This window comes from Pyrus communis, chromosome 11, assembly GCF_963583255.1.
Source record: "Pyrus communis chromosome 11, drPyrComm1.1, whole genome shotgun sequence".
Classification (NCBI taxonomy): domain Eukaryota; kingdom Viridiplantae; phylum Streptophyta; class Magnoliopsida; order Rosales; family Rosaceae; genus Pyrus; species Pyrus communis.
The window spans coordinates 21383591-21491551 of record NC_084813.1 but is presented as its reverse complement, the minus strand read 5'-3'; the positions used below and the strand labels follow the sequence as shown (position 1 = coordinate 21491551).

The following is a 107961-nucleotide window of genomic DNA, read 5'->3' as shown; positions in this document are numbered from 1 at the left end:
CAAGAAGGCCATTGTGGCGGGGGATTGTGAAGAGATTCTCAACTAGTACTCTACACCATGGAGCATAGTAGGACTGTAGTTAGTTTGGTTTCATCTTTTGATATCTCCAGCAATTTCAACTGGTTGATTCCTACCCATCATTAGCTCATGACTCAGTGTATGCACTAGTCATTACCTATTAATTAGCTAATTGGGGTAAGTTGTTAGCTCAATTTATAGAAAAATTATCCGCTGCATATTTGATGAGCATAGAAATATTGATAAATCAATTTGACTATAACAACGCTGATACTAAATCAGATCAAATCGAGTTGGATTAAAATAAAATACATAAACAAGTTAAATAAAGGTATGATATGATGCCATCATCATCATCTTTAGCAAAAGGTAGAGGAAATATTTCAGTGTAGTCCCGTTGAAAAAAGTATGATTGAAAACAAGGCCTAGCTCTTTTCACTGTGGCATGCGATTCGGTTTATGATTGGTTTGATATCCCTTGAAGTGACCTGGCCACACACAGTGACATATATGGGCTTGGTCGACCTTCACCTCTCTATGTGTCGGAGTAGAATTCTCTCTTCTTCTATTTTTCACTCTCTTTCTCTTCCCTCTTCTCTTATATGAACGATTATAATTAAGCTACGTTAAGTATTAATTTTTTATAAAAAGAAAAAGATAAAATAAAAAATGTAAGAAAAAAAGATAGAAGATGATGAAAAAAGGAGAAAAAAGAATCATAATCCCTCTACCTCTCCCTCTCTCTCTCTTTGCGTTCAAAAAGTTGTACAGCTCTAGCATAAAATCATTAGGCATTAGAAATATATTAATAAAATGATAAAAGTACACATGAAACACTGCCCTGCACACATTTTATGTAACAACAATGATTAACTATAAGCTTTTCTTTTTTCAAAGTGTATAAATAAATTTAGGTGTAAGACAATGATTAGGTTTAGTTAGAGAGTTCTAAAGAGCCGTTTATCTCATTATGTGTATATCTCTGTTCTCAAATGATCAAAACATGTTATTATGGCTATATCTTTGTCAACAAGTGAGCAAACCATATATACACTGAGAAAAGTAAAGAAACTATTGTTTTATCGAGCTTGTTGTATAGAATTTGGTGCATGGATGTGTGTTATTGGAGGTCTTTTGTCCAAACACCGCAAAATACCAAATGAGGGAGACGAGAAGTTCTTTTGTCTGAATGCCGGACGATACCAAAAGAGAGAGGACGAGGTCAAAAACGAGGTAGGAGTCGTCCTCAAATCGGGAGGGTGGGCAATGAGAGTTTTTTTGAGTCTGAGGCGTAGGAAATTGGTAGTCCGGACGCCGGACACTTGCTATTGGTGCCCATGTTGACTTATTAGATTTAGCTAAGTTGTGCTTTGCAATTTTCACAAGCCATGATATTACATTGGATTCTTCAGCCGAGAGGACCACTTGGACTTCAAGCATTCTACAAAGTAGGCCTACCCAACTTGAAATGAATTATATAGATTATAGACATACATTTGAAATGAATTATATAGATTATAGACATACATACATAGTTGATATAGTATACATGAGTTAGGATTCGGAGATGCATGTTTTGATATATATTTTAACATTTACTTTGTACGGCTCACTTTGTAATGTGTTTAACAATCCGAATTGTCTATATTTTAGTACATTATTCATAGATCATCCTTACAAAAATTAGACAAATCCAAAATCATAAATACATTTATTCGTAGTAAAAAAAACAAACGAATACGGTTCTACAAAGGAACACTAAATTTAATCCAACGATATATGGTTTTCGGATTTGGGTGATTTTTTGTACATGACCTTTAAGGTAAGACATAAAAGGTAGACGGTTTGATCGTCGAAATATTACTGAGTGGGTCCCAAAAAAGTGTATGTCAAAATGTGTTTGAAATATTACTAAGTGAATTCCACCAAAACGTATGTCAAAATATGTGTCGCAAGCATGTATTCTCATACCTAACCTATATATGTATTCTTGTGCCGTAGTCAACTTTCATTCACATTCATGCATTTGGGTCTTTTTCTTAATGTTATGTAACATTTTTTGTCTGGTAACTAGACTTTGATTGGCAAATCCAAAACTTCTTCTCTTTTTGGTCCAAATCTGCCAGCTTATATATACTGACCTCCGGCGGTGCCTACTAACCACCTAACTCCTAGAAAGAGAGCTTTATTTTACTATTTACAAACATGAGATGCAAAAAAACAACAGAATTCTAGGTCATCCATATGGCCAAAACCTAGGTTGGTTACTACCACAAAAAATTCATAAGAATATAATCATATATATATATATATATTCTGTGTTGTGCTTGTATATAACAATTATTCCTTATGGGCAGGGAGTTTTTCGGTGTAATGGTCCTCACCTCTTTGCGAGAAAGGTAAGTGTCTTGCACATGATCATTACCAAAGAGCTAATCTCGTCTAATCTTTTTCTATTTGAGAAAAAAAAAAAAAAATCCTTGTTGTACTGCATTAATCAGTAATTTAGTTAAAAGAGGATTGTAATTGCCATTTAGGTTGATAGACTTACCTTTTTATGTTTGAATCAATATAGCTTAATAACATTGAAACCATGAAATTGATAATGAAGCAAAAATATATTGAAAACTTTCTAGTAGAATGGTTCTTGTCATAGTCTAAAATTCTTAATCGTTGAATCCGTAACGATGATGTCCACGATTGAGAATCTCACAATTAAAAATCCTGGACCATAGTACGAGTCGGTCCATCCAGAAAAATCCTCAAATACGAATTGTTGTACATACATAAGAAAAAAAGAGTGATTCGTTTGGTCTTTAAAATATATGTCTCAGGCATTGTCAGCGTCTCTCTATTGAAGTGGGGCTTTCAGGTATGGTACGGTGTAAAACTGCACAAAACCCAATGTTTTGGTTGATGTCAATGTATCTGACCCATACATACATACATTAGTAAAGATTATTCTACAAAGCTTTCCAAGATTACAGAGGTTGCTAAGACAAAGTGTTACCACTGCTAGTGCAAGTAAAGTAACCGATAATATTGACAGATAACATGCCATTAACTAATTGTCATGTATTACCGATATTGACAAATCCGTAACTAAACCCTAAATTGTCATGTGGCAAAGAAGTTTGTTAAGAAATGAGCCCACAAAACTTTCTAATCCATTTCTGATGGTCATGGTTCGTGAGTCGTGTTTAACACTGCATGAGATGGAGGGCAACTTGGGACGTAAACTCTAAACATAGTACATATATATATATATATATATATATATATATGTACATGCACATATCCGTGTAGATAGTAGACATATATACACAGAGGGTAATGTTATAGGGTTTCTGTTGTTGAATGTCAGTGTCGGAGTACCTAAAGTTAAGAGGTCTGCTGAGGTCTAATACCGTGTCTCCTTCCTCTACTGCCTGCTGCCTGCTACTCGTACCATCTATCCCCGAAAAAGAACCGTACTCTATGACCATATTCATCATGAAGTCAACGTTTAAATGTCCCTTTTATTACAGTAGTAGAAATGAATTAAGCTATTGTATGATGGTTTGAGTTCAAATCTTGTTAGTAGTTAATCTAATATCTAATCTAACAAGCCACTTAGTAATACAGTCTAGTAGTATTCCTTTTCACTTGTAAGTGAGATGTCTTATGTTGGATTTTCGCCAAAGACAAATTTAAACCACATTATTGCTAACTCATTGTGAGGTTAAGCCTACCACCTCCCTTTAGTGTAGATATATCATTTGTTCAAAAAAAAAAAAAAATCTAATCCAACAAAATCTATCGTTTGACTAAAAAAAAAAAAAAACGTCTTTCATTTATTTGATTAATTGTTTAAATATCTTTTATCGACAAAAAAAATCTCTCCCATTAATCAATCCTAATTATGTTTTTTTTTATTTTTTTGACAAAGGTAAAGTCTTTATTATCAACAAACAACTAACATAAGACCATCTTCAACCTTTGAAGTAAAACTTAAAATTTTTAGCTTAGAAATTTTAGGTTTTAACCAAGAAATAGATTTTCTGCTCCAACTCTCATGACCTAAAATTTTAGCCCCATATTATTAAAGAATGAATTTAGGCTAATTTTTTTTTCTAAATTAACTTAAAAAAAATTATGTAGACTATCATAAATTAATTTTATGAATATTTTAATCTAAAATATTTAAATTTCGATAAATATTGAAAAACCATTAAATTTGGATGAATTTTGAGTTAAATAATTTTTTTTTAAATTATTTTAGCCATTGGATTTAAATTTGGGTCGTTAGATTTGATTATATTTGATCTCAACCGTTGGATTCAATAAATATATAAATATTAAAAAATTAAAAAAAGAAAGAAATTTGAACGTGGACCGTTGGATCAACCAACGCCCCATTTAAATGTGGCCATTGGATCACAAAAACCAGCCGTTAGGCTATTATGGCTACTAACACACAGGGGACATGCCCACGTGGAAGGGGTCCTGCTGGTGCTATGGCTAGTGTGTTTGGCGCTTTCGAGAGTGGTTTTTGGGAGTTTAGGCTTCACATCAGGTTTTCCACTTTCACATGTGGGCCCCACCACTAATTTTGGGCTAAATCTTAGCTAGTATTTGAGTTTTTTTTTTTTTTAGGTTCTAACACGTAATCCAATTATAGAACAAGGGTTGGAATGAAAGTGGGGAGTCGAAGGGAAAATTAAGGATTTACTCCAAAGGTTGGAGTTGGTCTAAGGGGTCCAAATTCAAGATACATAGCAGAAGAAATGGACCCAAAAATACACAATGCGGGGGTCCAAACACAAGTTTGAGCCCAAAAACAAAAACTAGCCTTCTGCAAACAGTGTCGCCTATAGGGTGCATCCCTGCATAGCAAAAGAAATGAAATACTATCTCTCACTATTATTGTTTTTCTTAACACGCCCTTTCACATGTGGCGAATTTTCAAGCCTTAACATGTGGGCAACACAACGGGTGGAGCACGTGTGGCTGTTCAGCTTCACACGTGACACGAGACAACCTGCTCTGTGACCATGAAGAAAGTTGAGGTTTTACCATAAAATCAATTAGCAATATAAAGAGTAGCCCAACCTTTATAAACCCTTACAAGGTTTCTCCTTTCACCAATGTGGTACTCTTTTACCTTCACATTGTCTCAGCAATATGTTGTTCAAATTCGCCTTTGGCGAGAATCAAATATAAGATATATTACTAACAAGTGAAAAAGAATACTACTAAAGCATAGTAATAAGTGGCTCATCTCTATTATTGTTTAGTATTAAGTTTAGAATCTTAAGAAGATTTGTAGGTTTTGGTAACCTTTCTAGGTTTCTAAGCTGATAAAGTTTTTAGGTTTTAAGAGCATCTCCAAAGGATATGTCAAATATAGTATGTCAAAATTTTATTTGATGGATGATGTGACAAATTGAATGCAAGTGCTAAATCTTCTTCTTTTCCAACAGATATGTCAAATATTTATTTTATTATTTTATTGGGCCTAGAATTACATTAACTATTAAAAAATAATCAAAATTAGTTTTAGTTTGTATTCTATTGGTTGTTTATGGGACCTATGCATTAAAAAATTAAATTAAATATATCTTATTCCTTCTTTGTTTGCGGTAAAAAAAGGTAGCTAGAAAGCAAGAAGTTAAATGACTCACATGCCACATCATATATGACGTATCCATTGGAGAACACTTGAATATCTTTTAATCCTATTTGGCATATTTGACATCTTATTTGGAGATTGTCTTAAGCCGAATCATTTTTTGGACAGGTACCAGTAGATGAGTATATGGAGGAGGTATGTGAATCATCATCACTCAGCAAGGGTGATTGGTGATGGGATTTGGGTTTATTCTATTCTATGCTAGCTTTATCATATTCGTTACCCTCTCCCTGACCGCCATTTCTGGGCTCTTTACGGCCCTACATGGCGGAGAGAAATTGCCATTCTCATAATCAAATGACTCAAGTGGGTATTTTGTGATTTTTGTGGAGTCTGATTTGAAAAGATCATTGGACACCGATGGGGGTTGCGAAACTAAGCCACCTTATACAAAGTTTGAGTCATAGGATGATGAGGACTTTAAGCGCGGTGTGTCATCCGAGAAATCAATATATCTTGAGATGTTTTGTTGACCTCATTGGGTGTAAAAAACCGATCTGCACCAAGTACAACAATTGTCCTCATTGGAGACGAGAATGTAAATAAAAAAAGGACCGGAGGCTTTTGGCTTGTCTCCATTTGAGCTTTGATACCCATGGCTGGAATCAACGACACAATAAAATAGAAGAAAACGCTCGCTGCATAGGTGCGAGGGAATACAGCAGCGGAAGAGAAGAAGGCGGAGCAATAAAATGAAAGAAAATAAGTCAAACAATTGCGACCTATCTCAAAATACCAAGCAAAGTAAGCTGGTGATGGTTATGAAGCTATATTTTCTCTATGCAAATGCTTTTGCTTAACAAAATACCAAGCAACGACCACATTTGACCATTGTCATCTATCTTTGTCATCCATCTAAGATCACACTTGATTTGGCTTGACGGCGTTAGTTTGCAGGCCTTCCAAATGACAGACTGATAACGGGATATACCTAACGACAGTAAAGTTTTGCCGTCAAGTGTGACTGACAAAACAACCCTAAGAAAATGGCGGGACGCCTTAAAACCAATACCAACTGTTCTTCAAAACTATTCCCAGACGCAAACATTTCCCAAAATTAGTGTCCCTATTCAATCGCTCTCTCTCTCTCTCTCTCTCTCTCTCTCTCTCTCTCTCTCTTCCCATGGGATCGATGTTGCAGATATAATTGACCAAATACACCTTCTTCATTCCCATGGGAAGCTGCTTATGCACACCTGCGAAAGTAGGTGTCCACCACAGACGAAGAGACATCATCAAACCTCTACCTCAAAACAGTGTACATGACTCGTCACCGCGCAAGTCGTCCGTTGCAGCGGTTCCCCATCACCGCAGTATTATATGGGTGCTGGACAAGACTGCCGGTGATGACACCTTCGGCAAGTACCTATTTGGCAAGGAATTAGGGCGAGGGGAGTTTGGAATCACTTACAGATGCGTCCACAGGGAGACGGGGGAGCCTTTTGCGTGCAAGACCATATCGAAGAGCAAGCTGAATACGGAGATAGATGTCGAGGATGTAAGGAGGGAGGCTGAGAATCATGCGTCGTTTGCCTAAGCATCTGACTATTGTCTGCTTCAAGGAGGCTTATGAGGATAGGGAGGCAGTTTATCTTGTCATGGAGCTTTGCGAAGGCGGCGAGCTCTTTGATAGGATTGTGGCCAAAGGGCATTACACGGAGCGCGCTGCAGCCAATGTTACCAGGACAATGCTTGAGGTTTGCCAGGTATAATTTGAGTTCCGTTCGCTCTAAGTTTTTATTTTATATTATAAAACTTATAGTTGTCGGGGTGTTTTATCTAATTGATTGTTATTGATTTTTGCAGGTATGCCACAAGCATGGAGTAAACATGAAACCGGAGAATTTCCTTTTTGCAGATAGTAGTGAAAATGCACAATTGAAGGCAATTGATTTTGGCCTTTCCATATTTTTCGAAACAGGTATCTTCCAAAACATGACCTCTCTTTTATTCGCGTTCTTATGGCTTTTTTTAATTTTGCTCGTTTCGAATCTTGCCAATATTTTGGTAGGTCAGAGATTCACTGAAATTGTTGGAAGTCCATATTACATGGCTCCGGAGGTGCTACGGCGTAATTATGGATCGGAAATTGATGTTTGGAGTGCAGGGGTTATCCTATACATCCTACTTTGTGGAGTGCCTCCATTTTGGGCAGGTAAATTCATTTTAAATTTGTATTGTGGTTGAATTTTTCTCTTCTCAGGAATCTGATTAACTTCAGTGCATATGATATGCAAAAAATGAGTGAAGATAATGTTTTCGAGAATGCTTTCTAATGTTCGGTTTATACCTAGTGCAGAATCTGAGGAAGGAATTGCACAGGCTATTGTTCGGGGTACCATAGATTTCGAGAAGGAGACATGGAAACAGGTTTCAGAGGAAGCAAAAGAACTAGTGAGGTGCATGCTTGATCCAAACCCTCACAACAGGCTCACAGTTGAAGAAGTCCTCGGTATGTATATTTTTGCACATGCTTGAGCAAAAAATGTCGGATACAACGTCTGTCTTTCTTTCACTTAACATGTCCATGTCTTCAAAAGTGCATTTGTTGTTCTGAAGTTGACTACATAAAAATTGTACTAACCATTCCCTATCATTTTACATGAAGATCATCCGTGGATACGAAATACAAATCAAGTTCCTAATGTTCCTCTGGGAGAAAATGTCACATTAAGGATCAAGCAGTTCTCGTTAATGAATAAGTTCAAGAAGAAAGTTCGTAGAGTATGCAACTTCCCGAATCTCTTTTCTTTCACTAATTGTTAAAGGTGGTTCTTTGATTCTTTCACAATCATTGTTAACTGTTGAATAATTCATAACTTCAGGTGGTGGCGGATAACTTGCCAGAGGATCAAATAGATGGAATCAGACAGATATTCGAAATGATGGACATTGACAACAACGGAAACTTGACTTTTGAAGAACTTCGAGATGGTCTTGTGAAGATCGGACACAATGTTGCTGATCCTGATGTGCATATGTTGTTGGATGCTGTGAGTTTATTTTGCTTGACGCCTTTCTGTCTTTCGATTTCTCTTTTCCTTTACCATATCTAATTAACAATCTCTTTGTACATATTCAAAAGGCGGATGCTGATGGAAATGGCACACTGAGCTGCGAGGAGTTCGTTATGGTGTCTGTTCACTTAAAAAAGATAGACAGCGATGAATTTCTCCATCAAGCTTTTGGCTATTTTGACAAGAATAACAGCGGATATATTGAGTTCGAGGAGTTGAGAGAAGCCTTGCTCAATGACACACTTGGTCCGGCTAATGAGCAGGTTATCCAAGACATCATATTCGATGTTAACTTGGACAAGGTAATTAATTTTTAAGAATATCCTTTTCATTTCTTACAAATTTACCAACTTGATTGCTTTCTGATTTATACTATCAGTACCAACTTAAGTTTTCTGCTATCTGATATTACTAACACAAGTTTTCGAATTTAGGATTTAGGATTAGGGTCGTAACAATCTGCGAATACCGTATGATGCTGTCCAGAAAATGAAGATTTAAGTTGGTATCGTAGTAGTGTACTTGCAGATTTATTTAATTATTTTGGTCTGTGTTTTATTAGGATGGGCGAATAAGTTTTGGAGAGTTTAAAGGAATGATGAAAACTGGCATGGACTGGAAAATGGCTTCTCGTCAATATTCGAGGGCATTGCTAAATGTACTTAGCCGTAAGTTGTTGAAAGACGAATCATTACAAGCGAACTATAACGAGGAATAAGAGCTGCTTTTGAATCGTGCATCTTCGTCCTCCCAAAAATTATGACTGAAAAAATTGATTGTCGAATCTTAGTGTCTTGAAAGAGAAATGCAAAGCAGCTCCCTTAAAAGTGAGACTTTTCATGAACTCTCAGCCATCTCAGTTTAACAATATCCATGCCAACATTAATAAACATTATGCAAAAAAACATGAGGTGGAGAGAGTCCATAGAAATGTAAATTAAACTAAAAACCAATCAAGCAACAAACAAAACACAACGATTTCAGAATTCCTCCAATATAGGAGCACCTCTTTAACAACGGAAGCTTTATTGATTACCAAAAAATACAAGAGAACTCACAAACACAAAGTGTTCTCAAGTATACAAACTTATGCCTCTCAAAAACTCTCACACACCAAACTCTATCTCACATCCATCTATTTATACTAATAAATGTCACAGGTTTACACAAAGTCCCTAGAATATAGGAAACCAAATCCTAAACTAACTAGGAAACACAAATCCAAGTATCTTGTGTCCAAGATATCCTAATCCTTTTTAGTTTAGGCATGTTGTTTTAATGCCAAATCCAACAATCTCCACCTTGGCATGAAATCCATAACGAGGCATCCAACAACTTCCGTTGCTCCACCATATCGCAAGATCAAACTTGCTTCAACTACACCAAGTCCAAGCAGTGCTTGAACTTAGCTGCATTAACCACATTTGTCAACATATCAGTTGGATTATCTTCTGTAGCAACCTTATTTAGACGAATCTCACCTTCAACTACCACTTCTCTCACAAAATGATATTATATATCAATGTGCTTAGTCCTAGTATGATGTACCTGATATCTGGCCAAATAAATTACTCTTTTGTTGTCATAATATACATTCAACTTGTGTTGTTCTACACCTAAGTCTCCTAACAACCCAAGAGTCCACATTGCTTCTTTGATAGCTTCAACGATCGCCATGTACTTTTCTTGTGTGGTTGATAGTGCCACCGTTGGTTGTAATATTGATCTCCAGCATATAGGACCCTTTGCCATAGTAAACACATACCCAGTCATCGATCTTCTCTTGTCTAAGTCTCCAACAAAGTCTGAGTCCGCATATCCAACTAGGAACTCATCAATTCCTTCATCACATCTTTCAAAACAAATATCTTTGTCCCTTGTTCCATGTTAATACCTTAGTATCTACTTAGCAACATTTCAATGCTCTCTTCTAGGATTATGCATGGATTTACTAACAATTCCAGCTGCGTGTGCTATATCAAGACGAGTACGCACCATAACATACATTAATCCTCCAACCAAATTAGCATATGGAATACCATCCATCTTCATCTCCATCTTCATCTTTTCTTCATTAGTTTTGGGACATTGTTGACTACTCAACTTGAAGTGAGGACCTAATGGAATTCCTACAGGCTTAATGGCTTTTGTTACTCCAAACTTTTGTAATAACTTCTCAAGATATTGCTTCTGAGACAAACACACCAAACCTTTTTGTCTATCTTTTGTGATCTCCATTCCCAATATTTTCTTGGCCTCACCGAGATCCTTCATTTCAAACTCCCTTCTCATTTGCTCCTTCAACTTTTCTATCTCTGAAATATTGCTTAAGGCTATGAGCATGTCGTCCACATAAATTAACAAGTACACGAACGAACCATCTTTCAACTTTTTGTGATAAACACAGTGATCATAGTGACTTCTTGTATAGTCTTGACCCTTCATAAACTTGTCAAATCTTAAATACCACTACCTGGGCTATTGCTTTAAACCATAAAGAGATTTTCTAAGCTTACAAACCAATCCTTCTTTGCCCTTCACTTGATACCCCTCGGGTTGTCTCATATAAATCTCTTTATCCAAATTACCATGAAGGAATGCAGTCTTCACGTCTAGTTGTACCAATTCAAGGTTGAATTGTGCAACTAGAGCAAGTAGTATTTGAATGGAGGAATGCTTAACCACAGGAGAAAAAATCTCATTGTAATATATTCCCTCCTTCTAAGCATATCCTTTAGCCACTAGCCTAGCTTTAAATCTTACCAAGCTCTTGTCATCCACTCTATCCTTCTTTGCATAAACCCATGTGTAGCCAATTGTTTTCCTTCTTCTAGGCATCTCCACCAATTCCTAAGTCTTATTCTTGTGAAGGGTGAGCATTTCATCGTCCATTGCATCATGCCATTTACTATCTTCTTCACTATTTACTGCTTCTTCAAAATTAGTGGGAATTTCAGCCTTAATTATTGGCAATGCATATACCATGCAACCCATGCAATCTTTATATCTTGCAAGTATGGATATGTCTCTTTTTCCCTTCCTTTTGGCTATGCAATCATCTTATATCTTTAGTTCTTCTAATGGTGTTTTTTCTTTGTGATCACTTTCTTCATGTTCAAGTTGATCACCTTGTCTTTCTTCTTCCACAGCTTCTTTACTTGGCTATGAATTCATAATTACTTGTTCTCCAAGCTCCACCATCTGAACATCTTCCTTCAATTTCATGTGACTTTCATTGAATGTCACATATCTACTTACTATAATCTTGTTCAACTCGGGACACCAAAGTCTAAAGCCTTTCACACCATTATTGAATCCCATAAAGACAGCTTTCTTGGCTTGTGGATCCAATTTATTTTCCTTCACATGAAAGTAGGCATTGCATCCAAATACTCATAGCTTATCGTAGTCCTGAGCAGGTTCTCCAGACCACACTTTAATGGGTGTTCTACCCTCTAATGTTGTTGATGGTAGTCGATTAAGCACATGACATGCATGGCTCAAAGCTTCTGTCCAAAATCTCTTTGGTAGCTTAGCTTGAGATAGCATGCAACGAACTTTCTCGAGCAAGGTCCTATTTAGTCTCTCTGCAATCCCATTCTGCTGTGGAGTATGTCTAACACTAAAATGCCAAGTAATCCTTTCCTTTTTACACACTTTGAAGAAAGGATCAAAGGTATATTCCCCTCCATTGTCACTTCTTAGTATATGAATCTTCTTTCCAATCTTGTTCTCCACCATGTTCTTCCCTTCCAAGTAGATGTCAAGAACCTCGTCCTTTTGTTTCATCATATATATCCATGATCTGCGAGAATAGTCATCAATAAAAGATACAAACCATCTTTTTCCACCTAAAGAAACATTTTTTGCAGGCCCCTAATGACACGCCCAACCTTGATATCCTTCACATACCAAGATAAGCACGTGCTGGCCGACACCCGAAAATGACAAAGCTATATTAGAATGCATGACAACTAGAAAGAAATAACTAACATAAATAAAACTTGTAAATTTAACTATAATGAATATGCAATTGTGGAACGTGTTTAGAGCATACAACTAATTCAATACACTAAAAAGGAATAATATAAAATTGAATCAACAAAAGGATGGGTCTTACACCAAGAGGACTCAAAGATGCTGATGCGGGAGTGCCTCGACGCTGGGATTGTACATCTCGATTCTAAGTCCTGAGGGGGCGCAAAACAAAACAGGAGTGGACCAAGTTGATATATAGTAATACTAAAACCGTTATTCAACAACGCACTAACCCCCAAAGTTTATGAAAACTCAATAGCATAATATGTAATAGGTTTTCTAAAAACCCTAGCATGCCATAAAACCTTTGTAAAACATATATAGTGTGCTCAATAGTGGTATCACAATCGCCTGTATGCACTACATCTCCTAGCCGAAGCCAATATAAGTATCTTCCGCCCATAGGCACTACATCTCCCGACCAAAGCCAATATAAGTATCTTTCACCCATAGACATACATAAGCACAGGAAATCATGAACATGATATTTTCAAAATATATATTTCATCGAAGCTCAATAGCTCAAATATCATATTATAAATCATAAAAGTGTTCTAGCTCAAATCATCATCATAAACCATGTTCATAAGTATATATAATCATAAATATTTCAAAGAATGTAAATCTAATAAAGTATGATATCTCATAAAGCGTAAATCCAATTTACTCATAAACATTTCATCAAACATAGTCATAAAATCATGCTTTCATGTATGCATTTCTAATAATAAAATCATGCATTTTGGAAGGGGTTCGCTCACCTTACTCCGTCATCGAACAGCTGTGCAAATTAAAGAAGACGGAAACGCCACTAACAAACGCACATAACCACATAAAGGGTCAAATTAATAAAACTATAGTAAAATGATTGAATTTGGGAAAACGAAGCATGGATTTGGAATCAGGACGTCGAAATTAGTCTAGGAAGGGTCCGAGCCAAAATCCAAAAAAGTTAACCAAAGGTTAACGGTCAACAGTAAAAAAGTCAATGGTTAATAGATCGTTTAACGGTCAACAGGTCGGCTCAACAGTCAACGAGTTGGATCCGGGTCTGGGCTTTGGGTTTCAAGGTTGGACTTGATTATTGGGTTGGGCCCGACTTTAGTTAGGTTTAGTTTAGTGGGTTAGGTTTCTGGTTGTTGGTCTGGGTAACATATTTGGGCCGGATAGTTGGGTTTTGAGCCCAGGTTACATAGATAGGCCTGGGTTACATGGCCCAAAAGCTTGGGTCAGTTTAGTGGTTTCGAGTCGGGTTTGACCGGTTACAGGCCGAGTTGGCCGGTTTCGACAAAAAGGAAAGCTAGAGTTTTCCAAGCTCCATTCAACCCCAAAACTTAACCAAAACAAGTCATATGATATACCAAATTGAAGCCCAAAGAATAAGGATTCGAATAATACCATTAAGTTCCTTAGTCATGGCTGGAGTTGGCCAAAAAATGGACTATGAGCTTCTGGTTTTCACCGGAAACTGGGGAAATATCCCTGAGTTGGTTTTTCTATGTCAAACGTTGAAATGAGGCCATGAATAACGTGAAAATGGGATTTAAGATGACCTACATCATTTTTTAGGCCCTAACTTGTTTGAAGACTTAAGGGTGCGTCGTGCTCTCAGAGGAGAAGACAATGAACAATGGCATTGCCACTTTTGGGGCGACGGGACTACATGGCCTTGGCCTAAGTTCGGGACGTGGAGGGTTAGACGTGGTGCAGCTCACTAGAAATATGAGTTGGTGGTGGTCTCAGTGTGTGGGTGGTACTCACGGATAGAGAATGAGAGAAGGACAGTGAGAGAGATGAAAGAGAAAGAGAGAGCTAAGCGTTTTGTCACGGGAGAGGGAAGGAAGAAAGAAGAAAGAAGAAAGAAAATGGGTTGAGGGAACAAAATCAAAATGAGTGGGCCCCACAAGGCACGCTAATTAAGACCCAATAAATAAACATTTCAAAATATCTTTCTGCCACAGTGAAATTACCAAAATGCCCTTACATTTCGTAATGTTCAGAACGGGTTGTTACAATCTACCCTCGTTAAGAACATTTCGTCCCCGAAAATTGAAATAACTTACTATACAATAATACTCGAAGATAGGAAGAATATATATATATATATATATATATATATATATATATATATATATATATATATATAAGAAATCAAGTCAGAGTGGTTGCATGAAAGAGAATATGCCACATCGTCACGATCGTGTTGCAATTTCTCTTTCATACCTCCAAGCTCACTTTCTTCCCCCATCAGTATAATAGTAGGAACAAACTTTATAAAGATATAAAGTTGAAAATATATAATAACGTAAGGTCCAAAATATGTACGCATAATAGGATGATGTCAAAATAGATATGTACTAATACAGAAGCCGAAAACTCGTACTGAACTTAAAACTGAAAGTGGAAAAGATTCACCCAAACATTTGTAATGTCAAAATACAAATATATAACTATAATAAGGTAATTTAAAATACTTGTATTGAAAAAAAGTCATAAACGAAAATGGAAGTGGGTCTAGCCCAAGCATTCGTAATGTCATGTACATCGAGGATAAATGTGGGCGTCGCTGGATCGAGGTTTAACAATAACTAATCAGTAACAACTACCGTATGCAGGTCTACCTGTCCACTTACTTAACGAACCCAACGTATAAGTCATCGATATTACAGTTGACCACCCACGATATTGACAACACATTGTTGTCTCGATAAGCAAGTAGTAATTCTCAAATGATCAAAATTACCATCATCTAACTCCAAGGCGACATCATCTGAAGTATACAATTTCCCATATCGAAAATTCAAACATCCACATACCAGTTTGCAAAACTCTATTGTCTAACCAATGTTGCTTGTATGAATCCTCATGCCATGTCTCACAAAGTTCCATACCTAATCCGAAAATAAAAACTATCATCATAAACAATTCCAAAAGAAATCGGTGCAAAATATAATCATGCTGAAACCACAAAACGAATGAAACACAACACGTCTTCCAAGGTCTAGATAACTCGTTTAGACCGTCCAACAGTCTAAAAATGAAATGTGGTATCGAACAACAATTTAATACCTAAGGCCTTCAAGAAAGCTTCACGATACTTAGAAGTGAAATGCACATCACGATGAGGTACAAAAGTGACAACATACAAAAAAATCAAACAATGTGATTCACAAAGCCTAAGCAAGCTGATTCGTTGAGAATTTCTCTCGGCTTCAGCGAAAAGGCTAAAAGAACACTCAATAATTTAAGGGTCAAATCAAGTCCATCAAGTTGAGGGTACAAGATAACTGGATGGAAAACGTAACTTTGATGTAAGAACATGTGTGAGTACAAAACTTGATTTTGTGGTGGCATGTCGAGATGGTTGGGTGCGGACTCGACTCGAGTGCTAGTCTAAAGTAATCAGATAGCCCGGAACTCAAGACTTATTCCCACTCCAAAATTCACATCAACTTGTTACAACGATAATCTCAAAGATATTTAATCACCAGAGGTAATGATTCGCTCAATAAGATATTAAAGGGTGATTGAGTGACTGATGGTTCCGGCTAAAATTTTCAGATCTGAGTGGTTTTCCTAAATAGTCTTTCTGTTTTAGAAATGATACTAAGGAAAAGACACGAAGTGTGGTAGGGTAAGCACAAACCCAAACTTGACTAGAACGCATTCCAATACCAGAAGGTGAAACATGGATTTTGGTCGAAACCGATGTTAATTGAGATGTCAGTCAAACAAGTCTAGAATGAAGAATTCTGCCAAATGGTCAAAAGTATAGTCCTCGCGGATTGGTAGATAATATTCTGAGTGAGTTGATCAATAAATTCTGAAATGTCATCATAGTTTTCACGTGTACAAAGTAGTTTGTACATGAAATCTATAGTGACATTTACCCATTTTCATTCGCATCCTCAGTGGGTCCTCGACAACCCAAGAAGAACAACCATAGGAATTTCTTCCCACCTCCAAAGAGGAATAGAAAGAAATTGAGATAAGCTCGATGGTTTCCATTTTACCTCTTTCACTCATTAGTAAAACATACATTTACTCACATATTCAACGATATCCTATTCACAATACCAGTAATAAAGCGGATGAAAACAATGGTACAATCTAGTACTGCCAGTGTACACGGCATACGTTGAAACATGAGCCTTATCAAGAATTTTCCTTTTTCACAATTTCCTTACCCTTAGGCAAGAACAATTTGTTTCTTAACAACAAAGTTCCAACTCCTCGAACTTTCTTGTCCCGTCTCAATTCATCCAACACTTACTCTTTCAACCACGCACAATATTGATCAACTTCTTGGGCTTCTTACCCGAAATCTACCATTACAGGTTCTACTTAAAAGTGAGCCGACAATACTCACCATGGATCGGAAGCCAAAGCAAGCCAATTCCTCAAAGGGAAAACGAGGGTGGGATATGGATAGCTCGAATGAAGGTAAACTATCCATAAGATTTCTAACTAAACACATCAGTTACGATATTTGCCTGACTAAGATGGTACTCAAAAGTGTAATCAAAATCACCCATAAGTTCCATATACCTTTTTTTGTCTACAATTCAACTATTTCTGTGTGAAAACACACTACAACTTCTTTGGTTAGAAAATGATGTAACATTTCTCGTTGTAGAGAAAACGTCACTAGATTTTTCAGCAAAGGAAATTGTTACCAGCTTTAGTCATAGATAGGATTGTTCACATCTTGCGGTTCCAACCGTTAAGATGGACACGCATTACTCGTTCATGCTTCATCAGCATGCAGCCAAACATCCGATAACATATCACTGTAGGGTTGAAATTCATCGATGTCATCGAAAAGTGTAAGAACAATGATCTAGTGGGACAATACTTCTGTTGTCAGAAACTTTGTTCACCTTCAACAACTCAACAAAATTGATTATTTCAAAGAATCGTTAAGAACTATCGATAGAAAATGACAAGACCAAGGATATTTTGTGGGATTTTCAATTTCCAATCGTTGCAACCCTTTTGGAAATTGATAAGAATAACGTCTGCTATAAAAGAGTCTCCCAAGAAAAGTATTTAATCTAAACGAAGCCAACGCTTGAAGAATTTGGTGTAAAACTGACTGTCGATGTTTAGTGAATTTGACCTTGTTGTTAGAGTAAGTAAGAAGGTCAACGATAAGAAAATCACTGAGAAATCATCTAAGGTTTACACGAATTTCCCTTAGTGGTAACACCAAGTTCGAGAACAATGATTTGGTTCAACCAAACTAGCATTTGCTAAACTTCGTAAACAACTAGGGCTTACTTGCTTTCTCCAACACGAACTTCAAATGTTTCGAGCAATTTCCAAATAGATGTGACTATGCCTGCCATTGCAAGGGAACGTATGTCACAGAGTAACATCCCCATTTTAGATCTCCAAACTCATACCACTAATATTTTTTCCGTTTCCCAACACTCATATGTAGATCCGACTTTGCCCATAATTCCTAAGGAACGCATATTGGAGAGTGGCATCGCCATTTTGGATTTTCAGCTGGTCTTAACCAAACTTCATCTTACTGAGATTTTTTATTTCACATCACGTCAATGTAAAACCAACTCTACCCGCCATTCCTAGGGAACACATGTTGTAGAGTATAGGTCCGATGTTGAAAGTTGTCCATCAATCCATTTCATCACCGATGAGGCACAATCCCGACGCGAATTCTTGTACTTCAAACAAAATGTGAAAATCAGCCAGAAAAGATTTACACAACTGCGCCGAAAGGCATCAAATCCTAAAATCATGACATCCAAATGATGTCAAGGTCGACACACTACCACAGTAATAGAAGGTCCTAAGTTTACTCTGAACAAACCATGCTCTGATACCAAATTGACATGCCCGACCCTGATATACTCCAAATACCAAGGTAGGCACGTGTTGGCCGACACCCGAAGATGATGAAGCCATAATAGAATGCATGAGAACTAGAAAGAAATAACTAACATAAAGAAAACATGTAAATTTAACTATAATGAATATGCAATTGTGGAATGTGTTTAGAGCATACAACTAATCCAAGATACTAAAAAGGAATAATATAAAATTAAATCAACAAAGGGATGGGTCCTACACCGAGATGACTCAAAGATGCCGATGCGGGAGGGCCTTGACACCAGGATTGTACGTCTCGATTCTAAGTCCTGAGGGGTGCAAACCAAAACATGAGTGGACCAAGTTGATATATAGTAATACTAAAACCGTTATTCAACAACGTACCAACCCTCAAAGTTTATGAAAACTCAATAGCATAATATGTAATAAGCTTTCCGAAAACCCTAGCATGCTATAAAACCTTCATAAAACATATATCATATATAGTGTGTTTAATAGTGGTATCATAATCGCCTGTAGGCACTACATCTCCTGGCCGAAGCTAATATATATATCTTTCACCCGTAGGCACTACATCTCCCGGCCAAAGCCAATATATGTATCTTTTGCCCGTAAGCATACATAAGCACAGAAAATCATGAACATAATATTTCCTAAATATATATCTCATCGGAGCTCAATAGCTCAAATATCATATTATAAATCGTATGAGCATTCTAGCTCAAGTCATCATCATAAACCATGTTCATAAGTATATATAATCATAAATATTTCAAAGAACGTAAATCAGATAAAGCATGATATCTCATAAAGTGTAAATTCAATTTACTCATAAATGTTTCATAAAATGTAGTCATAAAATCATGCTTTCATGCATGCATTTCTAATAAAAAAATCATGCATTTTGGAAGGGGTCCACTCACCTTACTATGTCGTCGAAGGGCTTTGCAAATTAAAGAAGACGGAAACGCCACTAACAAACGCACCTAACCACATAAAGTGTCCAATTAATAAAACTATACTAAAACGATTGAATTTGGGAAAATGGAACGCGGATTTGGAATCAGGACGTCGAAATTAGTCTAGAAGGGCTCCGAGCCGAAATCCAAAAAAGTCAACCAAAAGTCAATGATCAATGGTCAATGAGTCAAGGTCAACGGTCAACGGGTTGGGTCAATAGTCAACGGGTCAGATTCGGGTCTAGGCTTTGGGTTTCTGGGTTGGACTGGGTTATTAGGTTGAGCCCGAATTTGGTTAGGTTTAGTTTAGTGGGTTGGGCTTCTGGTTATTAAGTTGGGTAACATATTTGGGCCGGATAACTAAGTGTTGGGCCCATGTTACATAGATGGGCCTAGGTTGCATGGCCCAAAGGCTTGGGCCGGTTTAATGGTTCTAAGTCAGGTTTGACTTGGTTCCAGGCCAAGTTGGCTAGTTTTGACGAAGATGAAAGTCGGAGCTTTCCAAGCTCCGTTCAACCCCAAAACTTAACCAAAACAAGTCATATGATATACCAAATTGAAGCCCAAGGAATAAGGATTCGAATCATACCATTAGGTTCCTTAGTCATGGCCAAAGTTGGCCAGAAAACGGCCTGCAAGCTTTGGATTTTCATCGAAAACTGGGGAAATATCTTCGAGCTGGTTTTTCTGTGTCAAAGGTTGAAATGAGGCCAAAAATAATGTGAAAAGGGGATCTTAGATGACCTACATTGTTTTTTAGGCCTTAATTGTTTGAAAACTTGAGGTGTACCACGATATCAACGGAGAAGACAATGAATAGTAAGAGCTGAGCGTTTAATTACAGGATAGAGATGGAGAGAATGACAGTGAGAGAGCTGAGCATTTAATCACAGGAGAGGGAAGGAAGAGAGAAGAAGGAAAGTAGGCCAGGGGAACAAAATCAAAAGGAGTGGGCCCCACAAGGCACACTAACTAAGACCCAAAAAGTAAACATTTCAAAATATCTTTCGGCCACAGTGAAATTAACAAAATGCCCTTCCGTTTCGTAAAGTTTAGGACGGGTCGTTACACCCAAACATCAAAGTGAACATAGTCTAAAATCCCTTTCGTTTGATTAACAGCTGAGCCAAATTTCACCTTTGTTTATGTACCAAGAATGTAGTGCTCACAGAACTCTATCTTTTCAGTTTTTGCTTTTTTTAAACACCCTTACTTGATCAATCCTTGCAATGTTTTTTCTCCTACATGTCCCAACCTCATGTGCCATAATGCAAACAAGTCACTTTTATCACTTTGCACTTCATTAGATTCCATAACCACTCAATTTTCCAAAGTATTTCCTTGTAACATATAAAGTAAGCCATTCCGAGCCCCTTTCATTATGACAAGTGCTCCTTTAGCAACTTTGAGGACGTTGTTATCGGAGTAAAACTTGTGCCTTATGACTCGAGAATGCCTAGTGAGATCAAATTTTTCTTCAGATTTGGGACGTACCTTACACCATGCAATTCTCGAATCACACCATCATGATGCTGATCCTGATGCTTCCAATTCCTTGAGTTGTACATGGGTTATCATCTTCCATATACACAGCTCCATTCTTAACTTTGAAGCTTGAAAATCAATGCCTTTGAGAAGTCATGTGATGGGTACAACCTGTGTTGAGCACACATTATTTTGTACAATCCACAGTGCTCGATGCAGTTAGGGATAGACAAATTCCTCATCCTTGACTTCAACCATATTTCCTTCTGTGTCGTCATTCTTCTTTTTAGTCTTTTCTTTGATTTTAGGGTAGTCTTTCTCCCAGTGTCCTTTTTCATGACAAAAAGCACACTCATCTTTGTCCAAGAACTTCCTATTCTTTAAGACTCCTCTAGTACGATACTTCTTATTTTTCCTGTACGAACCTTTCTTTTCTGTCAATCTCCCTCTCACCATCAAAGTAAAGTTATTCCTTTCTTGCCTGACAAGGTGTCTCACCTTATGATTCATAAGAGCACTTGAGATTTCATCATACTTAATTGTCTTCCTACCATAAATCCAAGTAGTCACGAAAGGCTCATAGGATTCAGGCAATGAGTTCGTCGCAATCAAGGCCTTGTTTTCATCTTTGATTATCTCTTCAAGATTTGCCAGTTCAGTTAGAAGCTTGTTAAACTCTTCTAGATGGCCAATCATCTTGATTCCACTAGTGCCAGACTTTTCTTCAACATCATCACCACTGGTAGAATCACCAGTCTTCGTCATTGCTTGATAGTCACAACCCACGTAAGAACCTAAGCTCTGATACCACTTGTTGTAAACTAAACCAAAAACCAATCAAGCAATAAACAAAACACAACAATTTCAAAGTTCCTCCAATATAGGAGTACCTTTCTAACAACGAAAGCTTTATTGATTACCAACAAATACAAGAGAACTCACAAACACAAAGTGTTCTCAAGTATACAAACTTATGTCTCTCAAAAACTCTCACACACCAAACTCTATCTCACATCCATCTATTTATACTAATAGATGTCATAGGTTTACACAAAGTCCCTAGAATATAGGAACCCAAATCCTATACTAAAATCAATTCCCAAACCAACTAGGAAACACAAATCCAAATATCTTGTGTCGAAGTTATCCTAATCCTTTTTAGTTTAGGCATGTTGATTTAATGTCAAATCCAACAAGAGAGAGTTCTACTTTTGAGAGTCTGCTTAATATTTCTCATCTTGAAAAACTTGACCATTATTTAACTTGTGTACAGTGAATTTCTTTCGTACATGGGAAGTGAGATAACTTTTGGGAATGTAAGTACTAGTGTTATAATAAGCTTTTGTAGTCTAAACAGTAAACAATGAATTAAATTTTCTTCATTGATCCAAACATATATACTTTCACGGAAGTTGAAATACTCATTGTCTTTGGAAAAAAAAAAAATTGTTTTCTTCTAGTTGTTGATATGATGCTACTAATTATTGAAACGAATTCAACTGGAATGAAAAATGTTTAATCTGTTGATAAATGAATTCCAATTTGTTGATTATTACTTGTCAAATTCTTTACCGTATCTTTTATTTCATTTTTTCGAAAACAATGACAAACACTCCCCTAACGTAAGCAAGGATGGAGCGACAAAAGTTTTGAGGGTTTACATGAATGCTTTGTGTGACTTGACTTCACCTAAAGTGAACAAACTAAGAGCACCAATTATGTTCAAAGAATGATGAGCAAGTCCTTTTAAGTATATATGCGAAGTATATACATACGTTCTGTTAATTTCCGATGTGGGATAACTAGCACCCAAGTTCCCGGTAGTGAAATGCAATGAACTCCAACATTGTAATCATTGTTTGTTTTTGGTATAAATCGAGATTTATATTATTGACACTGTGACATACAGTAAATAAAGATGCTTATCAGTTATCGTGCCATGCATGCAAGCCCTACACCCCCTTTGTCATGATTTACTGGGCAGGTTTCAGAACAAGCTCTTTTTACTTGTGCCGAGCACATTTCTCAAAAGCAACACAAAGGAGATATTTTTATTATATTTTTGCCAGGTCGGCAGAAATTCAAAGGTTGGTGAGTTGGGGGTTTAGACCCTAAAGCAGGTCTCCAAATTAGAAACAATAAATGCAGCAATGCACGGAGCAATTCATGTTAAGACTGTTTCTTTGGGATTTATATTGAAATATTAACCATAAGAGAAATGGTAGGGGATTTTTTTAAAAATAGGATTCTCTATCGATTATCTGTTATGTTATATTTTTAGCATAATGTTGTATAATGTTAGTATAAGAATTGATGTTAAACTATAAAGTGTCAAAGAGTGCATAAAAAATCTCACTTTAAGAGAGTCTCTTTATCATTTCGCTAATCACAATCTCCATATACATATCAAAATATAAAACGTAGAGAATTTACAAGATAATGAATGAATAAAAGTTCTACAAAATAAGGATTATTATTAAGTCAACAAAAGAATCATATTAGATAACAAAAACACAAGTAAAACACAGATTAGCATAGAAAAATACCATCTAAGCTATCACAATATAGACTAGCAGCAAAAACTATACACATAACCATTTAATTAGAAGCACTCTTTAATTACGAAGCGAATTATAATGTACAAATTAGTGGTATACCATAAGCACAACAAAAATAGAGACTGCAAGTTTTGTTTTTTGGTTGTGGATATCAAAATCCTCACTACAAGATACATGACATATGTGAGTCACACCTTGTTATTTTATCTGCTTAAATACAATATTGTGAATTTTGTTTATGAGATAGTCATTTCATATAGTTAGGGTGATCCATTGTCAAAATCTCACCAAACATTTTCATTGCATTTAAGTATGGGGCCATAGCTTATCCTCACCTATGTAAAGGTATAATGTCATAATTCCTCAATAATTAAAAACTATATGAGCTATATTATAATATTGTAGGAGTAGTTTCCATTAGAAATTGTTATTAAAACTTAAAAAAGATCAAATGTTTAACAATTATAAAAAATAGTGCGTCATCATTGATTTTATAATATCAATAACAATGCATTTTTTTTTCTTAAACATCCTTATACAACAACAATAATAAAATTTTATTCTATTAAATATAATAGACTGTATGAATTATAGAACGTTACTGCGTTTGGTTACTGCGTTTGATTTAAAAAGGAATTTGAGATAGTGTTTTATGATAACAAATGTCATTTACCAAGTACAAGGACTTTATTAGAATCCAATATAATGGAGGTGGGGTTTTTACATCTTTGATGTCATTACTTGTAGCTTGTACATTCATCTTCCTATAATCTAATTAACTATAAAACAATTATCAGCTGATTAATTAAACTCTGCTTTTGCCCCCAATTAAAGCAAAGTATTCATGTACTTAATCACCCATGATTCCCCTCCCTCTCTACCCTAATTTTCTCTCAAAGCTGCCCACTTTTTGATCACCACATTACCGAAAGTCTATCACTTGAACCTTCAAATTTCTGTATCGAGCCTTGAGCTCTCTCTCTATGGCCGTTTCTTGTTTCTGAATCTTTTCTGGGTCCCCTCTCCTTCTCTCTCTCTCTCTCTCTCTCTCTCTCTCTCTCTCTCCTCTGCCAAACTTCATAGCTTGAAGCTTCTATGCTTAGAACTTTGGCTTTGTATGCAATTTTGGGTAAGTTAGATCTGGGTTAGTTAGCCGACAGAGACGTTCACCATTCATGAAACTCTGAAACTGAAATCTTTCATTTTGACGTTTCTCCTCAATGCCAACGTATCACTGTAAGCATCTATTTTTATAAAAAGTATACATTTTTCCCCTGCCCTTTTGGCAATCGTAGCTCCTCAATTTCAAAGTTCTGTAATTTATGCAATTTTGATCGAAACCCATGTTTTTTATTGCTGAAAATTGTGAACCCCCGCCTTTGATGTTATTCATTTGCTGATTAAAATGGCGTTTTGGGTTCGGTAACCGAACCTCCTTACTCCTCTTTAGCTCTAGAATCTTCAGGATATATGTGGGTTTTGCTTTGCATTTGATAAACCTTTCTGGGTTTGTGAGCTGATAGAGTTTTAGGGTTCTAAGCCGAAGTTTAGTTAGACAGGAACCGTAAACGAGTATGAGGAAGTATGTGAATCATCACTCAGCAAGGGTGATTGGTGATAGGAATTGGGTTATTCCATTCATTACTAGCTTTATCATATTCATTACCCTCTATTTCTCTGCCATTTCCGGGCTCTTTACCTCCCCACACGATGGAGAGAATTTGTCATTCGACATTATTCCCTTCGCAAAATCAGATGACACAAGTGAGTATTATGTCGAATCTGATTTGAAAACATCATTGGACACCAATGGGAGTTCCAAAATTGGGGCACCTAGATTTGCGTATCTTATATCCGGCACAAGGGGTGATAGTCATAGGATGATGAGGACTTTAAGGGCGGTGTATCATCCAAGAAATCAATATATCCTGCATTTGGATCTTGAGGCTCCGCCTCGTGAAAGGTTGGAATTGGCAAGTTTAGTGCGGGCTGATCTTACTTTTCGCGACGTGGAGAATGTGCGTGTTATGTCTCAATCCAATTTGGTGACTTATAAGGGCCCTACGATGATTGCTTGTACTCTGCAAGCCATTTCCATTCTATTAAAGGAGAGCTCAGAGTGGGACTGGTTTATAAACCTCAGTGCATCAGATTATCCTCTCATGACACAAGATGGTATCAGACTTTTCTCTTTGCTTGTTGTTACTTTTTTTGATCATGATCGATCTTGTAGTATGCTTGCATAAGGTTTCCTGCCTCGATAGTTAGAGATATTTGATACATAATTTGTGCATGTGGTAGCAATTCCATTACTTAAATTGAGTTTCTCTTCTTCTATATGGCCTGTTAAAACGTTGCTGGCCACATTCTTCATTTTAAGAACTTTGTTTTTTGCCTGAATTGTGAAGCATTAGTTGTCGTAGTGTGGATTTGTGTAGCTGCATGTTCTCCATTATGCTACTTCTAATTATGACGGACTTTCTCAGAAAGGGAAAGCGGGGTTCTGTATATGGTGATGGGTTAAAATGAGTTTATTGTTGAGATTGATGGGTTGGGGATTTCAAAAGGCAAACTTTTCAACCCTCGTAGTGTGCTAGCAGAGTTTGTGGCTGCTGATGAATCAATATATTCTGTATCTCTTACTATGTCGCAATTGTTGATAATTATTGTTTGTTAATGAACCCTATGTATACCTAAGTTTTGCCTGCCAATACACAGTGCTCTATCGGTACCCCATGAATTGACATTTTTCTTCGAATACCTGATGAAGTCTGTTTTCATTGACTGTTCCTGCCTATGGTAGTGAAATACTCTTATAAGAGCCTGTGTGCTAGAGTCCTACAAGGCAGTTATCATAATATTTCAAAGATATTAGTTTGGGACATTCAGTTCTGATGCCTATCTATCTACTTTTCATTTACGTGAGTTTTTCTGGTTCTAGGAGTGAAAACTGCTCCGTCCTGTTGATTTACCAGTGCAATCTCGTGAACACTCTTTAATTAAGCTGCACCCAGAACTTTTGTTATTAGCTTTGGACCTGTGTGATACAGTCTAATGTATGTCATGTGACGATTTTCAGTCTATCTTAATTGATCGGTTTCCTAATGGTGCAGATTTGCTTCATGCTTTCTCCAATCTTTCCAGAAATATCAACTTTATTGAACATATGCAGATCACTGGATGGAAACTGTAAGTAAAGTGCATATAGCCTAACAAGAGAGTATTTCATTTTTGGAGTTAACCATTACGTAATCATGGTTATGCTATAATGCCTTATTTTGCAGGAACCAAAGAGCAAAACCAATCATAATTGATCCAGGCCTGTACTTATCAAAAAAATCTGACCTTGCACTAACTACTCAGCGCCGATCCCTTCCTACATCATTCAAGTTGTTTACAGGTATATATGTATACACACACATATAGAGCACCCTTTATATATGCACACGTTATAACTGTCAGCCCATTTTCATTTATATGAAGTTTTTATTGCATTTTTTTGTTGAATAATTATAAAATTACATAGCATAAACATATTTCCAAACTTAATAAGTATTAGAATGGAAATGCTTTTTTTTTCCCGCTCGTTTAATTCTGGCCAAGGGAGTTTTAATCGTCCTACTTGGGGCTAAATGAACACACTGATAAATTGGATTGGACAAGAACCAGGATTGAAGGTGGGTCTAGTCTGATTTGCTGTGAACAGAAATCACATGCCAATCAAATTGTGTATATATGTGTGTGTGTGTGTGTGTGTGTGTGTGTGTCTAATGATCCACCAGAACTATCCGCCTTCCTCAGCCCCGACAAAGGGGGGATATAGAACGAAGATGAAAACTTTACATGTCAAATTCTGTTTCTTCTGCAAGTTGTAATTCACTTGGCTGATTAGAAATAGTCTTTATGACTTCAATTTTCATTTTGAAATTAGCAGTCAATCTGTATTTAAATAAATAGCTTCCCTCGTTTTGCATTTCTCTTTGTGTGCAGGTTCAGCGTGGGTAATGCTAACGCGATCATTTCTTGAGTATTGTATATGGGGATGGGATAACCTCCCACGCACGATCCTTATGTACTACACAAATTTTGTTTCTTCTCCGGAAGGCTATTTTCATACTGTTATTTGCAACAACGAGGAATATCGCCACACTGCAATAAGTCACGATCTCCACTACATTGCTTGGGACAGACCACCTAAGCAGCATCCCATCTCTTTATCAATGAAGGACTTTGACAAAATGGTAAAGAGCAATGCTCCCTTTGCTCGAAAGTTTGCAAAGGATGACCCAGTGTTAGACAAAATTGATAAAGAGCTTCTAGGTCGCACAAGCCGGTTTGCGCCTGGGGGGTGGTGCATAGGCAGCCCTGAAGGCGGGGCTGACCCATGCTCGGTGCGTGGTAATGATTCAGTGTTTAAGCCAGGTCCTGGTTCAGAGAGGTTCCAAGAGCTGCTTCACACACTAATATCCGAAGATTTTCGAAGAAAGCAATGTACATGACAGAGCAGAGGTAAGAGTTGGAACAAAAGTACCCAAATGTACATTACTGTACCATATACTTACAAGGCTGATGTAAAATGACATTGATTTTTTTTTTTTTTTTTTGAGAAATATAAATAGAAGATGCAAGTTCACAATATCCACTTGGCATGATTGTTCTGCAGATGAAATTAGTTTCATGTATTTTTCAATAATCATAACTGGTGAGTGATCAGTGAAGTACCCCTTCTCCGCATCCAACCCTTCTTGTGCCGCAAGCATCTCGATGTGGTTCTGGACCCGGTCCACTCCAACTGGTTTGGGCTCTAAGAGCATGCAAGCTGTCGCTGTTGAGTCCTCACCATGCACAAGGCCTAGTGTTTGCACGGTTGGAAGTCCACCCCCTCGGGCGTTCACCATCCGTGCAACCAGTTGAGTGGCCGCAACATCCGTGGACAATACGGGAATGCTGTACAAGGCAACCCACGGACGTGCCCTGATCATTGAGATTCCCTCTTGCCGGGGATACGTTTGTTGGGCCTTCAGTGGGCTTTTCTTGGAGAACGTCTAGCATGGGCCATCCTGCCCATTGGCTCCCCAAGAAATTGGATTTGTAGTAGCCTAGCTCACGCCCGATTGTGTCTAGTGCCTTGCCTGTAAGGTGTGCTGCAGCATACGAACTGGTTCTGCAGTACATAATTAAAAATGAGTTTCTCTTACAATCTATGCTAAATTAATATAAACTACGGGAAGAGAGATTCAAACTCAACATAAAAGTGGTGTTTGAAACCTTAGGACCAACCTTGGAATATATTGCCAATGTCCACTGCCACTGCCTTAGCAAGCCAAGCAGCTTCATCCAATGATGCCCGAGCAAACAGGTGGAAGACAATGTCGTCGACAACCCCCAACCGAGGGTGAGCCCCGGAGTGCTGCTCAAGGTTGATGGCTCCAAATGCCGCTTCAGCCATTTTCATGACAGTTTGCTGCAAGGGGCTATACATGGCACTTCCTGTGCTATCATGCATAACATATGAAACTATAGTGTACCGGACCCTATTGTATGCTCGGTCCTCAAACTTGTTAATGATGACGGACTTCGGGTAGCCTGGCAGCACTTTCAATGGCGTCGAGAACAGCGAGGTTTCATAATTCAGATATGAAATGCTTGAAGCACAGTAGCATGGACTGGTCTATGGTTTTCTTCTTCTTGTCCTAGTGTCAATAACAACATTCATCTCATTCATGATTTTTACTAAGACAGACCTGTACATCGTGTCCTAGAAGATGAAAATGTACCTAAATCAACATTGTACACTATCTAATTTATCGAAAGAGAAGTTTGAAATCAAATGCAAAGGAACATATATTCTATCATAGTCACGTCTGCATTATGCAGTGAACTTTATGTCAACTAAAATAATGGAACATTATCAAGAAATTAAAATGGTCTTAATCATGCGATTATTTAAAGTTAAACAAACATTAAATAAGAAGACCATCTTTATAAGAATCACATCATACGTCATGAGTTTGCACTAATCAACTGACAAGTGTACGGCTGTTATTGTTTATCAATTATGAATGCAGTTTCATCTGGTTGATCCTTCTCCAGCAGGCATTAGCCAACAGGAAAGCTTTGATTAGCAGCTCATAATTTTCCATTTGCAAGAAATCTTATTTGTCTAACGAACATTACAAATAAAGTAAGCAACCTTAAAATTTAGAACTAGGTTAATTTCAAGGGATAGATGGTTTGGTCCCAACAAATCTACAAATCACACGTATAATTGGCACGAAATCGGAGATAATCTTGCATGCAACTGGAGAAACGTATATATCTTATCTATTTCTCTTGTCATGTAACAATAATCAAGTAATGTAATCACGTAACTTAATAAGAGATACAAGAAGAGGGATACACGAGTGGCGTCGGGGAGAGACTGAAGAATCTCCCCCATGAAATTGAAGTGAATGATTCTACAGCTGAAAAAGAAGAAGTCAGTCTGTTACCTTGCAGCCTTGGCTAAAATCCATTTTCCTTTTTTTCTCCAATGTTTAAACTTTCCAGCTGAAATTATGTTCTGTTTCTGAGACCTGACAGTCTGGGAAGTGCTTTTATATAAAAGCCATGTTCTATGAGTCAGCATTGGTCCGACATCCGTGTAAGCAACCGTCCCTCCATGCTGTATATATAATAAATAAACAACCCACATGGTGAAAGTGATTAAAAGCAGCTTAGCACATAAGCTGCTGTCTTATTCAGTACCTTTTGTATGACTGCAAGTTACTGTAAAAATCCAGAAGCAGATGACTTGGAAAGCAGATGATGGTCTCTTGTCACTCTTGTTGCAGACCAACACCTAAGCAAGCTCTATTTATCTTTACCATAAACGTGCGGCGCAAACTACAAAGCCATGTGTGAAAGAAGAAGCATCCAAAATGTTCTACTTTATTATTTCAGTTTTTTTTTTTAACAAAATAATTATAAAGTAAAAAATTCGAATTTAGATGAAAAGATGGAGCACATGGTTAAGTAATAAAAGTGTGATTTGTTGTATAATCCTTTATATATTTAAAGAGTATTTCGATTTGATTAATATTTCATTCCGATCAAAATCTGTGTTTCTTAAAAAGATTTAATCATTTACCTCTTAATGAAAAATTTAACGAAGAATATACATTCTCGTGATTTGTATCCACTAATTGACTTGTATCCAATAATCAATTAAAACTTGAAAAATTGGATTATAAGATTCTGAAACACAATTTTTGTTTAATTAGATCAATAATTCTAATTGAATGAGTATGAGTAAGGATCCATAGATAAAGAAGGAAAGTTGTTTCTTAATCATAACTAATTCTTTAATTTGGACTTTGTATTATGGAAATTGAAGCAAAATGGCTATTAAACAATGACTTTGGTTTACCAAGGACATCGACAAATTATTTTAGCTCGGTGGAAACAAAATGTTTTTTTAAGGCTATCTCCAACCAAAATGACTAAACATAGCCCGTCCAGAATTAGCCCTGCAAGAAAAAAACTTTTTGAACAAATGATATTAATTATCTACATTAAGGGGGAGGGGAGTAAGTTAAATCTCATAATAGGTTAGCAATAATGTGGTTCAAAATCATCTTTGGCGAGAATCGAAGCTAAGACCTTTTACTTACAAGTGAAGAGAGATAGCAATAGATCGTAGTGTCAAGTCATACTCATATACAATTTTCAACCAAAGAGGCTAAACATAGCCCTCTCAATAATTGATTAGTTTTAAGTTTATACTTTAAATTTATTGGTTAATTTAGTTAAATTATCATTGGATGTTTTCAAATCTAACCATTGAATTTGAATCAATTATTACAACTGAGGAGCTGATTATAAATAATAAAAAAGCTAAGAAGGGGGCTATATTTGACCAGTCTGATGCCCCTTTGGCCAAATAATGGTCTAGTAGACTCTATACAACTATAGTCCAGTTATTGGTTGAAGATGAGTTTTTAGGCAAATCAAGTTATTTTTTGGCTTTTGGACCTTTAACCCTCTCCATTGGAGATGACCTATGGAGTTATACTACAATTAAGCACCAAAAACAACTTCTATACTTGTTCTATAAATATATAAGATTAAAGGCGATTTCAAGTCAACAAGGCTCCTCGCTTTGTGAGGATCGGAAGAGGAATCTTTATCGTACGCAATTTTACCCTTACTTTGCAACAAGGCTGTTTCTACGACTCGAAAAACAAATAATGTTTTAAATAGATTCCAATAATAACAACAAAGATAGGATTTAAATACACACTAAGAACAATGACAAAGTTTCAAGTTAACAGAAGAAAAAGTAAAAAGAAAAAAAGAAAAAGAAAAGGGAAACCAATGTTTGGATATTGAGTTTTTATTTTTATTTTTTATTTTTTATTTTTTATGAACTAGAGATAATATAGTTCAAATTTGTTTTTGACGAGAATCGAACCTAAGACCTGTTACTTCTAGAACATAGTACTAAATGACATACTTAAATATTGAGTTGACAACGATGGATGGAGAAACTTCAACCAACGAGTTATGAAGCGTCGTCACGAGCTGGAAGGCAATCTGACAAAGATATGGGTTCGTTTAGGAGTGTTTTTGTAAGTAAGAATAAAAAAAGCTTAAGCTAAAAGCGCTTTTATTAGAAGTAATATGTATCATCAAAAGTGCTTTTACAATTTAGAAACACATTTTGTTTGTACTCGAATCTGATTTCAAGTGACTTTCAATTAATCTTTCCTGAGAAAAATCAGTAAAGTAGCCTTTCCCAACTCTCATACTCTCTTCCTTTGCAAGCCTCTCAACTTCAAGTTGAACCCTATCTCCTCCAACCTTCTCTCGTTCCAACAAATTGCAAGCTACTTCAATGACGGATTCACCATGCGCAGGTGCCATGGCTTGAACCGAGGCAAGACCAGTCCCTCTGCCGCTCACGTGTTTTGCAATTCTACGAACAGAAGCGATATCAGTAGAGACGACAGGAACATTATAGTTATCAACCCACCGAGTTGCTCCAATCACAATGACACCTTTTCCGTGAGTTACTTGAGGAGGACCCTAGTCCGGCTTCAGCGCCAATTAATTTGATTTCGGTCCCCCAACCCACTGTTCTCCGCTAGAATTCGGCTTGAAATAACCTAACTCTCTCCAGACTGAATCAAGTGTTCTTCCCTCTTCATGGGCAGCTCCATACAGAAAAGTAGGGACTGCAGGCCACATTTAAGATTATTAACAATTGATATAGTACGTGAACTGATCGCATATCGTTCGAATTACTGTTTATAAGAATCATATAATTTGTTTAGGAGCATCAAAACTACGAAAAGAAGAGAACGAAAGCAAACCTTGAAAACTAGAGCCAACATCTTCAACCAAAGAGTTTGCAACCCCAGCAACTTGGTCCAAAGAAGCACCAAGCAGGGGATGAAAGCATATATGATCCACAACTCCGAGCCGGGGATGACTTCCACAATGCGACTCGACATCAAGTGTTTCAAAAGCAGCTTTAACCATGGCAAGCACTGCCATCCTCAAAGGACAACGATCCGCAGACGGCTTTGGAGCCAACTTAGAGACAAGTGTGTAACCAACTCTGTTGTAAGTCTCATCTTCAAACTTATTCACAATCCGTGCTTCCGAGAACAGCTTAGCAGTCCATTCAATCAAGTCCAGCGCTGCCCTGTTTCTGCTCTCGGATATGTAAACCTTGCAGCAACCAAGCATAGCCTTCAACATGTTCCCTCCCTCCTGCTCATCACCGACTGCAAAAAAATCCTACAGATTACAATAATGAAAAACACCACCAGAAAACAATGTGGACATTGTTCTTATCTGATCACAGATTCACAATCTCCTCTAACCTCAGCCACTAGTTCAGCTATCTACTTGTGGCTGATGACAAAACCATCTCAACAAAAACCGAAATTCGCAAAAAACCATGCTCTGCTGGATAAAATTTTCAAACATTTCTTGCACAACAAGTCGATGAAACAACAGAATTCATAACATTGTCATAAACAAAATGCATCCACAAATCGAAAAGCTAAGACCCGTAAATTGTATCTAATTTAGACTAAACTAGTCACAGCAGAACCAAAAACAATTTCAGCAGTACATATCAAGAACACCAACACTCCCCATAAGTACCAAAGCTTCCACCTTTAACCCTAATTCCATCAGAACGACAACAAACCATCTCAAAACGACGTCTCCGTAGCCTCAGAAGCTGATTTTGGGTACCCCTTATACTCCAATTTCACACCCAACGAAGCACAAACCGCCCGGAACTTCAACCTCAGAGCCTCCATCACATCCCCGACGCTCTCGTCCTCGGGTTCCATGATCGGGTACTTCTCAATCAGCTCCTCCATCTGCCTCACGGTCTTCTGGACCCGGTGCGAGAACCGTGTCGGATCGACCCGGATCGCTGAGTTCCATACATCCACGCATCCCTTGTAGAACCCGAGTTCCTCGCCCACCTCGAACCCAGTTTTGATCCCCGTCGGCTTCGCCTCCTCCTTTCCGGCGATCAAGCCTTCTCTGTAGCCTTCGTCGAAGCCTTCCTTTTGATGGTTCGCTTCCAAATTCAAAAAATCTTCGCCGAAGATGTCGTCGTCCGCCATGGAAGGCGATTTCAGAGGAGTAAACAGATAACGGTTTTATACGGTGAAGTAGTTACCTCTGTTGTTTGCGGGACTGTCCGTCGAGACCACAAAGAGCTGTTCGCGAATGACTGGAATTGGCGGTAGTGGGTGCGGGTTGTGAATTTGGATCGGGCTTTGGAAGCTTGTAATTGGGCCTTAACCCAATTTGGTATCCACGGTAATATGGGCTTCCAATTATGTTGTGGCCTTACAAAAATAAAATAATTAAATAAGAAAATAAAATACTTTGGGATTTTTTTGGACACAAATATTTATTTTTATTCTTTCATTCTTGGTTTTTTTTTAAATTTGTTTTACTATTATTAGGGGATAGGAGAGAGTTCAAAATTATTACAATAATTTTAGGAAGGAAGGGAATGCCAAGAATGGCAGCAACGAATACGAGGCCAAGGAAAGAAAGGTAAGGATTGAAAGATGGTGGAGGAAAATATGTTGATGAGAAAGTTGATGACGGCGAAGAAACTAAGACCACAGGAAATGGGAGGGCGGAATGTTTTTGAACCAGGTGAGAGGCAGAAATTTAGGCCATCTCCAAACCGAAAGGGCCCAATATAGCCCCATTCAGAATTATAACTCTACAAAACTTATGTTTAAATTAACAATGTCAAGACATATTTATATACTATCTCTAACTGAAGAGGTTAAACATAAACCCCTTAATAATTTATTAATTTTAAGTTTATACTTTAAATTTATTAAATTACTGTTGAATGTTTTCAAATCCAGCCATTAGATTTAAATCAATTATCAAAACTAAAGATTTAAGCCCTAAAAAAAGAGCTAAGAGGAAGCTACATTTAACCAGTCTGATACCCTTTTGGCCAAAAATAGCCTGGCAAGCTCCATAAAATTATAGCTCAATCATTGATTGGAAGTAAGTCTTTTGACAAATGAAGCTATTTTTTGGTTTTTTTGACCTTTAGCCCATTCCATTAGAGATGACGCCTTAATGCGACTGTGGGTCGGGGGAGTTGGAAACGCAAGAGAGCTTTGAGAAAAGTGAGGGGTCGAATGACAGGGAGGCATGGCTTTAGCGGCGGCGAGAGACGACAGAAAAGGAGATCAACGTGAAGGTATAGGAGGGAGGAGAAGAAGGGAAATTATAAGACCAATCGAGTGGAAAGTGTGAGTAGCAGGAGATTCTTCATGGATGATCAGAGTGGGTCTGTGGGCAAATAAGAGGAAGCAGCTTTAAACTGGAAACTAACAAGCGATGATCAACCCCGTGCATTCTTTGGGAGCTTCAAAACCCTGAAAAAGCAGATGATAGGGAACAGAAACTTGAAGGTGGAAAATCGAAAGAGCACGAGGGTAAATAGAGATTACGAAGTATTGATTACGGGTCTGATTGGGTTGTGCTTCACAATCTAAAGAATTTGTACGAAGGATGCCATTATATTATTCAAAACATGAAAAGTTAACTCATGGGATCGTAAAAGCAACTACAAAAAGAGCACAACTCAACAGGGGCACGAACTCCCAACAAAACCATTGACCTCAACTTTTTCAATGGATCGATCTCCACAGATAGATCATAGATCATTTTCTGACAATGAGAAAGACATATGAAGACATGTTATATCCAAGCAAACTCGTTATTACGAAGAAGTTCTGGGAATATCTAAAACTCCAAACCTCAGTGCTTTGCTTCCACAAGTTTCTGAAAATAAACAAGAATTTTAGTCAGCAAAAGCTAAAATTACAGTCCAAAACAAGACAAGAGTTACATCAGTGACCCCGTTCCGTATTAAAATGCCAAGGCCACCTCCAGTTATGTTTACCTAATTCAATCCAAACGTGTTTTTTGTCTTCCTCTTCTCCCAGATACTACAACAGTCCCCCAATGTAGTGGAACAAATTATAGAAAAAGCTACATTGCATGCTTCATGACAGATAGAAGCACTCTATAAAAACCAGACTCGTCCTAAATTCACCGAACCTAATCCATTGTTAGCTCTATGCAGACACTAGAAACAAAACAACACACCATGATTTTATTATCTACACACACACGCATTTTTGAAAAAACAACTCCCATGATAATCCGATCAACTGACCATATGCGAACAACTTGAAGATTGCAAATAAGCGTGTTACACATTGTCCAATTCATCTGATGATTATATTTGTAAATTTTCTTATAGATGAACCACTAACCATTTAATACAACACCATCTCTATCCGACAACCACAAGCACACAATATACAGCAAAATATGATGAAGGGGCATAAGGAGAACAATCATTTATCTAAACAGTATAAAATGGGAGATGCAACATGGGTAATGTAATTACGTATTTGGAGTCCTAGTTACTTTTCAGCATGCACAGAGTGAACAAATCTATACGCTGGAAGAAAAAAAAAGTAGAAGAACAACATTTCACTAGAATGGGAAAGTGAACAGTCATATAAACGCATATCTAATTGACTACACCAAAATCAGGACCATGAGCCGCTGCCCACGTTCATTTACATAAAAACCATTGCTCATTCAAATAACCACAACAATGTTGCTTAGGATATCCGATGCCTAGGCTCGTAACCCACCACAACAATATTATAGTGCTAAAGCGAGAAAGAAATCTGAAGTACCTCTTCTTTCTTGCCCTTGCCTCCAGTGAAAAACTTGTAACCTCCAAAGATGAGTAGACCCCAGCCAGATAAAGAGACAATTACAAACTGCAAAAGTACCGAACCCAGTCAAGACAACTTAATGTGTCAACTAATTTCTATCATACTAGTGGTTCAAGAACAACACTAATCAACTTCATCGAGGTAACGTGTAAAACCGCTAATCCGTAACTAAAACTCTCTTTTACCATGTTTATATTTAAGAAAATCATCACTCTTTTCGTCACAATATAAATAATAACTCAGAAGATAAAACAGTTCAAACCCAAAACAACAAAAAATGCATCTTTCTGATTATATATTGATCATGCTACACTTCTTAATCCATAATTAAATTTAGTTTTTTTCTTTATGATTATCAATTCCAAACAAATGGGTAAAATCAAAACCCAGAAAAATCATCAAAATCATCACAACCCAAAATTTAACAAGTAACTAATTTCATGAAATTGAATACCAAAACAATAAATACATGCATGCATACATATTTATATATATATATATATATATATATATATATATATATATATATTAATATACATATATAAATTCATGAGATCGAAGACCAAAAAATGTAGGGGGTGAGAGAGACTGACATGCTCTTCCTTCCATTTAGATGGGCTCAATGGGTCTTGCCAGACGTTAACCTTTGGGGGCCCATGGTGATCTGAAAATTTCACATTTTTTGTGGTAGAAAACCAAATCAACTAAAAAATCAGATCGGAGATCAAGTAATACACGAAACACAAGATTGAAAATTTGCGATTATTACCAGCAGCGCCGGCGAGGACGCGGCGGTGGATTATATTGGAAGGGAGAGACGAGGTTCTCGCCGTGGAGATGCGACTTGAAGTGGCGAGTTGACGAGCTGCGGCCGCCGCTAGAGTAGCCATGGCTTTGAGCTTCAAATGAGATAGAGGGAGAGAGTGGGAGAGAGGAGCGAGAAAGGGAAATACGAAGAAATGCTTTGGTTATAGAAAGAGGCTTGCCCACAGAAAAAACGACGTCGTCTGGGCTAATTACTGATGGAGCGCGGTTGGGACCTATGCTTGGGTTGGGTTAGTCCTTGTAAGCCCAAGGGTGACAACTAAGCCGACTTACAAAAGAAAATTTACATGCAACGAGAACTGTAGAATAATAATTTTTTAAATATATCACGGAACGCTATGCGTTTCAACTTAGTTGCATAAAAAATATAATAAATTTGATTGTTTTAGGATGTATCTGTCTTGATGTCTAATTACATATCAGTTCTCTTATACAAAATGTTCTTAAAAACTTGAAAATCTAGTTGATTTCAGCTAAGAATGTACCAGCCCTAATGCCTAAAAGAAAATTTTTACTGAATTTGTTTTACAGTTTAATGAAGTTTCACTTATCTTAATCGCCTACTTCTATTTAAATCGTGTTCAAATGAAGTTTCAGGTTGTCACGTTGTAGTTGAACAGTAGCTTTTGATATGTACCAGAGACTCACACAACGTGAACGACAAGGTTTTAAAAAGCGACGCTAATCGGGCGAAGGCAGGGGTTTAGGCCCTTTTTTTAATTTTAATTAAATTTATTATCTAACATATAAATAAATATTTACTTATACTTAAAAAATACATAATCGTACTGGAATACATAAATTGTAAAATAGAATGACATATAGATTATAAAGTTTAGAACATATTGAAAATATGAGGAACAAACATATAATGAGTGTTCATCTAATTATTTAACAAACATCTTACAATATATTGAAAAAATAAAATAAAATGCAAAATCAAAGTTATCTATTTTTTTATAAAGTGAGAGTCGCCTAGGCAGGCTAGGCGGGCATCTAGGCTTGTCTAGAGGCTCTTTCTTAATTTTCAAACGGCCTAGGAGTTAATCAGGATGGTGGCTTGCCGCTAACGCCTAGGCAAGATCTAGACATCTTTAGACGGGGATTTTTGGAACAATAGTCATGTGAAGCAAGTCCTACATAATTAATTAGTGTCAAAACAATGCACCGGCCCGTTTTAGTATTTTATTATCCACTCCTAATTAATTCAAAGTTAAATTATGAGATAAAATGAAATTAATAATTCGTACAATGTAAGCCTAGCAATGTAGAAACTTGCAAAGAATACAACTCTTGTTAATGCAGAGGGCAGTTGCATATTTTTGTTAACTCTTGAAGTGAAGCAAAATAGGCAAAAGAAGAATGACAATAACACAAGTGCCAATAACAATGGCAATGCAAGTGCACTTCCTGGTACTCTTCTGATAGTCCTTAGCCACCTCAAGCTGCACGGTTCCCCGCCTAACGAACGAATTGGCGCGCGCCACGTGGCTCTCAATGTCGTTCAACTGCTGCCCTTGTGCATCTACGAGTGCAGCCATGTCAAGGAACACCTGGTGGAGCTCAATGAGGCTCTTCTCCATCTCCTTCACAGCACCAAGCCTCTCTTGGATTTCTTGAACCGTGTCCAAAACTTGGCCGCGGCCCTGCTCCTCGATCGCCTTCTGGAGCAATGTCTCTCCCTCTCCGCTCGATATCAAATTCTCTATTGTTTCCTTGTTGGCCTTCTCACCTGTAATTGTGAAGTACCTCCTTTGAACTGTCTCTTTGTATTCGCATGCAATTTTGGCCCTTAATCCTTGAAAATCATCCATCATGTCCCTTAGCTTCTTGGCCAAGCCATTGAGCACTGAAGTTCTGGTTCGATCCGAAGATGACCCTGTGCCGCACCCTGGAACTTTTCGCTGATCGGCATTGGAGAGTTCGAGCTTTTCTAGCTTCCCCTTGATGAGTTTAACCAACTTCAACACCTGCTCAACATCGGAATCCATCTGTGCACGAAGCCCATTCATGGACTTGGCATCGTGGACGAGCTTGGTCTCCTCGTTCGCTCCCTCTAACCGCTTGTAATGCTGCACCACAGCTCTCATGTCACGTTGGACATTCTCTATCTCCTTGAAGAATCCATCAAGATTGACGGTCTCTTTCCATGCCTCGCCTCCATCCTGCATGTCATCGATGTAGACTTGGCGTTCAAGGTCCTTGTATCTGTTGAACGAATCGCTCATAAACAAATCGTTCATCTTCGCAGCTCAAGTAATTTGATCAACTTTCCTGTTTGGCAGGTAGGTGTTTCGGGTTTGGATTGGTGAGAGGCTTGTAGCAACCTTCACTCCTTAAGAGGACGGACATTGGAGGAGAAATTGGGATTCATGGTTGCCCATGAACTACCACATGGCTGCATCTCCTAAATGAGATACCGTTTGAATTGGGTTTGACTTCGTCATTGATTTTCATCTCAATCAACAACTGTAAATTGAAACATAAGTACGTGTTGACCAAATGGATTAATTAAATAAAAGAAACATGATGACCAGTAAACATTTTGTTGCAGCAGCTGGCCGGCCTGAGTACAGTTCGAGTGTGACGGCCATACAGTCACATGAATTATTCAAATTCATCTAGGGTTTGCAATGTGAGAAGTGCCGTTACAGTGAAAACTAGCATAAAAAGATGTTGTCAACGTGTTACAAAAACACACATGATAAGAAAGCAGAATCAGTAAGAGCCAAACGTGGTATACCTACGATTTTTTTTTATTACAAGCGATATTCCTACTAAGCAACATGAGAGAAAGACCGTGTCTACGTAAAAAGAAAATTGAGATTCAATCAGCTAATGACCAAAACTTTCTTGCTCATTTACAGAACCTTATACTCACATATACATTGCAAAGGCCAGTTTCATGCATCAATCATCTTCCAACCAACAATTTCTAGGAAATATGATGTCACTTAGCGCCCGTGCTGGTGTGCTGTATAACATCGTCGCAAATCATGACGTGATATCTATTTGTCTTGGTTCGTGCCAATTAATTTGTTCTTGTTTCCAAAGTTCTAACTGAATTATACTGCACTTCAAACTCCTCTCTTCAATCTGTCCGAACAAAAGCAGAAGGAACAAGTCAGTTTTTCGGTTCATAAGTCATGTGACACTAAGCATTAGTAAGTGTAATTTTGTAACATGTATAGTTTTTGTAAGGAAAAAAGAGTTAGCTTATTACCTCTAGTATGGAAATGTTTCTGAAAAGCTCAAGACACTCCTCTAAAAGCAATTTTTCCTGTGCAACCACGTCCGCTAATTCCGACAGTAACGGAGCAGCTTGCTCTGCCTGTTCAAAAATCGGCTTCAATGTAAGTCCACATTACATGAAACCCAAGTATACAACATTATAAAACAACTGAAGCGCGCATACCAATGGTGAGAAATTAGAAAGCAACAACTTAATGGAAGTGGTGAGATCCGAAGCATGTCGAAGAGCAACGGAAGCAGATTGAGTGTCCGCCTGCATTCGCACTCGGTTTTGTCAGAAAAAATGCATCTCTTTTGCCGAAAACAAAAGATTAGAGTCAGTTTCCTTTCCCCTACCTCTGCACCTTCAACGAGAGGCACCCTGCAGACAACAGAATGCAAGCACTCTTTCATCATGCAAACTGCTGCCATGTGTTGCCTTTCCATTTCTCCCCAAGAATCCAATTGCTTAAGCTACATAAATTACAAACATATTAACACAGGTTGTTTGAATCAATCCAAACATATATACACCATCAAACCTCGTAACGAAAACCTTTAGGTATCGTAGTTTGCCACTCACTTGAGAATAGAGTATGAAGTTCAGCTTCATATCAAGCCTTTCTTTTTGTAACTTCACTTTCTTCTGTAGCACGGAATGCCGTAACTTCATCAGAGCATCCCAAGCATATAAAACATTGACCTGCAAATGTTGAAGAATGTTCAAAGTCTTGCACAGAAAACTTTGACAATTAAATATAACTTATATTTAGTGATTTTATTTCTAATTGCACCGAGACATACCTGTGCTTGATCTGCTATGTTCTGATTTACAACAGCAGCTCTAGCATTTGCAAACCGCCACTGCAAATATCGATTATGAAGCAACCGGAGTTGATGACCCATCTCTGTCATACTTGAGCCCGAAGAAACCGAATTAGACCTCACCAGCAAGACATTAGAAGAAGAAGAAGAAACCGAATTAGACCTCACCAGCAAGACATTAGAAGAAGAAGATTTTTTACTCTTGAACAAGTCCAACCCCATGTTGAACAACTTCTCCACCCCTTTGGTTTTCGAGGGACTTGTAGGAGGCTTCAAGCTCGAAAATGACATTGGTACTCCCTTATTCTCCACAGACATCGTCGGTGACCCTGTTCTTCCCGGCGACAACGCCCACTGTGTTGTCGCCGTCAGAGAATGAGCCCTCCTCATCACATTTTTAATGGTGAATTTGTTCAGCTTCGGAGACTTATCTCCTGATATCGGATTTGCGATGTTAGAATCCGACGTCCCTCTTCGATGCCTCAAAGGTATCTCATTCATGTACTTGGAAGAAACCTCTACGCCCGATTTTCGAGCAGCTGAACCAACATTCGGAGACCCCATAATCATCCCTGAAGAGCCGTCACTGCATTCCGATTCTGAATCAAGGGTATCCGGAAAACCATCCGAATTTCTCCGAGATTGTTTCTGATACAGAGCATTTTCGTCCACTGAAAATCTCCGAGGAGCAGCCACATTCGAACTGCTTGAAAACTTGCTGGAAGACGACGAAGTAGAAGAAGAAGGAGAGTTAGATTTTCTGGAAAACCTGAACTTTCCAGTGTATCTCATCGACCCGCCAAGAAACGGTAAGTGACTTTCTTTGGCGCTTTCTCTCCCTTTCTCTTTGGGATTATCCAACGAACCAAACTCTCTGCAGCTCCTTCCTCTGTCAAAGATTGAATCCTTACGCTGGACGCGATCTTCGCGCCTGTCGTTTCCGAGGTGGTCGGCGAGAGTGTCGAGCTTCTTGTGCGTTGAAGAGGGCCATAGTCCGCGGGTGGGGCCCGAATCCTCGAGCTGCGTTTTGGGTTTTCGGGCATCGGAGAAAGGTGAAACGGGTTTGCGCCGGACCGGCGAGATGGGGTGGTTCGGTGACGGGAGCGTGGTGGTTTCTGTGGTGGTTGGCGATGATAGAAACCGCGAGCTTACTTCGCGGGATTTGGCTCTTCTGGGTTTGTGGGATTGGTCTGTCACCACTTGATCGTTCTTCATTCTCTGTGTCTGTATGTAGAGAGAGAGAGAGAGAGAGAGAGAGAAGTGTATTGATTACTTGTGTGTGAGAAACGAAGGATTTGAGAAGTTGATTTGTCTGCGTTTGTTTGGGAAAGAGATGAGACCAAAAACAAACCACCACGTTTGAAATGGCGGCAAATTAGATCCTCGGCCGGCATATGAGGGGGTTTTATGGGATATTCGAGGTGGGATTACTGAAATGCCCTCGTCGACTCTGACTTGGTAAATATGTGGCCAATAAAACAAAAATGATTTGAATATTTTTACGGCCGAAAAAAAAAAAAAAAAAATCTTAACTTGAAGTAGGAGTGTGAGAGGTCAAATGAAGAATGTTAAATCATTATAAGTTTGCGATAAACAAACTATCACTACAAAATATCAATAAAAGTAAATGAATTTAGATATTTGCATCATGTTTGTTTTTTGTCAAAATTTACGTCATTTTTAATAAGTATAGTAACGCTTACATGTATCATATTTATTTATTGAAATTACCTAAAATTTATCAAACGTGGCAATGCTCCATCCTCCATACACGTTATTTAGTCATATTGGTGTTTACATGAAAGACTGGTTAAATACAACTTATTTATCTTTAGAAACTTAAAAGGTTTTCGTTTTGGGTGGTGGAAGGAGTGAATATATATAAGAGTTAACGAAATGAACTGAGCCGGCAAAGTTAAGAGATAACGAAGGGTTTATTTGGAATCTGCCATTTGTCAAAATGTGTTTTTGTTGGCTTCTCCAATGCACTTGGTATTTGTTAGTTTGTATTTAATTTTTGGGTTAAATTTGTTATTAATATGAATGTGCGTGTTTATGTAAGCTAATTGTTTTATCTTCGTTACTGTAAATAAAATTCAAGTGATAAATTAATCTCAGATCATATGAAAGAAACAGTCAATTTCGAATTCGATAAAACTAAGAGACCTTTAATATATTTTGTATGACTGGTAAGCTTGGAGTTGGAGGCATATATGTGGAAATACAATGGATAATGCCTCCAAGCTTGGAGTTGGAGTTGGAGGCATAAATGTAAACGTAGTTAGTTAAACGGGGTAATGTTAAGGAGATCAAATTTTTGAAATCAAATTTGCAAACAAAATGATATGTTTGGAGATAATTGAATTATTAATTAACTGTCGATTAACGTGCTTATTTTTTATTATTTACACGTTATTTGGTTTGCAAAGTGGTTTAAAAATTTTGATTTCATAACATTATTCTAATTAGATAGACACGTGACAGGATTTTAAAAGAAAGTGTGATGGATACATTAATTCTGAAAAGATAAACAGTTACTTTGAATTACGGGTGAGCAAAAGCGAACTTGGAACTACCAAATAATTACATGCACGCACAAGGGGGTCGTGAAAAACTTGAAAAGTCAAACTTTCTGTAAGTTGGTGAGCTTCTCACATCACAGGCCAGAGATAACCGCAGCTCGGCCTCTGAAAAAATGGAAAAACAAAATATACAGCTAAAAATTAAAAAACTGAACGCCGTTGCCGGGGATCGAACCCGGGTCACCCGCGTGACAGGCGGGAATACTTACCACTATACTACAACGACTTCGTTGTTCCAGATCCCTATATTTGATATTTTAACATTGTTTTTACTCCATGTTAACAGTCAGCGGATTACTATCTATGACAGGTAGAGGTAGAAGTATTATGGGTTAAAAATTCGACTTCACATTTTCCTACCACAGTTGGTATTCAAGCAATATTTTAATCTAAACTATAACTTGAGTGACCACTTAATACTACGATTTAGTAGCATTCTTCTTCATTTGTAAGTGAGAGGTCTTAGGTTCGATTATCGCTAAAGGTGAATTTGAACTACATTATTGTTAGCATATTGTGGGGCTGAGGCATCCCCACCCCTTTTGTGTAGAGAATATCGTTTGTTTAAAAAAAATACTACAACTTGAGTGCAAATGAGGGAGTTCTAACCAACTTCGCTACTCTATGGTTTGCCACTCACTTTGCTTTGCTTGTACCGCATTTGTTAAATCATAAACTACATGTTGTCAGCACTTGAAGAAAAGATAGGAAAAGGATTTCTATACACCATTTTTCTCGTTCTAGACATCCTTGTTTATGCTTGCTCCTTCATTCTCCTTTGCTTTGCTCGATCCAAAATCGTAGATTGAAGAGTGGATGAGAATGATTGATTTTATTAGAGAGGGTGTGAGATTTTCTCTAGAACTTGACCAACCAATAGATCAAACAAACATCTGATCCAATATCTTAGTGAATAAGGTGTTAGGTTTCCACCCAAGCGTCTCGGGTTCGAAACTCCCTCATCTTCTAAATTATTGTAATAGTTTCGAACTCTCATCTTCCCTTAATATTGACAAATAAAAAAATAGATCAAACAATTTATAAGGATACAAGTATTGCAGTTCAACATATTAATATTATACTGCAAAAAATAGTTCTTGAAGAACAGTGGTTAGCATTAACAATCTGAATGACATATATGAAGTAAATCATCATCTATAGACTATACTACAACACAACTAGGAAGATCACATAAATAGCCCCACCCATCTTACAACCACTACCCATCCATCCATGCTTTCATCCTGGAAAAATTATGCAAGCATTCATCCATGCCCTCAAAGAGGTTATGTCTTCTTTACGCGCCAAACCTGTCGTGGTAAAGTTGAAACTTCCATGCCTGAAATCTCAATGGAAATTGCACCGTTGCAACAACGAATGACCATAATCAACGTATTTCTCCCAGAGGGGCTTGTACTTTTCCATCCCGATCTTCAACCATGGTTTTGAGTTTCCGTTATAGTGCAGCACAGCACCTTTCTCTATTAAGTGAGGGTCAACAGTTGTGTAGCCCAAACCCAGAATATGCCATGAGGCGTCCAAAGGCTCTGTCAATCCGTAGAATGTCAACAACCCAGGTGGTAGTGTGCCGAGCTTCCACAATGTCCGGTCTATGTTTCTTTCCTGCCAGTAGTGGTAGATGCCGGTGACATTCCTTTTCCTCCATTGAACCAAATCAAAAACATTCATCCCGAATGCCCATCCACATGCATCAGGATCAAAATGAGCTCTTATGAGAGGGTGAGAGTAGTTCAGATATTTATGGTATCTGTGAAATGTTTCCATGCATGTCTCCACCGCACCATTGACATTACCTTTCAAATCAATGGAGAACAGATCAGACAGATCCTTCTGAACCACAACATCATCATCCAGAAATACCACCTTCTTCAGGGCAGGAAAAACTTCCGGAATATAAAACCTCAGATGATTAAGCATAGAAAGATACTTTGGGTTTCGAAACTTGATTGGTGTCCGCCCATCATCACTATTTCCAGAGAAATAATAACTCTGAGTATCAGTGTCTTGGAGCTGCTTAAGTACAGGAACATAAGAAGCATTCAACCACGTAAAATCCTCAAACTTTCGAACCTCAACGGCCACCCCTCTGAAGCTGTTTATAGAAAACCAGGCCTTCATTGCAGCATAGTTGATTTCATCAGTTACGAGATGGAAAACAATCTTATCTGGATTTTTGGAATTTATAGAAGTTGAATTGACCACAACAGAAGTTGCTAGGATGTTGTCAGAGAAGACGCAGAAATGATAGAGATTGTTATCCTTCAGTTTCATTTCTATTTGCTTTCTGTCCTTAATTTTCCTCTGTATATTCGGGCTTCTGAACCATTCACTAGTCAGCTGAATACCAAGGCAGTAGAGACTTTTTGGGACTTCTTCAGCAGCTATTTGTCCATACTTTGAACTTTTCTCACTCACCGAACTCATCTGTTCTTCCATAGTTTGGATTTTGGCTTTCAGTCTCATGATCATGGTTGCACTATCATAATGGAGCTGCTGTGCTTGGTAAAGTATTAGTGCCATATCACGGATTGCAGTTTCCGTTTCTCTAATAGTCAGAGGAACTCGCCTGGTTGCAGCATTTGACAGCAGGATCTGCGAACTGCGAATCTGGGCACTTAATTCCCAAGCAAACTGAAGGTTGTTACTTTCTTTAGCAATCACAACAAAAGCTTTTGCAAGAGCAATTTGGTCATTGAGCTGCCTTGAAACTGAGTTGGGGCTCAGCATTTCGTCGGTAATATTAAGGCCTTCCATAACTCTATCATTCCTGAACCTCTGCGAAAGGAAAACAAGCACATATTTTATTAAGGTTTGCAAAATAAATTGGAAAAGGCAAAGGGGAAAAAAATGCATATTTATCACTCCTCTGGAACAGAAAAGAAGAGAACAAAGATATAGTTCATCTTCCAATATGTGGAAGGATTTTATTGGTGCCCGTCACATAAGAGCAGCTTCCCACCAATCTTGCATCAAGACCACATGGTTTGTGTCATGATACGCTTCCAATTCAGAATGCTAGGATTCAGCTAGCGTTTTAAACATTTTAACTTGACATCAGTCGAAAGTAGATCATTAAGTCGTATAAGTTATCTATATGAGTTAACTCTGGCCATACCACAGTAAATGTGCTGTCTTAAAGTCCCTGTTCTCGACACTAGCATTCACTTCTCAGGGCACTTTACGGTGACATCTACCTTGACTTTGTGATGACAATAAAATCTCTAGATTCTCCTATGGATCTAATCAACTCTATACATTTTACAAGAATCCACAAGATGAGCAGAATTTGAAACACTGAAAAAGACATAACCAAGCACATCCATATCATTTTTTATGATTCAACAAACATTACTATTCCACTTCGAAAAACATAATGCAAGCAAGTTCAGTCAAATACACCGGAATCCCCCCAAATAAAAAATTTATCTTAGAACTCTTCCAGTATATGCCCTTGCCACGGCATTAGTTCCCTCCTTCACTTAAATTCATATACTTACACACAATAGCGATATAGATCAGAAAGTAGCGAGTTCCTACCCAATAGATCTTGTGCACTCAACTCCTATTATTACATGGAAATCAGAGTCTTCAGCCCTTTCGACGAAATCATTGGAAATAATAAGATTATATCAGATGAAATCTAGATCATGCTAAATCCCAACTAAATAACACTTCATTGTCTCTGATCGAACCGAAACCACGTATGCAAAATCAAATCCTTGCTCGATTAACCAAGAACACCAAGTAAAGGAAAAATAATATTGAATCCTAAAGCTCACATCTTTTTGTTGTTTTAGCTCCAAAAAATGAAAAACTCCCAACTCAATTCAGCATTTTTTTCACCCCAGCTCCCAACTTAGTCAGAAACCTAACATCCAATACTCCAATTCCCTCCACTTTCCTACATTTTCTAGGCAACCAAACAGAGTTCAAACACCCAATTAAACAAAAAAACGACAAAAAGGGTAGAGAAATAATATACGCATACAGTGGGAATGACAGGCCTGGACTCCATCTGATTCACTCTGCTCAAAGTAAAAACGAAGAGCAAAACCGCAACCCCGCACAGCGCCCACCAGAAGGCATTGGGGAACCGCCGCCGCAGTGGCCGCCGGAATTCCGGGGCTCTCCGCCTCATTTCTCCACTGCTTCCAAATCTGAAGCGTCCAGAATACCCGTTTGTTTCCCGGAAAGTTACAGCCTTCCGGACAGAGATCGCAATCCGGATGAAAACTTGGAGGGATTGGATCTTGTCACGTGAGGAAAATTGGGGATGGGATTTTAGGGTTCTGGGGGTTGAATCTGTGGTGGGTTTTTGGATTGGGAGGAGATTTACCGAGAAAGAAATGAGTTTTTATGTGTCTTCTTCTTCTGCTTCTCAGTTTTCCTTCGTCTTTCGCAGAGAGACAACAACAGTTGTTCGGGGAGTTCGTGTGTTGCAATTATATGTGTGGAGTGGCGTGGCTTTTGCTTCTCTGTTTTATTTATTCATTTTTTTTTTGTTTTGTTTTTTTTTTCTTCTAAAGTTAGTAATTTTTGTTTCATGATTTGCATTAGGGGGGTACAATCCGCCCATTCATTTTTATTTTTCCACACATTTTCTTAATTTTCTTCCGTGGACAAAAACTAACAAAAGTGTAAGAAAATTAAAAAGCGGTGTATGCATAACACTCCCCTTTGTATTATTCTGTAATCCAAAGTAATTAATTATTAGATATTGCATATAGAGATTTGGTATATTTAAGCAACATTAAATATTGCATGAAATTCGCATCATTGTAGTTGAATCCAAAATTTTGAAGCGCGGTTACAATGTTATATTTCACTCAATATCATACAGAGTTTTATGCAAGATATAAGCGTTGCAAAGTTCTATAAAATTTCTAAATACAAAATCTAACAGTTAAATTTTTAGACCACTGAAAAAAAATTGAAGATTTTGATGCTGCTACTGCTTATTATTTTTGTTTATCGGTTTTATTAAGATGAAAATAGCATATTGAGGCGAAACAAACAAAGGTTAGTAGAATAATTAATTCAATTTGGTGATGTCATTTTCGTTTGATCCCTCGAAAGTTTCTTTCCTTGATGGTTAAGTGATGGTTACCTCCACATTATTGGCAAAAATAACTTCTATTTTACAGGAACAATAATAAATTTACTATGATATAAATAGATTAAAAGAGGAGAGCTTCTAGATAACGAAATTGTAATATTTTTATCTGTGAGAATCCCATTGGAGCATCTTCTGCTTCTAATAGACTATGAATTAGTTAGGATTATTCATAATAAATCCATAAGAAGTGATCCCATTTTTTCATCGAGTTATGGTAAAGACCAAAGATCTTGAGTGACGGATCCGGCTTAAAAACTCAAAAGCACCATACTTGTAGGAGGGGATACCATAGTTACTTACCATACTTGTAGTAGGGGATACTTGTTACGTCATTGTGAGAGTATGAAATCAACCACGTGTTACCACAATAATTGACTTATGATAGTACAATGTCATTGTCTTCAATTAAAATAAAGACATAATTCCTGTGCGGACTAGCTCTAAGTGGTAAAATATATGTCAAGAAAATTAATTAAAATTAGTTATATTAAGCTTATATAAACATGAGTTAGACTAGTTAAGCAGGATAATGTATGCTTAGCTCGCCTTTGGAATACCGCAAGAGAAAGAACAAAAAAAAAAAAAAAAAAGCTCTTAGATATAAAGTTCAATTCCACCCACTTATAATAAAAGAAAAAAGAGAAGTGTTAAAGATATTTTTTTAAAAGTGGACTCTCTGCCACCTCACAATTAACGTCAATTCTTATGCCAAAATTATAAAACATTGTACGAAAAAATGAAGTGACAAAGACTTCATGGAGAATCCACTGTCTCCTTACCATTTCTCAAAAACTAAACACTATCTCCCTTTGCTAATTCATGGGTTCGTTTAGAAGTGCTTCTAAAATACTTGAAATCGTTTTTGGTGCAAATATTTCTGAAATCAATCCTCAATAAAAATTCAAGTAAATTATGAAAAAACACTTGAAGTACTTCTTGCAAAAAGCACATACCTAGTGTTTTTTCCAAGAAAAAACACTTGATGTGCTTTTGAAACCAAAATCCATTTTACCAAAAGCGCTTTCAGTTATTTTAAAAGCACTTTCAAACTAGCCATTTCTTGTATCGAACGCTTTTTTTTTCCCTTGATCCAAGGTGAGTAACGTCTAACGTGCTTAGGCTTGGGTTTCGTTTCTAAAAGCTCTGTGGCATTTACCATTGAATACATATCTTCCATTAACATTGCTAAAAAGGTCCTATCAATTTTAGGCCAGCTTTGGCCTTTAATTTGTACAAAACCTACCGAAAACAGACACAGTGGTTCAATAAAAAACTCTGCAAACACTCCCCAATTCGTAAACCAGAGGATTATATTTCATACGTGTTTGTGTGACAGTCTCATAGACAATCTCGTATAATCTAGGCAATCAATCACTTTAACGTCCATATAAATGATACAACTCATATAAAGCGCATAGCAAAGTGATACCGGCTGATGCACATGAAAAATGATAGTGTGCCTAAATGATACACTCTAGAACAACAATATAACTTCTCAGACTGACCTAAACGATACAACTCTTCAGAAAGGTTTATGATATCCTTCTACTTGGAAAAGAGTATGGACTAAAGCAGGGGTACTAAAGAATGGGAGTTTAACATACTTGCCGGCAAGAGCACACCGTATACACTCGAGCAAGGCCGAAACGTACACGAATGCCACGGCCGCCCAGTATTCTATGCCGAATGTGCCATTGAAGTGTATAAGCGGGAAAAAATTGCTCGAGTACCACACCACTTGCAGCATTGTTTCTAATAGCATTGCCATGATTACGTGGTACCTGATGAAGTGAGGCCACTCTTTTCTCTTTACCACTCCAAAGTATGCGAAGAAGAAATATATCATTGTGAACCAATACGGTAACCTCTTTATTGCTCCTGGGACATAATAAACCAAGTCTCCAAACAATTCGTAGTGTTCTGCGAAGGGTTGAATATAAAATCCGGTATCAGACATCTGCAAAGCAATTAAGTAGGGGAGACATGCTAAAGTTCTCCACCACCATTCTGGTTTCTCTTTCATTTTTGGAAAAGGTATACTGATGGAGTTACTCTTCTGTGCTTGTACCAATGTTGAAGATTTCCGTTGTCTTGGTAACACAGATATGTTGTGTGACCGATCGCCTTGGTCCCCTCTTAACAGTGTGGATGACGTAGAAGAAAGCTGCAAGCTTGGCAATCCTGAAAATTACAAGTTTAGGGTTATAAGGACATAAACAATCTCAAAGACGCTCCTATCTAAAAGGCATTGCTTCTGGTATACCTAACTGACTAATTTCAAATCAGGTTATAGGAGAAACAAGGATGATACTCAGCACGAAACTTTGCATACCTTTAGGAGCCCAGGAATGCAGATTGTGATTACGTTGTTGTAGACTCCTGCTGCTTGACAGTATAGGCATTGCATTCAAGTTAGATCTACATGCAACCCCGTTGCGCTTGTTCTGTCTATTTAGATTCACATCCTTGTACCTAGTTAAAGACCAATATAATATAATTGATAAACATGAGCTGGGAAACAATCATATACACTTAGCAACACTCTTGTTTCATTACTCAAATGCTGGTAATAATTGTCCCTATTCCAGACCAGAAAAAGAAAAGGTGGATCTCAAGACTATAAAAAACAAAACTGCCGTACTCTACAAATACTCGGGAACAATTGAAATCAGTTAGAATCTGTCTTCCAAGCCTCGAAAAAGCTCCTCACATAACATCTCTAACACGACTATTCCGTAAGCTCAACATCATCCTTTCTTTTGGTAATTAAAGATTCAACAAAACCGATTTCAGATCAATGTAGAACCATGCATGATCTCAGCCCTATATCTGTATCTCCACCATCACTTACTGATTGGAAAGTCATTCCGATCCTCCAAACTAAACAAATTTTAGAAATTAGTTATGGCTTCCCTTAACACATACAAATAAGATGTTCCAAAATGTCACACTCTGTTTCAGATTAAAAGCAAGGCAACTCAAGTGTGTCCCCTACTTAATCACACTTAAAGCGATAATGCAAACAGTACAAATGATATATTAACTCAATGAAAAAAGTACTAAAATTAAGAATCCTGCAGGCAAACAGGGGAAGAAGGCTTCACCAAAAATTCAGACCGCTTAAAATTGCCCATAAAAACTAATCACATTCTATTGCCAAGAATCTAAATATGCAGCAGAAACACAACTTATACTCCATTGCCAAGAATCTCTAAATCGATATCATATTCATATGCCTATAAACAAGAAATCAACTACTAATTATCAACAGACCTACTTTTCGACCTTGAATTTAAAGTTGAGCTTAAAAGAAGAGTGCTAAATTACGGACCAATATTCAAACTACATTCAAATTTTCATAAATTCCTAATTGTTCCCTCTCACATGACATCAAAAACTATCTAACTCCGAAGAAATTTTTCGTTCCTAACCTCCGAAAATTATAAAACCAAACTCTTTCAACAAGCAAAAAAATTCAGAAACAACCTACCACAGCTACAGCACTGAAATAATTATTTAAAAACATTACAAACACCATTAACAAATAACAACCCCAAAAAAAAACCAAATTCTTCACTTTTCCAGGAATTAATAAATCGAAAAGCGAAAAAAGGACGAGGCAAACGAAACCCAGAATTGATTCCTTCTTTTGAATCTAATTTTCCAAAAAAAAAGAAACGACTTTTAGCATAATACAGCGTTTTATCTGGAGATTTACCGTTTTTTTTTTTTTTTTTTTTTTTTTTGGTTTCCAAATTTTGATGATTTTCGGAGAACGAAACGACCAAAGAAAGTGTAGCTGTGAGGAGGAAGAAAACGTACCGGTAGGCAAGAACGCTGAGACGGCAGCCCAAGGCGGTCGCCATGGCTTCTCGAGATGTGTTGTGGATTCTCTCGCACTCTTTAGAAACTCTGGTGCAGTCGGCTTTTCTTTCTTTCCCCGCAAGTATATGACCCACTCTTTTATATTATTCCTAAGGGTCTTTGTCGTAATTACCAAAACTTCAGGGGTCTATGCATACTTTTCCATTTTTAGTGGTGTATTGGTAATTTTGAGGGAAAATTTATTTGTAGTACGTTTTTACGGTGGTTGTAGTTCAAATAGTTAAAAATATTCATCATACGCAAATAGTCATTTACCACAGTGATGGAAAAGTGTTGAGCTCTTGCATGATATCATGGGTTCAAACCCCGTCGTTGGCTAATATAACATCTAATCTAACAAAATTTATCATTTGATAAAAAAAATATTCATCATATACTCGAAATCTTTTGTTCAATATTTGGTTCTTCCCATGCATATCCATAATTGTTTCCTGCCAAAAAAAAAAAAATGGTCAAAAAGGTGCATGATGATGTTACAAAGTGCTAATAATAATTTCAATTTTTTGAATCATACTCTTTCTTTTAAGGATATAGGGGTGAATTTGAAGAGGTAGTTGTATTGAGAAAGAAATGTGGGATTGGTCTAAATTTCATAAACTTACAATTTCTTTTTTCTTTGATTTTTTTTTTAATTTTCTCTAACAATATACTATAAACTATTTTAATTTATTGATAATGTCGCCAACCTCAGGTGCAAAATAAATTTACATAAAGTTATTTGTTCGATTCTCCCTTCACCTCAATGTCACATGTTACATGTCACTTATGTTGAAAAAAGAGAGGTTATATTGTCATCCCGTCTTGTTTAGTTGAAAGGGTAGGTGAAAGAACATTTACTTTGCTAAAAGTAAAAGGGTAAGTGCGGGAATCAGCAAGAAAGTCTCATCTCATTTGTAAATATGGAAAATATTGGGCAACTTGAGAAATTAGAATTTCAAGTTAATAGAACTTTTGAGCCTGTGACATCTAGATGGAACCAACTTTTTATATCATGTTTGTAAACCATGTGATATGTCACAAATATAAAATTATCACACTAATCATCATTTAAGTAATAATTTAATCGTCAACAAATGTGTCATATGGTTTACAAAATATGCTAAAGATACCATTTATTTAAATCATATTTTGTGAGTCATATGACGTTGTTATTGATGATTGGATTATTAAGTGTTGATTAAGTGCTTATTTCTTATTGGTAACTCATCACATGATATGCAAACGTAGTCTAAAACTTTAGTCTTCTTAGCATTAGTCTTTACCTAAAAAACCGTTGCTTCTGATTATGATGAATTCAAGGACTCGCGGATTTTTAACTCTCAAACATAAACTCTAATCGAGTCAAATATGAGGAGAAACTTTTATGTGTACCCGAAACTCAATAACATACAATGTAATGTTAGAGATTTTTTAAAAGTATGGCTCTTTATAGACTTTCGGTCACCTCATAATTTAACATTATTGTACCAATATCATAAAACATTGTGCAAAAAACATGATGCGACAAATAGTGGATAATTTCACTTTGGAGAGAATTTCCTTAGCATTTTTCGTATAACAATATAAAAAAACGACATAGTTAATATATCTCAGAGTATCTTTTCTAAGTCCCTCCCCTAAATCAGGGAACAAAGATATAACTAACTTGCTTGTTCAATGCTAAATACTTGATTGATCCCCAAAGCACTGAACAACAAGGGGTCCTACAACCAATCAAACTTCCAACGGTTGCTTTCTTTCACCAAGCTCTTAACCTCCCATGTCAGCCAAGGTCGTCATGACGAAGCCCTTTCCCTCTTCCACCACATGCAGACCTCACTGGCTCTATGTCTCGACCCCCATGTCTTCTCTCTTGTTCTCAAGTCCTGCTCCGCCGTCCACCGCCCGCAACTCGGCGTCTCCGTCCATGCCCATGTCGCCAAATCTTCCATCCTATCAAACCCATTTGTGGCTTCTGCTCTTGTCGACATGTATGGCAAGTGCGTGTCATTGTCGACCGCACGCAACCTGTTTGATGAAATTGCTCACAGGAACGTTGTTGTGTGGAATGCTATGATATCACTTTATACGCGTAACGGTAATGTGTTCGATGCTTTGGGATTGTCTGACGTAATGGATGTTGAGCCCGATGTGTCAACTTTTAATACCATTATATCTGGTATGTCAGGATTGGATGATGGGTCGTTTAAGGCTGTCGAGTTCTATAGGAAAATGAGAGCGTGCGGAAGGGAACCGGATTTAATAACGCTGCTTGCTCTGTTACGTGCTTTTGTTGATATAGCAGCTTTAAGGTTTATTAAGGAAATTCATGGTTATGATGTGAGAAATGAGATTGACTCGCATTCCCAATTGAGTAGTGGCCTAGTAGAGGCCTACGGGCGCTGTGGTTGTCTTGCAAATGCGCGTAATCTGTTCTTCTATATGAAGAAAAAGGAAGTGGTTGCATGGAGTAGTCTGATATCTGCGTATGCACTTCATGGGGAGGCAAGAGCTGCATTGGAAATTTTCAGAGAGATGGAATTGGGGAAAGTAGAGCCTGATGAGATTACTTTTCTTGCGGTACTGAAGGCGTGCAGCCATACTGAAGGATTAGCAGATGAAGCACTGCATTATTTTGGTCGGATGCGTGAGGATTATGGTGTGCAAGCAAATAGTGATCACTATTTTTGTTTAGTAGATGTTCTGAGCAGAGCAGGGAGGTTGCATGAGGCATATGAGGTCATAAGGAAAATGCCAGTGAAGGTGACTGCTAAAGCTTGGGGTGCTCTTCTTTCAGCATGTAGAACTTACGGCGACTTGGACCTTGCTGAGATTGCAGGGAAAGCTCTGTCCGAAATTGAACCTGATAATCCTGCCAATTATTTACTATTGGCAAGAATGTATTCTGGCTTAGGCAGGCATGAGGAAGCGCAACGAATGAGAAGGAAAATGAAGGAGAAGGGAGTGAAGGCATCATCTGGCACTAGTTGGGTGGTTTATCAAGACTAATTTCAGGTGTTGGGAAGTTATCAGGTTTCGCCTTACTGCGAACAGCTTTCTTTCGCCTGTCAAATATCTGACCCTAATCTACGACATTGAGAACGAAGAAGCAGCGTTTTTGGGAATTTCTTTTCGAACCAGTGGCAAGCTTCAAGATGTCTTCATTTTTTCAACACGAATTTTCTGGTTTTTTACTGAATTTTGAAGACGGTGAAGAGTGAAGATACATTGAGTTGCTTTAGGTCCCCGGATGTATACGTAAAAATATATTCTTAAGAGTTATTTTGTGCTGCGTGGATGAAGGACGCACGCAGTTACAACGATCCAACAGAAGTGTCTCTGTCTAGAATTGTTCATCACTTTTTCAATACTGAATTTCTGAATGACTCAACTCAACATTGTATGTGAGCTGCCTTGTTGAATCAAGAGCTTTCATTCATCTTAGAATTGTTTTCACCAATGCATTCTTACATGTCATGTATCATCCCTAACAAAATTAAAGCCCTTGATTCAATGTTTTTGGGATTTAAAACAACCGCGTTGCAAATTCTAATTTAGGAGAACAAAAATGTGCAAATAGTGAATGTTCAACGTCACATAGTCAATCGTGTGCGATCGGCCAATAAGAAGTTGTCATGGTCCGGGTGAACCAAAACAAGGAGACAATATTATGTTCATCATATACACCGCATGACAATGCCATCTGGTATATCCAGCTTATGGTTTAACACGTGTAATCCAATAGAGTTGACTGTCCTACTGAAGTTTTTCTCTTAAGAAAGAATTTTCGCACACCTTTTTTTCCTTTATGTATACAGTATACCTTGTTTATTTTCTCTTGTTTGATTTTATTCAATCTATAAGCTATAAATTTATGAGGAAAAAACGAGAGTGCGGAAATCACTTTCCATTTCCATGGACCGGGTCTGTTAGTGTTATATGGGCCAATTGTGAAGTGTTTTGGGGCCATAATACAAAAAGTCGAAACCTTTCAAAACCCCAAAACAAATTCTGCAGCTCCATCGCTGCTACCGGTAATGGCAGCAAAACCCCTCTAATCCCAAGCCATGGCGACTTCCATTCCCACCATCTCCGCTCCAACCCCCTCCGTTCTCAGACTCAAAGTCACTTCTTTTTCTCCCCCCAGAATCCAACCTCATACCCAAACAATCCCTTTTCGCAGTTTACCCAAATTCCAATGTTTGAACCGAATACAAGCTCAGAATTTTCCTGGGTTTTCCTGGAAAACAAATGGGTTTTTGTTTGAGAGAAAGTTGAGGGTTCGTGCGAGTGTGAAAAATGAGGGTGTTGATGCAGCTGAGGAGGAGAGCAGAGGGGAGAGTACTATGCCTGAGCGGTTCAGGTACTTGACCAAGGAAGCTCCTGACCCTCCTGTCAGGTGGCCTTGGCTTGTAGGTAAACTGTTCTGCTCTCTTTCTTTTTCTTTTTACTATCTGTTTGGCTGCTGAGAAAATGTTGGTTAATGAAAGAGAGAAAACAGAGAAAGTTTGAGTATTTGGGATTGTTGTGGAATGCCCCAAGATATTTTGAGAACAGAAGGGACTTGCTTCCATGTATAAATACAGCTTGTTATGTTAATTTCTTGTTAGAAAGTATATTGACATTTTTCACCATGACTTTCCTCGAATTTAGAAATGTTTGATGCGTATATGAAGAAAAGTATATGAATTTGTCACCAGCATCTGAAAAATGAGCTAGCAGGTTGTAATATGTGTAGGCATTACACTGTGTTTGAAACTTCAACTAATTGTGTTTTCTCATAGTTTTACATTCGTTCTGATCGGGGATATTTCATGACTTAATCTTCACACAATGTAACACAATTAAGTTTATTGGGTTTGTGAAAGATGATTTAGACTAGTGCTCTGATTAATGTGTCTTACTTCTTCATGCTTGACAGCATTCTCTCCCACAAATGCTTTTTCATTACGATTGTATGAGTATAGAACAAATCGGTGAATCGGGATGCTTATGAAATTTAAAAACTAGTTAGGAGGGGGAAGAAAGCACTGGTTTGTGGAGTAAAACAGATCTGAGCACTGACTTTATTGATGTGATATTGTACTTAACCTGACGAGATGAAACTTTAATGTATTGGTTTAGACTATTTAGTTCCTGATACGTGCACACATCAGTGGTGTTATGAGATGTTTTCTAGTTATAACTTTTTGAAGCCTCAATTGAAGCTGAAATAAATTTTTTTGTTATTTATTTTCCGGTTGAGGCTTTCACGTATACAAATTGCACTATAATGGTTTATGCAGCTGACTAAATACTATTTGTCATTGATCGTGCAGCATTGGTCTTCCTTATCTATGCATGGAGAGCTGTCTTGCTGGAATTAGCTAACTGGAGAAAGGCTGCTGAGGGCGTTGTCCGTTTTGTGGGATACCTTTTGAAACTTATCCTGGCTCTAATCTTTCATTTCATTGGAGATCCCATTACTTCCGTGATCAGATTCATAGAAACAACATTGTATGCCATACGCTCTTTCTACTCTGGCATAGTGGCATATGCTCCAATTCCAGAGTTGACGACAGTGATCATACTTGCATCAACTGTTCTTGCTATCGCAGAAGCTGTTGTTCCAAATGCTGTAAACTGTCAACCTTTTCTTCTCACAGCATCTGGTGTAGTAGGCTACGCAGCAGTGGCAGGTTACATCTCAGAGCCTTTCTTCTGGACGATTCTAGTAGGGTTCTACGGTTACTCACGATTAGTTAAAAAGAGGGATGATGTTACGTCCGCATTGCCTGCGGCAGCTGTGATGTCTGCCATAGGAGAACCATGGGTTAGAGTTTTGGTGATCGCATCGTATCTGGCCTTGGCCATTTTTCATCACTCAAAGAAGGTATCAGATACGGAGGAGGAAATTGTAGTGGCTAACAGGAAGCTTCCAATGCCCTTGCTTGGTGCAGGTTTAGCCATCGGAATTCGTCTTGCTGCTAAGCGGGCTGGCTACCGGCATTTGACATGGATGATAGTATGAGTGTAAGAATACCATTATATGAGATGTCAAAAGTGTTCTCTGTAATTCAGTGACTGTACAACATCAGAAATTTCAAGTAGCTAGCCTTCCATAGAATTCAAACCGAAAATGTTTCTATAGTTTCTTGCCAAATTCGATTTTTACGGCCTTCTCACTTATATATGCTTGGCTCTCAAGTAAGAAGACGCCAATTCACGAGTGCAGTCCATGTAGTTTAAGCGAAGTTCCGCTTTGGTCTTGCAGTTTCAGTTGTCTCGAGTTAACCCTTCGTAGATTGTAGACTTTGTAGTGTGCTAATTTATGCAATTCAAGGACAATGTTACTTACATAGTTACATTTGTCGATCTTTCGTCGTAAGTAGCTCGTCAGTGACATTGAGGGAAATCGGACTTCTCTGAGCCTGAGGTAAAAACACCACACATGCCTCTTGCGTAATAATCATGTTGAAAAAATTGCAGAATTGTGGGGTTGAATTGTAAATTTGCAACAATATGAGTTCAAAACGCAACAACTGAAACTAAAAGGGCCGAAATGGAACAAAGACCGTGGAGGGGTAAATTCGTAAAAAGATGACCATTGGACCATGAATGTTAAAACTTAAAACGATGCCGTTAGCACCATAACAATCGCGAAGAAGAAACCCTAGGGTTTCCGTAGGGCATTGGATGCCTATATAAACAACACTAACCCCCCGCTCCATATTCAAACTCTCCATTCTCCATCGAAGCCTCCTCTACCCCTCTCGTCCAGAATTCTCCCAATTTCCCTTCATGCAATCGAAACCCTAATCTTTAATTTCTGCAATTTATAGTTTGCATTCATGCACGATGCACCCCGGGCTTCTCTGAGAGTATATTTCACTGAAGAAGAGAGCCCCAATGCTCGTGCTAAAACGTCGCCGTCAAGTGTTGCAGCTTAGCCTCGCTCTTCCCTACGGCTTTTCTGTGTCAAATCGACGGCTACATCTCCCCCAAAACCCTAAATATTTTCATCAATTTTTCAGTTTCATACGATCCGATCCGATCCGATGCGCCTCGACACACCTTAAGCCTGTTTTTGAAAAATCTCCGAAAACTGAGCTAGTCATGGAGGCGTAAATCCAATGGCGGTGTCACACGTGGGGGTTTTTCTCTTCTCATAGTTTTTCCTCTAAAAACGTCCGCTAAATTTTCTAATTTTGTTTAAATTTTTTTGTGGATTTTGATATCTTTTGTTTAATTTTTGGCTTTGATTACAAACTATCCGCGCTTCTGAGAGTAATCGATGAAGTAGAAAGTGATAATCAATGGTTGAATTTCTTGATATGAGCCAATTTGTATTGTGATTTGTTCGTATGTGTGTTTGAAAAGTTGGATTTTTTGGTTAATTTTGGCGCTGATGACTGAATTATACAGCTTTATGCCAGTTCTGCTTCAGAAAATTCGTGATCGAGAGAGCTGTTTCATACTCTGAGCCCTTTGTGTATAAATTTATTTGATTTTGTATTATTTTTTTGTTGTTTGTGTTGCCGATGATGATTGAATCCTTCTGTTGGAGGTACAGTGGAACTGAGACCCTGTTTGCAGGGAGAACCCCTCGGCGAAACTGCATTTCATATGAATTTTATGGATTTAACTGAGGTTTTAATTTTTTTAATAATTACTGCGAATGTTTTTGTGTTAATTGTTTTGTTTTTCTCCTAATTTGATTTCTTGTTTGTTTTGTTGTTAATTGCTGCTGTTGATTCTTACCAACCGTCCCAAATTTTTTTCTAATTCGTCTCCCTACAAAGCATGTGTTTCCGGTGCGCAATTGGAAGAACGAGTTCTGGGTTTTAAAACGGCCCTCTCACAGGTTGTTTGGATCGGTTTTCCAGTTTTGGAGCGGTATGGACAGCTCGGCGAACCGGGTCGGACCGGCGAACCGGGTCGGACCGGCGAACCGGGTCGGACCGGCGAACCGGGTCGGACCGGCGAACCGGGTCGGACCGGCGAACCGGGTCGGACCGGCGAACCGGGTCGGACCGGCGAACCGGGTCGGACCGGCGAACCGGGTCGGACCGGCGAACCGGGTCGGACCGGCGAACCGGGTCGGACCGGCGAACCGGGTCGGACCGGCGAACCGGGTCGGACCGGCGAACCGGGTCGGACCGGCGAACCGGGTCGGACCGGCGAACCGGGTCGGACCGGCGAACCGGGTCGGACCGGCGAACCGGGTCGGACCGGCGAACCGGGTCGGACCGGCGAACCGGGTCGGACCGGCGAACCGGGTCGGACCGGCGAACCGGGTCGGACCGGCGAACCGGGTCGGATTGTTGTTGCTAATCTTTTTGTGACTCGGGTTGATGCTGCTAATCTTTTTATTGTTGACAGAAATAGATTTTGTAGTGATTGAGTAGTTTGCAGGAGAATCACGCTTGTGCAAACATAAAATTTATATTTAACATGTAATCTGTTTAAGATATTCAAATCAAATGTGAATATTCAAGACTCATTAAGTTTTGTGAAAACATTTTGAAAAACCATGTAATCCTTAAGGCGTGGCGTCTATCATAAGAAGTTACACATATTAACCACAAGAAGCCAGGACAACTCTTGGCCAAAATTGCATCAAACTACTTTTCCAAATATCCTAATGGTAGTCAATCATCAAGAGAATTATAAGCAAATTGAAAAGAAATTACATATTATTACTAAGGTTTGTGGCCTCGTCCTAGCAAATGGAAATTAGTTACTAACAATCATAAAACAAAATATTATTAAGATCATAGATTGAAAACACCTTGAAAATAAACTTGAATCGTCGAATTCTCTAAAGTAGCGCATTCTCTAAAATAATGCGTTCGTCTCTCTAATGGCCAAATAAAGTTATTTGTATTACCACAAAATAAAATCCTACCTAGAAAAAGGTTTTATAAAATAATGCGTTGGTCTCTTTAATGACCAAGTAGAATAAGATAACTTGGAAATAAAATGTCTCCTATTTAAATTGAAATTCGGACTACAGAGAAAATCCATCTTTTGACCAACCAAATCAACTCCGATTTGGTCTCAAAATGTCTCTTTTTAAAGCTTGAGATGTTCCTAACAAATCATCAAAAGGAATATTCTTCAAAATATGCCATCTTGACCTTCAAATACTCAAAGCGTCTAAATACGTCAATTCGGGAAAGCTGTGCGCTGGGCCTTCTTTTATTTGCCACGGTCAAACGGCTTGGTAGAATAATTTGAAATTTTGACACAATCATCTTGAAAGACTCATCCAATTGAAATCACTCCAAAATTCATTCATTTGATCACCTCCAAAATTCATTTGTTTGATCACTTTTTGCTTAAGAGGAAGTCGAATGTCCTGCATTAAAAATACAATTTAAAATATCAAAATTCTTTCAAAATAATAACCAAAATAAACTAAAATTATGGTAACATATAATATAATATTGACTCATCACTCATCTCAACCATTCAAACAGTGCCCTACGAGATGATGCCACTTGCTCACATTTGAGCCTAAGATCTCTAACAAACTTAATCACAGCCCTTCAACAGTGACAAACTAATTTACACATCAGCATGAATAATTTAACTCTAATAAATCAGTTTAGAGCCTTCATTCCCAACATCATGATCGTATGTAGCCCCGTTGAAATATACTTGCATCATAACTCATAGCAAGCATAAGTGCTTAGTATAGTACATTAGCTTGCAGTCGAAGCAATCTAACTCGAACATGTCCTAATCCTAACTCAAACTTCTATCTCTTCTCGGGTTTTGGGTAGGTGCTGCCTCAAGGGTTTCACATGGTTGAGCATTGATGAGTTTGAACAGAAGCTTTGACACGGGAAGAACGATGTTCAAGCCTTTTCCATACATTGCTTTTTCTACATAGGCTTGGTTTCACAATGGCAGCTGCGTGCTGAACATGCGACTTCTGGGGTTGCAATGGTGAATCTGGGCTCATATGTAATTGTTTCATGGTTTGCAATGATAAATCAGGGCTCACAAGTCGCATGTACTTCACATACGCAAGTGCAGTCAACCAACGTGAGTATAAAAACAAGATTTTTTATGCGAAGGTTGAATTGTATAATTACACATGACCCTTCAATAGTTGACTTGAAATGATCACCACGAAAAGGGCATATAGGTTAAGTTCTAGTACCATGCATATGGTTATATCTTTTGCCTGTCTGCTGATTTTTTAGGTGCAGCCATGGATACCAAACCAAACTCAAAGTTTGTCTTGTCCGTGATTTTATCATGTGCATTTCTCGAGTCCCATGTTTCCCTTGCAGCTGACACTATCAGTGAAAACCAATCTCTCTCCGGCGATCAAACCATTGTTTCCGCAGGTGGGATTTTTGAGCTAGGCTTCTTCAAACCAGGTCAGCTTCCAAACTACTATATAGGCATATGGTACTCAAAGTAAGTAGCACCTGAGAGGATTGTAGTTTGGGTAGCAAATAGGGAAATACCAGTCTCCGAAAGATTTTCTTCGGTGTTGAGGATCGTAGATGGTAATCTAGTTGTCTTTAACGAGTCCAAAACCCCAGTTTGGTCAACAAATTTAAACTCCACCATCAATTCTAGTTCTGTCCAAATGGTTCTTTGGGATAGTGGAAACCTTGTCTTGAGAGCGGGGTCTAGTAATAATACTTCAGAGCCTTTATGGCAAAGCTTCGATCATCCCACTCATACATGGTTACCCGGAGGTCAACCTGGATTCAAGAAAATTACCAAACAAACCCAATTTCTCACTTCATGGAAGAATTCGGAGGATCCTTCATTGGGTCTTTTGTATGTTGGGATAAACCAGGATGGAAGCAATTCATATAGCATATGGTGGAATAGGACTATACAGTATTGGACCAGCGGATCATGTGATGCAAGTTCGCGTACTTTCAGGTTGGATCCTGAGCTGAGGCTTAATTGCATCTATAATTTCAGATATGTAACAAATGAAAACATAAGTTACTTCACCTACTCTCCTTATGATCCTAAGCTAGTATATCGATGCTTGATGTCTGTCATGGGGCAGCTTCAGCTACTGTCATGGATGGAGAATACCAGGCAATGGAATTTGTTTTGGTCTCAACCAAGAAGACAATGTGAAGTTCATGCGACTTGTGGGGCATTCGGGAGTTGCAATGATGCATCAGGGCCCCTCTGTACTTGCTTGATGGGTTTTGAGCCAAAGTCGCCACTGGACTGGTAGTTGCAGGATTATTCTGATGGGTGTTCAAGAAAAACGAGTTTGCAGTGTGGGACGGAAGACAGGTTCCTAGAAATGCATAACATGTTAATGCCTGAAAATAAACAGGCTGTGGAGGTTAGGAGTGTTGAGAAATGTGGATCAGTCTGCTTAAGTAACTGCTCTTGCACCGCTTATGCTTATGATAGCAGTACTAGATGTTCAATTTGGACCGAAGATCTCTTGGGCGTGGAACAACGTGCGGAAGATGACAGTCCTGGAAGAATGTTATACATCAGATTTGCAGCTTCTGAGCCTATGTATCTTAAAAGTAATATGCGAACGATTAGTCGGGTTGTTTTGAGTCTCTATTACTTGGAGAGCCATCATTTTTATTGGTTAACCCAATCTTTTAATTTTTTTGCAGGCAGTAAGGGTCGTGCTGATAAGCGTTCCCTTAAAATTGCAATGGTCTCAGCAGCAGGAGGATTGTTTGCTGTAAGTTTTGGCTATTACTTACAGAAGAAAACATTGGGAAAGAAAAGGTACTGCTACCATTCTGCCTGTCTTTCTTTGCTTCTCATACGCGCACGCGCACACACAAAAATAGAAGTACACGCAGAAGCATGGATCCTAGCAGTCTTTCTTTGTTTCTCATATACACACAAATGATCCATGCTCTAACAATAAGACTGAAACAGGGAGCACAGGAGGAAGCATGGTGGGGTTGAAATAAACTATGGAGCTGGAGGTGTAAAGAATGATACGGAACTACCACTTTTCAGTTTAAAGAGAATATTAGCTGCTACAGACAACTTCTCTGAAGCTAATAAACTCGGAGAGGGAGGCTTTGGCGCTTTTTATAAGGTGACCCTTCCACTTAATTTGTAATACTAAAGTACATTGATTGTTCTTGATAAAAATGATAATTTCTTTGTACTTGTCTTAGTAACCTTTTCCCCAATTAAGTAATATTGGCACGGTGGTGGTTCTCTTTGTGGCATTTCCCTTCCTCTACAGGGCACTTTACTTGAAAATCGAGGGGTAGCGATAAAAACGCTGTCAAAGAAGTCAGGGCAAGGACATGAGGAGTTTTTGAATGAGTTGGAGCTTATAGCCAAGCTTCAGCATACCAATCTTGTTAGGCTCTTGGGTTGTTGTGGTGTCGAAGTGGAGGAACTGCTATTGATCTGCGAGTACATGCCCAATCGGAGTTTGGACAAACTTTTGTTTGGTATATCCTCATCATTTCTAAGATTTATATCTTTGATATTGTTGATTTCAGGGATGTCAACTTTGATTAGGTTTGTCCATTGAAAAAACACTAGCTCATTTGCTTTCATGGTCTCTCCAATCAGATCCATGTGAAAAAAAAGAATTAGATTGGGAAAAGCGTTTTCGAATTATAGAAGCCAAGGGATCGCTCAAGGAGTACTTTACATCCACAAGTACTCCAGACTGAAAATCATTCACATGGACCTAAAAGCAAGTAATGTTTTGTTGGATGGCTCGATGAACCCAAAATATTAGACTTTGGAATGGCTAAGATTTTCGAGATAAATCAAACTGAAGCAAATACCAATAGGGTTGTTGGCACGTAGTAAGTCGATATGGTACATGCTTTTAATCACCTAAACCTTACTCAACCACTACTTTAGTACCTTTGCTTATTGTACCATTAATTGATGCAGTGGCTACATGTCACTAGAGTATGCAAGATATGACCATTTTTCTGAGAAACTGGATGTATTTAGTTTCGGAGTTCTATTGTTGGAGATTGTAAGTGGAAAGAAGAATGTTGCTTTCTATCACTTTGAACATTCACCAACTCTTGCTGGATGGGTAAGTACTAAACAAACATTCCAACTTATGATCATTTTGTTTTTAAGCCTTGCAATTGCAAATGACCGTAAGTTCAACATTTTAATTAGGCATGGGAGTTGTGGAAAGAAGGAAGAGGAATGGAGGTGATTGATGAATCAGTAAGGGAAACATGTCGGCCAGATGAAGCTTTGAGGTGCATCCACGTAGGGTTTTTATGTGTTCAAGAATCTCCAGCTGATCGACCAACAATGTCTTCGGAGATTTGTATGTTGCAGAGCACTGAAGCTACATCTCTTCCACCTTCCAAAGAACCTGCATTTTCAACATGCATGAATTCCAGTTTTGTTCCCTCTTCTCAAACACCTACAAGTTTTTCCCACAACGCACTCACCACGGGTTTGCTAGAAGGTCGATAGGGGATGGAAGAATAGTAACTGATTAGAAGATGAGAAAATAGTGTATTAAATTAGGGAAAAAAAAAAAAAAAACCTAGACAACTATAAGTTTTATACAAACACTTCAAGGGCTCAATTGGAGAGAGAGAAAAACCCCTCAAATGCGAGGAGTCTCTTAGACACGTATATACAAAATGGATTTTTGGTATTCTTTGCGCATTTTAACACATTACAAGAACCGTTTGTGTGGTTTATGGTTTATTCCCATCCAAACTAAACTTAATAGCACAAGATTTATTTATTTATTATTGTTCAACTACAAATGTGGACGTAACCATATCATGAGAAGACAAGTACACTAAACTAAAATAAAAAACAAGGAATTTTCTGACATCTCCCAATTTTTAGAAAACAAGTACACTACTCCAAAAACTAACTAGTCTAGCTAGAACAAAGAATTTCACATTAGAATATTCATAGTTCACAAAGACATGGTCAGTGTAACCGGAACACGGAATGGTACACTACGTGTCATTATATAAATGGTGAGATATGTGTGTTAAAAAGTTAATAACTTAAAAAATAAAATTTACAACCACTTGTATAAAAACACGTGACGTACCATCCGTATTCCGATCACAATAAAAAATTTCTCGTAATGAAAACTACTGATCAATATTAAATATCAAGTATAACAAGATTTCAATGTGAAGGTTAAGTTGTAGACGTATAAATATATGAATTTACCCTTAAATAGTTGATTTTGAATGCATACAGTATAGTTTAAATTCTACCTTTTCTGCTAATTTTTTTGTGCAGCCATGGATACCAAACCAATCTTGTTGTTCGAGTTCTCCATTATTTTATTACGTGTATTTCTCAAGTCTCGTATCTTCGTTGCAACTGACACCATCAGCGAAAACAATTCTCTAACCAGTGATCAACCATTGTTTTTTCAGGTGGGATCTTCGAGCTAGGTTTCTTCAAACCAGGTTAGCTTTCAAACTACTATATAGGCATATGGTACTCCAAGCACATAGTATCTGAGAGGACTATTGTTTGGATGGCAAATAGGGACATACATGTCTTCGATATGGCCATTTTTTTGAGAAATTAGATGTATTCAGTTTCAGAGTGTTGTTGTTGGAGATTATAAGTGGAAAGAAGAGTGCTGCTTTTTATTGCTGTGAAAGTTCAGCAACTCTTGCTGGATGGGTAAGTACTAAAATATTATTCTAACTTATTCTCATTCTGTGTTTAACTCTTGCAAGTAATATATATATATATATATATATATATATATATATATATATATATAGAATTTAAATTAGGCATGGGAGTTGTGGAAAGAAGGAAAAGGAAATGAGGTGATTGATGGATCAATAGGGGAAACATGCCGGCCTGATCCATGTAGGGTTTTTGTGCGTTCAAGAAGCACTAGATGATCGACTAACAATGTCTTCAGTAGTTCATATTCTGCAGGGCAATGAAGCTACACCTCCTTCACTTTCCAAAAAAACATGCGTTTTCTACACATGAATCTTGGTGCTGTTGGTTTTCTCCTTGAACACCTACCAATTTTTCCCATAATTCAGTCACCATGAGTTTGCCAGAAGGTTGATAAGGGTTGCATGAACAGTGACTGGAAAGCAAATAAGAAAATCGAATAGTAAATTAGAGAAAAACACCACAACAAACTATAACACTATGTTTGGATAAGAGAAATAAACTTGGAATTTGGATTAAAGTCAAACTTTATAAATTGACATGCACCAATTCTCTTGTTTGGATTCATAAACATATAAAATTTAGAATTTCTGCGTGAAAAAAAAACGTGGAATTTGGGACCTCCAATTCCCAAGTTTAAATTCCACGTAAATAAGTGTCATTTCTCAATTTCTATGATTGAAAGTTTAAAAATAACAAATTACGTATTCAATTCCATTGTTCTTTTAGGTTAACCAAACAAGAAAATTCACAAATTCTTGAAAATAAAATCCCGTCATTTTAAAATTCTTTAGTAATCTTAAATTTTTTCATCCAAACATAGTGTAAGTTTTATACAAACGCTTTAAGTGTTCATTTTTGGGAGAGATTCAAGAGGTATTTGGAGAGGTCAAAGCACATGCTGGCACATGTCAACCCGTATTTGAAGAGGTCAAAGCACATTCTGGCACATGTAAACTATTAACCTTATTAGCTAGGTTCACTGTTGTGGCATAATGAGTGTTTGCATTTGCTTATGCGATTTGTTTACTGTCACAATGTCAAACTTACTGCAGTAATATCTTGTTCTATCAATTCTTTTGAATGTGCGAGATATCGAGCTTATTGTAGCAAATATGTAGTTTATATATTCTATTGATTGAGAAAACGTGCATAGAATTAGCTCAATTGTTTTTTGGTAAGTACAATATGAACACATTGTTGCAGAATCATATGATACAATTCCCTTCATACCACTGAGGTTAAGAAAAAGACACAATGTCACAAACTCATAGAATACAATTTGATTAGTATGAGAGACAAATCTAACGATGTGAAGAGTTACCCAACTATCTTAATTGCCAATCGACTGGCTACTCACGTCCTACAAAAGTTATACATCATCAGAGAAAACCCTATTTGATTAGATGGTGAAAGCATTACAAATTAATTTGAGTAAATTGTAGCAATGGTTCATCAACTAAAAATTCATTACTATTGGTCCCTTAACTTATCAAAATGTGTAGCTATAGTCATTTTCATCAATTTCGTCAAAATTTTGTCAAAATAAGTTATGTTGGAATAACCATTTATATAATAAGGGTCCCTCAACTCATCAAAGTGTGTAATTATGGTCATTTTCGTCAACTACGTCAAAAATTTTGTCAAAACGAGTTATATTACAAGGACCATTGCTACAATTGGGTTAAAGTTAAAGGACCATTTCTCCAATTGAATTAAAGTTGAGGGACCAATGGTAATGAATTTTTAGTTGAGGGACCATTGCTCCAATTGAGTTAAAGTTAAGGGACCATAGCTACAATTTACTTAATAATTTACAACCTAGTCTTGGATTGTTGGCCAAGGTACACGTCTCCTAATTTCCCGGTTTGACAAGTCAACCTCAGACCCCAAAAAATAGTGAGTGTCTGTCTAACCTTAGACCTCGGACCTTCACTCACATACCCGACCATTAGAAACTGTCACACCCCAAGTTTTCGAATTCTTCTAAATCCAGAAATAATATATCCGCCATTGTAATTTTCTAACCTTTTATTTCCCAGAAAGATTCAGAAACAATTTGAGTTTCAGAATGTGGGGACATTCTTTCTTTGAGACAGCCTCGAGGCTTTTCCATCAACGTTCCTCTTTATCCAAGATTCTCGTTGTTGTCACTGTGAGGTACTTGTTCAGTTATGAAACATACGTCTGTTCTTTATTTTAAAAAACAATTGATTGTCAATATAGGTATATTTTTCAGAATAATAATATGTATTCATTTTTTAATAAAGAACAGACATCATGCACATGAAATTTCTCTCTTTAACACACATGTTTATACGAGCTTGCATAGTTTTTGTTTAGCTTTCTTTTGCAAGGATTTATGTATTTATTATTTATATCTTTTTTTTGCCGATTATATATGGTACATATAACATCTTTGGCATTTTATGTTAAATGAAACTCTACATATCATGATTTCTTCTAACTTGCATTGCATATATTTGCAGTGGGGGAGGCCTAGCAACATTTCATGAGACCAAACCAGTCCATACTGTATATGCTGATTCGGCTCAGGAAGCCGAAACAAGCAAGAAAAAGAAGGTGGTAGTACTAGGAACCGGTTGGGCCGGAGTCAGTTTCTTGAAGAATTTGAGGAGTTCTTCTTATGATGTTGAAGTGGTGTCACCCAAAAATTATTTCATGTTCACGCCTTTGCTACCGAGTGTTACATGTGGCACGGTTGAAGCACGCAGCATTGTTGAACCAATTCGCAAGATTACTGATAAGGTATGTGCCTAGACATGTAATGTATATAAATTTTATGATCTGGATGATTGATTAATTGGATATGATGAGACAATTATGCTTAATTCTCTTTGGTTTCAATGATATGGCAGAAAGGTTTAGATGTTGAATTTAGGGAAGCAGAATGTTATCGAATCGATCCAAAGAATAAGAAAGTTCTCTGTCGATCAACCCAACACAGTAATTTGGGTTTGAAAGAAGCTGAGTTTAGTGTAGATTACGACTACCTGATCGTTGCAATGGGAGCCAAAACAAACACATTTAACACTCCTGGTGTTGAGCAATATGCTCATTTCTTGAAGGTAACTTAAACTTATTCTTCCTCCCATGTCCGATAAGTATTTTATAGGATGAAGAAATAGTAAGTGTTAATGTTAGGTTTGAGCTTTTGATTTGCAGGGAATAGAGGACGCTGTGAGGATCCGACAGACTGTGATCGACTGTTTCGAAAGGGCAAGTCTTCCTAGCGTAAGCGAAGAAGAGAAGAAGAAACTTCTGAGTTTTGTATGTGTTGGTGGCGGTCCAGCTGGTGTGGAGTTTGCTGCAGAGCTTCATGACTTTGTAAAAGAGGATTTAGCCAAATTATACCCTTCAGTTATAGAATACGTAAAAATTACTGTGATCGAAGCAAGCGATCATATTTTGAACATGTAAGGCATTGCATACAGGTTTCTGTATTAGGGTTTTACATGTTTAAAGATGCTAATTTAATTTTTACACACTTGGTTAATTTGGTGTTGCAGGTTTGATAAGAGAATTACTTCATTTGCTGAAGGGAAGTTCTTCCGAGACGGAATTGATGTAAAAACAGGTTCACTGGTCGTAAAATTAACTGATAAGGAAGTATCCGCTAAAGATAGAGACACAGGAAAAATTTCAAATATACCTTATGGGATGGTTCTCTGGGCAACTGGTATCGGGCCACGCCCTGAGATTATCGATTTTATGAAGCAGATTGGTCAGGTTTGATACTAACTTGTGCTTGTTTCCAATTGTAGTCGAGAGCTTAACTTTGGATTTGATGCTTCAATTAATCAAATGATGTAATTTGTCTGCACAAAACAGACGAATCGGCGTGTTTTGGCTACGGATGAATGGCTGAGGGTGGAAGGATGTGACGGCGTGTATGCTTTAGGTGATTGTGCAACAGTAAATCAACGCCGCGTCGTGGTATCTATTTAATATTTTTCTGCTTATGCCATGCATTGCAGTGTGGTTGATAGTGTCGATGCATGTACTGTTGTATGGTAGAATTTGCCGATTCTATGTATGATATTTTGTTGTCATTGCATACCAATTTGTTGTCAGGATGATATTGTTTCAATATTCCAAAAGGCAGATAAGGACAACTCTGGTACATTAAGTCTAGAGGAATTTCAAGAAGTCATGGAGGACCTCATGGTCAGGTATCCTCAACTGAGCCTTCATTTGAAGAGCAAGCATATGAGGAATATTGATGAGTTGCTGGAAAATAGTTGGAAAAACCCGAAAGATGAAATCGATATTGAAACGTTTAAAGCAGCTCTTTCCCAAGCAGATTCGCAGATGAAAAATCTTCCGGCAACTGCCCAGGTTGGCTCATTATATTCACTTCGTTTTCCATCACATCTCCTTATCCTCTAACTCATATTCCATTTCTTTAACTATTTTTGGTTTCGAAATTTTAATAATTTAGGTAGCTGCTCAACAAGGTGCCTACCTTGCCGACTGTTTCAATCGTATGGAGGAATGTGAGAAGTACCCTGAAGGTCCCCTCAAGTTCAGGGATGTTGGACGCCACCGCTTTCAACCCTTCAGGTGAAATTCTATCACCAATCCATCATACAACCAACTTTAATGTCGTGCTTAGTTACAATGCTATGCTACTAGGCTCATTGGCATGAACTTTTTATATGATTTACTTGAAGGTATAAACACTTTGGGATGTTTGCCCCACTGGGAGGAGAACAAACTGCAGCTCATCTTCCAGGAGATTGGGTCTCAATTGGCCACAGCACTCAGTGGCTCTGGTACTCAGTATATGCTAGGTAAATATCTGATACACATTTGCTTTCACTCAGCTTAAATCCGGCATTAGCATATCGGTTTCTACTGAAAATTCTTGGAATTTTTGCAGCAAGCTAGTGAGTTGGCGCACAAGGGTGCTGGTGGTTTCGGATTGGGGAAGGCGATCTATTTTTGGAAGGGACTCCAGTCGGATTTGAGACCAGATGGGAGCAAATATATCATCACACTGGAACTGTGTTTCCACCCTTTGTCTTGCAATGTATTAGGTAGAGCATTGGTTCCATTTATTTCTTACTGTCAAACTTGTAACCGGATTGAAGTTATGATATTTGTACTACATATATGCAAAAAACACATTTGTATTTTGCATGCATCTAGTAGTTGTTTGTATGAACCAAGCCAAGACTAGAAATCTACAGTCTAAAGCTGAAGGAGCTAAGCGCTCAAATGGTTAACAACTTTTATTCCTTGCACCCGAGGTCCTAGATTCAATTCTCTCTTCTTCAATATTGGTTGTATTGAAAAAAAACTTTATAAATGATAGCTAAAAACATAAACCATGTCAATGAAAGAGATCAAAGTTGAAAATGAATAGAAGTCAACTTTTCTCAACCTGTCTCCTTTTTATAAAGACATAACATCTTATTTAGAAGTTCTTCTGTTCAAAAACCGAACTAGGGACAATGAGAGAGAGGGTGGGATCAATGAATGGATAAGTGTAGGCCTGAAAACCAAGGGATAAGGTAGGTGTGATTTTTTGTGTCTTGCCGTATAGTACAAGTGAACCGGATGCCAGACCTTAGAATTTCTCCCTATCAAGAGCAGGGAAAATGATTATATACAACAAAATGGCAAAACTGGGCCAAAAAGAAAGAAGTGAAAAAAAACCAAGAGGAAGTGAAAAAACCAAGTGTGCCGGCTTGTTTAAAGCACTTCTATTAAAACCCGCGCAGCAGCCGCGCCTCAACGTTCTTCTCCCAAGTCCAGTGACTGACGACTGTGGCATTTCATCAAACACCTTACCTGCACTTCCGAACCCCCCATCCCATCCGCTATGAATATCCAGAGCATGCTATCTTCTTCCTCAAGGCACTTGCGATGTTACATAGCAGCAGCCGCAGCATCAGACCTACGCGCTCTCACTTTCCTCCCCAACTCCGCTCCAATTCGGCGCCCGAATCACAACCCCCCGCCATTCTCCACCTCAGTCGATCCGCCATTGTTTTCCACCGCAACCAGATTCATTAGCAGCTCTCGGACCTCTTCTTCCCTAGAGCAAGAGGCTACCCTGAATCAAATTCTTTCCTCCATACAAAACGCCGCCACATTACTCGAATCCTTGTACGAAAACCGCCTTTTCCTTAGCCCCAAATCGTTCAAGCGCGTGCTGGTTGCGGCCGCCGCCGAAAGCAACGACCTTTCCCTCCTATCTCAGCTTCTTCAGGTCGCAATCGCGTCTTCTCAACCTTTAAATTCTGCTTGTTTTCTCACTGTCGCCAAAGCTTTCGCAAAGTCGGATGATTGCGCGGAGCTGCTCAGATTAACCAAGCAGGTAATGGAGCTCACCTCTCCCAGCATGACAGTCATAAACAGGATTCTCTTTGCTTTCGGCGAATGCGGAGAGACTGAGAAGGCGCTCCTGATCTTTTCCCAGATGAAAACTCTTGATTTCGTGCCTGATTTGTACACCCACAATACTGTTTTAGAGATTTTAGGATATGCCGGTAGGATTGATGAAATGCTGGGTCAGTTCGGGGTTATGAAAGAGACCGGCATTGTCCCGGATGTGGTTTCTTACAATACGGTGTTGAACAATTTGAGGAAGCTTGGGAAATTCGATGTGTGTATGTTTTACTTCAAGGAAATGGGTGACAATGGTGTGGAGGTAGATTTGCTTACTTATACTGCAGTGATTGAGAGCTTGGGAAGATCAGGAAATGTTGAGGAGGCATTGAGATTCTTCGACGAGATGAAGGCGAGGCACATTCGTCCTTCCCTGTATGTTTATCGGTCACTGATCACGAACCTGAAGAAGATGGGGAAGGTGGACTTGGCATTGAGTTTAACAGAGGAGATGAATTCGTGTGATTCGGAGCTTGCTGGTCCAATGGATTTCAAACGTAATAAACGGTTGTAAGTAGTTCTAAGCTGGAGATACCTTTTGGTTTTCGATTTGTAGGTTTCTTGTTATTGCCAATTGATGTAGTTGTATAGTGATTTAAATGTGCTATTCACTTTGTTTGCTCAGTTTCGAAATGATTTGTATCAAACATGAATCGAATTCAACAGTTTTCTTCGAGCAAAGTTGTTCTTATTTGCAGACTGATGATACTCGGATTACTAGTCCTATGGACTCCAAATGAAATATACACTTGTAAGTAGTTAGAAGCTGAAGTTATCTTTTGGTTTTTGGTTTCAAGGTCTCTTGCTATTGCCAATTGGTATATAGTTGTATACCAATTGGAATGATTTTGTATCAAGATTCAGATTTCGACACTTTTGTTCGAGTGAAATCGTTGTTATTAGCAGACATATCTTGCTAGGAAGCAAGAAAAATAGCTTCATCTATTATTATTGCATAGCAGAGAAACCAGAGACTTACAAACCCAATTGACCATTACAAAGTGCATACTTACTCCATAACAAGAGTTATGGCTAACTGAAAATCAAGTAAACTTTAGAACAAAAATTAACAAATTCAGTCGAGGTGAAGTTCCTCGACAATTCCACTTATTCTTCTTCAGCACCTTCTTCTGCAAAACTCAATTCATGGCAAACCTCCCCATTGGTGCTAAAGTAGGATTTCATCCCAACCAATTCAGCAGCCCTTTTGGCTGGTCCCGAACCCCTCGGAGTATCAATACCACATCGGACTGTCTTAATTTTTGGAAGCACATCTCCTATCTCAGCAATAACTGAAGGTGACTTGTTATCCTCTGCTGCACCTTGGTACACCACTATATCACTTGGAATCTCCCACCTCTTCTTCACCCGGCACTCCGGTCCTTGACTCCTGGATATCTCACGGGCAATGCCATGCGGCTTTCCAACTAAGGAGACCCGCCTCTTGTCACCTCTCTTACTGTCATCCTTATCATCCTCAGGCCAAGACCGCTTCCGACCATCACTCACTGCCGAATTCCCAATCTGATTGTACCTACTAGGCACAACCCTCCCAGGCTTGAATGGTGTTTTCTTAGCAGGCACAGACTTCTCGGCTCCGTCTTTAAAAAGCTTCTTGGGTCCAATTGATGCAAGAACCTTGTCTTGCTTCTTCACAGGCCTTTTGGACCCTCCAACAGTAGTTGCAGCCTGTTTCGGAGCTTGAACCTTGGACACAGTTTTCCTCGATTTCGGACTCAAACTCAAACTCTTGCCCCTCTCTTTCGTAGCCCTCAATTCATCGATGTCCTGAAGCTTCCAAAAGCACGATTTCCTGCGACTCTGCGTTGCCTGAACAGGGGTGATCTCGAACTTACTCGGCCTCTGAAATCCGGCTCCAGCTACAATCTCAGACGGCCCCAAACTCATTCCTCTCCGATTAACCTTCGACCTCACACTCATCATCATAGACTCAATCTTTTTCAACCCATCCAAATTCTTCACACTTTGTTTCTGCTCCATGAACTTCGCCGCCACAACCCTTCCACGCTTCTCTACCGCCTTCTCGTTTCTCTCGGCCTTTTCAAGTTTAAGCGCTTCGAGCCTCGAATTCAATCTACTAATCTCCTTCTCAATCTCTTCAATCTCTGCATCGATCTTCCCCTCGTCTCGAACTCTCTCTTCTCCTTCTTCAACCTCTGCAAGACCCTTCTTCTTCGCAACCGCCGAGAAGGGATCAAGATTCGTATTTGCGTCCAGCGGCTTGAAGGGCACCGAAGATTTGACGCAGACAGGGGTTTTCAGAATCGCGGGGCTCAGATTCTCTTTGCTGCAACCCGATTCAAACGACTCGGAAGAGCAATTCAGCGAAAGGGGTTGGAGTATATCGGACCAGGAAGCCTTCACGACGGAGGAGCCGCCTTCGGAGTCTTCGTTGTCGAAGGCGGCGTTGTTCCACACCTGAAGGTCTGGTGCGTTAATGGCGTCTTGGTATTCAACTACACTCATTTTCGCTCACTGGGTTCGAAGCTCAAACGATTTTAGGGGAAGATGGAAAGATTGTATGATGGGGTTTTGTACTGTAACTGCTGATTTGTGATTCTTGGATGAGAGAGAGAGAGAGAGAGAGAGGCGATCTTTATTTTTTTTTGTATTTTGAGATTTTTGACCGTTGGGAAGAAATTTAGACGTTGGGGCCAGCCTGAGGCTCCATGTAATCGTAGCCGTCGGATGCTAAACGGCTCCTATAGACGCTCCGATTTGAGTTAAAGTTTTTTGTTTTTAATGAGATTTGAAGTATTTTTGCTCTCGTTTTTTTTGGACATATTTGTTTTTACCTTTACGTTTATATTTTTTTAGTTCAGAGGTTTTTATTACGTAGGATAATGCCCAATTTCTGAGAAAATATAATTTTGTTTTTTTCAAACACTAAATTGGGCGATTTTGGGAAACACAATTTCTGAATATTTAAAAATTGAAAACTGAAGAGAATATATAATTCATGACATCATGGTAAAATCCTCGCTTTTCAACATTATATTGTACGGAGAAGTCTGGTTCAGTAGTTCGGACATGACATGAGTATCGTAAGGGTGATGTCACCTCTAACAATTTTTTTTTTCTATTAAGATTAGACATCTTTCATATTTGGTGCTCTTAATCATGTGAGGACTAGATTCATTAAAATTGACAGTTGTGCGACCTATTAGTATAAGCAAATCTCAATCATGTCCTCGCCCGCCCCACCCAAAGAGGCAAGACCATGATCCTAATTTTTCATGGTATAAAGTTGTATTTCAATATTTTTTTTTTCAATTAATTTGGTTTTTTTTTTATGGAATTAATTTGGTAGTATTGAAAATTTTTGGAACAGTTCCTTCGGGATTACAAGCATTACGGGTGGAATATGACTCTTCCTTCACCACGGAACTAATAGTGGAGAATGGTAATTCAACTTATTTAGGACTATACCAAAAATAATTGGCTGACAAATTTCCAACTGAGAAAAAATAAAGATGCCAGCTTTCTTGCAGCAGTATATGAATAGGAAGACTCCGATTAGAGAGATAGAGACATGGGGCTCAACAAACACACACGAACACTATGCTCATAATTGAGATCGCTGACCATTTCATATATGATTGACTTTCCGCGATGCTTTTTTGGAGTGACCTACCAAACCAGCGATCGGTGACACTTTCCAAGAAAAATAAAATTCCCGGTGTGTTGGGTGTCCAAAGTGTAGAAATGATATATTTTCACTATCTATCTTGTAATAACACTCAGATGTTTTATATACATCTTACACACACACACATGCAATAAACTAAAGATACATGCTTGCTGCCCATGCTGCTGTCGGGAATATAACTAAAGACACATGCTTGCTGCCCATGCTGCTGTCAGGAATATTGCAGCCGCGTGCCCATGATGCAACACATCAGAGCACATGAGGTCTGCTGTCCAGGTTGTCTCCTAATTGTGCAGTTGGTGGAGCAGCAGTTGATGGAGCAGATTCGGCAGTTGGTGGAGCAGCAGATTCCTTAGGTCTAACATCCCCCCGCAAGCTGAGAGGACGGGACACAACTGGAAGCTTGGAAACCAGAGTCTTGAACCTTGATGACGACAAACCTTTGGTGAATAAATCAGCCACTTGATCTTGTGAACAAATAAAGTTGACAATAAGCTCACCACGCACCACTTTTTCACGTACGAAATGATAGTCAACCTCGAGGTGTTTCGTGCGGGAATGGAAAACAGGATTGGATGCCAAAGCTATCGATGAAATGTTATCACACCATAGTTGTGGACGAAGAAAAGGCAACTGTAAATCACGAAACAAAGAGCGTAGCCAAGAAATCTCTGCTGTTGTATAGGCCAGTTGCCTATACTCAGCCTCGGTGCTGGATCGGGAGACCGTCTTTTGTTTCTTGGAACTCCAGGAGATGAGGTTCGAACCCAAATATATACCATAACCTCCCGTAGAATGGCGCGTATCAGGATCTCCTGCGTAGTCTGCATCTGAGAACGCACTGAGCTGCATACTGCCAGGTTTGTACAACAAACCTTGTGCGTACGTAGATTTAACGTACCGTAAAATGCGTTTCACAGCCGTCCAGTGGGTTGTAGTAGGAGCATGCATGAACTGACACACTTGATTAACGGCATATGAAAGATCAGGACGTGTGATCGTAAGGTACTGTAAGGCCCCCACGACACTTCTGTAAGTGTAAGGATCAGGATATGGATCACCCTCATGTAGACTGAGTTTCTGACCTGCACAGACGGGCGTTGAGATAGGCTTGGCATCAAGAAAATTGGTCCGCTTCAAAAGATCCAATGCATACTTTGCTTGACTAAAATGCATCAGATTATGCGAATAGGAGACTTCCACACCCAGAAAATAGTGGAGAGGCCCCAAGTCTTTCATTGAAAATAATGTGCGTAGCTGCTGGATTAAACGATGCATTTGCCGTGGATGATTGCCTGTAAGTAATATATCATCGACATAAATCAACAGAAGTAAATAAACACCTTGTTGCTTGAAGACAAACAACGAATAATCACACTTAGATTCCTGAAAACCCAACTGAAGCAGGAAGTCCGAGAAACGTTGAAACCAAGCTCTCGGTGCTTGTTTCAAACCGTACAAGCTCCGTTGTAACTTGCATACATGATGTGGGTATTGGGAATCAACAAACCCAACAGGCTGCCTCATATACACCTCCTCCGCTAGATACCCGTGTAAAAAGGCATTCTGAACGTCAAGTTGACGAACTGGCCATCGATTTGAGACTGCAAGACTAAGTACTAATCGAATGGTACTGTGCTTGACCACTGGACTGAACGTTTCGCCATAATCCACGCCGTGCTGCTGATGAAACCCATTGGCAACTAGCCGTGCCTTATATCGGTCGATGGAGCCGTTTGCATGTCGTTTAATCTTATAAACCCACTTGTTTGGGAGCAAATTCATATGAGGTTTGTAGGGAACAAGATTCCACGTCCCAGAACGCTGTAAGGCATTAAATTCTGTGACCATAGCATTTCGCCATTCCTGTTGTTTCACGGCTTGACTAAAGGACGTAGGTTCAACAGGTGTATCAGTGGTGACGACATGCAAAGCATATTTGGGATTAGGTTTCTGGATGCCAGCTTTGGAGCGTGTTTGCATGTGATGTACGGGATTAGGTGCACAACCAAGGTCCGATTGCTGTTCAGGTTCACTGATAATTTCTTGCTCATTTGGCATTTCTAAAGGTACAATATCAGGGTTGAGAACAGGAGGAGTGTTAGGGATTGCAGGCACACTAGGGTTTGCTATGGAATCCACAGAAGAAGTTATATTTGTTGGGGGAGGGTCATGGGAAAGAAGTTGGGCAGTGCTAGGAGAGGTGATGACTGGGGAGTGTGATGGAGATAAGGAAGGGAAAACAAATAAGAGATCAGATGAAGGAGAAATACCTGTGGCATGGACGCTTTCCTTTCGAAGTGTGATATCCTTGAATGGAAAAGAGTCCTCATCAAAGAGGACATGGCGAGACAAGTAAACTCGTCCTGTAGATACATCCAAACATTTGTACCCCTGATGGTCTAGCGAATAACCTAAGAAAACACAGGATTTGGACTTAGCCTCAAGTTTGTGTTGTGTGTAGGGTCTCAGCCACGGGAAACACCTACACCCAAAGACTTTAAAAAAATCATATTTTGGTGTTCTTGTAAACAATTTTTCATAAGGTGACTTATTCGACAGAACACGAGTAGGCAACCTATTGATGATATAGGTGGCTGTTTGACACGCATCAGGCCAAAAGTTTGAGGGAACACCAGCATGAGACAACATGACTATGGCAGTTTCGACAAAATGACGATGTTTCCTTTCTGCAAGACCATTTTGTTCTGGGTGTTTGGGACAAGAAAACCTTTGTGAGATGCCATGTTTATCTAAAAAATCTCGAAAAACATTACTCTTATACTCTCCTCCTTCATCACATTGGAGAAGCTTGATAGAACGCTGAAACATGTTTTCAACCTTGGTTTTGAATTTAAGAAATATTTGGAACACCTCAGACTTATTTTTCATAGGAAAAATCCAAGAATATTTGGAAAAATCATCAACAAACAATAAGTAATAACGATATCCTTCATTTGAAATAACGGGTGAACACCAAACATCCGAATGTAAAAGATCTAAAGGGAATTGCGAAACAGATTCTGAAACTTGAAACGGCAATTTGGTACTCTTACCTAATGGACACGAATGACAGAAACGTACAGCAGAGGTGCCACTAATTGGCACTTGATTATTGGAAATTAAAATTTTGATTATTTTAGACGCAGAATGGCCCAAACGATCATGCCATTTCTGTGCAGACACTCGGACTCCTAAACACGCTAGAACGGGATGATTGGATGATCCACCGCCATTAGGAAATGGGTATAACCCATTCTCACACTTCCCTCGGAAAAGCGTCCTCCGGGTCTTGAGATCCTTAACAAGAAAGAAATGTGGAAAGATTAGTATATAACAGCTATTGTCAAGTGTAAAACGATGGGCAGAAATTATACTGGTGGAGGCCGAAGGACAATGTAATATGTTGTTAAGTTTAAATGAGCAAGAGTCAGTCATGATTTGATTTGAACCAGAATGTGCAATAGAAAGACCAGTATCATTACCTACTCCACCAATGTTTTCATTACCATTATACTCCTTGGGATTGACAAGGTTCTGTAGCTCAGGAGTAATATGGGCGTTTGCCCCAGTATCAAGTAACCAGGAGCCATTTTGCTGACGATTCAGTGTGGTTGGAGATGAAGCCATAGCTGTTAGACGGTTGGTTGGAATACGACCTTCGTAGGCTGCATTCATGCGATGATAGCAATCAAGGGCGGGATGCCCTTCTCTTCCACAGATTTGACAGGTTATACGACCACCATAGGAAACAGACCTTGCAGCGGATTGTTGTCTGTGGGCATTGTTGTTGCGAGAAACAAACCCTCTCTGATTTACAGAGGAACCACGGTTGGACGGTCCAGCGCCTCGTCCAGTACCTCGAAGACGTCCACCACGTCCTCTTGCAGCCACATACACATTAACGGGAGCAGTGTCTGTCACCTGAACAGTTTGCTCCGCCATCCTTCTCTCAGTGGTGAGAAGGAGAGACTCCAGAGTGGGATACGTGATAGGAGAATCACGTGCTTGTGCGGCATTCACGGTCATTTCAAAAGCAGGTCCAAGATTATTGAGAATAATCTGAACAAGCTCATCCTCTTCAACTGGTTTGCCAGCTAGGGCTAGGTTGTCAGAAATAGAATTCATCTTGTCAAGAAAATCAGCAATTGAAAGGTCACCTTTTTTGGTTTGCAACAGTTCGTTGCGCAGAAACAGAATTCGATTCTGAGAGGATGATGCATAGCGCTGCTCCAAAGCTTCCCAAGTTGCTCGAGACGTGCGCTTGCTTGCCACAGTTGACAACACAGAAGCTGTGAGCGAGCCATTGATCCAACTTAGGATCATTTGATCATGTTGCGTCCAGGTAGTGTACGACGGATTGACTGCAGTATTTCCAGGAAGATTCATAGGAGGACAAACACAGGAGCCATCTACGTACCCCATTAGATCACGACTCCTCAAGATAGGAAGAATCTGGGCTAACCACAATGGGTAGTTAGTTCGATCGAGTTTGATGTTGACGATGGTGGTCATGGCGGAGGAAAACGGGATGGTAGTGGTGGTGGTGTTGTTGCTGCTAGTGTCAGACGACATAATGAAAGGTAGTGGGCGGAAAAAAAAAAAATTGGATCGATGTCGTTGGACTTAGAGAGCTCTGTGTACCATGTAGAAATGATATATTTTCACTATCTATCTTGTAATAACACTCAGATGTTTTATATACATCTTACACACACACACATGCAATAAACTAAAGATACATGCTTGCTGCCCATGCTGCTGTCGGGAATATAACTAAAGACACATGCTTGCTGCCCATGCTGCTGTCAGGAATATTGCAGCCGCGTGCCCATGATGCAACACATCAGAGCACATGAGGTCTGCTGTCCAGGTTGTCTCCTAATTGTGCAGTTGGTGGAGCAGCAGTTGATGGAGCAGATTCGGCAGTTGGTGGAGCAGCAGATTCCTTAGGTCTAACACAAAGGTCATGATTCAGCCCCAACCCAATCATCTAGCCGCAGCTCACTCAGCCCACTTCCGATCTTTCTCTATAAACAAAGGGTCGAAGTCGAAACCCTAAATCGTTTGCCTTGTCAAATGACAACTCTTGTGACTGTAAGTTGGAAATTTTCCTGTGTCTTCTTCTTCCTCCTCTATTATTCTTCTCTTCTTTCTTCTTCTGTAACGTAAGTTCTCTTTATATGTATTTTCACCAATATGTACGTATATTTATATGTGTTTGTATACATGTTGAATTCAACTATCCGAACTTCTATTTTTTAAGATGCACTTAATAGATTATCCTTGCAAAATAGTAGACACATAGGAAATGTTTGAGGTGTCTAATTGAGTTCAAAAAAATTAACGAACACTATATATATATTAGTGTTTCGTATAAATTTTATCTAGGCTCTGATCATCATCAGCACTGACTTGAGGGGCGTTTTTTTTTTTTTTTTTTATATTCTCACCAGGTAATGAACCCTTTAACCCATGGAAATAACCAGAGCTTTTATAGTGGGAGAAAAGAAAGCACACGATGAGCAAAAGTGCAGTGTTGACAGAATCAGCAATCTTCCAAACGATATTTTGTACCAAATACTCTCCTTGTTACCCTTCAAATACACAGCACGAACCAGTGTTTTATCTAGAAGATGGAGATATCTATGGACTTGCGTTCCCGTCCTCGACTTCTGTGCGGGCTTCACATCTGAGGTCGATGATACAAAACGGATGCAGTTCATAACCACTGTTTTGACTCGTCGTCAAGAAAACTCCAACATAAAGGTTTTTCGCATTGGGAGTGAAGAATCTAGAGATGCGAGTTTTCAATTTTTACATGACTGCATCTGCTGGGTTGTGCAGCATAATCAGGTTGAAGAAATTGTACTCTATCTGAAGATCGTAAATGGCAGGTTTGATTTGCCTCTTTGTGTATGTGAGAGTGATTCATTGAGGAGTCTCACACTGGCAGCCACTAGCGGTTTTTCCTTTCTCCGTGTTAGGATGGCTACTACTACTATTGGTCTCCGTTCACTTCACACCTTGTCTTTAATTCGTGTGAACTTCTTGGATAATAGGGATTTGGTTATGGATTTATTTTCTGATTCAACATTCCCTTTCCTTGAGAAATTGACCATTTTAATATGTAGAGGAATACGTGATCTCAAAATAAGTTGTTCGCGCCTTGAATATGTACGAGTGTTCCGAACAGATTTATTTAGGCTGCACATATGTGGAATGAGACTAAAGAATTTGGACGTCGTGGGCTGTTTCGTCAATGCAACTCAAAGTTTCGTCGACATATTTGCTCCAAATCTGCAGACGTTTCGTTGGAAACATAATTACCTTACAACTGGGAAATATTTGATCCAAATCTCTCCTACCATGAGAACATCTGACGTAAATTTTTTGGTCCAGGGCAATGATATTAGCATGGCGATGACTTGTGTCGCAGTCAATCTTTTGTGCGGATTATCCCATGTTCAACAACTTGTCCTCAGCATCGACGCTCTCCAGGTTCATTTCCTCATCTGTTTTCTTGTCTACTACTTTGAAGCTCTTTAGACTTTTAATTTCATAATATGAGATATATATTAGACTAGAAAAATTGTGCCAAGTGATGATATCATCTACTTGTACGCATTTTCTGAATTATTTAATTGATATATCCAGGTTTTATCCAGAATATATTTTGAAGATGGTCTACCAAATTCATTTGTGAAACTTCAGACGTTAGAAATTCAAACTGAGGGCTTTGGCAAACGTGAGATCCCAGGTCTAGCGTGCCTGTTCAAGAGCTCTCCCATACTCCACACTCTCAAAATCGACATATCCAATGGCAGCGACCAGAATGATGTAAGATTTTGCCTACTTTGGTGTACTGTATATTAGTAAGTTTACAAGGACAAATACGGTTTAAGGTTACACTGTGAACCTTATAGAGTTTTGAATATATAACTAATAACGATTAACAACATATTGTATAATTTTGTTGCAGGTATGGAACAACAGTTTGTTGGACATTACTAAATGCACTGAAGAACAATACTGGGAAAGTCAAGCTCAGGTTTTGAGTCCCTCCCTGTGTCATCTAAGGGTGGTGAAGATCGTTGTTGCCAGTTATCCTATGAATCTTATGATCCCCGAGAGTGTGATTAGCGTTGTGAGGGTTTTACTTCAACATGGAGGAGGATTGCAAGACATGGTTCTTAGTTCTTATCACCCGACATATTTCCGAGATCCTTGGAAGGATACAATTGGTTTAATAGAGGGATTTCCGCGAGCATCTGCCAATGTCAAAATCTCAATCGTTTTGCTTGCTGACTGATTGTTTTTCAATGTGCATGGATCCATGTAGATGATGAAGCTATTAGCTGGTTCTTCATGTTTAATATGTGATCAAAACGAAAATGTAACTAAAAACATCTCCCTTGTATGCAAATTGAATACAAACGAAAATGTAACTAAAAACATCTCCCATGTATGAAAATGTAACTAAAAACATCTCCCATGTTTGAAGAATATTTGTGTTATCCCTCTCCAATTTGGTTTGATTCTTCAATTTTGAAATTAGTGATTTATTGTTTCGAATTAGGATTTCAATTGTTGCTTTTATAATTCAAATTTATTATCCATTCCCCCCAAAAAAATGATAATTCTTTCCTACTATTTTATTCGAGTTGTGCTCTCACCATGCGGAGTCCATACGAAAAAGTTGCAAAATTGCACGCGGAACTCCAATTATTAATGTGTCGTGGGGCCACGCTACTGACACCCTATCCTCTTTACTTAACACATCCTAATTCTGATATCCTTCAAACACCAGGATGGACACGTGCCGACACTTAAGGGTGACGAAATCATTTTAACATGCATGCAAGTTATGAAGAAAGAACAAACGGAAATAAAATATGTAAATTTAAAATATATTGAGATATGAAATGCGGGAATGTGTTTAGAGTATACAACTAATCAAGAATACTACGAAAGAAATATCATATAACAATGAGATTACAAAGAAAAGGGGGTCCTACACCAAAAGGACTTGAAGGTACCAATACGGGAATGCCTCAACACCGAGATCGTACACCTCGTTTTTAAGTCCTAAAGGGGGTGCAAAACAAAACGTGAGCGGACCAATGTTTATAGTAATAATAATAATAATAAGAAAACCGTTTTTCCTTTCTGAACATACTAACCCTATATTTTGAAAACACATATAATACTATATAATAGGTTTTTTGAAAACCCTAGCATGCCATGAAAACGTTTGTAAAACATGTACGTATAAACCAGTGCTCAGTAATGGTAATATAGTTGCTCAAAGGCAAATCCATAAAACATTCGTAAATCATAAAACAGTGTACTTAACTAGGGGTATCATAGTCGCCCGAATTCATTCCATCATCCGAGGATGAAGCTGTACAACACTGGGTTACGACAGTGAAGAAACATGGTAGGTGCCATCACCTAAAGATGAAGTTGTACGACTCTGGATTACGTCAAATAAGAAAAAGTGCATAACACACTGACACTAGCCATGGCTAGTGAAGCTGTCCGACACTAGTTTCGCTAGTGAAGTTGGGAGTATGTCATAAAATATCTCACTACTCATCAAACTGTGTCCTATGGCCATAGGCATATACATACTCGTGTTGTGTGTATGTGTTGTATGATCACCCACTAAATAAGTACCGGAAACATAAATTATATCTCTTGTATCAAATCATCGGAGCTCAAAAGTTCAAGCATCATATCATAAATCATATTCGTAAATCCATCATATATCGTAAAGTATAAAAAGTCATGGTTCGCAAATCTTTCTAAACGTAAATTCAATAATCATAAACATTTCATAAAACGTAAGTTCGATAAATCATAAATATATCTCATGAAGCGTAAAATCAGGAAATCATGCTTTTCATGAATGCAATCCTAATATTTTGATAAAAACATGCAATTTGAGAAGGGGTCCACTCACAGATAATCCGTCGCCGAAGAGTCATGCAAACTAAGGAGGACGGGGTCGTCCTTAACGAATCACCTAAGCACATAAAATGACCAATTAGTAAAAACTAAAACCTTACTAAAACAATTGAATTTGGGAAAATGGAGCCCGAATTTAGAATCAGGGCGTTGAAATTAGTCTAGGAAGGGTCATGGTCGAAGCCCGAAAAAAAAGTCAACAAAAGTCAACATTGACGGCCAACTGGTCAATTGTCAATGCTGATCGAGAAGTCAACGGTTGACTCACTTGAGCTAAGCTGCCAAAGCTGAGTCGAGCTAACCCAAGCTGCCGGAACTCACACCGGAATTTGGAATTTTTGGTCGAAAATTTGGGCAAATTTCGAAGCTTCGTAACTTCATCGTTTCTTAACCAAATTCGACCCATAATATATCAAAACGATGATTGGAAAGTGTAGAACAAGATTATACCTATTTAAAGCTCAATGGTGGCTAGAGATGACCGGAAAATAGCCTGAAAGGCGACAAGTCCACATGAAAACTGGGTTCTTCGCCGAAAACTGGAAAAACTTTAAACGTCCATAACTTCGTCAATACTCAACGAAATTGAATGATTCAAAAGCGCAAAATCATACCTTGAAAGGGGACGAAAAGATTGGTACCCTTCTCAGTGGCTGACTCGCTATGATTTAGTTGAAAAATGGCTCGAAAGCCGCGGAGGTCGCCAGAAACTGGGGTAAACTTTAAATGTTCATAATTTCTTCAATTCTTAACCAAAATCGACGATCTTTATATGGAAATGAAGCTTAAAATGAGGAGAACACATCCATACCAACTTAGACCGAATGGTGGCCGGAGTTGGTTGGAAAACGCCAGCAAAAGTTGCAATTTTCGCTGAAAAACTGGGGAAGTCTTTCCTTGAGGCATTTATGGTCTAAAAGCCACCAAAACTTATAAAAAACCTTCTAATCGTATCCCTAGACATGATCAACTAAGTTCTGGACTAAGCTTAAGGCTTACCTTCCTAGATATGGTAGGAACTCGCAGGGAAATTTTGTGCACAGTGGTTGCACAGTATAGCGCAATGGAGATATTTCTGAGGGTTTTTTCGTCGTTCCTGGTTCGAGGGTCTTGCAGGGGCACGAGGATGGTGATGAAGGAATTTTCCTTGTTGTTGTTATATGTGAGTATGTGTGTGTGTGTGTGTGTGTGTGTGTGTGTCTTAAAGAGAAAAAGAGAGTGTAGAGAAATGAGAAAAAAAGAAAGAAGGGAATAGAGAGAAAAAGTGAAGATGACAAAGAGCCACGGAAGAGAGAGTGAAGAGAGGGAAAAAGGAATCCGGGGGACAAGGGGACAAGTGTGGGCCCTAGTGACTCACAACACAAAGCCAAAAGAGACGAAATGGGAAAATATCCCGCGAATGTAAAATTACCGACATACCTTTAACGCTTCGAATTCCATAAAATTAAGGACAGGTTGTTACATTACCTTTTCTTTGAGATGTGTTATCCACACCTCTTTTTGCTTCCTACACTTTTTTTTTTTTTTTTTTTTTTTTTTAAATTTTAGATCGTCAGATCAAATGATATAAATTAAAAAAAAAATGTATGAAAGTAATAGGTGTGTAAATAGCACCACCCTTCTTTTTTCTCTATTTTCTTTGTCATTCCTTTTTCTCCCTCTATCATCTATCACACACACTCTTCCGCTGTCACTATGCACACATGATGCACAACTTTCTCGCCCACCACTTCCTAAATAAAGGACACCACCATCTTTGTGTCGTCCTCACGACCCTAGAACACCCATGCTTGCCTCGAACTTTCTAGCCAAAACACGTGCGTGTTCTGAGGTAGGATTTTCATTCTTGAATCACTCAATTTGGTTGAGAAATGAGAAAGTTATGACAATTTGAAAAATGTGCAGAAAAACCGGTGAAACCTTATTTTTGGCAAGTTTTAGTGACTCAAGCGAGCTTTGTTGGCCAACGACAGGCAACCGAGGCTCGAGGCCACCACCATTGGACTCACCTAGAGGTTAAAGCATAACACAGTCATCAAACCAGACGTTAGAGCATGCACGATGACGCAGTTAACGCAAAAATTCTAGCGAAAATTTATAGAATTTTGTGAGTAGTTTGCATTTAGGCTCTGATCAGCACAGTCTGGCTTGACTGCTTCAAATTGGGTCAAATCTGATCGGATCAGATCATACCGGGCTCAGATCAACATTGACCATCCAACGTTTGTTGATTTTTTTACGAAAGCGGCTTCGAGACCCTTTTAGGGTATCTCAACACGCTAATTCTGAATTCGCACTCCATTTCTTCCAAATCAATTGTTTCAACATAGTTATGCTAATAAGTAATTTTATATGCTTAGGTGCGATTGTTATCGGTGACATCGTTCTTTCTATGTTGAGCTGCTTTTCGTGGATGGAGTATATGTAAGTGGACACTTTTTCCAAATGCATGATTTTATATATTACTAGATATGTGGGGGTCCAAATGAGATAGGAGTGAAGATTAGAGATCACGAAGTACCAAAGAGTGAACATTATCGTTATCTTCAATTTATCTTGCAAAAGAACAAAAAATTGGTTGGAGATCTCAACCATAAAATACAATTTGGATGGATGAAGTGGAAGAGGGCATCATGTGTGTTGTGTGACTGTCATATGCCAATAAAACTCAAGGGAAAACTTTATAGGACGACAATAAGGTCATCAATGCTTTATGACACGGAATGTTAGGTGGTCAAGTATTAACATGTGCAAAAAATGAGTGTAGCTAAGACGAGAATGCTTTGTTGGAGATGTGTGCACATGAGAAATGACGTGATTAAGGACGAGGATATCAGAGGTAAAGTAGGAGTTACTGCAATTAAAGTAAAGATGAGAGAAAATCGATTAAGGTGATTTGACATGTGAATTGAAAACTTACAGATGCTCCAGTTAGAAAATGAGATTATGAGATAGAGGCTTAGGCAAAAAGGGTAAAGGAAGATTTAGAAAGAGACTTTAAGAACAGACATAGAGTACATGGAGCTAATAGAAGACTTGGCGCAAAATTGAGGGCAATAGTGTTCTAGAATTCATACAACCGACCACCACACTTAGTAGGATACGATTTTGTTGTTGTTATAGTACTAGAGATGCATACATGAAAAACATAATTTAATAATTTCACGTTTTACAAAATGATTATGATCTATGATGATGTTTTGGGCTAGAAAGCTCCCATGTTTTTATGATAATGTTTAGAGCTATTAAGCTTTTATGCTATGATATGAAAGGACTATGTTTATGTTTTTTGTACTTACTTATTTAGGTAATCATACACATATACACATAACACGAGTATGTACATGTCTATGGCCCATATGACCTTGTTTTACACGTATCAAGGTACTTTATGATATACTTCTAGCTTCAATAATGAAATTAGTGTCAGACAACTTCACTAGCCAATGCTAGTGTTGGAGTGATATGTTTTCTGCACTGGCATAACCCAGTATTGTACAATTTCACCTTCGGGTGATGGGGCCCGCCATGTTTTTTTCAATGGCGCAACTCAATGTCGTATAGCTTCATCTTTGGCCACGAGTCTTTTCATGAATATGATATCGCTAATATACGAATGTTTTATGGCATACTAGAATTTTTCAGAAAAACTTACTACAAGCTATATACTATACGAGTTTTCCAAAACAGGGGGTTAGTACGTTAAAAAGAAAAGTGGTTTTACTTATTATGTTATAAACTCTGGTCCACTAACCTTTTTTTTTGCCCCCTTCAAGACATAGAAACGAGGCGTACGACCTTGGCATGGAGGCATTCCCATATTGGTAGCTCAAGGTCCTCCCCTCCTTGTAGTACCTCTTCTTTGCAACCCCACCTTTAAATATTATTCCCTCCGCTTGTAATCTTGAGTAGTAGTATGCTCTACACATGTTCATCATTCTCACACTTTAATTCTTAAAGATATGTACTTTAATATGATTATTATATTCAGCGCAAATTTGCAAGCATGCTTACATGTTCTTAGTATAAGCACGATATGATGGCTTGCTTCACCCCTTGGGAGTCGGCCAGCACGTGGCTATCCTGGTGTCCTCTGGACAGCAGGATCGAGGCATGTCATATATAGCAAGTTTGTTTGTTTTGGCTGTCTACATGCTTGGACGTTCTTCAATAAAATTAGCTCAAACAAATTGGTTAGGGTTTCGTATAAGTAAGTTTTTTTTAGGCCCTGATCATCATCAGCACTGACTTGAGGGGCGTTTATTCTTTTGATCTTTTTAGCAGGTAATTAACTCATTAATCCATGGAAATCACTAGAGCTTTTATAGAGGAAGAAAAGGAAGCACACGATGAGCAAAAGTGCATATTGACAGAATCAGTGATCTTCCAAATGATGTTTTGTATCGCATACTCTCTTTGTTACCCGTCAAATCCATAGAACGAACCAGCGTTTTATCTAGAAGATGGGAATATTTATGGACTTCTGTTCCCAACTTCCCATCCTCGACTTCTACAAGGGGTTTCCATCTGACGTCGATGATATTAAACGGATGCAGTTCATAACCAATGCTTTGACTCGACATCAAGAAAACTCTTTTAACATAAAAATCTTTCGCATTGCGATAAAAGATTCTGGAGGCGCAAGTTTAAAATTTTTACATGATTCTATCTGCTTGGTGGTGCAGGATAATAAGGTTGAAGAACTTGTACTCTATCTGAAGCTCGTAAATGGCATGTTTAATTTGGCTCCGTGTATTTGAGTGTGATTCATTGAGGAGTCTCACAGTGTTAGCCACTAGCAGTTTTTCGTTTCTCCGTGTTAGGAGGGCTATTACTACTAGTGGTCTCCGCGTACTATACACCTTGTTTCTAGGTTCTGTGGAATTCTCGGATGGTAGTGTTTTGGTTATGGATTTATTTTCTGATTCAGCCCTCCCTTCGCTTGAGAAATTGAATTTGATCATATGTAAAATGTAGAGGAATAGGTGATCTCAAAATAAGTTGTCCGCGCCTCGAAGAAGTACATATTTTCGGAACAGGTTTATTTAGGCTGCACATATGTGGAATGAGACTGAAGAATTTGGTCGTCGAGAGCTGTTTTGTCCATGCAACTCAAAGTTTCGTCGACATTTTTGCTCCAAATCTGCAGACGTTCCGTTAGAATCTTAATCACCTTACAATTGTGAAATATCTGACCCCAATCTCAACTAACCTGAGAACATCTGACATTGATTTTTGGTTCGGGATAATAATATTAGCAAGGCGATAACTTGTGGCGCAGTCAATCTATTATCTGGATTATTCCATGTTCAACAACTAGTCCTCAGCATCGACACTCTCTAGGTTCATTTGCTCATCTGTTTTTTTTGTCTACTACTCTGGAACTTTAGAGACTTTTAATTAATACATGGCTAATTTAACCATTTACAGGTTTTATCCAAAGTATATTTTGAAGGTGGTCTACCAAAGGCAAATTCATTTGTGAAACTCCAGACGTTGGAAATTTATACCAAGGGCTTCGGCAAACGCAAGATCCCAGGTCTAACCTGCCTGTTCAAGAGCTCTCCCATACTACACACTCCCAAAATCAATTTATCCCATAGCTGCGACCGCAATGATGTAAGTTTTTGCCTAGTTAGGTATACTGTATATCAGCAAGTTTTAAAGACAAATGCGTTTTAGGGAAAAGCTTGATTTTTCTTCTGATTGAAATCACTACTCGTGTCCGTTATAGAGTTTGAATATGTAACTAATAAGCAAGGGAAGTGTTATTGGCACTTCAAAAATCTCATTCTACACTCCTCACAAGTGTATTTTTCTTTCCTAATATAGAAAGTTTGGAGTGTAGAATGAGATTTTTGGAATGCTAATAACAATTTCCATAAGTAATAACGATATATTTTATAATTTTGTTGCAGGTATGGAACAACAGTTTGTTGGACAATGCTGATTGCACTGAAGAAAAATACTGGGAGAGTCAAGCTCAGGTTTTGAGTTCCCTCCCTGAGTCATCTAAAGATGGCGAAGATCGTTGCAGCCAATTATCCTTTGAATCTTATGATCCCTCACAGTGTGATTAGCGTCGTAAGGTTTTTACTTCAACATGGAGGAAGCTAGCAAGAAATGATTCTTTGTACCGACACTGAATTTCCCCAGACAAATCCAAATAAAATTGGTTTGATAGAGGGATTCCCACCGGCATCTGCTCATGTCAAAATCGGTTTGCATGACGAATGACTGTTTTCCGAATGTGCTTCGATCAATATAGATAATGAAGGTATCAAACTAATAGTTGGTTTAATATTTCAGGTTCGATACGTAATACAAATTAAAATGTATAAACATTCCCGTCTAGGCAGAAATAGATAACTTTAATTTTGCATTTATTTTTTTTATCCTAAATTATAAGAGACTTGTCGAATACTTGCAATGAACACTAATTATATTTTTATTCTAATTGTTTTTAATATGTTCTAATATTTTATAATATATGTCATTATGTTCTTCAATTTATATATCCCAAAATGATTAAGTATTTTTTAAGTATAAACAGACACTTATTTATACAATATATAATAAATTTACTTAAATTCACCTAGTCTGCCTAGGTTCCGACTAGCGTTTAACATCTTTTAGAATCATGAATTCAACAAGATTTTTTATTTCTATGTTGCCTTTTGAAACTCATTTTGTATTCGAAACTCCCCTCACTCCTAAATAATTTATTGTAATAATTTGAACACTTCCCATTTCCCTTAATAATAAAAACACTATAGAAATCATTATACTTTGATTTGGTGGTCTCAAGTTCAGTGGACGATTCATTTGATACTAATTTATTTTTCTACCCCCTTAATATAATTTATTTTTCTACTCTTTAGTGTAAAAATATAGTTTTTCTTTAAAGTAAACAGTACTGTGAGTTTTTCGTTAAAACTCCTTAATGTAAATTTTGTATAATAAAAATAAAAAAACATATGGACGTGGCATGATATGCATCATGGATTGTAATGGACGGTCCAGATTAAAAGCATTGTACAATCCGGTACTAGGCCAGTAAGGCAGAGGATCCAGGTAGACGCTAGACCGTTCCGATCAGCGGCACTAGCCCCTCTGCAACTCCAAAACTCGTGCTAACGTCAGCTTCTTCTTCCAGTGAGCCGTTAGGGGGGCTGTTTGTACACCTGGATAAAGATTTCGGACTAAATTATCCCGGAATTAGATTCGAAGATGGATTCAGGGAGGCAGGTGTTCACGGTGGATCTTCTGGAACGATATGCGGCCAAGGGGCGCGGAAATATCACCTGTATGGCTGCCGGAAACGACGTCATTTTGCTCGGAACCAGTAAAGGTTGGATCATTCGACACGATTTCGGCGTCGGCGATTCGTTTGGTACGTTACTCTTAACCAATCCTTTCGTTTGTCACTTTCAATTCTTTACCAATTCACAAATTTGCCATTTGATGAGAATTTGGAATTCAATCTTTTGTAATTGACATGAAATTCTGGAACTTTCGTCTCGAATTAGTGATTCTTTTGCAGAATAAGTTTTGAATTCCTGTCAAATTTCGGATTTTGATCCGAGCTTATATGCTTAGTGATAGTGTTTAGCGTAATTAGCTTAGATAGGATATGATTAGGAGCAATTTACTTGATTGATTGAGATTGATTAGAACAATGATTTTCTTTGGTTACTAAGAAACCCGTTGTTGAATTCGGTTGACTTGATTCGTTTGCTTTCTAGTTTGTGTATGGTATGATCAAGCAATGCTTGATGGTTGTTGTTTATTTGAGCTATAGATGTTGATCTTTCGGTCGGTCGTTCTGGCGAGCAATCCATCCATAGAGTTTTTGTTGATCCGGGAGGGAGCCACTGCATTGCCACTGTTGTTGGGAGTGGGGGTGCTGATACGTTCTATACTCATGCAAAATGGACCAAGCCCCGTCTTTTAACCAAGCTAAAAGGTCTTGTCGTGAATGCTGTTGCCTGGAACAGACAACAGATTACAGAAGGTAATTGGTCAGTCCATTGACTATTTTCCCCCATTGCATTTGAATGGAAGTTTGTGCATATTGACTCATTTGAGCTATTGTGTGTGATTTTGTTCGTAAAAATCTCAGCTTCAACAAAGGAAGTCATTCTTGGTACAGACAACGGCCAACTTCATGAAATGGCAGTCGACGAGAAGGATAAGAAGGAGAAATACGTAAAGTTTTTGTTTGAATTATTGGAACTTCCAGAGGCTTTCATGAGCTTGCAGGTTATCTTTGATCACCTTCTCTAATAGGAAATTGACTCTGACAGTTATACCAATTTGCCTCTACGCATCATGATCTTGATCTCATTCTTTGTGTGCAGATGGAAACGGCAACCATTCTCAGTGGGACTAGATACTATGTAATGGCTGTAACTCCTACAAGACTCTATTCTTTTACTGGTATTGGATCACTGGAAGTAAGTTTTCTTCCATGCCTAGTGAATTTGTCACTTCCAGTGACAACGTATTTGTTGTTGTTACAATTCTCATAACCTGAATATTCTGCGTTTCTAGACTGTTTTTGCTAGTTACTCGGAACAAACGGTGCATTTCATGGAACTTCCTGGTGAAATTCCCAACAGGCAAGTGTTTATGTTGACACTACTAAAATTATTTTCAAAATGGGATAAAAATATTTCCTATTTTTTTCCCTTTTTTTGGAATCATTGTTCCTTGTATTAAATAAACGGTTACCTTTGATTTGCAAAATTGTTGTACTGTTTCCTCTCATTCTTGTTGAGCTTTCTGGTTTCACCTTGTCATATTTCAGTGAACTGCATTTCTATATCAAGCAAAGAAGAGCAATACATTTTGCATGGCTTTCTGGTGCTGGTATATATCATGGTGGTTTAAATTTTGGAGCACAACATAGGTAAAAGATAACATTCTTCTGTTCTTCCTTCTTTTCTGATGGCTTTGTCTGTCTAGATTCTGATCATTCTGTCTTCTACTGAGTAGTTTTATGATTGACATTGTGAAACTTGTTAATAGCATTCCTTGATATATTTAATATTTAATGATTGTTAGCATGTAACCTTCTCCTAATTTATCTCTTTTGCAGTTCTCCTGATGGAGATGAAAATTTTGTGGAGAACAAGGCTCTTTTGAACTATTCAACTTTGAGTGAGGGTTCTGAAGCAGTGAAACCCAGTTCTATGGCAGTTTCAGAATTTCATTTCTTGCTTCTTATCGGGAATCGGGTTAAGGTATTCACATTTTAATTCTCTGAATAACTTTTTTCTTCTCAGTGCTGTTATCTCTCTGTCCCTGTTGAGTATCATGTTATGAACTGCTGCTGGTGCTAAGCATTAGGTTAAAAGCATTAGATATGTTATTCTTTTATTATTCACAGAATACTGCTGAATGCTGCACCTGCCCCCTTTTTAGCTTCCATTATGAGTGTAATTGTTTTTAGGTTGTAAATAGAATAAGTGAGCAAACTATTGAGGAACTTCAGTTTGAGCAAACACCTGAAGCAGTTTCAAGGGGTGTCACTGGATTGTGTAGTGACGCCACTGCTGGGTTGTTCTATGCATATGATCAAAACTCTGTATTTCAGGTTTGCGTCTTCTATTGCCTAAATATTTTCTGAATTTTGTTCATTTTGCATCAGACAGTAATTTTTTCCATACTGCTGAATTTGAGAACATAATGTAGGTGTCTGTTAATGATGAAGGCCGAGACATGTGGAAAGTTTACCTGGACATGAAGGAGTACGCTGCTGCTTTGGCAAATTGCCGTGACCCTCTTCAGAGGGACCAAGTATATTTGGTGCAGGTCGTATCTAAGTGATGGTTATACTCATTGTCACTTATTGTAATTTATTCTCACCATGGCACTTAATTAAAAAAATTGTGAAGATTATTGCATTGCTGTGTTGTATATTTTTCTTCTCAGTCTTGTATTTACCTGGGTAGTCAGTAACGAAGTAATTTGATTTGCAGGCTGAAGCTGCATTTGCTGCCAAGGATTATCTTAGAGCATCATCATTCTATGCAAAAGTGAATTCTCTATTTCCTTGATCTGTTTTCCCATATATTTATTGCAATATTGCCTATAGGTGCAGCAGGCCATTTGTTGTTTATTAATGATAATATGATTATTTTCTAATCTTAATGCCTCGATTTTTTGGTTTTGGTTATATTTATACTAGAGTTGAACGTGTCAGTAGACTCAGTACTTCTAATTGTGCAGTCACATTGATGACATTTAGGAATATGCTTCACTTACTGAGATATTGTGTGGTAGCTATTAAACTATAAGGTACACATTGTTTTTGTCTTGATGTTTCTCATATTGTAAGGCAATATCTAAGAAATTACCAATTAATATCTTTTCAGTGAACAGCTATATTACTAATATCGTTAAATTGAAATTGGTTGCCCTTTCCATTCTATCACACTCTGATCATCCAAGTCTCATATTTGATGGATGCTGAGAGTAACTGAATTAGTGATTTAATTTGGTAGAAGCATAATAACAATGATTTTCCTGCCGCTTCTCTATGATTGTTTTGATTTATTTCTAGTTATTATAACTTGTTACAGCTCATTTATTAAATTATGGGATTTTCTTGCAGATTAATTACATATTGTCATTCGAGGAGATCACTTTGAAGTTTATCACTGTAAATGAACAGGTACTTGCTAAATGTTCCTTGCACTGTCTGTGTTTTTTATTTGGAATTAAACTCTTTATGGATTTTTTATTTTACTTGGCATGCTTGCAGGATGCTTTAAGAACCTTTCTATTGCGGAAACTTGATAGCCTTGCAGTGGATGACAAATGCCAAGTAACAATGATTTCGACGTGGGCAACTGAACTGTACTTGGATAAGGTCTTACTTAGCTCTTGGATAAAGAACTAGCTTTTTTTTCCTTACCTCTCCTGCTTTATACTAGATAGCTTGTAAATGTTGCATTCTTTTTTCTTAACGCATATCAAAGGGCAAGAACGATAATTAATGACGATGCATTCTACTTAGGACAAAATCTGAGAACATCTTCCTTTTGACTCCGTCGTCAGTTTATGCACTCTTAAAATAGAATAATGTAGACGTTGAAAGTTTCCTTTCCTTGAATTTACAAAGCCATCACTAATATGTTGTTTTTCATTGTAGATAAATCGTCTACTATTGGAAGATGATACTGCAGTGGATAATCGTACTTCAGAATACCACTTGATCATTAAAGAGTTTCGTGCATTTCTTAGTGACTCCAAGGATGTTTTGGATGAGGCAACTACCATGAGACTTTTAGAAAGGTAATTGTCATTGAATTTGCTTTGAATTGTTCATCTCGCACCATTCTTTTCAAATTCTTATACAGCTGTGGAATCCCATATGCTAATATCATGTTGTTTAAATGTATCAGTAGAAGAAAATGTCATTTTTAAATATTATCATCTACAATTAGATTATTGTGAAAGATCTGTGCCATTAGGTACTTGGTGGGTCTTTCTCTTTAGATTATTTTACAGTTGAAAGAATAATAAAACGAAGGATCCTCTGGCTACATGCTGCAGTTATGGCCGAGTCGAAGAATTGGTTTTTTTTGCTAGTCTGAAGGAACAGTATGAAATTGTAGTCCACCATTATATTCAGGTGCTTTGTGCTTCTGATTTATTTCTTATCTGGTTTCAAATTCTTGTCATTATCACCTGTTTTGCTACTCCCATGGTTTCTTTTTTTTTTTTCTTTTTTTAAATGTCCTTCTAGTCATGCTTGATTTACATTGACTGAATGCACATTAGCAAGGAGAGGCAAAGAAAGCATTGGAGGTGCTCCAAAAACCTACTGTTCCTATAGATCTTCAGGTATGGGTTATGTTCTCTGGTTTGGTATTTGAAAATTTTCCCGAACAGGTTCCACATGTTCTCAAGTGTTTATGTATTATAATATTATTAGTATGTATGTGTTTTATTTTATCAAATTATGCAATTCTTCACTTGCAGTACAAGTTTGCACCAGACCTAATCATGCTTGATGCATATGAAGCTGTGGAGTCATGGATGACTACAAACAACCTCAATCCAAGGAAACTCATTCCTGCAATGATGCGTTATTCAAGTGAACCACATGCAAGGTATTATCTCATGTATATACTGGACTAGAAATTGCAATTATGAATTGAAGATCTGGATAAGGCTTTTTAGATACTAATCAATTTCCCTTAACACAAAAAAAGCATGTATCCACTATATTTTATTTGTTGATTTTAGACATAAAACTTGAAATTTCGAATTCATTGTGAGAAGTAGTGTATTGCAATGACTTCTTTGTATACATGTACCCCTCCTCTCGCATGACATGTTAGGTTCCCATGGTGTATTTTATTCTTTGGTCACTGAAGCATCGTCTATTTCATTCAGGCACAAAGTTTTCGTTGATAGTAGTTTTAATTTACAGTTTCTATAGAACTCGGGATTTCTATGTCCTGTGTGTTAGTTAATGATGCATTTAAACTTTGAAGCTTTACTCTTCTTTCTTACTGCTACTTATTTATTTTATATCACATGCAGAAATGAAACACACGAAGTCATCAAATATTTGGAATACTGTGTTCATCGTTTGCATAATGAGGATCCTGGTGTTCACAACTTGCTATTATCGCTATATGCCAAACAGGTTGATTTCTTGAAGAATTTGATATGATTTTAATATGATCTTGGTTTACAGGTGTCTATACATACATACATACATTATTAATTATTATATACATCTTTTAAAAACTGTGATGTCCCCATTTCTTAACTCACTTGTGCCTACAAGGCTCCCCGCTTTGCGAGGGTTGGGGGGTTCGCAACGTCTATTGTACGCAACCTTACCCTTGCAAAGCAAGGAGGCTGTTTCCACAACTTGAAAGAAGGAAAAATATTTTGTAGCTTGAAATTTGCAGAAAAACCACATCCTGAGTTTAAAAGTGAATTGTAGGCTTATAGCCATATCTCTTACTTTCCCCTTGGTTTATTTTAGATGAATTATATGTATAAGATAATTTCTTTGCCTTATAGCCATATCTATATATGAATGCGTTTCATTGCTTTCACAATAATTTACAGGAAGACGACAGTGCACTTTTGCGTTTCCTTCAATTCAAGTTCGGAAAAGGACGGGAAATTGGCCCTGAGTTCTTCTATGATCCCAAGTATGCTTTACGCCTTTGCCTCAAGGAAAAGCGAATGCGTGCCTGTGTTCATATATATAGTATGATGTCCATGCATGAAGAAGCAGTTGCTCTTGCCCTGCAGGTATAGTTTGAGGCTATGCTTTTGTGATTCAACTATTATTGCCCCAATCTATATATTGTTTTACTTGTAGGAAAAGGATTTCAATTTACATGATATTCTCGTTTTTGGATACCAAGGGTCCTCTCTGGTTTATATATTTGTTAGAACTACCTTTACAACATATGCTGCCATTGAGATAGAGATTGAGGTTATCTGAATGTTGTGGTAGTAATAAATTCTGTGTATCTTGTTTCTCCAACTCAATGGGAATAGAAACAATCACCTCCACCTAATATTCTCTTCTCCAGTGGAACCCAGGAAAAATCTAATTGTTACATAATTCTTTTATGGTTTTGTAATTTTATTTTTGCTCCAGTATGTTTAAATGGTTTTTATCCTATTGTTTCATAACTTGTTCTTTTGGTGCCTTAAGGTTGATCCTGAGCTTGCTATGGCTGAGGCTGACAAGGTTGAAGATGATGAGGACCTGAGAAAGAAGCTTTGGCTTATGGTTGCGAAGCATGTTATAGAACAGGAAAAGGGAGCTAAAAGGGAGAACATTCGGAAGGCAATAGCATTTCTTAAAGAAACCGATGGCCTTTTAAAGATAGAGGATATATTACCATTCTTTCCAGACTTTGCCCTCATTGATGACTTCAAGGTAGAATTATCGTACCCTTCTGCTTTGTCATGGTTTGTACTGTTTATAATGATTCAAGTCTTTTGCGAAGTTTCAAGCTTTCTTCTTATCCGCCAGAAGTGATTTTCTCCGTTTTTGTTTTTGTTGGCCACTTTACATTTGTGAATTTATTTGCATGCATGGAAACATGTTTTATTGTGTTCTGGTTACAGTGAATATGATTATATAGCTTCATTTGTTTCCCCTTTAGGTTGCCTCTTTATCAATTGCTATAGTGGTTGTTTATATATTAGATTTCCATTATGAAGTGGTTTTCAGAATATTTACTTGTGTGGTGCTGTTGGAACTATTAATTTTCAGCACGTTGGATTTTGAACTTAATCTGTATGTATGTAGGAGGCAATTTGCTCATCATTAGAGGATTACAACAATCAAATTGAAGAACTGAAGCAAGAGATGAATGATGCGACACATGGTGCCGATAACATTAGAAATGACATTAGTGCACTTGCTCAAAGATATGCTGTGATTGATCGTGATGAAGAATGCGGGGTATTGCTGATGTTATAGTTGTAAGTTAAATTGGATTTGCTCATACTTTCATTTCTTTTTCCAATACTTGCTTTTCTTTTTGTTCTTTTATCAGGTTTGTCGGCGTAAGATTTTAACTGTGGGTAGGGAGTATCAGTTGGCTAGAGGCTATGCATCCGTAGGCCAAATGGCTCCATTCTATGTGTTTCCATGTGGACATGCCTTCCATGCTGAATGCCTCATTGCCCATGTCACACGTAGTACAAATGAAGCTCAAGTAAGTTGGAAGTATTGTTTTCCGTATTCTTCTCTTTTATCATTATCAGCTCGTAATAACATAGTATTCTGCAAAAGCTTTACAATGTGCGCCCAAGTAGTTGAAGCGTAAGAAATACTTTGTGCTAGATGATGCTTGTGCCCGTTGAATTAATGTTTTCGTTTGGTATGAAATGTATTTCAGTAACAGGAATTTTCTATAACTTGCCCCATTTTTTTAATGTGTATTGTAGGCAGAGTATATATTGGATCTGCAGAAGCAGCTTACTCTACTTGATGGGGAAGCTAGGAAGGATTCAAATGGTAGCCTTACTGAGGAAACCATAACAAGCATGGCCCCCGTAGATAAGGTCTGCATTTTGATCTTAGTTTGCCCTCTCTTCTTTTGCTTTACATTATCTTATTTGATTTGTTTTCTGTTGCATGGCTGTCCAATGAGTCTATTAGATTTTTAGCCATTTTTGATAAGATTTGCTTTTGATTATCTACTATTTTCAAGTATACGATTTCAACTTTAACTTTACAGTTTCTGGTGATAGTTTTACAAATGTATCTTCATTACATTGTTTTTTATTTGATCCCTAATTGATTCATGAAATTAAGATCTGTATAGTAAGCTAAACCGAGTATTTCATGTTGGCAGCTGCGGTCGCAGTTGGATGATGCAGTGGCCAGCGAATGCCCATTTTGTGGGGACTTGATGATCCGTGAGATCTCTCTACCTTTCATCCTTCCAGAGGAGCAACAGCAGAATACTTCATGGGAGATAAAGTCGCATAATCTTGGACACCAGAGGAGCCTGGGTTTATCTTTATGATCATCTTTCTCTTCGTACGGGTGCCATGTGAGTTGTGTACCTACAAAGATGTCTCGTTGCCAGTTGCGGAACTCTGTTATCTTTCTTCTTTTGTAACAATTTGTTTGGCGTCATTAGGGCTGTTAACAATGCCCTTGTTGCTTGTATAAATTTTTTTGTACCCTTCGGACGGGCATTTTCGCTTCCTCATCGGGGGTTTTGGCGCCCCGACACGGTCTGTAGTTACAAAATGGTTCCAAGTTGTTGTCAAAGAAACACTATTTGCAGTGATTACTTTGCAATGGCTTTAAACACCGAGACTGTATTGGAAGTGAACCATGCTGACTATTTTTGGAAAGAGATGAATTTTCGAGTAAACTTTAATTATTTGACCACTGTAGTAAATTTGCAAATTTGGGTTAGATCACTTGGCCAAGAGTTATGTGCCCGCACCCTTACGCTGCCACCTAAGTTCGACTTGCCCTCTATAGATTACTTTAAAATACTCTTGTTACAAGATAAAATAGTAGATTGGAAAATCTATATATAAAATACTCTTGTTACAAGATAAAATAGTAGATTGGAAAATCTATATATAAAGCTAATGGAAAAGGTGAAAAGTGATTTTGGTGTCACTAAACTTCAATAAAAATATTTGGACAAAAATGCCCCCAAGACAAAAAACTTTAAAAGCATTCCAAAATAATGTATCAAATAAGGTAGGGGCATTTTCATAATTTTAACAGTATTTTTTTAATAATTAATTTTTTTTGTGGCTTGTTTGTTTGTTTGTTTGTTTTTTTTTTTTTTTTTTTTTTTTTTTTGTATTTAATTAGTACCTTAGAATAGGCTAGCAATAATGTGATTCAATTTCTCTATTTTTAAACATATTCAAAACATCTTAAGAAGCGTGTAATGCCAGTTATAAAAAAGGTATTTCGTACGCGGATAATAATGTAATTAAATTAGTTGTCAAGTGATTGCTTTTTTTTATTAACAAACGATATTATCTACACTAAGGGAGAGGAGAGTGGGCTTAGCCTCACAATGGGCTAGCAATAATGTGACTCAATCAATTGTTTATTAAATATTATTTTCTCTATTCTTAATGTAAATTCTATAGAGACCGATTTTATTATGTGAATTCAGCCACTTTAATTGGTTCATGAGGGGTTTCTTCTAGCATGATCTAAGATTATTCATTTACTTCAAATATTTGACTTTCCTTTTGTCAATTTACGCATATATTTAACATTTAAAATGTGTAAGTCGCTCATAGTGTGACGACCCGTCTCAATTTATTATATAATTTTCTCCTCAAGCGTGTAAAGTGACGAATATGCCCTCGTTGGCTAAGTGACATGGACGTCTATATGTAGTTTTAAATTATTATTTTTGAAGTCGTAATTAAATCGTGCTCAACGTCGTCAGTGCGTTGAAGCAAATTAGAACCGAATTGAAACCGTAACGAAAAAGTTACGATTATTTGGGTGCGTAAATGGGCAAATCGTGCACCAATTATATGGGCTCCTATTTCTTTTAGCCCAATCAGATAATTTGTTTTTCTTCTTTTGGGCCAATTAAAATTAGCTCTCTCTCTCTCTCTCTCTTAGCCAATCAAAACACACACTCACTTTTCCTTCTCACTCTCCTTCTCGACTCTTCTCCCTCCATACACCCGAGACACCCCACATACACAACCATCATCAAACTCTCACGGATCGAACTTTTGGAAACCACCACCATCCTTCTTTTGACCACACAATCACCACCATACCCTTATTTTTCGTTTTGGTGAGTTTTAGCTCGGAAACCAGAAGCTCCGACGAGGAGTTAGTTTGCTCTGGCAAGATCACGGACAATTTACAAGGTTTTGAGGCTCGGGATGGTCTCTATGCAACTGCCCTAGCACTTCAGAGTAGATTTAGAGTGGAGTGGATAGCGGAATAGGTGAGTTCGAAGAGTTGCAATGTTGGCCGGATTTTTCAAGGAATTTTTCGATCATTTTTCGTTGGATTTTGGACTTCTAATAGGTACGAGCTTGTTCTACTCTTTGAGACCTTCAAATCCATATAAATTTCATAGATTTTGGTTAAGAAATGAAGTAGATATAAAGCTTTGAAATTTTCCAGCGACATGAGCAGACGGCGGCTGGCGGAGATCGGCAGGTGACATGAGAAGAAGAAGGTATATTCCGTTAACTTTAACGAAATATTCTAATGGCATTAGGTAACGCCATTACCATGTAACAGAATATTCCGCCTATTTTGACGGAATATTCCTAACGTCACTAGGGTTTCCGTCAGTGTGCCGTGCACGTGCCTGCACGTGGCCGGCTCGTGAGGGCGCGTCTGGTGTCTAAAAATCTTTCTAAAAATTTGTGTGGGTTCGTATCATCAAGTAGATCACGTTCGTATATTCAAACCTTACATTTGAGCAAACTATGAGGAGTTATTCCTGGATTTCGTATATGTGCAAATTAATTAATGTGAAAATAGTTGTATTGCATATATGAGACGTACCTCGAGAACAAGTGTGGACAAGCAAAGCTAGAGGGCTACGATCCTGCTACTTATCAGTGAATGGGCATTTGTTTTCTATATATATATATGCATACATATACATATATATATATATGTATACACACACACAGAGTTTCCAGAAACGTTTTCATATAGAACTATGATTTGCTTGCCATGTTGTAAATAAGTTACATTTTAAATATTGCATTGTTACACTTGTGAATTGTATTGTGTGATGCTGCAGAAACTCAAGTAAGCTTCAGATGAATATTATGTGATTGAATGGGTTGTATTGCATTGGTATGCACACATTTATTTAGAGCTCATCACGGCTGCACCCCGGTATTAGTGCTCCCGCCCGGGGCTAGGGCCAGCCTTCACGTGATTGTTTATCTCCCGTACCGGACACTTACCTTGGATCCAAGTCTGGTGTCAGCTTGTCGTACATACCACAATAGGTGGTTCCGACTCGTAGGTGACACGAGAATTATCGCGCAGCCTTCACGTGATCGTAGCACTTGAGCATACATATTTATACCCAGCCTGTCGTATAGGTCACACTAGGTGACTCCGACTCGTGTGCTAGCCTAGATTGATGAGCTACAGGTCCAGTCGTACAGGTCACGTTAGATGACTCCGACTGGCATATTATTTTATATTGGTTTCACACATGGCTCACATTTATTATCGTTGAGATATTATGACATGGCATACTTCAATTTTCGCTGCTCTTGTGCATTGGTTTTCATACCTACATAGTAGTATTTTCTGGGAACTATACGAGTTTTACGAAGAGGGGTTATTATGTTCATAAAGATAAATATGTTTTCAAATGCTTTGTTTTTACCCACTCACCCTTCTGTTTTGCGCCCTTTTATGTAACATCCCACATCGCCCAGGGGAGTGGATCTTGTAAGCCTTATATGTATATTCTCATCCCTACCTAGCACGAGGCCTTTTGGGAGCTCACTGGCTTCGGGTTCCATAGGAACTCCAAAGTTAAGCGAGTAGTGCGCGAGAGCAATCCCATGATGGGTGACCCATTGGGAAGTTCTCGTGTGAGTTCCCAGAAACAAAACCTTGAGGGCATGGTCGGGGCCCAAAGTAGACAATATCGTGCTATGGTGGAGTCGGGATTGGGATGTGGTGGGGCCCAGGCCGGGACGTGACAATTTGGTATCAGAGCCAATTCCTGGTCGGATGTGTGCCGACAAGGATGTAGGGCCCCTAAAGGGGTGGATTGTAACATCCCACATCGCCTAGGGGAGTGGATCCTATAAGCCTTATATGTATATTCTCATCCTTCCCTAGCACGGGGCCTTTTGGGAGCTCACTGGCTTCGAGTTCCGTAGGAACTCCAAAGTTATGCGAGTAGCGCGCGAGAGCAATCCCATGATGGGTGGTGACCTACTGGGAAGTTCTCATGTGAGTTCCTAGAAGCAAAACCGTGAAGGTATGGTTGAGGCCCAAAGCGGACAATATCGTGCTACGGTGGAGTCGGGCCCGGATGTGACACTCCAAGTTCTAGGTAGCTGTTCATCTTTGGTGGCTCATGAGGACTACTTGGTGGTTTTGACGTTCTACTAAATAAAAGTAGGGATCTTCTCCTTATTTGTATAATTAGTACTTAGTTAGTTCGACTGCACTTTCGTTTTACCTATAATTTGATATGCGTGTATCTTATACTTGATCACTTTCACACATTTACATATTATCTCTAGTTTAATAAGTTTAGTTTTAGTTTATTTATTTATTTGCATTTTCTTATTATTATCACCTCTGTTGCGCACTTGGCTACATCACCCTCACATGATGGCCAGCACGTCTCAACTCCGGTTGGGGTGTGTCACATAGCACGCCGTGATTCAAAAAATGTCTTATGCACGCATGTGAGCGCGTGCAAGAAGGCTAGTAAATAAATAAATTGGATGGTGGATAATGATCAAATTGCTAGATGCCTGCACTTACGTCTGCATAGTATATTTCTACGTCAAGGTGGTTTGCTACTCGCTTATTAAAGGTGGGGTATGTCCTCCTCTGAGGATTTGGGGCATGCTTAATGAATCACCATTCACTCAACTTATTCATCATACAATCAATCACTTTAATGCCCTGTTTAATTACAAGCACACACTACTAGGTTCGGCAGCATAATATACTTCTAGTGTAAACAAAATGTTTTAACCCATTCAGTGAAGTCGGCTGTATGAATCTTAGAAAACCACAATTCACCAACAATTTCTTCTTATTTATTTATTTCTTTATCAAAAGTGAAAAACTAAAAAAAAAAATAAATAAATAAAAAGAACAGAAAAAAAAAAGTGGAATCCGGAAAGAACACTGATGCTTGCTTGTGCTCAATTTATTCTTGCATTTATTTTCTCTTGTTGAACTCGAACTCTCCCCTCTTCAGGCCCCCAGCGCTTATTTTGTTGTTCCAGCAATACAAAGCCATTGACCAATAAAGATGGTGTTGCAGTTGATGTTAGGGTTGATTGCAAAGAAGTGAGCAGTCAGCTTGAACTTGGCCATGATTCCATTGCAAGTATCCCCAGCTTCTACCCCATAAACTTGTTGGCATCTTGGAGTTGCTTTCACACCCACAAACCCAACTACACCATCAAATATTCATAAAACAAAAATCAAACACAAAACGCAACATATCAATATCCCATATAATCTCACAAAATAAATTGTTATTAGCACTCCTAAAATGTCAGTCTGCATTTTCCCCTCATTTTGTAATTTACATTGGCAAAGGGTGTTTGCTAGATGACTTGCTAGAGTGTCAATAACAGCTTCCTAAAAAACGAGAAGATTTCATTTCATTTTATTTTACAAAAAACGATGATACGTGATTACCATTCATAATTGG

At 38.2% G+C, this 107961-nt stretch overlaps 16 protein-coding genes, 1 long non-coding RNA gene, 5 other non-coding genes and 4 pseudogenes across 22 annotated transcripts; 14 read left to right on the top strand and 12 right to left on the bottom strand.

The window, feature by feature from the left end:
• The first annotated feature begins 6863 nt into the window (after nt 1–6863).
• On the top strand, nt 6864–9591 carry LOC137708818 (calcium-dependent protein kinase 24-like; annotated as a pseudogene).
• Nucleotides 9592–25170: 15579 nt separating this feature from the next.
• On the top strand, nt 25171–28221 carry LOC137708114 (beta-glucuronosyltransferase GlcAT14A-like). Its single transcript, XM_068447107.1, has 4 exons — nt 25171–25777; nt 26716–26791; nt 26887–27002; nt 27593–28221. Exons 1-4 carry the CDS (start codon nt 25177–25179, stop codon nt 28099–28101), a joined length of 1302 nt encoding a protein of 433 aa, XP_068303208.1. The 5' UTR covers nt 25171–25176; the 3' UTR covers nt 28102–28221.
• Nucleotides 28145–29265, bottom strand: LOC137709201 (formiminotransferase cyclodeaminase-like protein; annotated as a pseudogene).
• Nucleotides 29266–32271: 3006 nt separating this feature from the next.
• Nucleotides 32272–33404, bottom strand: LOC137708349 (formiminotransferase cyclodeaminase-like protein). Its single transcript, XM_068447404.1, is given in 2 exon segments — nt 32272–32817; nt 32956–33404. Coding segments are annotated over 2 exon segments (918 nt in total). The 5' UTR covers nt 33347–33404; the 3' UTR covers nt 32272–32290.
• A 188-nt stretch (nt 33405–33592) lies between these two features.
• On the bottom strand, nt 33593–34233 carry LOC137708351 (uncharacterized). Its single transcript, XM_068447407.1, has one exon. The coding sequence runs from the start codon at nt 34231–34233 to the stop codon at nt 33808–33810; it is 426 nt and encodes a 141-aa protein (XP_068303508.1). The 3' UTR covers nt 33593–33807.
• A 1417-nt stretch (nt 34234–35650) lies between these two features.
• Nucleotides 35651–37855, bottom strand: LOC137708455 (uncharacterized). The gene is made up of 4 exons (XM_068447539.1): nt 37679–37855; nt 37503–37573; nt 36868–36954; nt 35651–35935 (listed from the first exon to the last, which is right to left on the bottom strand). The coding sequence occupies exons 1-4, from the start codon at nt 37797–37799 to the stop codon at nt 35912–35914; spliced, it is 303 nt and encodes a 100-aa protein (XP_068303640.1). The 5' UTR covers nt 37800–37855; the 3' UTR covers nt 35651–35911.
• A 1204-nt stretch (nt 37856–39059) lies between these two features.
• Nucleotides 39060–39977, bottom strand: LOC137708350 (syntaxin-124-like). The gene has a single exon (XM_068447405.1). The coding sequence runs from the start codon at nt 39975–39977 to the stop codon at nt 39060–39062; it is 918 nt and encodes a 305-aa protein (XP_068303506.1).
• Nucleotides 39978–40745: 768 nt separating this feature from the next.
• Nucleotides 40746–41336, bottom strand: LOC137708352 (uncharacterized). Its single transcript, XR_011064782.1, has 3 exons — nt 41150–41336; nt 40958–41065; nt 40746–40830 (listed from the first exon to the last, which is right to left on the bottom strand). It is a non-coding gene; the product is annotated as an uncharacterized lncRNA (long non-coding RNA).
• A 42-nt stretch (nt 41337–41378) lies between these two features.
• On the bottom strand, nt 41379–43005 carry LOC137709200 (QWRF motif-containing protein 3-like). The gene is made up of 3 exons (XM_068448304.1): nt 41770–43005; nt 41508–41668; nt 41379–41439 (listed from the first exon to the last, which is right to left on the bottom strand). Exons 1-3 carry the CDS (start codon nt 43003–43005, stop codon nt 41379–41381), a joined length of 1458 nt encoding a protein of 485 aa, XP_068304405.1.
• A 1521-nt stretch (nt 43006–44526) lies between these two features.
• Nucleotides 44527–44598, bottom strand: TRNAD-GUC (transfer RNA aspartic acid (anticodon GUC)). Its single transcript has one exon. It is a non-coding gene; the product is annotated as a tRNA-Asp (tRNA).
• A 777-nt stretch (nt 44599–45375) lies between these two features.
• LOC137707917 (probable galacturonosyltransferase 10) lies at nt 45376–48830 on the bottom strand. Its single transcript, XM_068446861.1, has 2 exons — nt 48382–48830; nt 45376–47168 (listed from the first exon to the last, which is right to left on the bottom strand). Exons 1-2 carry the CDS (start codon nt 48529–48531, stop codon nt 45720–45722), a joined length of 1599 nt encoding a protein of 532 aa, XP_068302962.1. The 5' UTR covers nt 48532–48830; the 3' UTR covers nt 45376–45719.
• A 2047-nt stretch (nt 48831–50877) lies between these two features.
• Nucleotides 50878–52000, bottom strand: LOC137709530 (protein TIC 20-IV, chloroplastic-like). Its single transcript, XM_068448615.1, has 2 exons — nt 51842–52000; nt 50878–51690 (listed from the first exon to the last, which is right to left on the bottom strand). Exons 1-2 carry the CDS (start codon nt 51909–51911, stop codon nt 51032–51034), a joined length of 729 nt encoding a protein of 242 aa, XP_068304716.1. The 5' UTR covers nt 51912–52000; the 3' UTR covers nt 50878–51031.
• A 3029-nt stretch (nt 52001–55029) lies between these two features.
• LOC137709554 (putative pentatricopeptide repeat-containing protein At1g03510) lies at nt 55030–56678 on the top strand. Its single transcript, XM_068448636.1, has one exon. It carries the CDS (start codon nt 55201–55203, stop codon nt 56380–56382), a length of 1182 nt encoding a protein of 393 aa, XP_068304737.1. The 5' UTR covers nt 55030–55200; the 3' UTR covers nt 56383–56678.
• Nucleotides 56679–57369: 691 nt separating this feature from the next.
• Nucleotides 57370–59581, top strand: LOC137708878 (uncharacterized). Its single transcript, XM_068448039.1, has 2 exons — nt 57370–57789; nt 58692–59581. The coding sequence occupies exons 1-2, from the start codon at nt 57441–57443 to the stop codon at nt 59381–59383; spliced, it is 1041 nt and encodes a 346-aa protein (XP_068304140.1). The 5' UTR covers nt 57370–57440; the 3' UTR covers nt 59384–59581.
• A 622-nt stretch (nt 59582–60203) lies between these two features.
• Nucleotides 60204–60350, top strand: LOC137709625 (small nucleolar RNA snoR134). Its single transcript, XR_011064912.1, has one exon. It is a non-coding gene; the product is annotated as a small nucleolar RNA snoR134 (small nucleolar RNA).
• Nucleotides 60351–60605: 255 nt separating this feature from the next.
• On the top strand, nt 60606–60694 carry LOC137709624 (small nucleolar RNA U36a). The gene has a single exon (XR_011064911.1). It is a non-coding gene; the product is annotated as a small nucleolar RNA U36a (small nucleolar RNA).
• Nucleotides 60695–60749: 55 nt separating this feature from the next.
• On the top strand, nt 60750–60842 carry LOC137709600 (small nucleolar RNA Z223). The gene has a single exon (XR_011064892.1). It is a non-coding gene; the product is annotated as a small nucleolar RNA Z223 (small nucleolar RNA).
• Nucleotides 60843–60889: 47 nt separating this feature from the next.
• Nucleotides 60890–61004, top strand: LOC137709607 (small nucleolar RNA Z278). The gene has a single exon (XR_011064896.1). It is a non-coding gene; the product is annotated as a small nucleolar RNA Z278 (small nucleolar RNA).
• A 192-nt stretch (nt 61005–61196) lies between these two features.
• LOC137709199 (uncharacterized) lies at nt 61197–63373 on the bottom strand. Its single transcript, XM_068448303.1, has 2 exons — nt 63233–63373; nt 61197–61682 (listed from the first exon to the last, which is right to left on the bottom strand). The coding sequence occupies exons 1-2, from the start codon at nt 63371–63373 to the stop codon at nt 61197–61199; spliced, it is 627 nt and encodes a 208-aa protein (XP_068304404.1).
• A 201-nt stretch (nt 63374–63574) lies between these two features.
• LOC137709477 (receptor-like serine/threonine-protein kinase SD1-8) lies at nt 63575–66836 on the top strand (annotated as a pseudogene).
• Nucleotides 66837–70069: 3233 nt separating this feature from the next.
• LOC137749249 (external alternative NAD(P)H-ubiquinone oxidoreductase B3, mitochondrial-like) lies at nt 70070–72989 on the top strand. Its single transcript, XM_068489352.1, has 10 exons — nt 70070–70158; nt 70488–70767; nt 70878–71087; nt 71185–71435; nt 71529–71748; nt 71851–71955; nt 72094–72357; nt 72461–72582; nt 72693–72812; nt 72902–72989. The coding sequence occupies exons 1-10, from the start codon at nt 70070–70072 to the stop codon at nt 72987–72989; spliced, it is 1749 nt and encodes a 582-aa protein (XP_068345453.1).
• Nucleotides 72990–73760: 771 nt separating this feature from the next.
• On the top strand, nt 73761–75114 carry LOC137709568 (pentatricopeptide repeat-containing protein At1g11900-like). The gene has a single exon (XM_068448647.1). It carries the CDS (start codon nt 73847–73849, stop codon nt 74927–74929), a length of 1083 nt encoding a protein of 360 aa, XP_068304748.1. The 5' UTR covers nt 73761–73846; the 3' UTR covers nt 74930–75114.
• A 408-nt stretch (nt 75115–75522) lies between these two features.
• LOC137709198 (uncharacterized) lies at nt 75523–76902 on the bottom strand. Its single transcript, XM_068448302.1, has one exon. The coding sequence runs from the start codon at nt 76900–76902 to the stop codon at nt 75523–75525; it is 1380 nt and encodes a 459-aa protein (XP_068304403.1).
• Nucleotides 76903–83555: 6653 nt separating this feature from the next.
• LOC137749399 (putative F-box/FBD/LRR-repeat protein At4g03220) lies at nt 83556–85397 on the top strand. The gene is made up of 3 exons (XM_068489493.1): nt 83556–84586; nt 84743–84925; nt 85068–85397. The coding sequence occupies exons 1-3, from the start codon at nt 83561–83563 to the stop codon at nt 85395–85397; spliced, it is 1539 nt and encodes a 512-aa protein (XP_068345594.1). The 5' UTR covers nt 83556–83560.
• A 5961-nt stretch (nt 85398–91358) lies between these two features.
• LOC137709197 (putative F-box/FBD/LRR-repeat protein At4g03220) lies at nt 91359–93292 on the top strand (annotated as a pseudogene).
• An 845-nt stretch (nt 93293–94137) lies between these two features.
• On the top strand, nt 94138–102951 carry LOC137707556 (vacuolar sorting protein 18). The gene is made up of 23 exons (XM_068446448.1): nt 94138–94448; nt 94857–95069; nt 95178–95317; nt 95416–95511; nt 95609–95676; nt 95865–95966; nt 96156–96300; nt 96510–96653; nt 96752–96871; nt 97039–97095; nt 97674–97733; nt 97824–97931; nt 98214–98356; nt 98618–98696; nt 98846–98908; nt 99047–99177; nt 99614–99719; nt 100154–100342; nt 100755–100982; nt 101358–101513; nt 101608–101769; nt 102002–102118; nt 102412–102951. The coding sequence occupies exons 1-23, from the start codon at nt 94286–94288 to the stop codon at nt 102583–102585; spliced, it is 2964 nt and encodes a 987-aa protein (XP_068302549.1). The 5' UTR covers nt 94138–94285; the 3' UTR covers nt 102586–102951.
• Nucleotides 102952–107961: the final 5010 nt, after the last annotated feature.

Coding starts and splice junctions, on each gene's coding strand:
- LOC137709198 (XM_068448302.1), bottom strand. CDS start 76,902: ATGAGTGTAGTTGAATACCAAGACGCCATTAACGCACCAGACCTTCAG.
- LOC137709554 (XM_068448636.1), top strand. CDS start 55,201: ATGCAGACCTCACTGGCTCTATGTCTCGACCCCCATGTCTTCTCTCTT.
- LOC137708351 (XM_068447407.1), bottom strand. CDS start 34,233: ATGGCGGACGACGACATCTTCGGCGAAGATTTTTTGAATTTGGAAGCG.
- LOC137749399 (XM_068489493.1), top strand. CDS start 83,561: ATGGAAATAACCAGAGCTTTTATAGTGGGAGAAAAGAAAGCACACGAT. Junction 84,587..84,742: donor TCAGCATCGACGCTCTCCAG/GTTCATTTCCTC, acceptor TGATATATCCAG/GTTTTATCCAGAATATATTT. Junction 84,926..85,067: donor ATGGCAGCGACCAGAATGAT/GTAAGATTTTGC, acceptor ATTTTGTTGCAG/GTATGGAACAACAGTTTGTT.
- LOC137708350 (XM_068447405.1), bottom strand. CDS start 39,977: ATGAACGATTTGTTTATGAGCGATTCGTTCAACAGATACAAGGACCTT.
- LOC137708455 (XM_068447539.1), bottom strand. CDS start 37,799: ATGGCTACTCTAGCGGCGGCCGCAGCTCGTCAACTCGCCACTTCAAGT. Junction 37,574..37,678: donor CGTCCTCGCCGGCGCTGCTG/GTAATAATCGCA, acceptor TGAAATTTTCAG/ATCACCATGGGCCCCCAAAG. Junction 36,955..37,502: donor CTAAATGGAAGGAAGAGCAT/GTCAGTCTCTCT, acceptor GTACTTTTGCAG/TTTGTAATTGTCTCTTTATC.
- LOC137708878 (XM_068448039.1), top strand. CDS start 57,441: ATGGCGACTTCCATTCCCACCATCTCCGCTCCAACCCCCTCCGTTCTC. Junction 57,790..58,691: donor CAGGTGGCCTTGGCTTGTAG/GTAAACTGTTCT, acceptor TTGATCGTGCAG/CATTGGTCTTCCTTATCTAT.
- LOC137707556 (XM_068446448.1), top strand. CDS start 94,286: ATGGATTCAGGGAGGCAGGTGTTCACGGTGGATCTTCTGGAACGATAT. Junction 94,449..94,856: donor CGGCGTCGGCGATTCGTTTG/GTACGTTACTCT, acceptor TTTGAGCTATAG/ATGTTGATCTTTCGGTCGGT. Junction 95,070..95,177: donor CAGACAACAGATTACAGAAG/GTAATTGGTCAG, acceptor TAAAAATCTCAG/CTTCAACAAAGGAAGTCATT.
- LOC137707917 (XM_068446861.1), bottom strand. CDS start 48,531: ATGAGGCGGAGAGCCCCGGAATTCCGGCGGCCACTGCGGCGGCGGTTC. Junction 47,169..48,381: donor CCAGGCCTGTCATTCCCACT/GTATGCGTATAT, acceptor TTCCTTTCGCAG/AGGTTCAGGAATGATAGAGT.
- LOC137708114 (XM_068447107.1), top strand. CDS start 25,177: ATGAGGAAGTATGTGAATCATCACTCAGCAAGGGTGATTGGTGATAGG. Junction 26,792..26,886: donor CAGATCACTGGATGGAAACT/GTAAGTAAAGTG, acceptor CTTATTTTGCAG/GAACCAAAGAGCAAAACCAA. Junction 27,003..27,592: donor ATCATTCAAGTTGTTTACAG/GTATATATGTAT, acceptor CTTTGTGTGCAG/GTTCAGCGTGGGTAATGCTA.
- LOC137709200 (XM_068448304.1), bottom strand. CDS start 43,005: ATGAAGAACGATCAAGTGGTGACAGACCAATCCCACAAACCCAGAAGA. Junction 41,669..41,769: donor ACATAGCAGATCAAGCACAG/GTATGTCTCGGT, acceptor CAACATTTGCAG/GTCAATGTTTTATATGCTTG. Junction 41,440..41,507: donor CTAAAGGTTTTCGTTACGAG/GTTTGATGGTGT, acceptor TAATTTATGTAG/CTTAAGCAATTGGATTCTTG.
- LOC137749249 (XM_068489352.1), top strand. CDS start 70,070: ATGTGGGGACATTCTTTCTTTGAGACAGCCTCGAGGCTTTTCCATCAA. Junction 70,768..70,877: donor TTCGCAAGATTACTGATAAG/GTATGTGCCTAG, acceptor ATGATATGGCAG/AAAGGTTTAGATGTTGAATT. Junction 72,583..72,692: donor CACCGCTTTCAACCCTTCAG/GTGAAATTCTAT, acceptor ATTTACTTGAAG/GTATAAACACTTTGGGATGT.
- LOC137709199 (XM_068448303.1), bottom strand. CDS start 63,373: ATGCGACTTGTGAGCCCTGATTTATCATTGCAAACCATGAAACAATTA. Junction 61,683..63,232: donor GCCTATGTAGAAAAAGCAAT/GTATGGAAAAGG, acceptor CAAAAAGATTAG/CAACAACAATCCGACCCGGT.
- LOC137709568 (XM_068448647.1), top strand. CDS start 73,847: ATGAATATCCAGAGCATGCTATCTTCTTCCTCAAGGCACTTGCGATGT.
- LOC137709530 (XM_068448615.1), bottom strand. CDS start 51,911: ATGCCTATACTGTCAAGCAGCAGGAGTCTACAACAACGTAATCACAAT. Junction 51,691..51,841: donor GCATTCCTGGGCTCCTAAAG/GTATGCAAAGTT, acceptor TGTAATTTTCAG/GATTGCCAAGCTTGCAGCTT.